Source organism: Dermacentor variabilis, chromosome 3, assembly GCF_050947875.1.
Source record: "Dermacentor variabilis isolate Ectoservices chromosome 3, ASM5094787v1, whole genome shotgun sequence".
In the NCBI taxonomy this organism is placed as follows: Eukaryota; Metazoa; Arthropoda; class Arachnida; order Ixodida; family Ixodidae; genus Dermacentor; species Dermacentor variabilis.
The window spans coordinates 178,977,048-179,121,226 of NC_134570.1; the positions used below are offsets into that span (position 1 = coordinate 178,977,048).

The 144,179-nt window shown below is 46.5% G+C and overlaps 1 protein-coding gene, 1 long non-coding RNA gene and 1 pseudogene across 2 annotated transcripts; all 3 read right to left on the reverse strand.

Annotated features, from left to right (window-relative positions):
• Positions 1-13,207: 13,207 nt before the first annotated feature.
• On the reverse strand, positions 13,208-62,867 carry LOC142574342 (uncharacterized). The gene is made up of 5 exons (XM_075683450.1): positions 62,776-62,867; positions 58,597-58,885; positions 28,054-28,197; positions 25,834-26,124; positions 13,208-13,383 (listed from the first exon to the last, which is right to left on the reverse strand). The coding sequence occupies exons 2-5, from the start codon at positions 58,814-58,816 to the stop codon at positions 13,223-13,225; spliced, it is 816 nt and encodes a 271-aa protein (XP_075539565.1). The 5' UTR covers positions 58,817-58,885; positions 62,776-62,867; the 3' UTR covers positions 13,208-13,222.
• An 8,680-nt stretch (positions 62,868-71,547) lies between these two features.
• On the reverse strand, positions 71,548-112,312 carry LOC142574926 (uncharacterized; annotated as a pseudogene).
• A 16-nt stretch (positions 112,313-112,328) lies between these two features.
• Positions 112,329-113,720, reverse strand: LOC142574343 (uncharacterized). The gene is made up of 3 exons (XR_012826502.1): positions 113,641-113,720; positions 113,367-113,468; positions 112,329-112,383 (listed from the first exon to the last, which is right to left on the reverse strand). It is a non-coding gene; the product is annotated as an uncharacterized LOC142574343 (long non-coding RNA).
• Positions 113,721-144,179: the final 30,459 nt, after the last annotated feature.

A 144,179-nucleotide genomic window follows, 5' to 3' on the forward strand; every position in this document is an offset into this window, starting at 1 on the left:
CATGTAACCGGCCTCGATTGATTCGGGCAGGACACTTGAATTGAAGGTGAGGATTAGGTGCTTGGTCGCAATTTCTTTACCCTCGCGCCTTATCTTGATTCTTTTGACATTTATGACATTTTGATCACTGAAGCCCTCCAAGAGTTCAGCCTCAGTGAGCTCAAGCAAATCATCATCTGACACAACACCACGGGTGGTGTTCATTGTACGGTGCGGGGTTACTGTTATGGGGGTCTCTCCAAATGATACTAGTTGCGGTAGTTTCTCATACTGTTTTACATCGCGGAGCTCCAAGAGGAGGTCGCCGCTTGCCATCCTCGACACTTTGTAACCTGGACCAAAAATATCAGTTAGGGACTTTGAAACAAGGAATGGTGAGATGTATCGCACTGCTTTGTTTGGCTTTTCGGAATGAATAACATGGAAGCGGGGAAAGTTCTGGGTTTGGCGTCCAAAAAACTTGAAGACATCTTCGGTGCGCCCTCGTTTCTGAGGGCGATCAGTAAGGGAGGGGAAAGAAGTTTCCATGAAAAAATGTATGCTTTCGGCAACAGCGCCGACCGCCCACCACGGAGCCCAACGAGGGGACGCGGCACAGCTTGTGTACAAGCCTGCACGACGCCAGCCGTACGCCGTCACTATAACCGAATATGGTGTACCCAAGGTTGGATAGCCACACAGGGTTAACCCGTGCCGCCAGGAGAAAGGAAGTAAAAAGAAGAGAGAAGGAGACAGGAAAGGTCAAAAAGTGAGAGATAAAGACGAAGATTCGAGGAGGGAGAGACAGGAAAAGGCGACTGCCGATGTCCTCCAGGTGGGTCAGCCTGGAGGTGCCGTCTATGTGAAGCCGAGGCCGAAGAGGTGTGTTGCCTCCGCCGGGGGGCCTTAAAGGTCCAGACACCCAGCATCGGCTCAACCCCCAGGATCCCCTTTTCCCCAGACACGGCTAAGCCGCGCACGGCTACACGCGGGAGGGTCCAACCCTCGTGTGCTCGGGTACGTGGTGTCGCAACACACCAAACGCCTGCTGACGCAGACGCCCCTGCGGGGTAATATGTGGTTGTGGTAGTACACCTCTCCTGTTTGAAAATAGGACACATGTGCTTTTTTGGGCGTTTAATTAAAAACCATTCTCGTCCGCCCACCTTGAGAATCTATTCAAGCCAAGCTGTAGCTGTCTCTCGCAAATGCTGAGATTGCATGACCTGAACCCTATCTGTACATCGTCTACATAGACTGAGTAGAAGTGTGTGCGAGGTAATACGGTGTGGAGGGAGTTCATTTTAACAATAAATAACGTACAGCTCAGTACTCCACCCTCTGGTACACCTGTCTCCTCTATGAATGGTCGAGACTGCACGTTGCCAACTCTAACACGACATGTCCTGTCAGAGAGATAACTTTCAATTATTCTCAGCAGGTTGCCGCGAATGCTGATTGCAGAAAGATCCCGAAGGATCCCGAAGCGCCACGTAGTATCATGCGCCTTCTCCATGTCAAGAAACACTGATAACACAAGCTGATCTGTCGTCGATCTGCCTTCTCTGAAACTACATTGATATGGGCCTAATTTCTTGTTTATTTCTAGATACTAGACCAGCCGGCTGTTTAACATCTTCTCAAAACTTTGCATAAGCAGCTCGTCAGTGCTATAGGCCTATAACTATTTGCCAAAGAAGGATCCCTATCCTGTTTCAAAATGGGAATTACGATGGCCTCTTTCCAAGCAGAAGGAATTTGGCCGGAAGACCATATTGCATTGTAGAAACAAAGAAGGCTTTTTTGTGATTCAGACGGTAGGTGTTTTAGCATTTCGTATAGGATGCGGTCAGAACCTGGGGCAGATTTGTTGCAGCTATTTAGTGCTGCCTGAAGCTCCGCCATGCAAGAAGGTCTATTTTATGCCTCGCATTTTGTGCTTTTCCGTTCTAATGGTTGTCTTTCTATTTGCCTTTTGTACCTTTGGAATGTTTCAGAGTAGTTCGACGAGCTGTATATCTGTTAGAAATGTGCGCCAATCATGTTCGCCTGATCTTCCATGCTGTCGCCTTGAGTATTCACCAAAGGCAGCAAGTAAGGCTGTCGACCTTTTATTCTCTTCACTCTATTCCAAACCTTTGTTTCATCAGTGTAAGAGTTAATGCCCGATATATACTTTCTCTAACTCTCTCTTTTAGCTTGTCGCCGCGTTCTCCGAACCTGGGATTTGATCTGTTTGAAATTGACTAGATTTTCTGTTGTCGGAAAATCCCGAAGTAAACCCCACGCCTTGTTCTGCTTCTTACGCGCTATTCGACAGTCATCGTTCCACCACGGTAGACGGCGTTTTGTGGACAATCCACTTGTTACAGGGATACATTTGGAGGAGGTGTCAAGGAGAAAAACAGTAAAATATTTAACCGCGGCGTCTATGCTTAAAGCGCACATGTCGTCCCAGGATAAAGAGGCAAGATTTTTTAACTTTACCCAGTTAGCTGAGTCAGTTTTCCAGCGAGGTAATTGTGGGGGACATTCATTAGACATTGGTGTGCATAGAGCTACAGGGAAATGGTCACTCCCGTAAGGGGTTTTAATAAATTTCCATTTAAAGTATTGTAGTAGAGTAGGAGATGGGGGGGGCAATGCTAAGATCTATTGAGTATGTTTTGTTTGCCACATTATAATACGTGGGCTCCTTCCCATTCAAAAGACATGCACCTGAAGAAAAAAGAAACTGTTCAATCAAGCGACCTCTCGCTTCGCAGCGCGGGTCGCCCCATAGGTTGCTGTGCGCATTCAAATCTCCAAGCATAAGATATGGTTCAGGTAACTGATCTATTAATGTTTGGAGTTCTTGTCTGTGAAGCTGAAAATGCGGCGGTATATATAGGGAGCAGATGGTTATCAGTTTATTTAAAAGTACAGCTCGAACGGCCAGTGCCTCAAGGGGCGTTTGTAGCTGTAAGTGTTGACAGGCTATAGATTTGTCAGTTATGATGGCTACGCCGCCTGATGATGTGAGGGCATCATCGCGATCCTTCCGAAAAATAACATAGTGTCGGAGGAAGTGTTTATCTTTAGATTGCAAATGGAGTCTCTTAAACACACAGCACTTTTGGAGTTAGTTCATTAAGGATTTCTTGGACATCATCGAGGTTGCAAAGCAGGCCTCTGATATTCCACTGAATAATCAGTGTATCCATAATAAAATAAATGTTGTGCTATGTGTCAAAGAGAATGAACTTGGTTTAGCTTACAGTGCCCTTTTGGGGCCCTGTAATTGGAGTTTTGTTTTTTCTAGAGCGGTCGACAAAATCGCGCCGCTCCTTAGGCGTCAACTGCGCCTTCTGACTGGGTGTTGTGTCCATGGCTTCTTGAGAGGCACTGGACACGCGCTCTTGCGAGGGGTGTGTTTTCCGTGAAAGCCTTGTCTCGGAAGACAAGGCCTTGGAGCCCACCATCCTGGTGGTTGGTAGGTTTTTCTTGACCTCTGAGCTGGGCTGACTGGTGCCAGCACTAGCAGAGGCCTCCACTGTGGTCAAATTCGGGAGAGGTAGGGCAGCCTTCGCTGCTCCCACCATGGGGGCGGGTGGCGTTGCCGCACGCTCGCTACGCGTGGTGCTGGCGTCCGCCAAGTGCGGTTGTGGTACTGCCCCCCGACGTACGACTTCGGCGAAAGATGCGGTCTGTGCAAAAGTTAGTGAGATGTGTCGTCTTGCTTCTCTGAAAGTTATGTTTTCTTTTACCTTTATCGCAATTATTCTTTTTCTTTTTTCCAGATTTCGCATGATCGAGAATATGCAGGGTGGCCACCATTACAGTTCCTACAACGGGCCTCAGCCTTACAGTCATCATCAGAATGATCGTTGATGCCTCATTTCACACATGTTAGCCGCCATCGACAGCTCTAGGAAGCGTGGCCAAACCTCTGGCATTTAAAACAACGTCGCGGGTTGGGGATGTACGGTCGTACTCTGATTTTGATATATCCAGTTTGTAATGTATCTGGTAATGTGCTAGAGCCAAAGGTAACTAACTATCAGGTGCCTAGTTGGCAGCTCCTTGTTGTCCCGTCTGATCTTTATCTTTGTACGCTTACTACGTTTTCATCCTTCCATCCTTCCAGGAGTTCTTAGGTCAAGTCCATCAAGTCAATTTCAGAAATTACGCCTTTGTATGTATTCATGGTTCGATGTGCTGTTACACTGACGGGGATGTCTCCAAGTTCTACAAGGTTTTTTAGCTTGTCATGTTGTGCTTTGTCTTTCAATTCGAGTTATAAGTCGCCACTGGCTAGCTTGGTGGTATTATAGCCGCCTCCAATGGTCTCTGTGAGATACTTCGTCACAACGAACGGTGAAATCGTTCTTGCCTTCTTGTGAGGTTTTTCACTGTGAACAACGTGAAATTTCGGGAAAGTCTGAGTGGCTTTGAGAGAAAATTGAAATGTAGCATCGGTCAGCCCCCTTTTAGAGGGACGATCAGTTGAGAAGGGGTTGGAAGTCCCCATGAAATATGTTGAGTATTCAGCGACGATGCCAGTCACCCACCACCGAGCCCAATAAGGGGACAAGGCAAGGCATGTGATGAAACAAGCCCTACCATGCCAACTGTACGTCGTCGCTATAACCGCATATGTTATAACCGAGGTAGGTCATACCACACCAGGTTAACCCTCGCCGCCAGGAATGTTGGAAGTTATCAGAAGAAAAAGGAGACAGGAAAGATTAAAAGTCAGAGGAAAAGACGAAGGTGTGCGAAGAGACTGACCTACGGACTGACCCCGGGCGGGTCAGTCCGTAGGTGCCGTCTACGTGAAGCAGAGGCCAAAGAGGTTTGTTGCCTCCGCCGGGGGGCCTTAAAGGTCCGAACACCCGGCATCGGCTCAACCCCCAGGACCTTCTTTTCCCCAGACACGGCTAAGCCGCGCACGGTTAGACGCGGGAGGGTCCAACCCCCATGTGCTCGGGTATGTGGTGTCGCAACATACCAAACGCCTGCTGACGCAGACGCCCCTGCGGGGGGTCCACCAAGGATTAAGGTTTTTCCAAACAACGCCAGAAGATTGCGGATTGGCCCTTTCGGCTGCAGAAAGAACACAGTTAGTAAATTTTTCATTAATTTCGTCAATGTTTAAATCTGTGAAAGTTAGCTCCTCCAGCCAGGCGCTTTCTGTAAAAACAGCCCAGTCTGCCATTTGTAACTTCCATTGGCGTGGTTTGTGGGATATAATGGGTAGTGTTGATGTAAGGTGGATTAAGGCAGGTAGATGATCACTGCCATATGAATTCTCTAGTACGTTTCATTTAAAATCGGTAAAGATATCCGGAGAGCAAAATGCTAAATCAAGGCAGCTAAAATTACGTGAACTCGGTGAAAAATGTTTTGGCGCACCTGAATTCAAAAGAATGATGTTGTTTGTCAAAATAAGATTTTCGACAAGTTGTCCTCTTTGGTCATTCTTATCGCTGCCCCGAAGAGTGCAATGAGCAATAAAATGTCCAACTAAAACAAAAGGCTCCGGCAGCTGACCGATTAAATTTTCCGTGTCTCGAGTTGTGAAATGGGTATGGCGAGGGATGTACAACGAACAGATAGTGACAGCCTTAAAAGTTAAAACGGTGACAGCTACTGCCTCAAATGCAGTATTTAGTGAAACGTTCCGTGTAGGGATGCCGCCTTGGACGACAATAGCGACACCTCCTGATAGACGGCTGGAGTGCTCGCGGTCCTTTCTTAGGACAGTAAAACCTTTAAGAAAATGTGCATATTTGGGTCCGAGGTTCGTTTCTTGAAGGCAGAACGCAACTGGTGAGAACTTATTTCTGACGCCTTTGATGTCATAGATTGTGCATTAGTCGTCTGCAATTCCAATAAGTGGTGAAAGCCACCTTTTCGAATTGAAAAAAATTACTTATGTGTGTGAGCTTACAAATTGTAGGTGACATGCATTTAAAGGCTGATTACTTTTATGAAGGGCGGTAACCGTTCAGGTTACCTTTCCCTTTCTCAGCGAATGTATATTTATGCTTCTGCTTCTGTGAGCGCTCCAAGGAACGCGGATCTTTTGGCGTCAATGACGACGGGGTTTTAGGATCGACCTCGATCGCCTTTTCCGAGGAACTGGATGATCGAGAGCCAGGCGCCGAGACGCGCGTCTCGGGCCGTGGGGTACGCTTCAACTTCGGGCCCTGCGGCACGGTTATCTGCGGGCCCGTCTTCGTTGCTGATGGAGCAGCACTGGCTGCAGCCACCAAGGGGGCGGTTGGGGTTTCTACAGGAGTACCGTACGTGGACCCTGTAGATTCCTGAGACCGGTGTGGCGCTGCCCCCTACCGCGTCACACTGGCATAGCTTACTTGAGGTAAATACGCTAGCCTTTTCCTCGCTTCATAGAATGAAATATTTTCCTTTACAGTTATCGAAATTATTTCTTTTTCTCTTTTCCAGCAAGGGCAGCTCCGCGAGTAAGCTGGATGATCGCCCTTGCAATTGACACATTGTGCGGGAGCATTGCAGTGGTCATATGGATGGTCGTTGGCACTACATTCGCGCATGTTTCCTTTCCTCGGCATGATTGTGATGCATGTCCGAACCTCTGGCACTTGAAGCACCGCCTCGGGTTCGGTATGTATGGTCGGACGTTGATTTTCAGGTAGCCTGCGTCGAGTGAACTTGACACAGTACTGGAGCCAAATGTAAGTATTACGTGTTTTGTGGGGATCTGTTGGTCGTTTCGTCGAAGTGTTATCCTTTGTACCTTGATTACATGTTGCTCCTGGAATCCCTCAAGGAGCTCTTCGTCACTGAGGTTCATGAAATCTTCTTCTGATATTACTCCTCTGCTGGTGTTGAGCGAGCGATGTGGGGAAATTGTGACATTAATGTCACCGATACTTGTCAGTTCACTGGTTCTTTCGATTTGTTCTTTCTTTATTAGTTCGAGGAGGAGGTGTCCGCTTGCCATCTTTGATGCTTTGTAGCCTGATCCAATCGTGTTTCATAGGCATTTCGATACTAAGAAAGGCGATAGTTTTCTCATAATTGTGTTGCCTTCACTATGAAGGACATGGATCTTTGGGAAGGTGTCATGATTTGGTTTCAATACGAACTGAAATGTTGCTTCGGTGCGCCCTCGTTTTTGAGGGCGATCTTGGAGGCGGGGAAAAGCGTTTGCCATTAAACATTGGAAAATTCGGCGGCGATGGTGGCCACACACCACCGAGCCCAACTAGCGGACGCTACTAGGTTGGGAATGATACCTGCAGACGCCATCCATGCATCGCCGCTATAACCTAATATATGTATACCCAAGACTGGATATATCACACACGGTTAACCCTTGCCGCCAGGAAATACGGAAGTAATAAGAAGTGAAGACAGGAAAGATGGAAAAGTGGGAGAGAAAACGAAGATTGGAGAGGAGGACAGGAAAAGGCGACTGCCGATTTCCTCCAGGTGGGTCAGTCTGGAGGTACCGTCTATGTGAAGCCGAGGCCGAAGAGGTGTGTTGCCTCCACCTTAAAGGTCCGAACACCCAGCATCGGCTGGACCCCCAGGATCCCCCTTTCCCGAGACACGGCTAAGCCGCGCACGGCTACACGCGGGAGGGGCCAACCTTCGTGTGCTCTGGTACGTGGTGTCGCAACACACCAAACGCCTGCTGACGCAGACGCCCCTGCGGGGACAGAGACACGTAGATATGAAAGCGTACAACTATAACATGTCACGAAATGCTGAAACAAACCTTATAGGGGATAATGAATGCGCAGTACCTTTGCTAAATGTCTGGAGACTAAAACGTGTTCATTAAGAAAATGTTCAGAAAATCACAAAACACTGTAACGTCGTGTTTGTTTCTGTCATTCTCCCTTGGTGCACCTCCGTAGTCACAGCGTGAGGATTGTAAGAACTTGGGCAAGGGTACCCCCGAATGCTTGTGCGCACTCTCTCCCCACTTCTTGTTTCTGAAACAGGGGTGGGCACACTGGACCCGAAAAAAAAAGAAAAATATTCGACGCCAACACATTTGTGGGAATCACTTTTATTCGAAGGTTTCGTTGATGTTTACTGAAACGTCCCGTTACTTCTCATCTACGCAGCTCAAGGCTCCTTTCTCAGTGCATCCTATGGTTGGATGTGTGTTTGGCTTACCTTTGCTGATTTCGTTCACCTAACTTAGGCTTCACACGCGGCGGCTTCTGATGCCGACTTCTGGATTCCTCCGTAGCTGACCTCAATTTTCTATTGCCTACTTAATAGCCCCTTCAATCTATTTCCGCATGTATATTCGGGCACCTACCCAGTCCCGTTCTCAGCAGGTATTGGTGGGCTAGTTGGTTGGCTATTACCGATTCAACCGCAGCGCACTTCCAGCGAGATAGGCGACGTGACTTAATGTTCATCTATGCCTCAAGGAGTGCGCTGTCGTTGAATCCTTAATGGAAATTTTGGGAAATCGGCGAGGAATGTTCGTTTACATAGCGCAACACGCCCAAGTGCACGTAGCCAGAGACCCAAGTTGTACCTTAGGAGATACAGCAGAAGCCTGAACCCGCAAGATGGGGCAAGAGGCAATAAAAGCTTAGCTTAAAACAACGGTTAGTATTGCTTTGGCGGCCGCCTTAAACTTACCAGGCTGTTTGCGTTACCAGGCTTAGCGCTCTGGTAGGTTTGATTCACCGACGCTTTTACACTTAAACTTTTTTTCCTAAAAAATTCCAAGTACCTCTTTGCCCTCTTTGGTTTAAGCCAAAAACGTTGAACCTTACACAAATACCAAGTGTTTACTACCTTATCCTTAAAACATTTAAAAAAACTTCTGATGCTGACAGCAAAATTAAATTACCTTAGCTAGATTAGTCGAGCATCTGGACGCAAACTGCCATGAATAGTTAGAGCAAATGTTTAGATAAGTAATAGAACACCAGTAAGTAATTTTCAAGCTAATCACTATAGCAGTCCTACTGCAACTGATGAAATTCAGCCAGCTACTTTCCAAGGCACTTCCGCATAAGACAAATATTGAAACAAGCATTAGATTTCAGAAAAGCACCATCACATTTGCCGCAAGATCCACTCTAGTGCCTTTTATGTAACGCTTACTTCACAAAGCACCTTCTTATGCAGCGCAGCAAAAATTTATATAGAATTGACTGTCTCTCCTGCGTCGGTCTCTTTAGCTAGAAGTACAACGGATTTAGTCGCACAGTTTCGGAACACATCTTCGAACTAAGTGACACCTTCAGAATCGCTTTTATTTGAACATGCCTCGATAACGGACCGGCCTCCAATTTGTAGCTACGTGCCCCGCAATCATTTAATCCAATGTTAAGTACTTAAATTTCAACGAATAGTGAAATATGCATTTTGATTACTAGTGCGTGGGATGTCCGCCTCATGGAGCATTCGAGCTCCATAAGTAGTACTGCACTGTCGCACACAAGTTCAAAAATTCGGCTAAGAAATTGTGTGACGTTTCGGTGCCTGGTACAGAACATCTGCTACACACTTACCCTATTTTTCGCATGTGTACGACGCATAGCTGAACATGTCTTTCTTTTTTTAGATCAAACTTCTTCCTTGGGTTAATAATGCGAAGTGTTGTCGGAATTACGCTCAATAATATCTGAGTAAATACTTTGCATCAAACACCAAAACCGGCTGGTGGGAGCATGACTTTCGGTTTCTTATCGACTCCTTTCTTGTGGATTCCAGCGAAAGCTCAGCGCCAGAGTCCTGGCCAGCCGGCCAACAGCTACGGCTGAAGCGTCCCTCCACCTTCTGCTCCTAATATCCGCGACGTCGACGACTGTGTCCTCTGCAAGGATCACGGCGGCTGTTCCCACACAGCCCCTTCGTATGCAAAGGCCATGGCGCCTGCGTGGTAGGCGCGAGCGAAGGGACGGCGCCGCTACGACGACCACAACCATACTTAGCGGAGCGCCCAACGTGGATGCGGCAGCGCAGGCAGTGTCCAAGCCGCCAAGGCAATCCAGTGGGCCTAAGGTCACAAGCCCAGCTGGCTTCACGTACCTACACACGCGCTTCCTACGCGATGCGTTCCAAGTTTGTACCAGGTAGCCAGAAGGTGCAGTCGGGTACTAAATTTCATGCCACTCAAACGAGACCAGCCAGCCATCTTGGCGGTGTGCAGGTAATCATCGGGTGCCATTTCTGTAGACGAGCTGTCGCCGAGCCCCGATGAAGATGAGCCTTCTCCCGGCAGGCATTTTACTTCGTGAACAGACGTTCCTTGTGGCGTTTATGTCGCATGGCTAGCCGCCTTCTTATAAGAAGACGCCGATGCCTCGAATATTGCCGTTGCTGCCGCTCGGAGGAACAGTTCTCTGAAGAACTCTGTCAAGTCGAAGGATTTCCTAGAGAATTCTAGTTGTACTTGACTACTTTCCGCGGGTTAACTGTGTGTATATCTATCTACTTATGTGTCTAAAGATTTTCCCGCAAACTTGTGTTTCTGGGTAGCGTATGGTAGAATGTGTAGTGCGTCGGGCTGCTGTGTTAAGAGGACAGGATTCGAAATCAACCGTCGGGCCAACTTGGGCCACTGAGTGTGTGGCATAGCGTACCAATGTGCTAGTCTTCAAGGAAGCTGTGTAACGCCGAAATAAGTCACTCTGTATGTAAATAAGGACTGTGTATGTAGCATGGGCATGTACAACTCTTCAACGAATCTCTTTCAAGGCGACTTGGCGTGCTGGGCACGTGTCACTAGGTCTCTGCATTTCATCATGAATCAATCTGATACGAACTTGAGTAACTGGGTACGAGCCAGTAGACGTGAACCGGTCTAATTTAATAGAGGTCCTCGACGGGAACATTGGTAGTTAAGTAATCGCCAATAGAAATGTGCCACACTTCGTCAACGAAAAGATATATTTTTTTTAATTTCCCTTATCTTCGGCACAACAGAATCTTTGCCTGGCGCCTACAATTGAGCACGTTGCTGGGCTAGTCGGCACATAGAGTCAGCAAAATTTTAACTACCCGAAGAAGACAGGCTTTGAAGAGAAACATACACGCGCACTAAAGAGCTTTGTGTGTGCGTCTATGCTTCTCCTTATGTCCTGTCTTTTTCGCGCAGCTTAATATTCTGCCCAACTACATACGCATACTGAGACAACTGACAGGGGAGTTTCCGCGCGAGGAGGAGGAAGAATGAACGTTTATTCTGTGAAACGGCGAGAAAGTGTTCTTTCTTCGCCCTAGGTGGTCTTAGTCCAGAAAGCCGTTGGCTAATGCCGCAGCGCGGGCCCAGTCCACCAGACTTCGCTGGTCTTCCAGGCTCTGTGCCGATAACATTGCCTCCTACGTTCTGCGCGAATTTTTTTTAATATTACCTATCCTGGCTGAATTACTTTCTGTAAATGTCTATAGAACGACTGAGGTAGCATCTGTAACCCTAGACAATAGCGCGAGCGTTCCCACTGATCATTTTTCGGGTACCTGAACAGCTGGCGTTGCGAGCATGTCTTAGGGTTGGTCGGCGAAGGTGTGAACGTGTGCACCACGCTGGATCGGTGCTGCAGTGTATCTTATATTGTTTTTTTTTTGGTAATTTCCTAGGTTAGGACGATCCCCCGTTTGCCTGCCCAATGCAAAGGCTATATGTGCACATCATCATCCCATAATCACCGTGTGTGGGCCCAGCCATGCTGAAATGTGAGCCGAGGTAGAAACCTTATAAGGAATCGCCACAAGGCGTGGCGAACACGTTTTACATGTCAGCTTCCGGTGAACCAGCGAACATTCTAAAATACTATGGCTGTGTAATAACGAATAAATTGCAGATGCTATGATAAGTGTGCTGGCTCAACTTCGAATGACGTGTGTGCCTGAGGAACGAGGCGATGCGCGCAAACATCTGCATATGGTGGAAAACTCCACTATTGGCTCTAAAGCAACCGCGTTATAACCCTCCGAATGCCTTCATACCGTTTTTTTCATCCTTGGAATAAATGTTAAGCGCAATTTCTAAAGCAAGGAAAATTTTACATTAAGCTTCAACTCAGAGTCGGTTTACCAGCTCTACTAAAGTCATAAAGAGAAAGAATGCTATGCACAGAACAATTAAGATTCACGTCAAGAGTGACGTTAGGCATGCATACTCAAACGTCTTGATGCAACAGGATAAAAGTCTTCTAAATAGATTAGAAGGACGTAGCCTAATATTCTGAACATTTATTGCGAAGTATTACCTGCCTGATTCCAGACACTTTCGATAATTAGATTCCTATCTCGTCTCGTTACGGGTCTTTTCAATGTACTAGTACGTCTCAAAAGGCGGGATCGAACGTCTGTGCTCCCGCACAGCAACTCGATGCTCTAACACGCATAATTCTCTCCTTCCAAAGCCTACTAGCTTTTTGAGACATACCGTGTGAATCACATGTCAGCTTCTAGCATTACTCCATCGCGACGGTTAGCTACGAGGTGCCTTCCTAGGCTGCACACCGCCTTCGGGATTGCCTACTCTCCCCAGTACTTTCCTCGTTGGAGCTAACGCTGCCTAAATCAGTGCGACCTTGTGCTACCTTCATGATAGGCACACGCTGAACAGGTTTAAATGTACCTTTCATTGAGTACAAACGCCATCGTTGTTTTCGCATAGACCACATGAAAAGACAGGGGCGTACCATAGTACAATACTTAGTCGCAGATGGCGTCACGATCAGTGTTTCTTTCGCTTACGCCCGTCAGCTACCCGTGTAAACCCAGCAGCCTGCGTGTCGCAAACTTGAGTCCAATAGCTGGAGTAGAAATCACGCCATCAACGTCACACGATTATTCTGACTGCAGTCGTCGTCTTGCTGCTATCTTGACACACACGCTCGTGTCACACACGCCACTGCTTGCCTTGCAAAGACACGTTGGTCCACCTGGTAACACTTTGGGAAAGCCAAAACGATGCTGGACCACCAGCAACTTACAAAGTAATTTTCATAACATATGGATCCCCAAGGTGAGCAGGATCTGCATGAACTGATATACTGCACGCAGCTCAACCGCACACCATTAAGCACCCTGTAATATTTAAAAGCCATTGTTCAGGCTACTGCTGTATTGTTCCGATTTCCAACTGCCGTCTGCTCTTTCACACTGGCATGGTATGTCGAATTCGAATAGACTCAATCAAGCCTAATTGAATTGGCTTGCATTCGCAAGAAAGTCAGAAAAATTCATAAAATACTGAAGCCCGACCACGCAATTGGCTGCCATACATTTACTCCGCCGTTGCTTTGACCGACAAAGCGTTGCGCTTGAGTTTATTTTTTCTTGTACTTGAAACCCACAGCCAACCAGTGAGAACAACAGATGTGAAAACCATTCCACCCATGAAGTGGAAGAGTCCGCTGTATGATCCATTTGCGTCCCGGAAATGCCCTGCACAGAAGGGAACCGAAAAATCCAGTTTATTAGGCTTCCATATTTACCGCAATTGTCTTGCGATGATTCTAGCCGCATTTTATCACAGGGGCTTTCAATCCTTCAGAAACAAAAGTCGGCTCTAATGTCACGTGAACCACGATAGCCAAAGAAGAATTCAAAGAAGTGTGCACTGTTGCCGGTATTGTGGGGTTAAAATGATTGTGAGTTACTTTGCAACGTCTACGAGTGATTCTAATAAAAACTGTAAAGGAGAAATGAAATTTTGAAGAATTATTTCAATTTATTTTCTATTAGGTAGAAGTTAACATTGTGGTTCAGTGAATTACCAATAGATGGTAGCGCGCTGCTGCAACAGAGCACAAGGAAGCAGCGTCAGTGCGTAGATCTTGACATTGTCGACGTGCAAAGCGTTAGCGCAGCAGTTTGTGGTCCCTTTTCTGAGTAGCGAAGGTGCTTAAGTTATTCACATTCATCGCAGGATGAATGTGACAGTATTTTGTGCGTATCCGTGCAGCAAGCATCATATTGTTATAGAAATGTTAAAAGCGGCACAAAATCGGTTCAAGACGCCCCGCGGTAAGGCCAAGCACACCCCGCGCTGTTCTATTCACTCAATTCTCAGGAAAAAATAAACGTGCTGACTGTATTTTGGGATGGTACTTTGAGAGAATACACGGTATAAGGAACGACGTGCAGTTCACAGGCGCCGGCTATGGGGAGGCTCCGGAGCACAAGCCCTCTCCGAAATCTTCCGCGACGAGGTCGGAGGGGGGGGGGGGGCAGAGCCTCCCCATGATACCGAACCCTAGATTGCCCCCCCCCCCGTCAAGTGCCATCACCAGAGTTCTGTCACCCACATCATTTGAGATTCATATTGAGTTGCCTCTACTGTAATTATTACTTTGAGTTTTATTGTGGTTAAAGCTTACTGCTTCAATGTCTGTGCGAGGGTGCACAGCTTTTAATTCATAGTTTGGCTTTATTTCTGCCAATCTTGACAATAGGAGGACAAACGCATTAGAAGCACCAGAGGTGGCTGCCTTCCATATTTTCTCACATTTTTTTTTAATTTCCACTCTGAACACCATGCCCAAACACAATATATTTATATACAGACACAGGAAAAAGTTTACTATATTTTTTTTCAAGAGAAGAGGTAGCGAACTAAAAATTATTTGTAATGGTTTAGATAGCCTGTGCCTACACAAGGAATATGTTACTTTATGGTAACCTCGCTTCAAATTGCTTTGCGTGCTCTTTTGATTCTGAAAAAAAGAACCCTCAGACTTCAGTGACCCTTTGGACAGAGTATTCTAGCAAAAGCGTGTCAAATGCACGGGAATGGTATGCGTCTCAGTATTGCTTTTCTTTCCAATAGGCAATGCTAAGGATTCACTAAAAAATCTAATAATAAATAATTTCAATTTACAACGTTTATTAGGAATTGAAACTTAGCCACTTGCATGGAGACGTCACACACACACACATATATATATATATATATCAGCCTGGTTACGCCCACTGCAAGGCAAAGGCCTCTCCCATACTTCTGCAACTACCCCGGTCATGTACTAATTGTGGCTATGTTGTCCCTGCAAATATATATATATTTTTTTATTTCTTCACGTGGAGTAACGTATGAAGTACACAGCAGCAATACTGTGAAAGACAAAACTATCTTTTATTGGGCGAACCTGTGCCCACAAAAACACGCTACACCTAAAGAACGGTGACAACGGCGAACCCAGTCGGCGGTCGTCAAAATCTGATCAGCGGGTGAAGCGCGTCGGCTTTTATAGATCAGTCGTCGAATGTTCCAGAGTAACCGCTGGGACCCGCGTTCCTTCCACAAAGTTCTACATCATTCGCGTCGCGCAAACATGCAATCAGATTACACAAGGTTCGGTGAAAACAGACAGCAGTTAGAAGCATCGATAACATTCTAGAAATTTCCGATACATGTAGACGCGTCGTGCGCTCAGCGATAACATTTCTTAGGCGTTACAAGCGCTCACCCGGAAAAGATAACGAGTTCACGTGTCAATAATATATATATATATATATATATATATATATATATATATATAATTCAGCAGCCAAAGTGAGGTCAAGCCTAGTTCACTCGAAATAAGATTCAATAGCAGTCATGCGCAGCAACGCTAATACTCGAGCTCACAGGGAAAAAGAAGAGAGGATGCAGTTGTGCGGCTCTTACACGAGTCTATAGGTTAGATTTATTGGCTACATAAATTCTACTAAACATTCGTTTACTAATTAAGATAACAAGCTTAGTGTAATTCACGGACCGTGCAAACCTGTCGAAATCTCACTGACCGACTACGAGCACTCGCTGTCACAAGGCTGACGTTATGAAGAACGCTGGCAGCGGGTTTGAACAGTTCGTACGGACCCGCGATTCACCGCGACTACGCAAATTAGATTCAAAATCATGAACTGTGTATTTTTCATTATCATAATTATCAGCCTGTTTTATGTCCACTGCGGGACAAAAGCCTCTCCCTGCGATCTCCAATTACCCCTGTCCTGCGCCAACTGATTCCAACTACGAATTCCTGCTACGCCTACGAATTTCCTAATCTCATCACCCCACCTAGTTTTCTGCCGACTGCACTTCCTCCACTGCACCTCGACTGCACTTCCCTTCTTTTGGCACCCATTCTCTAACTCTAGTGGCCCACCACTTATCTACCTTACGCACAGCATGGCCTGCACAGCTTAATTTTGTTCTCTTATAGTCAATTAGAATATCTGCTATCCCCGTTTGCTCTCTGATCTACACCGCTACCTTCCTGTCTTTTAACTTTACGCCTAACATTCTGCGTTTCTCCGCTCATTGCGCGGTCCTTAACTTGTTATCAAGCTTCTCTGCCAGTCTCAAAGCTTCTGCCCCATATGTCAGCACTGGTAAAATACACTGATTTTACACATTTCTTTTCAGCGATAGTGGTAAGCTCCCGGTCAAGACCTAGCAATGACTGCAGTATGCACTGCAACACATTTCTGTACATTTCCCTCTGTATCCTTCTGTACATTTCTTTCTCTTGATCAGGTCCCCTGTTAGTTAGTGACCTAGCTAAGCGTACTCCACCGACTCTAGAGGCTGACTGGCGATGCCGATCTTTTGTTCCCTTGCCAGGTTACTGATCATTGTCTTTGACTTCTTCACATTAATCTTCAATTCCACTGTTACCCTTTCTCTGTTAAGGTCCTCAATTATTTGTTAGAATTCGTCCCCTGTGCTGCTGAACGGGACAATGTCATCTGTAAACCGAAGGTTGCGATATTCGCCGTTGATCCTCACTCCTAAGCCTTCCCAGTTAATTTGCTTCAATAGTTCTTGCAAGCATGCTATGAATAGCATTGGAGAGATTGTGTCTCCTTGCCTGGCCTCTTTCCTTATAGGTATTTTTATACTTGTGGGGAATCAAGGTAGCTGTGGCATCTTTGTGGATATTTTCCAAGACAATTACGTATGCCTCTTGTACTCCTTGATTAGGTAATGCCTCTATGACTGCTGAAACCTCTACTGAATCAAACGTCTTTTCATAATCTATGGAAGCCATATAAAGAGGTTGACTGTGCTCAGCATATTTCTCGATTATCTGATTGATGTTATGAATGCGATCCATTATAGAGTATCCTTTCCTGAAGCCAGCCTGTTCTCTTAGTGGACTGAAGTCGATTGTTGCCCTTATTCTACTGAAAATAATCTTACTGAATGTTTTATAAAACACTAAAAGCAAGCCAACGGGCCGATAATTTTTCAATTCTTTAACGGGCAGCGTGACGTTAGGGGTACAGACAATGGGGACTGCGCTTCGTCGTACAACGAACTTGCCGAGCACACTTACTTGGCTCAGAGTATCTAGCCCCGCCCACACTTTAAACTGAATGGGCCTCAGGTTCTAACACTAAGGCTTCTACAGACCGGGGCATATCCGAATACCCTGCTTCTTCACAGGATTTACCCCGAAACTCAGACAAGTGCACGTGCACTATGTATTGGCTTAGTGAACTTAGATCACATGCTCTGCCGGTGTGACGCCTTACGCGGCGATGAAAGCAACACTTCTTCACGCTGGAATGCAGTTCTACGCAGCTCCAACCTCTAAGAACAGTATTGGGCTGTCCAACGTACGACTCGTGACGTGGCAGAGAGGCTCGGCCTCTCTGTTCCGACGTGGGGGCGGCCCGCCGCGCTAACACACGCCCTAAAGAACCACAATAAAGTTCATCCATCCATCCACTCACCCCTTTTTTGTGGATTACTATAACGCTGATATTCTCCCAGTCCTCTGGGACACTTCAAGTCGCGAGACATTTCAGCCGCAAACGTTTCATGAATATCTCCTCCATCTTTGATTAAATCGACTGTTAGTCCATCTTCTCTTGCCGCTTTTCCCCGGTTCAGGTATCGCAAGGCGCTTCTAACTTCATCGCTAGTTAATGATGATGATGATGATGTGTGGTGTTTTGTGGCGCAAGGGCCAGGTTTGGCCAAAGAGTGCCATGACAAATGGTAGCGTTAACGATGTATTATGGAAGATGTGACTTGGCTGTAAAGTGGCCTAAAAATAGTCGCTGTAAAGTTTCATCGCTTGTTACAGGAGCCTCTCTATCCTGTGCATTACTGCTTCGAATGGAGGTACCGTGGCTGCTTTTAATGCTGTACAGGCTAGTATAGAATTATTCCACTGTTTTTACTATATATTCGAAATTGCTGATGATATTATATATCGTGGCTTATCCTATGCCACGTTTTCTTCTGACTGATTTCATGCTATGTCCATTTTTTTCTGCTTCCCCAGGCTTTCTCTGGTTATAAATTCGAATATAGGTTCTCCTTGTTGATGATGATGTTTAATGTTTAGTGGCGCGAGGGCCAGGTATGGCCAAAGGGCGTCATGCTAGTGTTAATGAGTTCGTTGTGGTCTGATAGCTTCTGTAAATTTAATGTCACGTGGCTGTAAAGGGGCCTAAAAGAGTTGGTTTAAATTGCATAAAATCTACACGTAATCAAATTATGGCAATGATTAATGACGTGGTACTATGATCACTAAAATGCATTAGGAAAGGATGATGCAATATATAAAATATGAGAGACGCTAACATTGCCTCGAGCACTACTGCCTCGCCAGAGACATTAAGCACAAGGGCTTAGAGGCATGTGCTATACGAAACAATTCTCACAGCGGCATCCTCTGAAGTGAGGAGGCGCTACGAACTATGGGGCTAATAACATGTAACACATCTTTCAGGAAACCTAGGACTGCGTTGGTGTCAAAGAGCGGTTCTGCTCTGAGTAACATTACAGGATGAAGGGGGATGTGCTGCTGATATGCTAAGGGAACCTTCTCCTTGTTGATCGGTTTTGATAGTTCAGCGAATTCTCTCTGATCTCTTGAGTTGGACACTTTCATTCTTTGTCGTTTCTTTATTAGGTCCTTCGTTACTTGGGAGAGCTTACCTACTGGTTGCCTCGGTGCCTTACCTCCCACTTCAAATGCTGCTTCCCAAGTTAGCCTAGTTCCTGCTTCATTCATTATCTTTATGCCATCTTCATCTCTCTGTTGTAAGGTTGCAAATTTGCTTGCACGTACCACCCTGAATTGGTCTGCTTTTGCCCTTACTGCATCTAGGTTGGCCTGTTTCTTCACTAATTTTATTTCTCTCTTCATATTGAGGTAAACCCTAGACCTCAGTAACCTATGATCACTTCTCTTCACCCTACCGAACACTTCTACATCCTGCACTAGGCTAGGATCGCCAGAAAGTATGAAATCTCTTTTATTTCTTGTTTTTCTATTAGGGCGTTTCCAGTTCCACTTTATGTTGCTACGCGCCCTGAAGAAGGTATCTATTATTCGGAGTTTATTCGTTTCCGCGAATTCAACGAACATCTCTCCTCTAGTGTTCCTAGAATCAATGCCGTAGTTGCCAATTGCTTGTTGACCAGGCAGCGTTTCCCCCGCTTTTGCATTGAAGTCGCCCTTGACTACAGTGTACCGAGGTGGCACTTTTCTCATCGCTAATGTACCATCTTCATAAAACTGACCTACTTCATCATCGTGAATGGAGTTCGGAGTGTAGGACGGTACTACCTTTATTTTATACCTACTATTTAGCTTTATCACTACTGCGACCATCTCATAAATGCTGTAGAATTCGGCAATATTGCTCGCTTTGTCCTTATGTATTATGAATCCTATACTGTATCGCTTCGAATCTGGGAGTCCTCTGTAGAAGAGGATCTAGTCGTTAGACAGCACTGTATAAGCCTCACAATTCTTCTAACCTCACTAAAGCCAATAATACGATACACAATGCCTCAAAGAGTCCTGCTAAGCTGGCTCCACTCAAGAGGGTTCGTGCGTTTAACGTTGTCAGGTTCAGTTTCCATTGGCGGCGTGTCCGGGTCCCGAGATTTATCACTCTCTGCTGCGTTGCAGGTCTGACCGCCACCTTGTTTAGGTGCTCTGCAGCTGCTGAGGAATCAGGGCCATGGGCTAATTGTAGGTGTCATGAGAGAGGCAGTGGCCGAATATTGCACCAGGGAGTTCAACTGTTCTGCTGAGAGAGTGTCTCATGTTGAAGCTTAGTGGGCCTTCCTAATTCGGTCGCACCTGGACTCGTATAGCACCACTGGCTCTCGGCATTTTTTTTAATTTGTTAGGCGCCATTCCAAGTGTGGAGGTGTATTGTACTACAGGAGAATTAGAACTGTTCGACATTATGCGGAACAATCATGGCGACGACGAAAGATACAGCGATAAACAGGAAACATTCGTTGAGCTCGCTTCCACCACGGCTGTAGCCATCGCCATGCGCACCGGCTACAAAAAAAGAATGAGACCAACGCAAAAGAAACTGTGGGCACGTCCCTTATTGTTAGTTCGCCACAACCAGTCTCAAGCTAAGAAGGGAGCGCATTGTCAACCGTATAAGCGCCAGTGCAAACATAACGCTAGGCGTGCGGGGAGACAGCGCACGCCCAGCGCTGTCTCCCCGCACGCCTAGCGGGGAGACAGCGCTAGGCGTGCGCTGTCTCCCCGCTAGGCAGACCACCTTCCAAGTCATGCGAATGGTCAGCCGTATCGCCACCAAACAATACGCACTGAAACAAGACATAATACAGCTCGTGCAGGCCCTGATAATCAGCCGCATTGCCTACGCTGCCCCGTACTTGCCCATCACTCCCAAGGAGCTAGATCAATTAGACGTACTTCTTCGGAAAGCATACAAGCAAGCGCTCGGCCTACCACCGGGAACAGCGACACTCACGCTTGAAGCCCTAGGAATCCATGATACTATAAGAGATATTATAGACGCCCACCTCACAAGCCAACGAGGACGACTAGCCATCACACCAACAGGAAGAACAGTCCTAGCGCGCCTAGGCTACCCCACACACGGCAAAGGCCACGAACAAGCAATTCATCTGGCCCCCAACTTCCGGGAGCACAGCAAGGTAGCCCCTATCCCCAGAAGCATGCGCCCAGAACATCATGCCGATCGTCGCCAAGCTCGCACAAAAACTCTACAGACAAAATATGGCAGTCTCCCCACCACACCATACACAGATGCCGCGCAGTGCCCCCAAAAAGCAGCCATTAAGGCCAGCGTTGCCGACTATAACTTACAACAGGTGGTCTCGATGACGGTCCGCACTGCCAGCGGCCCCGTAGCGGAGGAGACAGCCATCGCCTTGGCCATCACCTCTAGTCCGACCAACGAGTACGTCACAATTATTACTGACTCCCAGGCAGCTTGCCGTATCTACGCGAGAGGCAGAATATCTTCAATCGCCCACCGACTCCTCAAACAAGCCTCCCGATTCCCGCACGTTGAAATAGTGTGGACTCCAGGACACGAGTCCCTCCGTGGAAATCAGCATGCGCACACTGTAGCCCGAGCTCACGCCTCCCGGGTGCCACAAGAGAGGGATACGGCCGCATCCATGGAGCCCGTACCTTTACAATACAACTCCATACTACGACACCACAGATTGAACAGACGACAATACCCACCTCCACACAAGACCCTCTCACGTGAAGACGCCGTAACATGGCGACAACTACAAACCAACACATACCCTCATTTAAGCAGACTACACGCAATACACCCTACACTATATCATGAGAAGCCAACACTGTCACCAAGGACAACATAGGGGAAATTACTTGCGCTTAATAAATGTAATGAAGAAACGATAAATAATGGAAATTAAAGTGAATGAAAAAACAACTTGCCGCAGGTGGGAACCGAACCCACAACCTTCGCATTTCGCGTGCGATGATCTACCAATTGAGCTGCCGCGACGCTGTTTCACCATCCACTTTCTTGGGTATTTATGTGAACTAGTAGAACCCTGGGAGTGTTAGCCAGCGCCATCACTCACGGACCTTGGCGGCGGGCGTGGAACGTCCTTGTTGCCGCAGGCGTCACGAGAACGTGATCTTTTTGGGTGAAGGCAACTGGTTAATAAACCCACATATGCTACCTGAAGGCATCAATGTTGCCGGATTCCAGACCCTCGTTATATAATAAAAGAGAAGAAAGGGGGTAAACCGAGAAGCCCGATTATTATTAGTCATATCATGTCATATCATAACATTTATTAAGCACAAGTAATTTCCCCTATGTTGTCCTTGGTGTGAGTGTTTGTTGGCTTCTCATGATATGACTAATAATAATCAGGCCCCTCGTAACCAGCAGCAACTGGTGCGGCGGGCCCGGGAGACAGCAAGAGCCGCAGGAGCCCTGGACTAAGGGCGCCTCCCGCACAAGCTGAACGACACCTGCTTGTCCTTTTTTTAAATAAATGTTTTTCCTCCTCCTCCTCCCCTATGGTGTCCCTCGTGTCAGTGTTTGTTGTGTTATGATATATATATATAAAAGTTTAATAACATTTAATAACAGTTGCACTGGAAGAAACTTCGTGTGACCTCGAAGAATTGGGCCTTTTATGAGTAGTTACAAAACTTTACACCTCACACACACACACACACGTGTGTATGTCTGTGTGTATGTGTGTGATGTTAGTAAAGATGGTCGAGCCCCAGCCACCCCCTCCCCCCGGAATAAATAATGTTTTCCGCCCATGGTACAATTGTTATGCAGATCTATTAAAAATCAATTTCGCCCAGCAGTAAGCAATAAACGATGAGTACTTGTGAAAACGCCACTTCAGATGTTTCTAGTTCAGTGGTTGATACAATGCAAGATATAAAATCTGAATGTCTTGAACACCCAGCTTCATCACCTAGTCTTGCACTCAGGAACTTTTATGTATCGGAAGGCTCAAAAAATCGATTGGAGGGAAGCATATTCAGAGTGGTAAATAATCAAAAACCTGGGTGAACAAATCGCTAGCCAAAACCAAAATAATTCTCACGAAAAATTCACGAATTTCTGAAGCGCTGAAAAACGTACATTGCACGTCAAGTGGACTACGTCGAAAAATGATAAATGTAGAACTACGCTGTATTTCATTGGTACGGTTGCGTGGAGACGAGACTATTTTTGTATTGTATAGTGGCACACCAAGAATATGGAAATTGAAAGTGCTACTTGCGTACTTGCTCGTGGCTGCACAGGCCACAATGAGAGACAATCGCCAAAAATTCAACTCTACGCAAGCTCAGGCACTCACCGTTACAATAAGTAAACTGCCGACCAATTACTAACATTGCACAGCGTCGACTAAAACGGGAAATATTGCCATAGGCGTTTAGATTCACAGTGCCGTTTCTGTGCAACGACAATACTGTGCAAACAGGCCATGACGATTAGCGATACCAAGCGACGCCACGGACAATAACAAAGTTCATGGTAAAAATAATGCAATTTTCGATGTCGTTTGTTAGAGCGTTAGTCGCGTTTTAATAATGCCAAACTTCCAAAAGGCAGAAAACATGAACATGAATGGCAAAAAGACTATCAGAAACGGGAGCTCTGCGTTCATTCGAGCACAAGCCTACTTGTGCGCCATGTTCGATAGTTTTGGCAGCGCCTGACGTGAATTGTAATAACGCTGTCGACAGCGAGAGTATGCAATTTGTCGATGTTATGAGTAAATCGGTTACAACGTTTCCTGCGTCGAGCTAAACTCGGGCCAACTTCGTAGCGTCTGCGTTTCTTCTGAAGCAGGTCACGTAAGAAAAGAATAAGGCGGCGTTATGGGGGGGGGGGGGGGCGCTCCTCCCGGCTCGCTTGGTCGTCTGCTATACTACCACGCTGTCATCACATTTTAGGCAGTGATAGTCGCCGCCCAGCGCACCTAAATGATAATCGCAGCAGCATGATGATGATGGTGATGGCGGTTACGATTTTATTGGCATTCCCTTCGAAAGGAGACGGCCATGAAGTCACTCAGCCTGCTTGACCTTATCAGGTAATAATACATCTATCGCAGCCTAGGGTATTGCGTATCTTGCCTTGATGTTTCTTTATTTATTATTGGCTCTATCTCGATATTGTACAGAGACCTATGTCTGTAACGACTACAGTTCTGCCGATCTTTTCACTGCGTATTCTTTTTCTCGGGGAAGCATTCAATACTGAGTAGTGTGCTCAATTTTGGATCTAACATTAACCTTACACGTGCCATTATAAGTTTGCTGTTAAAAAGTTGAAAGTCATTCAGTGGACTTCGCCTAACCTAGAAACAGCAGGCATTTGCCCCGAAATAAAGCTTTCATCAACAAGGGACAAGTCATTGATATGCTAATCAATGCTGCAAATTGACATCTTTAACATTCCGAACGTCGACATGGTGAGGCACTTTGCATACAGTTGAAACTTGACAGAATATATGAAGGAAGCTGTCTTGACAGAAGAAATCGAACATTTAGCAGTGATACACTTCATCTTTAGGCATAAAACTTCTCATTCTGCCGTTGTGTTCTCAACTAATATTTATGTATGTCACTAAACGTTCCATGTCAAACAATGGTGATCGCAATCATTCCGTACGTTACATGCGTCAGTACAATTTAATAACGCATGTGTTATGATGAAACAAGCGCGTTAACTGGCTCTAACAACTCCATCTTCGCACTCCCATGATGTCTACAAAGTCAACTCAAGTAACGTCATCAAAATGCTTCATTTATTTTTAACGGCCTAGCTGCATGCAATCTAGACTGCCTCACTACATCCTTTGGGATCTTTGCCAGAGTCGCCAGGTTGTGGCCCAGACCTGTTCATATTCAGCGGAAGGTCGGTAAATGACAATAATTGTGACAACTATGACGAATTGCTTGGAATTTTCTATTTATTATGTGTCAAATGTTTCTAGACATTTTTCGCATTATTAAACCATAGCTTTAAATTACCTGTAGCAGTGGCGAATCAACAGTCGGAATGTGAAAAAAGACAGAAGCTCCAGGTTTTCTTAAATGGTATTAATATGTGGTGATAGTGCTTTACCTAAGAAATCTGCGTCTTGATATGTGGTATGTTAGATACTGTACCCTGCCCTACGAAGCAATGGCGGATCCTTCGGTTCGTTGTTCCTATAAGTTTCAAAAGTTATCCTATTCGGTAAGATTTAAAGAAGTGCCCAGCATGAGATAGAGAAGGCTAAATTTGTCGCCATCGTCTGACCTTAACTATCGTTATCAAGTTTACCCGCTCATTTCAGTTTGTCTTATGTTTCATCCTACTGTGTAAACTAATAATCCGCTTCTCCGTCCCTATGAAGGTTAAAATTTCTCCGACCATATGCATGGCGGCAAAAAGCTCTCCCTTCCAATAAAGGCCTTCTCTATCTCCCACTCTTGAGAAGTAGAAATAAATGGAAGCGCATACATCCCCCTTTGGTTATTACGGGAGCAAGGCATGGAAGTGAATCATACTGCCTTGAAAAATTTTACCAAGGCAGTTTACTGGCTGTTTACGCCAATGAGCAGTCATTAAAAGGTCCCCAGGACTCTAAGAAAGGCAAAGAAGTCCTTAAGCTGACTAAAAACTTGTTACGTTATCAACACTGCCTAGCTGTGACATCCCTCGTCCACATCCTTGCAGTTTCATTACCGATCTCCCCAATTTCTTCCTCCTACACTTCCTCATGCATTCGTCTGGTAATACTGACATATTAACATGTGGTAGCCACAGTGGTGACTAAGGGAATAGCGAATCCTGCTGCTGAGCAAGAGATCGCATAATCGATCTCCTGTGTGGGCACAATCAGACGAGGGCCAAACTAAAGAGCTCTTGCTCACTAAGCATTGCTTTCACGTTATTAGCCCAAAGTGGTCAAAAATAATGCGCAGCCTGCTACTACATCGGCTCTCGCATTGATGTTGCTTCTTCGGAGCGATAAGGCTAATCAATTACCCTGTCAATCAGACACTGAATGAACACATTGGCACTGTGAAGAATATTTACTTAACATCGTGTTCTAGAGGCTAGAGTACTCACCTATTACCAGCGGCCTCATGAACGCTCCCACAGCTGTCACTGCTGCTACGAAGCCATAAGCCATGGGAAGGTTGTGTAAGCCGACGTCACTTGCAATAGTTTGAGACATGGCGACCATTACGTAGCCAACAGGAAGTCCAAGCGTTACAACAAGAATCCAAAACACAACAGTAGTTTGGGCATGAGGCATTGCAGAGCCGATAACGGCCATGAGGAAGTAAGAAAGAGTCATGACGCCAAGTGGAGATGCAATGTTGTAATCGGTGAGTTGGGGTATCAGGAGTCGTCCAGCTGTGTCGGTCACAGAGAAGAAAGTTAGAACGTGAGCAGCATCTACTCTGCTAATTCCAGTGTCCACTGCACAGTCAACCGCGACAGCCAGAAATGTATCCAAAAAGAAGGAGAAAGAGAAGTAGCTTAACATGTGCGCGTAAAACCGCGGCATAGACAGAACATCCTTAGCGCTATGCAAAACAGATCGTTTGCGACGTTCCTTCGCTGAATACCGCAAATGCAATGACACTTGCTCTGTTGATCGGAGCGTAACACCGCAATAATTTTTCTTCAAAGTATATGTCTCATCTTCCCCTTGACTTTTCAAATCTTCCCCTGGCACAAGAGCGTCCGTAAAAGCGAGCATTGTGTTTTTTATTAATTTTGTTTCCATGTTAGTTCCCGATGTTCTGGTGCGCTCCGTACACCTCACCGACACATTTTCCAGTGCAATAGTACTGGGTACCTGAATCAACTTTGATGAATTTGGAGGATGTGGCGAAGTTCGGTGAAAGCATTCACCGTTAGATACGCAGGTCACACAGGCACACCACACTTCGTGATCTCTTCTCTCGTCTGTAGTGCGGGCGTTGCTTTCTTCGTCCTCCTTCGAAGACGGTGCTTTTCGCTTTTCGCCGTTCGCATCGCTGGTATCTAAGGTCTCTACCATGTCCCCTGTCCAATGTCGGTTCATCACAGAACGCTTATCAGCATTAAGGCTAACTGAGAGCGGAAACTTTTTGAATCTGGCGCTTGTCGACTGCTTCATATAAGTAATGATTATATCGTCGTCGCTACCCGGATCGCAGCATCCGAGTTCGCCGCTGCTGCTAACTAGAGGTTGCAAACCCGATTTTAAGCAGCTGATAGAACGGGTTGCGTTCTTCTCCTGCTGCTCGTCTGCTTCACTGGCTCTGTTGCTGGTCACTTTATGTCTTTCCGAGTACTTTTCCCTCATCCAGGGCGGCTTACGAAAAAGCACGCTGATCGGCCCAATGTTCAGCAACAGTGCTCCCACGAGCGCGAAAGTTCCTTGCAAGCCGTACTCGTCCAGGCAGAAATCGAAAACTTTAGGAAAAATGAAGGAGGCTGCAGGTGCACCAGCCATGTTGATTCCGAGGGCCGTGCCACGTCTCCTATCAAAGTACTCGTTCACAGCCACGATGACACAGGAGAGCAGGATTCCGTGCCCGGAGCCTGCAGTTTACGCCGAAGTGGAATTTAAAACTGTACGAGAATAGAGGCAATATTTAGGATTCCTACACGCGCTTTGCATCATGTGAGCACGTGCGAGCCATGTTAGCCTTGAAAACATTCTATAAGAGAGCACTTTCAGTCAGCTGGTAACACGGTGCGTGCGCTTTCACTGACTAACAGGGTTACGTAAGAGAGTTAGGTATGCGGCCATATGGAGTCAAATAAAGAAGGTCGCTCTGTTGATGTTGAGAGGTGCACAATGTTTTGCTTTTTCGCCTGTGAGTCGCGGATGGGCCACCCTAAAAATTTGTATAGAAGGGGCCAGGAAGAACTTATGACACGTGCGCGTGAGTTCAACCAGCGCCAATAGCGCACTGACTAGTGGGTTAAAGACGTTTTCCTTGGGTGTCCATTTCCAGTTACTAAGTAAATTTGGGGTTTTTTAGTACTGCGGAGATTCACTTTATGTGAAGTACAGGCACCTTACACAGGCTCAGTAGCTTTTTGGAGAATGCAGCAAACAGCATTTCATGGCATGAAGATCAGTAGCATAACAAATTCTCTGAAGAATATATGGCCACGTCATTTGCATATAGGTGCACATTATAAGACGTGTGCAAATCATATAAGTGGTGTGTAAGCCACTGTCACCAGAATTCGTGCTTACAGTGGACGATCAGACCCTGTCCTTGTGAGCCAGAGAACATCTCGCTAAGTTCTCATAATTTTAAAGGGTGAATTGAATCTTACCTGTGATTACCCCGATTGATACAACCAGGAATGGTATTCCGGTAGCAAACGCTGACGCAAGACATCCTGCTGACATAAGCAGTCCACCTAGTAGCGCGCTGATCCTCATACCGCATGAGTGTATGAGAGCTCCAGCCACTAGACCTACAAGAACGACGGCAACAGGAAAGAGAATCTATAAGGATACATCCGGTTGATTATTATTCCAAAAATCAGACGTTCTGGATTAGAACTTTTGCAATTACCGTTCTTATTTGTTCTTATTCCATTTCCTTCGTTAGCCCTCCGCCGTTTGTCAAACGTTTCTGGAAGCACGCCCAATTCAGCTGTCTGTCACGAGACGTCGTGAAAACTGCGATAACTACCCACCTCAAGATCATGTGGACACAGTACTGACGCCGTGAATTGGCAAAAAATATATATTGCTTTCCGATCATGCCTTTCTCATTACTAGCCTTCTGCGATTGGTGAAAATTTTTTCTGGCTCCGCCTATTTAGTCTGTCTCTTACGCGATGTAACAAAACTGGGGAATCTGACAAGGTCAAGGTGACGTGTAATCACTAATTATGCATGGTGATGCTGAACCAAACGAAACTTTTTTGGTATAGGCAGAGACAGAGGGTAGGGGCAAGGAGGCGCCTTCAGAAAGGAACACATGTCTCCTGATCACTATGGTACTGTGTGCTTGCAGCTCCCTGAGAGAATTGATTTCTTAGCGTATGTAAAAAATTTGTACACGTTAGTATAACGTTGCCGATTGTTTTCGAACGTATGCGACGTCCCTCTGCCAAATATTCTTCAGTGGGCATTAGTTCCGACGGCATTTTTAACATCCCACGCGCGCTGATGCAAATGTCGACAAACCACCGCAAAGCAATCAAGGCGAAGCAGACCAATCAGGGAATCCGGCACCACTCTTCTAATCCGTTTCTCTATTTTCACTGTGCTATATGGGCCCCACAAAAATACTCCACTCTTACGCTCTCTCCTAACCTCTCGTCAGCCAATTAGATAAGGAAAACGTGACACGGTAGACAGCGCTATTCGCATTAAAAGCGAGAAAGAAAGGTCACTTCATATAGACCACATATTATAGACTGGTGGCGCGAGTGTCAGCCGAGGCGATTATCTCGACACTAAGGGCCGTATTCTGTAGCGGTTCGCTTTGGAACCGGTTCGGTCTGGCTGTTGCCATTGGTCGGCGCTTCGTTCTCGTCATCCCTGGTGGGCGAGACGACAAATTTTGTTGACGTCACACAAGTTGTCAATCATCTGGAAAGGAACCGGTTCCTTGCTACGACAGGAACCGCGGAGAAGTGGTTCGCTCGAGGATCGCGCGCGGTGGCGAGCATGATGTCGAGGGTTGCTAGAGCAACCGTGGCTGCCGGCTACTCTCGCGCCAGCTGACGAGCCGGCACCTAGACGAGACAGAGACAGCAATGGCGGCTCCTTTGCTTGTGCTGCTGGCGAGAGCCAAAAGACAACGACGCGACGAGAGGTAACGACGCGACCCGTTTGACATGGCCCAAGAAGAGTTTCGAAGGCATTTTAGGCTCTCCAAAGACATAGTGCGACGTCTTTGCGATGAGCTAGAAGGACATCCGGACCTCAAAGATTTCGTGGTGTCGACACTACGATAAAAGTGCTGTGCGCGCTGCGGTTTTTTGCCACTGGGAACTTTCAACAGTGCGTCGGGAATGAAGAAGCGATTGCACTGTCGCAGCCTTCGGTCAGCCGGATCATTACAGCCGTCGCCAAGGCCATTACGGTTGTGGGCTAAGAAAAAGGATGGGTTAGATTCCCATCCACGGCGCAACAGAAAGCCGCCGTCAGCTGCTGGCCCAACACACACGACGCCTTTGCTAGGTAGGGGTGCTCCTCGACAAATGAAACGAGTATTTCACGCTGCCTCGCTGAAACATGGGGACCCAGCCGCCTGTCCTGTCCGCGAACAAGTCCAAAACGTAAACAAAGCGAGGCAAGCTGTTTGCATAACGTATAGCACACCACCTAGCGGCTAAATAAGAAAACAACACAAATAAAATTACAACTCCCAGTAGCCGTCGGCGCCGCAAGCTCACATTTATTGCTGAAAATTACATTTGCAAGTGTTCTATACAAACCAGTGTTTTTTATCAAACCAGCAACATCCTTCAATTGCTATACCGTCCCCCAAGTACAAACAAAAATGATGTCGTGATCTTCCGGCAGACCACCGCTCGTTGATTGGTTCCCCTCACGCCGTCCCGTTCCACTCTTTCTCCGAGTGATGCAATCCAGACGTAACAGCCAGACCGAACGGGTTCCAAAGCGAACCGCTACAATATACGGCCACAGGTGCTGCCTCCCGGCGGAAACTACGGGACACTGAGTTCCATACAATAGTAGGGAACTCCATGCTGCGGGAGACGGGAGCAAATGGCTGTACTTGCGGTGCGCGCACACTTGCTGTGGTGTTTTAAGACCCTTTCTTACCGCATCTGCTGAGCTGTTTGTTTTCGGCATACTGCGAGAAGTGGTACGGGCAAAAGGCGTTCGTCCCGCGGTATTGTGCTGCAGTTCGCTTCACCAACAACCAGCCAAAGAGGAACCATGCTGATGCATCAACCCTACGATGCACACGGAGACACGACAAGCTTGTGCATGTGTGGCGCGTACTCGTCGTACGAGTTTTCCGCGGCGCCCGCGAAACGCCATTCGGTATTGGTGTTAAGCGCAAAAAGGCTTCGCGCCCAACATTTGTGCTCGGATAGGCAACCGTTTCGAGAAGCGTGAAACACACGCGCTATCGCGCGTGCCGTGCCGCCTTCCTACTGTGCGGGCTTGGCATATCAGTGCCGTTTATGGCCGTTCGGCGCCCTTATTCATGCGCACGCAATATGTGCCCCCATTGGGCTAAGATCCGCCGCCGGGACTGAACGATGGTACGAAAAATGGCCGAAGGCGCAAAGGGTAAAAACACGCAAAAAAATGCTCGGGCTGGCGCCAAATTTCTCAGTGATGTTCCTGTAAGCAAAGTAGATGAATGGTCACAAAACAAAAATTTGGTAAATTTAGGTCAGCATGCGAATCGAAGTCGAGCCACTGGAATGCGAGAGGAGCACGCTTCCCCGACGGCACGGCGGCTCCACGGCTCTGGCTGACTAAAGCAGTGCCTTGTGCGTGCGTCATTGGGCACGTGACCGCGAAACCAATGGAGAAGAGGTGGCGCCACGTCATCAGCGTATAACATGAGGGCATTCATGGCGTTGCTATGCCTATAAACAGCATAATTGCTTTCGCATTCTTGCAGGTAAGCAGTCTGAAGTGACTCTGCCTAAATTTTTGGATCTGCTCGGATCTCTTTGCGAACGGAAAGTCAACCAAGGCCAGCCCGTATATAAAACTGCGTTTTTATTACAGAACAAAGGTGAGCAGGAAGCGACCGAATGCGCGTGTCGACTTCGAAACCTGCGCAGCAGTTGTTTCCCTACGGCGAGTGGAACAAGACTGATCGGAACGTGACGATTTTCGTGTCCTGTGTTTGTCACGCCCATGAGTCAGCCGCGTTTAAGTACTCACGACCGCCAAAGGAGAGAGCAGCATACGACTAGCATTCACAGAAACAGGGCTATGCGAACACGCCAATGCCTCACTAGCTTTTTTTTTTTTTTCGCACGTTAGTTCGGGTTGTTGAGCCGCTATGATTGTGCGATACGCACACTTAGCTACGCGGCGAAGAGCGAGCTCAAGCCTAGCAGATCTGGTGCCTCTTCAGTGATGTCATAGATGGAGACGTAAATTATTGTGAATCGTCTATTGCGGCGGGGGGGGGGGGGGGGGGGGGGGGGGGAGGACTGGGACGTAAAAAAAACGGGAAAAAAGTAAAGCGCTTGTAGTAAAGGCAGTGCACGCTATTTAACATCTAATGCTCCTATCTCGTGCATAGTGCATGACCTCCTCAATGTTTCTTTTTTTCGTAGTGCGCCGGTTGTTAGTGTTGATAGAGCGTAGACAGACCGCATTTCTCCTACCTAGTGTCAAACACTTAAACTTGCGTAACATACGTATACACGTAAGTGCTATACCTTTCTGCGTAACTGCGTGCAGCGTGCAATAACATAGGAAACCCTTTTATTGTCCTTTTGGAATAAATTATCACCAATAAATTCTTTTGTGTATTGTATTGACAAAGCAAGATAAAAAATGCGGCACATATGTAGCACGAGCGCACGGCACAAAGATGCTGCTCGCCTTTTAAGAAACGAGGCACGTCGTACTAGAAGTCATCTAGTCCCTTTCCGACACTGCCTCAGGCCACCGAAACGCGTATGAATACGCAGATCTCGCAGAAAGAAGCTTGGCTAACGATACGGCATTGAAAATGCACGTGAAGCAGGTGACGCTGCATCTCCAGTGACGCAGACGACCTTGAAGGGTTGCTAAATCGCCTCCGTTGCCTATATCTGTCTTCCAAAATGGGGTCGCGTTAAGGAAGACAGATTTACTGACCTCGGAAGACGCCGAGACCGTTGCAGCACTTTCCGAACTCGCCATCGCAGCCGAATGAGAACCGCAAACACGCTGTAGCCTGTTGTCGCCCGCGCGATTCACGCAGTCCCCAGGCAATGCTCGCACTATCGTCACCACAATAATAGAAACATGAAAACAGGCTTCCGGCGCTGAAAACGCTCGTCTGTAAACAAGGATAGCTGTTGACTGCGCTGCTGAAGAAACCTAGCGGCTCGCCGCAAGAGCTGGCGTCGGCATTTGCGTAAATATGGCGTAAAAACATTGGAATGATGTCAAAACTACAATAACTTTATATGTTATAGCACCCCATATGTACGGTAAACGAAATACGATAATGCTGGCGAGGCATTTCGGCCAGGCTGGACAGAAGAAGCTGATGACGACCACCACGCCGCACAAGCCATTCCTATCTAAGAAAACGACTACTCGAAATCCCGCTTCGCTCTATTGGTCTAACTTTATCAGTGCCAGTGATCCTATCTTTTGGAGCCTCCATTGTTGGGTTCAGCAACAGAAATGTTTGCTTGGCGATCCAAAATTACCTAATTGAAACCAAGCGATTTCCATGTTAGATTGATCGTTCTCCCTCCCAACCATAGCTTTCTTTTATTTCTTATCTTTTATTAACTATTATTGTTAATATTATTATTATCTTATACCCGGTTTTCATCTGATTATTTCCTTTTTCTCCAAACACAAAACGTTCACTTTTAAACTCACACGCCCAAATTGTTAACTCCCTTGTTATCATTATTATTTAGGCACCTAATTAAACCGCCCGATTCTTGGCCAATCCCCCACTGTGGGTATGTGCCACGGCCACTCAGGACAACAACAACAACAACAATATAACAGCCTAAAAAGCAAATATTTCGCTGTCCATCCGGATTTATGTGCGCGCGATGTAGTTAAAGGGCGTGTGGTTCTCTAAATTAATGTCTCACTGCTGGTTAACTCATGCGCAACGAGCCCAAACTGGTGGTGACGAAAGTGATCAAAATGTGAAGTGTCAAGTGTTTGCGGTGCTTGTGCCAAATTTCGGTCCTCTGAACAGTGACCGACAGACACACGGTGTGAGTTTTAATGCTGCCAGGTGTGTGAGTGACCATCTATTTTGTTTGTGTACACATAAAAGCATAATTATTCAATCAATAAGTTATTTATCGTGCCCAGGAACAACCATGATGTCTAAGTGTTGGCGCACGCATACATAAAAAAAGAAGAAAACAGCACGGGAACATAAGTAAAGAAAGGAACAATGAATGAAAAGAACTATCTTGAAAACAAGTGCGTACATATAACAAGGCGCAAGGAGAGTGCGAAAGAAAAAGGTCAATTGAGCAATGTGTCAAACTATGACACAACAACGCAAAGCTCAGCGAAGAACTATGTCAGCGAGTTATGAAAAAAATATCAAGATCAGGAAAATAAGCTTTAAAAGGACTCTGTATTGTATGCACGGTTGAGTGTTGGTTATGAAGGGCGGGAACACGGAAAGGCCCATGTTCACCAGTGATCTTGCGCAGTGTACGAAACAGGATACAGCTGAGGCGTTTTGACCAGGTAAGGATCCGCGAAAGAGTTTGGAAAGAAATAGATGGTCAGCGCGATTACGTCGCAGCGAAGTAAAGGTAGTGACAATAATGCAACAGTGCTAGAGGAAGGTCCAGTGTATCTGGTAGCAAAGCGGTGGACCCAAATATGACGGCACTGTTGGAACTAGAAATGCCATTCCAAACGAACGACGCGTATTCGAGTTGATTGATGGATATTGTTTCTTGGCGCAAGGGCCAGAAATGGCCAAAGAGCGCCATGACATTTGCTGATGAATGGCAATGAGTATCGTTGAATATGGCGGTAATCGAGTGCCTGTATATTGGCCTGAAATATTCGCTGTAAACGGTGTAATATATGTATCTATTAAAATAATGTCAATGAAAAGTGAGTCCTATGGTTATAAAAGTACGTTGTGATGGATTAGATTCTAAAACATGTTAATTTATAGCATCAACAGTGCCTCTGCAGAGCCCTTCAGCGCAAGGGCTGCGAGGCATGTGCTCTGTAAGTGGTTTCATTGCAGCTACAGCCTCTAAGCAGGGGCTGTGCTACAAATAGCCCGGCCAAATGATTTCTATGGTATTAATTTCTTCTAAGAACTTGAGTACTGATTTAAAAATAAATAGAGGGTCATTGCCTAAAAAGAAGACTGGGTGCAGAGGTACATTATGACAGTATAAGGAAGGAAAGAACTCTTTTTCTCTCTTCTTCTAATAATGGGCACTGAACGAGAACATGAAGGACTGTTAGCCTACTTCCACACCTAGTACATGTCGGAGGGTTAGTTCCAGTTAGCATAAACGAGTGAGTGCTATAGGTGTGCCCAATTCTTAACCTACAGAGCAGTACTCCCTGATGTCGTCGTTTTCTCGGAGATCCAGTTTCATATTTTTGGTTTGATTAGGTGCAGTTTGTTTGATACTTGAGTGTCCCATTGCCGTTGCCAATATTTCCGCAGTTTATGCTCTAAAAATGGCTTAAGGTCTGTGTAGAGTACAGGTATATTAATGTTTGCATCACAAAAAGGTACGGCTGTAGCCCTTTCGTCAGCAGTTTCGTTGCCCTCTAGGCCTCTATGGCCAGGCACCCAACAAAGAAGAATCATTTGGTTAGACATGTATGCTGAACATAGAAGGTTGTAGACTCCATTAAGGATAGAGATTTTGTGTTTTAGTTGACTTGATATGCAACTAACAACGCTTAATGAGTCTGTGAATAAGACAGCCTTTGTTATACCTGTTTGTTTTATATGTTTCACAGCAGAGAGGATCGCGTATGCCTCCGCTGTGAAAATGCTGGTGTTTGGATTTAATGCACCGGACGTTGAAAATAAAGGTCCGAGCGCTGCATAAGCTACACCATAAGTAGACTTTGAAGCGTCTGTATAAAACTCCGCGCAGGAGTACTTCGCCTGGAGTTCGAGAAAATGTGAATGTATATGCACCTCAGGCGCATGTTTTGTTATTGCCACGAAAGACATATCACACTGGATATTCTGCCATTCCCGAGGTGGTGCAAGGTTAGTGGGAGTCATTAGGACTGTTTCTCGATGTTGAATACCGGTTTCATTTCAGTTGTTCTAAGCGCACAGACAGAGGAACTCGAACAGATGGGCGGTTACGGTGAAGTCTTGCAGAAGACAAGTCAAGTACAGTTGAGTAACACGGATGTTCGTTATTCGATTTACATTTTAAAAAGTAGCAGAAGCTTAGATATGTTCTGCGTAGGTGTAACGACCATTCGTTCGCTACGACATACAGACTTTCCACAGGGCTTGTCCTAAATGCGCCTGTTGCCAGCGGCATACCTAGATTGTGGACTGGGTCGAGAATTTTGAGAGCACTGTCCGATGCGCATTAGTACACCACGGCTCCGTAGTCGACGCGTGATCGTACAAGGCTCTTATAAAGGCTAAGCAAACACCTCCTGTCACTGCCCCAGTTTGTTCGAGAAAGTAGCTTCAGCAGGTTCATAGTCTTCAGGCACTTCGCTTTAAGATTTTTCAAGTGGGGAATGAAATTAAGTTTTGTGTCCAAAATAATACCTAAAAATTTATGTTCAAGCCTGACCGATAGTCGTTCTCCGTTAAGGTCAATGGCGGGTTCCGGTGACATGCCTCTCTTGTTTGAGAAAAGAACACATGCGCTTTTTTGGGGGTTAAATTTAAAACCATTTTCTCCGGACTACTTTGAGAGTTTGTTTAGGCCAAGCTGTAGCTGTCTCTCGCAGATGCTAATGTTGCACGACCTAAAAGCTATCTGCACATCGTCCACGTAGACCGAGTAAAAGACTGTGCGATGTATGATGGTATGTAAGGAGTTCATCTTCACAACAAAGAGCGTACAGCTCAGCACTCCACCCTACGGTACACCTGTCTCCTGTGAGAATGATCGAGACTGCACATCGCCAACTCTAACGCGAAATGTTCTGTCAGACAGGTACGTCTCAATAATGGTCAGCAAGTTGCCGCGTATACCGATTCCACAAATATCCAGAAGGATCCCGAAGCGCCACGTAGTGTCATATGCCTTTTCCATATCAAGGAAAACAGATACAACAAGCTGTTTGTGTATAAAGGCTTCACTGATGTACATTTCCATGCGGACAAGCTGGTCTGTCGTCAACCTACCTTCCCTGAAACCACATTGGTATGGGTCTAATATTTTGTTGGTTTCAAAATAGTGCAGCAAGCGTTTATTCACCATCTTTTCAAAGAGTTTGCATAGGCAGCATGTCAACGCTATCGGCCTATAACTGTTTGCCAAGGAGGGGTCCTTACCCTGTTTCAGAAAGGGAATTATAATGGCCTCTTTCCAGACAGAGGGAATCTGGCCGGAAGACCATATACCATTGTAAAAAAAAAGAAGGTTTTTTTGTGTTTCAGATGGCAGGTGCTTTAACATTTCATATATTATGCGGTCAGAGCCAAGGGCACATTTGTTGCAGCCGTTTAGTGCTGCTTGAAGCTCTGCTATACCAAATGGTCTATGGTATACCTCAAATTTTGCACTTTTTCGTATTAATGGCTGCCGTTCTATTCGTGTTTTTTGCCTTTGAAATGTGTCAGAATAGTGCGACGAACTGGATATGCGTTCAAAATGTGTGCCTAGATACTTCGCCTAGTCTTCCGCACTATCTCCCTGTGTACTTACTAAGGGTAGCGAGTAAGGTTGTCGACCTTTTATTCTGTGCACTCTATTCCAGACCTTTGTCGCATCCGTGTAAGAGTTAATTCCTGATATATATTTTTGCAAACTCTCTCTTCTAGCTTGTCGGCGCGTTCTCCTTACCTGATATTTGACATGCCTGAAATTAACAAGGTTTTCTGCAGTCGGAGAATCGCGGCGCAACCCCCATGCTTTGTTCTGTTTTTTAAGCGCGTTACGACACTCCTCGTTCCACCAGGCAACACGGCGCTTGTTAGATGATCCCTTCGATTCAGCCAACTGTTCCCAGTCGGCTGAATCAGTTTTCTACCGAGGAAACTGTGGGGGACATTCATTCATCTTCGGTGTAGACAGAACTATCGGGAAATGGTCGCTTCCGTATGGGTTTCTAATAACATTCCATTTAAGATCAGGTAAAAGGGTGGGACATGCAATATTGATTTCTATAGAGGAACAGCTCTTATGCGCAGTATTATAACATGTAGGGGCCTTACTATTCAAAAGACATGCCCCAGATGAAAAGAGAAACTGATCAATCAGTCAACCTGGCACATCGCAATAAGAGCAGCCCCATAGGTTGCCGTGTGCATTTAAATCTCCTAGAACGAAATAGGGTTGGGGTAATTGATCTATTAATGTATGGAATTACCCGCCGTGGTTGCTCAGTGGCTATGGTGTTGGGCTGCTGAGCACGAGGTCGCGGGATCGAATCCCGACTAAGGCGGGCCGAATTTCAATGGGTGCGAAATGCGAAAACACCCGTGTACGTAGATTTAGGCGCACGTTAAAGAACCCCAGGTGGTCGAGATTTCCGGAGTCCTCCACTACGGCGTGCCTCATAATCAGAAAGTGGTTTTGGCACGTGAAACCCCATAATTTTTTTATTGTATGGAATTCATGTTTATGGAGCTGATAATGCGGCGGTATGTGCAGGGAGCAGAGGGTAATAAGTATGTTTAGAAGTATGGCTCGAACGGCCACTGCCTCTAGGGGCGTTTGTAGTTGTAGATGTTGACAAGCTATACCTTTGTCGAGTATAATGCGATTGCATCAACGCGATCTTTGCGAAAAGTAACATACTGTCGAAGAAAGTTTGTGTATTTTGGTTTTAAGTGTGTTTCCTGTAAACACAGCACTTTTGGATTGTGTTTGTGGATGAGTTCTTCAACATCATCAAGGTTTCTAAGGAGACCTCTGACGTTCAATTGAATAACTTGTAGCTCTGTAATCGAGGTTTTGCCCTTTATGAAGCGTTCGAGAGAGCCTCGCCGCTCCTTAGGCGTTTGGTGGCCTTCAGGACAGGTATAGTGTCCATTGCCTCTAGTGAGGCTCCGGACACGTGCTCTTGCTAGCGAGAGGTTACCAGAGAGAGTCCCGCCTTGGAGGGCAAGACCCCTGCGCCCACCAGCCCGAAGGTCGATGGGGCTCCCGGAGTGATTTGGCTGCGCCGGCTGTTGCCAGCGCTGGAAGGGGCCGGGGAGGTTGGAGGAGCCTCGGCTGCGCCCACCTTCGGGGTCGATGGTCCCTTCTGCTCAGTTGGCGGAGCAGCGCTAGCTGCAACCACCGTGGGGCTAGATGGCGTAACTGCCGACTCACTGCTTGTGGGTTGGACATTCCCCGGAGACCATTGTGGCGCTGGCCCCTGACGCGCCGCTTCAGCAAATGTGTTTTTGGGCAGGTAGGATACCCGCCTGCGTGCCTCCTTGAAGGTTATGTTTTCCTTTACTTTGATCGTGACAATTTCTTTCTCTTTTTTCCAGGATGGGCACGACGGCGAGTATGCGGCGTGCTCCCCTTCACAGTTTACACAATGGAGACTGCTCTCGCAAGCTTCAGAAGTATGTTCGTGGGCACTGCACTTCGCACAGGCTTGTCGGCCTCGGCAGTTCTGCGCACTGTGGCCGAAACGTTGGCATTTGAAACATCTGAGGGGATTTGGCACATATAGCGTAACACGGAGCTTAATGTACCCGGCCTCTTTAGACTCGGGCAGAATACTTGAGCCGAAAGTTAATATAAGGTGTTTGGTCTCGATTTCCTTGCTGTCACGCCTGATCTTTATTCTTTTAACATTGATAACATTCTGGTCACTGAAGCCCTCCAAGAGTTCATCCTCAGTGAGCTCCAGCAAGTCATCGTCCGAGACAACAACGCGGCTTGTGTTCATCGTATGGTGCGGGGTTACAATTACTTGGGTTTCCCCAAATGGCACTAGTTTTGTCAATTTCTCATAATGTTTCTGATCGCGGAGCTCCAAGAGGAGATCACCGCTTTCCGTCCTCGACGCCTTACAACATGGACCAAAGACTTCAGTCAGTGTCTTAGAAACAAGGAATGGTGAGATTGTTCACACTGGTTTAGCTGGTTTTTCAGAGTGCATCACGTGAAAACGAGGGAAAGATTCTTTTTGCCCACAAAAAAACTTGAATACTTCATCGGTGCGCCCTCATCGGTGCGCCCTCGCGGAGGGAAGGAGGTTGCCATAAAGGGACTGAATTTTCGGCAATAACGCCAGCCACCCACCGTGGAGCCCTACAAGGGGATGTTACAGGGACTGTAAGAACAGGTCCTGCAAACGCCACCTGTACGTTATCACTATAACCAAACATTTTTATTTTTATTTATTTTTATTTAGTACATACTGCAGACCACATTGTGGTCCTTGCAGGACGGGCAGACGTTGAGTGCACGACATATACAAGATACGTTCGTATACATTCATAAAATATATAGACTCTACAATGATATATTGCTCACAGAAACATTTAGTAAAAAGATCAAAACGCAATACCTAAATCAATTAATGGTGCAAACAGAAAGATGTAAAAAACAGGCAAGGGAATTGCAAATCAAAGGCAAGGAAGTTTGAGAGCCGAGTACCTGCCCCGCTCATTCAACAGGAAGAACACATACTATGCAGAAAAATCAAGACAATAAAAACTTACATAAAACACAGTCACATGTTGTAAGGGGCGGGCAGCGAATTCCATTCAGAAATAGTTCGGGGAAAGAATGAGAACTTATAGCTGTCTGTCCTAGCATAGATAGGTGTCAGTGTATCCGAACGATGGTGTCGTGTATACCTAGTGGAGAGATGACTTACATATAGTGAAGGGTCAAGAGCCAATTTGTGATTAATTAGATTATGTAAAAAGTCTAGCCTGTGTTTCTGTCTTCTTTGTTCAAGCGAAGGAATATCGTTAGCCAGCATCAACTCTGACGGGGAATCCGAGTTTTTGAACTTAAAATAAATAAAACGAACAGACTTTCTCTGTATTCTCTCAAGTTTGTTAACATTGACTTTAGTATAGGGATCCCATGCAACGCAAGCATATTCAAGTTCTGGCCGGATATAGACAAGGTAAGTGAGTAGTTTGAAGGCGCATTTCTTAGTTTGTGTCGCAGATAGGTTAGCTTCCGAAAGGCGGAAGAGCATGTGTTGTCAATGTGAAGGTTCCAAGAAAATTTATTAGTGAACGTTACGCCAAGGTACTTGTAACTCTCAACTTGCTTTAATGAAACAAATCCCCTTTGATACGTGTATTCCAGGGGATTTTTTTTATGCATTATGCGAAGAGAGGCAGTTTTATCTATGTTTGCAGCCATGCCCCATTCTTCGCACCACAAAAATATATTATTCAAGCTAGAGTTAAGTTCCTTCTGATCATCCACGGACTTAATAGTACGGAATACAACGCAGTCATCTGCAAACAGCCTTATTTGTGTTCCTGGTTTGACGACGGTGACAATGTCATTAATATATAAAGGAAAGAGCAATGGACCCAGGACACTGCCCTGGGGAGCACCTGAAGTGACTGGTAGATATCCCGAGTTGTGATCAACTGAAACATACTTTTGGCGATTATGCACATAGTCTGTAATCCAGGTAATTATGATGTCCGGAAGATTAATGCTCCTTATTTTAAAATTAGCTTTCTGTGAATTACCCTATCGAATGCTTTACTGAAGTCCAAATATACTGCATCAATTTGACTGTTGGCATCCAAAGCTTTGGCAACTGAATCAATTATTGTTACTAATTGTGTGCTAGTGGAACAACCTTTTCTGAAGCCATGTTGAGCACTTCTTAGTATGGAGTGTTCATGTAAAAATTCATTAATGCGAGTTGCGATTATGTGCTCGAAAAGTTTGCAGCAAGATGACATTAATGATATGGGGCGGTAATTCTCAAGCAATATTCGATCGCTTTTCTTAAAGACCGGAACAACTCGAGCCATCTTCCAATCTTCAGGCACTTTCGCGCTTAACAAAGATGCTCTGAATAATACAACTAAGAATTTGGCAACAGTTTCGGCGTATCGCCTAAGAAACACATTCGGGAGGTTTCAGGGCCAGAAGTTGTTTTGGTTTTTAAATTGAGTGATGATGATGATGATGTGTGGTGTTTTGTGGCGCAAGGGCCAGGTTTGGCCAAAGAGCGCCATGACAAATGGTGGTGTTAACGATGTAGTATGGAAGATGTGACTTGGCTGTAAAGTGGCCTAAAAATAGTCGCTGTAAAGTGCGTAACATCTACGTGCTATAAAATTATGACGATGACTAATGACGAAGACTGAAGATTAAAATCCATCGTAAAAGAATGATGCATTGTTTAAAATATGCGAGACGTTAAATTGCTTACAGCACTACTGCCTCGCCAGAACCCTTGAACCACAAGGGCCTAGAGGCATGTGCTATTCAAGATAATTATCGCAGCGGCATCCTCTGGAGAGAGGAAGCGCTACGAACGTGTGGGGCTAATAACATGCAACACAACATCTTTCAAAAAACCTAAGATGGCGTTGGTGTCAAAGAGTGGTTCTGGACCAGGTAACATAACAGGATGAAGGGAGATGTGGTGCCTGTATGCTAAGAGAAAATGTTTTTTTCTTTCGGGTTCGGCTTCCCGACACTCCAGTAGGACGTGGAGGACGGTCAGCCTCTCCCCGCATCTACCACAGGTTGGAGGCTCGTTTCCCGTGAGTAAGAAGTTATGTGTGCCAAAAGTGTGTCCTATTCTTAGACGGCAGAATAGGACATCTGTCCGGCGGGATTTTGTTACAGGAGGCCAGAGACCAAATTGTGGCTTTATTACATGCAGTTTATTATTTTTTTCCATGTCCCACGAGCGTTGCCAGTAGTTCCGCAGTTTTCTGCGCAAGTAGGGCCTCAGATCTGTGACAGGGACTGCTGCGGTAGGATTTACAGAATACGATGCAATTGATGTGGCCATCTGGTCCGCCAGAACATTGCCTTCGATGCCCCTATGACCGGGCACCCAGCATATGATGACATGCTGGTTACATATATACGTTTTACATAGGACGGAATAGAGTTCGTTGATGACTGGGTTTTCGTGCTTAGAAAATGACATTAAGGCCTTCACAGCACTTAGGGAGTCCGTATATATAACTGATTTTTCGAGTTTTGATTTCTTTATATACTTTACAGCCGACAGCAGTGCGTAGGCCTCAGCCGTAAAGATGCTTGTTTCCGGATGCAGTACATTCGATTCCGAGAAGGATGGGCCGACGGCTGCATAGGACACCCCCTCGCGTGACTTCGATGCGTCTGTGTAGAACTCCGCGCAGGAGTGTTTGTATTGGAGGTCCCGGAAATGCATTTGTAGTTCAATCTCTGGAGCGTGTTTTGTGACTTGCATGAAAGATATATCGCATTGTATCATCTGCCACTCCCAAGGAGGTAGCAGCTTAGCTGGAGGCATTAGGCGAAGCTCGAGGAGTGGAACATGCATTTCATGACTAAGCTCCTTAACACGCAGCGAGAAAGGCTGTCTTATGGAGGGACGATTATGAAAGAGTGTAGCATATGTCATGTCATTAACGTTATTATAACACGGATGTTGAGGATTAGAGTGCACTTTCAGAAAATATGTGTGGCTGATGTATGTTCTCTGGAGATGAAGTGACCACTCGTTCGATTCTGCGTATAAACTTTCAACGGGACTTGTCCTGAAAGCGCCCGTGGCTAAGCGGATACCTAGATGATGGACAGGGTCTAGCATCTTTAACGCACTCGTGGCGGCAGAATGATAGACCACGGCGCCATAGTCTAATCGCGATCGAATGAGGCTTTTATAGGGTTTCATTAAACAATTCCTGTCACTACCCCATCTAGTCTGGGATAGGAGTTTCATTATGTTCATCGTTTTTAGACATCTTTCTTTAAGATGTTTTATGTGGGAAACGAAAGTGAGTCTGTAGTCAAGAGTAACACCTAGAAATTTGTGCTCTTTGTTTACGGGTATTTGTTGTCCACCGAGTTCTAAGCTAGGATCTGGGATCATTCCTCTCTGTCTTGTAAAAAGAACGCAAGAGGTTTTGTTAGGATTGATCTTAAATCCATTCTTGTCTGCCCACATCGACACTTTGTTCAGGCCATGCTGTACCTGTCTCTCGCACACTGCGAGGTTACAGGATTTGAAAGCTATTTGTATGTCGTCCACGTAGACAGAATAAAAGATTGCCGGTGGTAATGAAGCGCGAAGCGTGTTCATCTTCACGATGAAGAGTGTGCAGCTGAGCACGCCTCCTTGCGGTACACCCGTTTCTTGCGTAAAAGGACGCGAAAGTACGTTACCGACTTTTACGCGGAAAGTACGACTGGACAAATAGCTTTTTATTATGTTTAGCATGTTACCGTGAATGCCCATTTCTCACAAATCTCTTAAGATTCCGTAGCGCCATGCTGTATCGTACGCCTTCTCGATATCAAGGAATATCGATAAGAAAAACTGTTTGTGTACAAACGCGTCACGAATATGTCCTTCAATACGTACAAGATGGTCAGTTGTGGAGAGCCCTTCTCGGAAGCCACACTGATATGGGTCAAGCATTTTGCTCATTTCAAGGAAATGGATGAGTCGCCGATTAATCATTTTTTCAAATACCTTACAAAGGCAACTCGTGAGGGCGATCGGGCGGTAACTTGCCACTAAGGAAGGATTTTTGCATTGTTTCAAAACAGGAACCACAATGGCTTCTTTCCATGCAGTTGGGAGACATCCTGCAGCCCAAATGGTGTTGAAAAGTGTGAGTAATGTAACTTGGGTGTTATTGTGTAGGTTTTTGATCATTTCATACATGATTCTGTCATCTCCCGGTGCAGAGCTCTTGCATGAGCTCAAGGCAGCTCTCAACTCGGCAATACTGAAAGGGCAGTTGTACGATTCATTCTGTAGACATTGTATTAGTGGCTTACATTCTTCTATTTGCTTATATTTCAGAAAGGATTCCGAATAATGTTTTGAACTTGACACACTCTCAAAGTGCTCCCCAAGTGAGTCTGCCTGATGTTGCAGCGTATCACCCTGTGTGTTTACCAGAGGGAGTGAATATGTTTGTCTCCCCCTAATTCTATTTACGCGGTTCCAGACTTTCGCCTCATCTGTAAACGAGTTGATGTTCGATAAAAACTTTTGCCAACTATCTCTTCTGGCCTGTCGGCGGGTTCTCCTGCCTTCAGACTTAACTTTCTTAAAGTTTAAAAGGTTCTCTGCAGTGGGCGAAGCGCGTAGCAACCCCCACGCTTTGTTTTGATTCCTACGTGCGACTCTACATTCATCGTTCCACCACGGGACATGCCGTTTGCATGCCGAGCCACTTACTTCACGTATGCATTTAGATGCGGCATCTATAATGAAAGCTGTAAAGTAATCCACAGCAGCATCTATTTCTAATGAGGACATGTCATCCCATGATATGCTAGTTAAGGTTCGGAATTTCTCCCAGTCAGCTGTATCGATTTTCCACCTAGGAGCCCGTGGTTCACATTCGTTTTCTTTGTATGTTCTTAGTAGTATAGGGAAGTGGTCGCTCCCGTAAGGATTGTCGTTAACTTCCCATTCAAGTTCAGACAGTAGTGACGGGGAGACTAGGCTAAGATCTATTGAAGAAAATGTTCTGTTTGCAAGAGAATAGTATGTCGCTTCCTTCTTATTCAGTAGACAAGCACCAGAAGAGAAAAGGAACTGTTCAACAAGACGTCCTCGCGCATCTATGCGAGGGTCGCCCCACAGGTAGTTGTGTGCATTGAAGTCGCCAAGAACCAGATAAGGTTCTGGCAATTCATCTATAAAGGATTGAAATTTATGTTTAGTTAATTTGTGATGTGGGGGTATATAAAGCGAGCAAATAGTGATGAGTTTGTTTAGCAGAACAGCTCGCACCGCCACTGCCTCAAGGGGCGTTCGTAGCTGTAAAGGTTGACATGCTATACTTTTATGAGTGAGAATCGCCACACCACCCGATGATGCGACGGCATCATCGCGATCTTTGCGAAACGTAACATACGTACGGAGAAAGTTTGTGTGTTTGAATTTTAAGTGTGTTTCCTGTAAACACAGCACTTTTGGATTATGTTTGTGGATGAGTTCTTGCAAATCATCAAGGTTTCTAAGAAGACCTCGGACATTCCACTGAATTATTTGTGTATTCATTTTTAAAGTAAATTGGTGCTGTGTTTACGGAAACGGAAGTGATGCCTTAGATTACAGAGCTCTTTCGAGGCCCTGTAACCGGGGTTTTGCTTTTTCTGGAGCGTTCGAGGGAGCCTCGCCGCTCCTTAGGCGCTTGGTGCGCCTTGAGGGTTGGTGTAGTGTCCATTGCCTCTAGTGAGGCGCCGGACACGTGCTCTTGCGAGCGAGATGTCAGGGAGGGTGTCGCCTTGGAGGGCAAGACCCCTGCGCCCACCAGCCCGGAGGTCGATGGGGCACCCTGAGGAATTTGGGTGCGCCGGCTGTTGCCAGCGCTAGAAGGGGCGGGGGAGGGTGAGGCAGCGTCGGCTGCGCCCACCTTCGGGGTCAGTGGCCCAGTCTGCTGGGTAGACGGAGCAGCGCTAGGTGCAACCGCCGCGGGGGCAGATGGCGTAACTGCCGACTCACGGCTTGTGGGTCGGACAGCCGCCGGAGGCCGTTGTGACGCTGCCCCCTGACGCGCCACTTCGGCAAAGCTGGCCTTAGGAAGGTATGCAACCCGCCTGCGTGCCTCTTTGAATGATATGTTTTCTTTTACTTTGATTGTTACTATTTCTTTTTATTTCTTCCAAGACGGGCATGAGCGCGAGTATGCGGCATACTCGCCATCACAATTTACACAGTGGAAAGCATTCTCACAAGCTTCAGAGGAGTGTTCGTGCGCGCTGCATTTCGCACAAGTTTGGCGGCCTCGGCAGCTCTGCGAACTGTGGCCAAAACGCTGGCACTTGAAACATCGGAGGGGATTTGGCACGTATGGTCTTACACGGAGCTTGATGTACCCGGCCTCGATTGACTCGGGCAAGACACTTGAATTGAAGGTGAGTATTAGATGTTTGGTCGCAAGTTCTTTACCATCTCGCCTCATCTTGATTCTTTTGACATTTATAACATTTTGTTCATTGAAGCCCTCCAAGAGCTCAGCCTCAGTGAGCTCCAGCAAATCATCGTCCGAGACAACGCCGCGAGAGGTATTCATCGTGCGGTGCGGGATTACTACTACTTTGGTCTCCCCAAATGATACTAGCTGAGGCAGTTTCTCAAATTGCTTCTGGTCGCGGAGCTCCAAGAGGAGGTCACCGCTAGCCATCCTCGACACCTTATATCCTGGCCCAAAAACTTCGGTAAGAGACTTAGATACAAGGAACGGGGAGATTGTTCGCACTTGTTTAGCTGGTTTTTCTGCGTGGATGACATGAAAACGAGGAAAATTGTGGACTTGTCGTCCGAAAAACTGAAAAACTTCTTCGGTGCGCCCTCGTTTCTGAGGGCGATCAGGTAGTTTAGGAAAAGCATGTTCCATAAGTAATGTTGGGTTTTCGGCCGCGATGCCGACCACCCACCGTGGAGCCCAACAGGGGGACGTGACAGAAGTTCCTGGTAGAGAAACCCTGCCCACGCCAGCCGTACATCGCTGCTATAACCAAATACAGCTTAACCAAGGCTGGCTAGCTACACAAGGTTAACCCTTGCCGCCGGGAAACTAGGAAGTGAGGAGAAGTGATGAGAAGACAGGAAAGATGAAAAAGGCAAGAGAGAAAGACGAAGATTGGAGAGGAAGACAGGAAAAGGCGACTGCCGATTTCCCCCGGGTGGGTCAGTCCGGGGGTGCCGTCTACGTGAAGCAGAGGCCAAAGAGGTGTGTTGCCTCCGCCGGGGGGCCTTAACGGTCCAAACACCCGGCATCGGCTCAACCCCCAGGATCCCCTTTTCCCCGGACACGGCTAAGCCGCGCACGGCTACACGCGGGAGGGTCCAACCCTCGTGTGCTCGGGTACGTGGTGTCGCAACACACCAAACGCCTGCTTACGCAGACGCCCCTGCGGGGAATTTAAATTGAGTAACATAGACACAATGCCATGGTAAGATATAAAGTTCGCCTCATGCTCTTGAAACACTGCAGAACTCAAAGGTGGGCCTGATCGTGCACGGGACAATACGCTATGAAAATAAGTGTTAAAATGTTGTGCGATGGCATTCAAGTCGTTAAGAATGGTTCCATTAACTGCAATTTCCGTAATAGTCTTCTTGCTATTGCCAAGGTATCCCAAAAACTTATCCGGTGCGTTTTTTATAAAGTTGGGCAATGTTGTGGAAAAATGAAAATTTTTTTAATCGCGCACGGCGCATGACAGCTGTTTTTGGAGTTCCGTGACAACGACTGTGCGTGGATGCTTCTTTATTATTCGTTTCATTTTGCGCTTTAGTTGTATTATTCCATGCGTCATCCAAGGCGTACTCTTATTGACTTTCTTAGCTTTAGTGGGTATGAATGTATCTATGCAATGCCTGCACATTGTAGTAAACGCGGTCCAAAGTGCAGACACATTACTACCACTATCTGCAAAGTGCGCAAGACAAGTTTCCATGTAGTCGACTATGCTGGCGTCATCCGCTCTGGTGTAGTCTTTAAAAGATTTCGTATTGGTTGTTTTAGGAACAGTAGTTTTGACAATGGGCAAGGAAAGTGCAATAAGCCATCTTCGATTGACCCGGTATGCTCGGAAAAGGTTCGGTTTAAAAAAATAATATCTAATATAGAACATGATGACCCTTGCACACGCGTGGGTTCATTAACCACTTGAATAACATCATGTGTTAGCATAATGTCAAAAATAATGTTAGCATTTGCATCGGCCTTATTGTTTGCTTGGAGGAGCTCCCAATTGATACCAGGCAAGTTAAGATCGCCGATCAGAAAAATTTTCTTATTTTGGTAGAGAGACATGTGCTGTTTAAGTTTACTCAAGTAATCTGGTGTAGCATCAGGTGGTCTATAAAATGCGAACAGCACAAAGCATTGACCACAGCACGATAACCTGACGCATAGGTACTCTAGTTCGGGAGTATCACCGATAAGCGTGGCTCCGATTTGATCTTTAACTAGAACCGCTATACCTCCGCCTCTGAGCAATTTATGCTTACGAAATACTTTGTAATGGGGTGGAAAAACGAGTTCATTTGTTATATCGCTGCGCAACCAGGCTTCCGTTATGACTGCGATGTGACGATCGTGTTGTAGCAAGTGAATTTCTAGGGAATCTATCTTGTTCACCACGCTACGAGCATTAAAATTAACGATACGCAGATGTTTCCACTTGGCTAAAACTGAATTTCTGTGGATGACGGGTTCGTTGATTTCTAAACACGAAAGTTCTGATATATTGTCTGGATCATCGGCGACTCTCGCGCCTATTTCTGCGCGTGCGCGTGACGACGGGTCGTGGGGCGGTAGGGTTTTTCTGCGTCATTTTTTAGAACAGAAATTCTTTCACTTGTTTCCTCGCTCCAAATATAAGCTGTCCTATTCATGTATAATTTATCAAAAGCTAAGGAAACTTTATCACCCTTCTCGCGGTTTTCTTTCGCACTTGCCCACAGCTTCCTTCTAACTTCTCGAACTTTTCGCGAATAGTCTTCACCTAGTGTTATAGCAGTGTTCTCCAGTTTGTGGCATTGTTTAAAAATTAACGCTTTGCCTCTTGTATCGAACAATCTCAGGATGACAGGTCGTTTCTTATTTGTGGAGGGACGACCCAATCTATGTATTCGTTCAATAGCTATCGGGTTCAGTTTTGAGAAGTTCTTGAAAGATACCTTTATTTACGACTGTTTCCAATGATTCGCAGTTTTCACTTTCTAGTTCTGTTAGGCCAAAAATAATCAAATTAAGTCTTCTACTGTGGTTCTCCAATTCGTCTATTTTCCTTTCAAGGGTCAGGACAACTTCGTTAATATGTGAAAGCCGATTTTGGCATAAAGTGACCTTGTCTTCAAGTTTCGATAGAGCGTCTATCTTTCTTTCAATTTCTACCAAGCGGTTTTCTTTTATATCCTTAATATCAGCTGGGATTTCCGTAAGTTGTTTCAAGATTTGAGAAACTTCGGGCCCGGGGATAGTTTCAATGTCCCCTCCTAAAAGCAGTAACTTCCGGAGGCAAAAAACATCAAGCAAGCAACACAGCCATGGGCACGGCAGCACTAGCAGAAACGTATCGCTTGAACGGTAACACTTGCCGTAATCCTTTCTCACCTGCACAAAGAAGAGCAGCTGGTTTAACAGCATTCTTTCGGTGCCACCGTGCCCAGTGGTCGCGTATTCCAATGGGTCACTGGTTCCACACGATGTCGCCACATGCAGAAGCTGCGTGGCGCCCTCTGTGCTTGCTGTCGTTGTATGATGAGGTGGTCTGATGGGTGGCAACAGAAGCTGATCAGTAGGTTGAAGGCAGAAGAGATCGCCGTGCTCGTACGTAGCCGCCATGACCACGTTGTGCTCCAGGCAGTATGCAGTGCGCAGGAGGCAGAACTGCACAAAGAACAGCAGATGGTTTAACCGCATTCTTTCGGTGCCACCGTGCCCAGTGGTCGCGTATTCTAATGGGTGGCCCTTTATACTGGTTCCGCACGATGTCGCCACATGCAGAAGCTGCGTGGCGCCCTCTGTGCTTGCTGTCGTTGTATGATGAGGTGGTCTGATGGGTGGCAACAGAAGCTGATCAGTAGGTTGAAGGCAGAAGAGATCGCCGTGCTCGTACGTAGCCGCCATGACCACGTTGTGCTCCAGGCAGTATGCAGTGCGCAGGAGGCAGAACTGCACAAAGAACAGCAGATGGTTTAACCGAATTCTTTCGGTGCCACCGTGCCCAGTCTATATGAGATAATCTAGGTTGGTTCTTCACACAAGGTTAACTCTTGCTGCCTGGAAAAATTGGAAGTAAGCGGAAGCTAGGAGAAGACAGGAAAGATGAAAAGTAAGAGAAAGACGAAGATTGGAGTGAGAGTGAGAAGCAAGAAAAGGCAACTACCGATTTCCCCTGGGTGCGTCAGTCCGGGGGTGCCGTCTACGTGAAGCCGAGGCCAAAGGGGTGTGTTGCCGCCGCCGAGGGGCCGTAAGAGTCCAAACACCCGGCATTGGCTCAACCCCCAGGATCCCCTTTTCCCCGGACACGGCTAAGCCGCGCACGGCTACACGCGGGTGGGTCCAACCCTCGTGTGCTCGGGTACGTGGTGTCGCAATACACCAAACGCCTGCTTACGCAGTCGCCCCTGCGGGGGCGTATTCGAGTTGAGGAAGACCTATTGTTGTGCACAACATGCGGAACGGTGAAGGAGAACTGAATTCTTTCGACAGTCTACAAACTGAGCCAAGAGGGCGCATACCCAGCATTGCAACGCGTTTAGCGTTAGCTGAAAAGTGTAAAGTTGTATCAGAAATAACACCGAGATCGTTGATCTCACACATCTTACACAATGGAACAGAATGTGCAGAATAAGAAAAAGAAATGCTTGACAGTCATGACCTTGGTCTTAGCAGCATTCAAGGTGGGGTCATTACTTGTGCAAGATTTGGAAAAAGAAAATAGGTCAGACTGCAGGATGCCACCGTCATCAATATTATACATTTCCTTTAAAATTTTCATGTCATCGGCATATATTAGGAATGAGGAATTTAGAATGCAGGAAAGGACGTCATACATAAAAATAAAAAAGCAGTGGTTCTAATACTAATTCATGAGGGGTTCCGCTCGTATTAGCGGAAAAGGAGGTTTGGCCATTGACGTTAACATAACATGATCTACGAAGAAGATGACAGCGTAAGAGATTCAGAACTGGCGAGTAGAAAATGAAGTGCGTAAGCTCGATCATGAGGAGTGAGTGGCTAACTACATAAAAAGCTTTTCTGAGGTCACAATAAATGGTGTCAGCATGCCCCCTTCGAAGTACCCACGTGGAGATCTGGAGATGAAAATTGCGTTATTTGTGGTATTCGAGGCGCCGGCGAGAAATCCATGCTGATACTGAATCAATGAGTTCGTTCCCACAAAAGATAATATGCTGTTAAGGGCAAGCTTAGAAATCCTAATTATGGCGCAAAGAAGAGAAATCGGGCAATAATTCGAGACATCGGTTTTACAACCACACTTAAATAGAGAAAAAACAAGAGCAGTTTTCCACATTTGAGGGAAAGTGGAAGTATTCAGAGAGTCATTAAATATGGATGTCAATACTGGGGCAAATATACTGCCGTAAGCTTTCATAATTGCGCAGGGGAATGCCACCAGGGTGGCTGGATAGGGAAGGCACAAGGCATTCACTGATTAGCTTTTCATCAAGCAAAACGGCACTACATGTCGGAACGGTCGCCTGCTGCTGACTGTAACCAGCGTTGAAACATGAATATTTATATAAGGATGAGAAATGTGTAGCAAAACAATCGGCGGCTGCTTGGAATTCTACTTCTCTAGAGTCGCGCAGGCGGAGACGCTCTCCACGTTTACTAGAGCGCTTGCACATGTACTTCCAAAATTCTGTCGGCCAGCCCGACGCGCTCGTTTCCAAGAACGTAATATGCGAGTCGTAATCCCGCTCATCGAGGCGATTGCGGAGAGCTCCCCCCCCCCCCCAAAAAAAAACTGGAATTATTTCCTCCACTCATTCGGCACAAGACTTCTTGGTTTACGGTGCGCGCGATCTTTGTACTTTGGGACAGTTCTACGCTCAGACAAGAACCGGTGATGATATTTAGAACGTTTGGGACTTTACTGGGGTACACATTTCCGCATAATACTCAATACAAGCTTCGTAAGTTGATCTACTCGGCCATGAACATTGGTTTTGTCTGTAACCAGTAACCAGTCGGACGTGGACAAGAAATTATATAGACCGATATAATTGCCACGCTTGAAAAAAAAGCGATATAATTCATTAATGCCATTGGAGGAGCTCTGCCTCAGAGATGAAAGAGAAGCCGTTTAGTGGCGGGTGAAACTTATAGGAACGCACAAGGGAAATGATAAACGAGACACATTTATACCTTTAGCATTGCAGAGGCAAAGGTCAGCTGAGGCGTTATCTCTTTAATTGTATATCAAGTTATGTTGCCGAAGTAATAGCATAAAAACTCCAACAACAGGGAGCACAACAATATAATTATTACACTGACCATTGGCGCCGTTCGAGGCGCTGCTTTTGCATCTTATCAAGGTGCTTTTCACTAAACAAGAAATCTGACTTATGGCAAAAAGCGATAACAGTCCCCGCGCAAGGCTTCCCAGAACTGACATATGTTAGTTAGTTAGTTAAATGGGGGTTTAATGGCGCAAAAGCGGCTAAGGCTATGCTGCGCCAAACACGAGGTGTTCTAAAATACAGTTTATAAAGTGAAAGACTATGTTAAGAACCTATATTTTATGTAAAAATCCAGTGTCTTCTAGAAATTTACGGACGTCACATAATGGGACTAGCGGATCATCACCTAAAATTAGAGCAGGGTGTAACGGTATGTGTAGTTTATATAATTTGTGCAAAAGTGTTCGTCTATGTGTTTCAATCTGCGTGCATGTGAGTAATATGTGTATAACTGTTAGTGGCTGTTGACATTTCTCGCATGTTGGTGTATCTTCTTTCCTAAGTAGGTAATTGTGTGTGAAGTGTGTGTGCCCAATGCGTAGTCGGCATAAAACTACTTCGATGAACCGCTCCTGATGGTAGCATGACTTCCACTCCCCAACTACGGGTTTCATGAGATGTAGCTTGTTGTCGGTACAACGGTCCCATTCGCGTTGCCATTTTACCGTTAAGGCTTTTCTAATTGCGCGGATGCTATCTCTATATGGGAGTGTTGTGTTTGTAATGTCTTTGTGTGCTGCCTTCAATGCATATCGATCAGCTGCTTCGTTACCCGGTATCCCAACATGGCTTGGGACCCAGCAGAAACGAATTGACCTCCCGTATTCGTTAAAAGCCACCATGTTTAAAATGTCTCCAATCAGGGGTTCACGCTCAGATTTCAGATGTAGTGCCTTCATTGTGCTTAAAGAATCTGTATATATGACTGCATTTATGTGTTTATCAGCGATAATTTTTTTAACAACAACCCATATAGCGAAAACTTCGGCCGTGAAAACAGAGGCGTGTTGTGGCAATCGAATACTTTTTTCCCAATTTTCCGTTATGACCCCCACACCCACGTGTTCTTTCGTTTTGGAGCCATCAGTGTAATATTGCACGTTATTTTGATATTTGTTCTGAAGTTCACGGAATTCTTGTGTAATATGTTCGCGTGGGGTGTCTTTCTTCTTTAAATGTGTTAATGTCCAGTCACACAGCGGTTCAAAGTCGTGCCATGGGGGCAAACGCTTTGGCTTTGTGGCAACCTGGAGCAGTTCGCGTGGAATGTCGTAATCCCGGACATAGTCCTCATATCGCAGGACAAGCGGCTTAATCATGTTCGGTTTATTTGTATAGTGTAGGCGTGAGTTGCATTGTGTGAGGGTGTTGTAGCATATGTGTTGTGGTGATGACTGAATTCTTAGTACGTAGGAAAAAGTGAGTAATGCTCTGCGCTGCTGTAATGAGGGTTCATTACACTCAACATATAAACTTTGGACAGGTGACGTTCTGTAGGCGCCACTTGCCAGTCGCAGTCCAAGGTTATGTACTGGATCAAGTCGTTGGATGTAGGATTGTCTGGCTGAGCCGTAAACAATGGAGCCGTAGTCTAAAAGGCTACGAACAAGAGACCGGTAAATACGTAAAAGACACGTTCGGTCGGAACCCCAGTGCTTATGAGATAACACTTTGAGGATATTCAATGCTTTATTTGCCTTAACCTTCAGTGCTCTAATGTGGGCAAGGAAGTTTAGTTTTTTGTCGAAGATTACTCCCAAGAATTTATATTCCTGTTTTACCTGCAGCGCAACATCATTCAACTTTAAATCGGGGTCTAAGTACAACCCTCGTTTTTGCGAAAATAGCACTGCAACAGTCTTCTGAGTACAGAAGCGGAAGCCATTTTTCTCAGCCCACTCCATTAGTTTATTTATTGTTATCTGGAGCTGCCTTTCACATGTTGGTAAGTTTGAAGCGCGGCAGGCTATTTGCAAGTCATCGACGTATATGGAGTGCATAACAGAAGTGGGAATGACTTTGTTGATAGAGTTCATTTTTACAATAAAGAGTGTTGTGCTAAGTACGCAACCCTGTGGCACGCCGTTTTCCTGGATAAACGTGCGGGAGAGCGCAGTGCCTAGACGGATTTGGAATGTTCTGTTGGATATAAAATCTGCGATACAGTTTAGCATTTTGCCACGGATTCCTAGCGCGGCGAGGTCACGTAAGATTCCAAACCTCCACGTGGTGTCATACGCTTTTTCTAAATCGAAGAACACTGCCAGGCAGTGCTGTTTGTGTACGAATGCCTCACGTATTTCGTGTTCAAGTCGGACGAGGTGGTCTGTCGTTGAACACCCTTTTTTATAGCCGCACTGATGAGAATCAATGGAGTTCCGTATATGAAGCGTGAAAGTTAATCTGGCATTTACGATACTTTCATATGTTTTCGCCAAACAACTTGTCAGGGCAATGGGTCGAAAGCTGCATGGGGATGTGGGGGATTTACCTGGTTTTAAAAATGGCACAACTATTGCGTTTTTCCAACTTTTTGGCATGCTTCCAGATTCAAATATTTTGTTAAAAAATTTAAGGAGAACATCTACGGATGCTTGGGACAGGTGTGCGAGCATAGAATAATGGATCCGGTCCGGACCTACTGCAGTTTTCTTGCCAGTACAGAGAACCCCGTTAAGCTCTTGTAACGTAAATGGAGCGTTGTATTCGTCCCTTGACATACAAGTAGTTGGGAGTTTCTCTTTTTCTGCCGACAGTTTGTATTTTAAGAACCTGTTTGTATAATTAGCCGAGCTAGAGACGTTATAGAAATGTTCCCCAAGTATATTCGCTTGTTCTTGTAGTGTTGTCTGAGTGCCTGAAGGTGTGAGTATGGGTATCGTGTATGATGAGTAGTCCCCCTTAAACTTCCTGACCTGGTCCCACATCCTTTTGGATGTGACGGTGCTATTAATTGTAGATACATATTTTCGCCAAGACAATTTTTCCGCCTGTCTCCGAATAAATCGGGCTTTCGCTCTGGCTTGTTTGAAATTGAGAAAATTGTTTTGTGTTGGGTATCTGCGTAAAATTCCCCAGGCCTTGTTCTGCTGTTTTTTTGCTACGGTGCATTCACGTGTCCACCAAGGATTCAGGTTTTTCCGAACCACGCCAGAAGACTGCGGAATGGCCTTTTCAGCTGCAGAAATTATGCAATTGGTAAACTTTTCATTAATTTCCTCAATGCTTAGGTCTGTTAAATTAAGTTCCTCCAGCCTGGCACTTTCTGTAAAAACAGTCCAGTCGGCCATTTGTAACTTCCAGCGGCGTGGTTTATGAGCTATAATGGGTAGTGTTGATGGAAGGTGGATTAAAGCAGGTATATGATCACTGCCATATGGATTCTCCAGTACGTCCCATTTAAGATCGCTAAATATATCCGGAGAGCAAAACGCTAAATCAATGCAGCTAAAATTATGTGAGCTCGTTGAGAAATGAGTTGGCGCACCTGAATTTAAAAGACAGATGTTATTAGTCAAAATAAAATCTTCGATAAGTTGTCCTCTTTGGTCATTCTTATCGCTACCCCAAAGAGTACAGTGAGCATTGAAATCTCCAACTAAAACAAAAGGCTCCGGCAGCTGGTCAATTAAATTTTCTAAATCTCGAGTCGTGAAATGGGTATGGGGAGGGATGTATAACGAACAGATGGTGACAGTCTTAAAAGTTAAAACGGTGGCAGCTACTGCCTCAAAGGCAGTATTTAGTGAAACGTTCCGTGTAGGAATGCCGCCTTGAACGACAATAGCGACACCTCCTGATAGACGACTGGAGTGCTCGCGGTCCTTTCTTATGATTGTAAAGCCTTTAAGAAAATTTGTATGCTTTGGTCCTAGGTTCGTTTCTTGAAGGCAGAATGCCACTGGTGATAACTTATTTAAAATGTCCTTGATGTCACCTAGATTGTGAATTAGGCCTCTGCAATTCCAATGAATGATGAAAGCCATGTTATTGGGATTGAAAAAAAGAAACTTGTTTGTGTGAGCTTACGAGTTGTAGGTGACATGTATTTAAAAGCTGATTACTCTTACGAAAGGCGGTAACCGTTCAGGTTACCTTTCCTTTTCTTAGCGAAGGTATAATATGCTTATCCTTCTGTAAGCGCTCCAAGGAACGCGGGTCTTTTGGCGTCAATGACGCAGGGGTTTTCGGATCGACATCCATCGCCTTTCCCGAGGCGCTGGACGATCGAGAGCCAGGCGCCGAGACACGCGTCTCGGGCCGTGGAGTGCGGTTCAACTTAGGGCCCTGCGGCACTGTGGTCTGCTGGGCCGTCTTCGTTGCTGATGGAGCAGCAATGGCTGCAGCCACCAAGGGGGCGGTTGGGGTCTCTACAGGGGTACCGGACGTGGAACCTGTAGATTCCTGAGGCCGGTGTGTCGCTGCCCCCTGCCGCGTCACACTGGCATAGCTTGTTTGAGGTAAGTGTCCTAGTCTTTTCCTCGCTTCGTAGAATGAAATCTTTTCCTTTACTGTGAGTGCAATTATTTCTTTTTCTCTTTTCCAGCAAGGGCAGCTCCGCGAGTAAGCAGGATGATCGCCCTTGCAATTGACACATTGTGCGGGAGCATTACAGTTGTCGGATGGATGGTCGTTGGCACTACACTTCGCGCATGTTTCCTTTCCTCTGCATGATTGAGATGCATGCCCGAACCTCTGGCACTTGAAACATCGCCTTGGGTTGGGTATGTACGGTCTGACGTTGATTTTCAGATATCCAGCGTCGAGTGAACTAGGGACAGTGCTACTACCAAATGTCAAAATCACATGTTTCGTCGGGATCTGTTGGTCATTTCGTCGTAGTGTTATTCTCTGAACCTTAATTACGTTTTGCTCTTGAAATCCTTCGAGTAGCTCTTCGTCGCTGAGGTTCAAGAAGTCTTCTTCAGATATAACTCCCCTGCTAGTGTTGAGTGAGCGGTGTGGAGAGATTGTTACTTTGATGTCACCGATATTGGTGAGTTCGGCGAGCTTTTCTAGTTGACTTTTCTTGGTCAGTTCAAGGAGGAGGTCTCCGCTAGCCATCTTTGAGGCCTTGTAACCCGATCCAATTGTGTTTGCTAGGCATTTCGATACTGTGAATGGTGACAGTTTTCTAACGGTGGTGTTGCCTTCACTATGAAGAACGTGGTATTTCGGAAATGTGTCTTCGCTTGGTTTTAAAAAGAACTGGAATGCTGCTTCGGTGCGACCTCTTTTCAGAGGCCGATCTGAAAGTCGCGGGAACGCTTCTGCCATTGGATGGTTTCAAAATTCGGCGGCGGTGGTAGCCACCCACCACGGAGCCCAACAAGGGGACGCTACAGGTTCCAAGAAACCTGCAGACGCCAGCTATACAGCGCCACTATAACCTAATGTATATACCCAAGGTTGAATATACTACACACGGTTAACCCTTGCCGCCAGGAAATTCGGAAGTAAGAAGAAGTGAAAAGAAGACAGGAAAGATGAAAAGGCTAGAGAGAAAGTCGAAGATTGAAGAGGAGGACAGGAAAAGGCGACTGCCGATTTCCCCCGGGTGGGTCAGTCCGGGGGTGCCGTCTACGTGAAGCAGAGGCCAAAGAGGTGTGTTGCCTCCACCGGGGGGCCTTAAAGGTCCGAACACCCGGCATCGGCTCAACCCCCAGGATCCCCCTTTCCCCGGACACGGCTAAGCCGCGCACGGCTACACGCGGGAGGGTCCAACTCTCGTGTGCTCGGGTCCGTGGTGTCGCAACACACCAAACGCCTGCTTGCGCAGACGCCCCTGCGGGGAGAACTGACATATGATAATGAAACTAAGAGTAAATGCCGACTAAGCAACATACACGGGGTAACGGCGTGAGCCGTTGACGCGAGCTATCACTGCTCAAGGTCCTCACCCGAAAGATTGACGAAGCCGCAGTAGGCACCCAGCGGCATGGCTGCTTGTGCCCTTGTCGCTTGGTACGTGCTCATCATAGAAGTGAAGAAAAGTCCACCGCAGCGGAAAAACGAGGAAAACAGCAGGTTCACCAGGAAGCATAACGAGGCGATGAACCAGCTCCGGCAACCGTCAGGCCCGCCTTTCCTGGCGCTTGGCAGCTGGACGGACGGCGTCATTGCAGCAACTTTGTTCTCTTCCGCATCATCGCACCAGGCGGTGAGTGGTAACGGCTCATCGCAAGGTTCCTGCGAGGAGCACCGGCGTAGCATGCACACTGGTGCTATAGCAGTCAGGAGAAGAGCACCTCAGGAATTTCTTCTGGCAATGTGCGGGAGCGTTATCTGGATGCACGACAGGCGGAAAGATAGACAGTGGTGTGGACTCTAGTGATAAGAGCAGGACAGTGATCCCGCTGCGCACTCACGCCCTCTGACACGATGGCCAGGTGACATTGGCACAGTGTAACGACGTGATAACTACTTCACGATGATAGCGCAATTTCCGTTTCTAATCCTCCAGTTGATCACTAGCGCACGCATACCATAACGCGCGTTTCCCTTTCACAAAAAAAAAAAAGCAGCCCGCAGATTTGGCGCTTACCACAAAAAGGAATGCAAAAAAAAAGAGGTCGCCAGTCAAGAATACACGCACCGTGGGAAATTAGCACCACCTCACGGCTTTCACAGCGCACCGTCACAGGTGCCGCGGCATCGTACAAGTAGCGCGGCAAGGACAGAATGTGTACAGTGCTTCCGGCGCAAACACCGTAGAATTGCGGACGAACTACAGGACGTGATAGCACAAATTTCAAGAAATTTTTCCATGCGCTGTGATCCGGGGACAAAGAAAGCGCGAACGGGCCCTAACTATGATGACTGACATCGGCGCACTACACGAAAGATGCTGCGAGCTGCGTTAACGCGGTCCCGGGTGTTTTGGATCATTGATAAACACAAAAAGCACCACGATCCCTCTCGGCACAGCGTCATGCACGATTTAACTACCGCATCGGTCGGCGTCAGTGCGGCGTTCACGCACAGTGACAGCAGTGACAGCTGAAGAAGAGAAAATAATCTGACCCGTAATTTTACCGGCGCTGATGCCCCTGGGACAGCGCATCATGGGGGCCTGCACCGAAAGCAACCATGCTTTCTGTGGTCGGATGGAGGTTGACGGCGTAACGTAATATTTAGGTCCTTACATCCAGGCTTTGAATCCACCCATAGTACAACTACTGCATTTAATTTCCAGGTTATGCAACCATTACCCTATTTCAATTAATATTAATTAACTGATTTAGGTAGCTGTCATTATTAGACTGTGCTTGTAACAATCAGTGGTAAGGTTTTCTAAATGTTAAAATGGCTATACTGACCGTAATGATCAAATTTCTCATAGTTGAGAATGTATGTATGTATGTATGTATGTATGTATGTATGTATGTATGTATGTATGTATGTATGTATGTATGTATGTATGTATGTACCTACGTACGTATGTATGTATGTATGCATGTATGTATGTATGTATCTATGTATGTATGTATGTACGTACGTACGTACGTATGTATGTATGTGCAGGGTGTTTCAGCGTACACTTTCATAAATCTTTAAATGTCGCCTGTGCCAGATATCACAATTTTAGTTCATGAGCTGGTCTACTCGAAGCGGCGGACAATACTTGCAGAAAAAACTGAGATGCAAAATCGACTAATTCATTAACATTCACTAAATAAGTTTTTAACTAATTACATGGTGTCCCATATTGCAATTTACAAATTCTAGCCGTGGGGTTGGGAAGGCGGATCCACTTGGAACGAATTTTCAAGATGACACCAGTTTCCAGATATAAATTCCAGAACCTTGCGGAGAAATGCACTGGCGTTTTAGTTAATTTGTTAACAAAACGTCGTTTCATGCACTGAAGCACACGAGTACCTGGAACGCGAATGCTTTTCTCCGCAGTGTTCGGGAATTTATATCTCGAAACTCTTGTCGCCCTGAGAATTCGTTCCAAGTGGATCCGCCTTGTGAAGTTCACTGCTACAATTTGTAAACTGCATTATGACTCATAAGGAAATTAGAAAATAATTAAATATTGAATTCTTGTTAATTAGTAGTTTTAGCATTTCAATTTTTTGTGCAAGTAGTGTCCGCCACTTCGAGTAGACCAGCTCATAAACTATAATTGAGCTATCTACCACATGCAACCACATGAAAAATTTATATATATATATATATATATTACTGGGCAGGCGCGCACATTATACAGACAAGTCTACTTGCCGTCTGTACCGTGTCCGCAGACAATCTGCGGACTAGGTGTACAGGCAGCTCGAGTCTACAGGGAGGTGACCAGTGGGTGACTGAAAGGTGTAGCCTATTTAATCGCAATTATAAAACTGGTCATAGCTCAGAATATATATATATATATATATATATATATATATATATATATATATATATATATATTACTGACATTAATACTGACATTACTGACAAGTTTACCTGCCGTCCGTATGGTGTCTACAGGCTAGTCTACAGGTAGGTGACAGGGGTGACTTGTGAGTCGTAACATACATTGTGTAAGAGAACATGTCCTTGAAATGTTTAGCATCGATCTGCTAGAAATGTCATGCATTTTGCTCTTTATAGGAACACACAAGAGCTAGGACAAATGGCATTTCCGACTAAGCGCACGGCACTGAAGCAAGCAACTTGCCGGAAGTGAAGCCAGTCTCTCTATTCGGCTGCCTACCGCTACAATCGGTGCCACTGTATGAACGCCTCCCCTGCGTCAAGGACACGCCTGAATATTTCCAGTGGCAGAGAACCATATTGACATCGAAAGTATCACGACGAAATGTATTTATTCTGTAAAGTTGCAATATAGATTCCTCTTCCCTTGGGAAGCTCACCTGACCCTCGTTATTTTTCCACGAATCCTTAACCTACGAAGTGACGCGGAGAGGTAACTCTCTAGAGACCTTTCGTAGGGTTAGTTTATCCATTTTGTTAGTATAAATTATGATGGAATGTTGATTTGTCTGGTAAACTTACGTAATTTTATTTCTAGGCGCTGCAGAGCCTATTGGGAGAAATTTAAAGCGATAGAATCATGCTGCGTGCGTAATTATGTAGTCAGACATGTTTGCGGTTATTTAAATAAAAATGAATTGGATCGCAAACACGAAGCGCATATGGACGTTGTACGGATGGACGGAACGTATGGATGAGCTACGACCGGGAAGGAAATATCAACAACGGAGTTGGCTAGAATTGGAATTTGAAGTATCCACGTAAATATTCTACGCAACCTCACTGCATCGAAGATCAACGGCACCTTTATAATATGAACGCGTCTCCGTGGCAGCAGTATTTTGCCTCTCGACCAATTTACATTGTCCAGAACAATGCCTAATAACGCGTTTCCGCAATACGCCAAGTTCATAGCGCTAATTAGCCACATCTCGCTGTTGCACCATTAAACGCCTCATGTCCACGGGCACTACAGAGCAACTTGATCATAAGAATCCACGCACTGAACGTACTTTCATCGGGTGCAATATTTCTTTCCTCTTCCGTTGCTCGGCAATTGCAGCGATCGGCGTACTGAAGGCTCGCAACTTCCCACTTCGGCCTCAGGAGCCTTATGGAGTACGGAATATATAGTACACGACAAAGCGCAGCTGGTATAAGCGCCGAAACAAAAGCACAACCGCAGTTCACGACGTTCCGAGCAGCCATTTCCCGACGTCACGCATGCACACGCACACACACACACACTCGCGCGCGCGCACGCAGGCATACAGACGCACATACGTTCGCACAGTGCCGGCCATTACCATTTCAGGAAAGAACGACCACTTCGCCTCTGTAGTTTGTCTGTATACAAAAGCTTAAGGGGACCTTAAACACACATAAACATGCCATGGCTGCACACATTGGATCGACATGCCTAAATCACAAACCAGCTGCGGCAACTTGGCAACGCGCCTGGTGACCTTATTCTACATGAATATTTTGTAAATTTTCGACACTTCTTCCTTTATCTGGCCACAAGAGAGTGTGGGTTTGAGCTTACTGTTCTACGTTAGCGGCAATGGAAAAGTCAATCGATGAAGAGATCTTGTTACCTGGAGAAAAGCGTAGCGCTCCTGATGTCTGAGGCCAGCGTGTACACAACGTCCATCCACACAGCAAAGCTGCTATATGTCGAGCGAGCACTCGCGTTTAACGGCTGGTTGGTTGTGACAGACGACCTCGTGCGGCTTTGAGAACTTTGCGCTGCAGGGGATTCTGCAGCTGCCGGGGTGAAATACCATGCCTATCCAGCGCGCGTACACGTAGGTAGCGTACACGTAGGTAAAGAGAAGTTTAGTAACGTGGTTGAAATAAATACTGTACATCTAGATGCGTTGCGTCGAACTGTGTTTATCATCCTTCGCAACGTGCAATGTCGTGCAATGTTTGTGATTCTCCGTGACCAGGCTCAAAATTTCTGCCGAAACCTCAATACGAAATCAGGCGGTTGCAGTGAGAGTCGTCGACGCAACGATCTTCCGAGGACGAGAACTATCTAGGATGCTTGTCGAGGGGAGACTTGCGATGACAGTTGCATAGTACATGCACGTCTGAGTTTGAGAAATATCTACAGACACTTGGCGCTTCACTGTCCTTTCTGACAGAGCGGCACATGCCCATTCTGGAGGATAATTCAGGAATGGACATGTTATCAGTACCGTATTCCGAATGGGTCAAGAAGGCGGTAGCCCAAATATAACAAAATTATCAAAATCTTTCAAGTTGCTGAATACTATACGCGATTCCACTAATCGGTTTCTGTGCTTTACGGATGCCTCTAAGGAAATACAACATGTACAAGTTTTATGTCGTGATATACGACCCGTACGGCACACCGGGTCTGTGGCTCGCTGGCCCTATTTTATCGGTAAAAGCTCAGTGCTGTATTGGACGCAGAATACGACGATATTCAACTGCTACAGAATTTCGAAATTAAGTAGCCATACTAAATAGTAGCAGCCCACGATAAATGTAATAATATCAAATGAGGCTGTTTATATCATGCACTATTCCATTAAGAGGTCCGGCTGCATAGAGATACCAATGTGCAGGAATGTAACGTATAGGTCTTACACCGAGACTCTTCTTTTATTACGCATGTAGTGAAGAGGAGGATGAAGAAGACGCTCTGGTGTCGGCTGTACGCGTGATGAGCGTTTGTCTACTGCCGGTGCAACTAGATTCTGCCTAGTGTATTAATAAATCCCCATATTACATTTGGTGGAAGGTGCTGCACTCCCCGACCTCACACTGGAACTTCGCAGCCGAACTTTCACAACTGCTTCAGCCGCTACCATGAACTGGACTGCTAACAATCCACTTGGAGCATCCGCCTCTCCTATCATGTGCGGCGCCGTCCAGCGGCAGCCGGACCCTCCTGTTTTCCGCGGATCAGGTGAGACTGACGTTGAAGATTCGCTCTCTACCTACGAGCGCGTCAGTAATCACAAGTGGGATGACCCGACGAAGCTGCGTACCATGATCTTCTATCTTGCTGACCTTGCGAACCTCTGGTTCTACAATCATGAACGGGAACTACAAACCTGGTCCGCATTCAAAACAGCATTCGCGGAAGTCTTCGGTCACCTGGCCTGGCGAAAACTCCGTGCTGCTACGCCAGCGCGCTCAACAGCCTGGCGAGACTTACACCCGCTACATAAAGGATGTCTTGGATATTTGCACCCGCATCGATTCAACCATGAGTGAAGAGGACAAGGTGAAGCACATCCTCAAGGACATCGAGGACGACGCATTTCAATTGCTCCTGGCGCGAAACCTGTCGCTGCTTCGATGAGCTGCGTAGACAGAGGGTACTTGCGCGTAGCGCTGTTGCACCTGGCGACTCTCTCTCGGGCCTCACGCTTCGCTGCAACTCCACGCCAGCATCATCGCTGTCTGTTGAGATTAAGGATTTCATTCGTGAGGAGGTGGCGCACCAACTGTTGCCTCTCAACGATCGACCTCCCCAGCCTGACACATCTCTGGCTGCTCCCGTTAGGCTGGCCATTCGCGAGGAACTTGCTGGGTCGGTACCTTTAGTTCAACCCTGCCCTCCCGTGGCTGCTCCTCTGACTTATGACGAAGTCGCCGTGCGACCTGCTCCGCCGACGTTCGCGTTTCCTGTGCCAGCGCGACTTCAAGCTGCACTTCCTCCCGCGTCACCTCCTATTCCGTCTCGACGCCTACTTCAGACCCCCTGGCACACACTCGACAACCGGCCCATCAGACATAGTATCGTCAGCTTTGCGGCAGAGAGCCAAGACGTCGAGGATGTATGAAACGTACGGCTCTGTAGATGTCTGAACACGAGACGCAAGAGCCTTTCTCGCGGCAGCCTTGCGCCCAATGGGGTCGCCGAACAGTTCTCTGAGCTTTTCTTTGAAACTGTCCCAGCTGTTTATCTCGTCGTCATGCGTTTGGTGCCACACGCGTGGGGTGCCGCCGAGATAAAAGATGACATTGGCGAGCATGATCGCTTGCGGTGTTGCCGGCCATTTCGCGCGCTAGTGCCATCGTCGCACGCCACCTGCTAACGCTGCTGTCGCAACGCCAGGATAGGGCTATTCCCACGATACTACCGGGCATGCGATGCTTCCCGACCTGGAGTTCTGGCCACCTCCTCGACGCCCTGTCGGCACCCATCGTTCGCCATCACCGCGTCGTCGCTCGCTTTCCCTCTTACGTCGCGGCCAGTCACCTAGCGAGGGAAACCGATTGCTGCAGTTCCGCAGGCAAGAACTGCAAGCTTCGCGACTTCTACAAGGCCTGCACAGTCGCCACGCAAATTATTGGACGTTTTGGTCGAAGGAACCACCGTAATTGCGCTTGCGCTTATTGATACTGGGGCTGCAGTTTCTGTTATCGACGAAAAGCTCTGTCGTAGCCTCCACAAGGTCACAACGCCGTTGTCTGGTATGCTTCTACGCGCCACGACTGCGCAACATATAGCCCCGCTTGCTTAATGTACTCCAAGGGTGGTCATCAACGGCATTTTCTATGTCGTTGAATTTTTCGTGTTGCCTTCATGTTCACATGACATCATTCTCGGCTGCGACTTCTTGTCTCACCATCGTGCCATCATCGACTGTGCGAGGGCCGAAGTGGCGCTTTTCCTGCTTACCGATGTCTCACTGACTGACTCTTCTGAAGACAAAGCCTCCAACTCACCCGTTGTGTCCGATACGGACATACCACCCGAAATGTCTGTACTTGTGCCCATCTCCTCCTCTACCGCGCCAAACGCTACACTAATTTTTACACCGTCGCCTGTTTTTCTGCGTCGCAAGGCCCTACCTCTCCCGTTTTGCTCTCCTCACCACTGTATCTGGATTACCCTCTATGCTTGTGCGTACCCGTCTGACTACCCTGTCACTAGGTCGTATTCAGCCCCTTCACCCGCTTCACATTCTCGTTGCTTCCGACGACATGGCCTGTTATGAGCTCCACGCCCTCACTTCTCCCGTGCTATGCACATCATCATAATCATAGTCGTCGTCAGAGGTTCTTTCATCTGTCGCAGACGCCGATCTGCCGCCTCCGCATCCCCAGCAAGTCCTCGCACTTGCTCACAATCCTCAGTACCTCGTCGCGTATGTGAACAGCAATTTAAAGAAGGCAGAACCCAAGTACTCTGTAACAGAAAAGGAGTGCTTGGACATTATTTGGGCTCTCATCAAATGTCGTCCATACCTACATGTTCGCCCTTTTGACATTGTCACCGACCAATATTCCCTTTGCTGGCTGTCCTCGTGGAAGGATCCGTGAGGTCGCCTAGGCCGATGGGCACTTCGCTAACAAGAATATGACATCCGCGTTGTCTACTGATCGGGCACAAAGCACTCTGACGCCGATGCGCTTTCCCGATCACCGCTACCTTCTGATGTGGCCTCAGTGTTTCCGCTTTTCGCATCCATTTCAGCCTTCAAACGTCGCTGATATGCCGGACGAGCAGCGTAAGGATCCCCTGCTTTCCACTATGCTGAATTTCCTTTATGACCCATCCGTCACACCCTCTTCTCCAACAGTTCGTCGCCAAACCGCTCACTTTGCTGTACGCGACAACGTGCTTTACCGCATAAATTAGTAGTCTGATGGTTGCAAATGGGTCCTTGTGATACCATGACACATGCGTTCTGACATATGCGCATATTAACGCGACAGCGTTAAGGATCTCGTGTTGCAGAAAGCCAGTGTCGTCAGCGTCGGCGGCGTTGGCCGTGAGCGAAAGATGGTGGAAGGCAATTTATAAATAAAAACAACTTGCAAGGTGGGCTGGGTGGGAATCGAACCAGAGTCTCTGGAGTGCGAGACGGAGACGCTACCCCTCAGCCATGAGTTCGATGGTTCAAAGCGGTACAAAAGCTCCTCTAGTGAATGCGGTGTTGCCTTAGAAATGTGCCGTAGAAAGTTGTATTGCAGTGTATATCGGTAATTACGAGCATCTAAATTACAGAAGTCGCAGTTAAACGCGTAGCGAAGTACTTTTGCGCTACATTTCTTCTGCGCTTGGTGCACACGCGGATACATCTTGCGGCAAACACAGAAGACCCCCTGCTCGCAACGTACGGCGCTGCCCAGACAGGTGGCGCACCACTCGCCCGCTAATCCCCTTCGTCTCGTTTCAGCGCATTAGGGCCGTGCGGGGACCGGTGCGAGTATGCCCCAATACCCTTGCGTTTAATACGTTTTCTCACTCTCTCCCCTTCCAAGTTCCAGCGTGCGTCACTCGAACCTTCGTGTTTAGCCGACGCGGCTCCTCTTTCCGCTCACAGCGCGATTCCTAGGTGCAGCGTCCGATGCAGGACGCCTCTGACGTGATCGCTGTGCCGTAGCGCATCTGGCGGGAACGCGTCCCCTGCGATGTGTGCCGTGCTGCTGCCGAGGAGTCATGCATCTGCGTGGTGCTCCCAAGCGAGATAGAGGACGATCCCATCGAGGCATCAGCCCCATGATCGCGTCCGCCTTCATGGCGCGTCGCGGCCCAGCTGTACGTGCCGATCACGACGCTTGGCTCGCGTAGATCGTTTCTCCCTCCGAGACACCGAGTTCTTTGGTTCGTTCCGCTTGCTCAGGCGCACGTATCGTCTTTGTGTGACTCAAGAGCATGCCGAGCGAATGAGTGGGCGGTGCGAACGAGGTGCGATAACGCTATCGCGTTCCACTCTTGAAGGCGAAGCTTAAGCGTCCTCCAACTTTTTTTCATGCTGCTCCGCATAATGGTCGCGCTGGCGTTCTGAAAACGATTACTCGACTAAGGCAGCATTTTTACTGGCACGGCATGTATCACTTCGTGCGCCAGTTACGTACGCGCTTGCACGGCGTGCCAACGGCGTAAAATTCCACGGCGCCCTCATGGTGAGCTACACCCGCTGCCCTGTCCGGCTCGGTCCTTCGATCGCGTCGGTGTAGACCTACCGAGGGCCACGTCCCTGCAGCTCCTCGCTAAACCGATGGAAAATTGTAGGTGTCGACCACTGCACGCGCTACGCCGAGACTGCCGCACTCTCGGCAGCCTCTGCGCGCGAAGTTGCGTTTTTCATCTTGCGGAACTTCGTTCTTCGACATGGCGCGCCACGTGAACTGCTCAGAGACAGGGGACGTGTCTTCTCGTCCGAAGTAATCCAAGCCCTTCTCGTTGCATGCAGCATCGCTCACCGCAAATCTACAGCCTACCACCCGCAAACAAACGGCTTGACAGAGAGGTTCAACCGCACACTCGGTGACATGTCGACTATGTACGTAGCCTCAGACAACAGTAACTGGGACACTGTTTTGCCGTTCGTCACGTATGCCTATAATACGGCCACACAAGCTACCACTGGCTTTTCGCCCTTTTTTCTGCTTTATGGACGAGAGCCTTCGTGTACTATGGACACACTGCTCCAATACCGACCCTGCGCTTCCAAATGCACGCCTGTGTCTGAAGCCGCCAAATACGCCGAAGACTCTAGGCAGCTCGCGCGAACCCTTACGACCGCTGCTGAAGGTCGTCAAAAGCCGCAGCGCAACAGTGGCGCGCTTACACCACTTGTCCCGACTGGTTCCCTTGTTTGGTTGTGGATCCCCCCTCACAGCCCTGGCCTTTCAACCAAACTCCTTGCACGCTATGATGGCCGCTACCGCATCATTAACCGTACCACCGCTGTCACCTACGTTGTAGAACCTCTGACGCCATCACCCGACCTTAGGCATCGCGGGCGGGATACGGTTCATGTAAACCGACTTAAGCCGTACTATGACCCCCTCATCCTACCTACGCCGCAAGTCGCCAAGATGGCTCCTCTTCTCTCGCGGGGGCCATTGTAGTGAAGAGGAGGACGAAGAAGACGCTCTTGTGTCGACTGTGCGCGCTATCAGCGTTCGTGTACTGCCGGTGCAACTAGACTCTCCCTATATATGTTGTAATAAATCATCATATTACACGCAGAATAATGGTGAGCTCACTGCCATTTCAGTGCCGGTCCTAAAGCGTGACTAGCGTGCTTATTGTGCGAAAAAACTTACGACCCACGGCAAATCTCAATGAAACTGGCAAAGGAGGTTTCTTTTTAAACCTATTCGTTGAAGCTACATTCCTTCATCGGCACCCCTTAAAGAATCCTCCCAAAACATTTCGCCTAAACCCAATGTCGGCTTGCTGACAAGAGCCACCAGCGCCGACGACCAACGGTACCTTGCGGCACTTATCTGTGCGGCACTGTAGAATAATAGCGGTAAAAGGTGCCGAGTATTCCACCGTGGTCTCTGCCTCCGCTCGCCTAAGGGTGAAGAAGTATTGTATCGCCGAAGTTAACTATCGTAGTTGCACTAGCGTAGACAAACACGATAACGGCCCACTGTATGAACGGAGCAGTACCAGCATATTTCCTTGCGATGGTGCTAGTGGCCGCTAAATAATTCAATGAGGTGATTTGTGAACCCCCCCACTTCGCAGTGTGCAGCCTGCTACATTCACGACTGTCACTTCAATAAAATTCTAGTTGTTTTAGGTAAAATTCGAGCATAAAGCAAAAGTGAACTGATGTTCTTGAGCGCCTGCGCTGTGCCCTTCTAATTTTAGGGCACTGCAGTCAGAGGCGGATACAGGGCAGCGTGTATGATGAGGGAGATGGGGGGAGGGGGGACGCTAGTTCCATGTTTAATACCCTGAGCACTCAAGTGCTCAAACACTATGCGCTTGCAGTGCCCATATAATCACTATCGCTTCAAAAAATATGTCTAAGAAATGCGGGAGGAATAAAAACAATAGGAGAGGTGGCGCGGTGGTTGGTGTTACAGGGAGGCAGCAGATAGGCGATTTTGCTCTCCATTTACAGCAGGGCTGAGAAAAACGGAAACTAGATCCACACGTGCAAACAGGCGCTTGCATGTGGCAGGCGCATGTTTCCCCAAAACAGGAAATGCCACTGGTTTGGCCCGGTTCTCGACAGTAGGCGCCGCGCCGCCACGAAATGCGTAGATGTAGTTTGCCAAGCGCTACCGAAGTCCGTGTACTTTTGTTCACGGGTGAACGTCTCGATGGATATAATCACAAAGCATCCACGGAAACTCATACAGAAACGAAAAAAAAGAAACGCCTGAGGCGAGCTTACACTTTATAAGTGCATGCTTAACATTATATTTAACGATGCACACACGTATTCAAACTATAGTGGCCAAATATTTACTTCAAAATTAAACAACCGAGCGAAAGTAAGAAAGTTATGCGATTCAGAATAACAGGCTTTTGTTTTATGGGAAAACACAGACTGGCAGACGGTTATAAAATCTACTCATCGATGATCTCCAACTCTCAAAGCATAATTCATGCTTCTGCGACAAATGTTATGAATTAGCGCACATCACACAGGATCACTGAACCTTCCATTCTAAGCAAAAAAGTATTACGAATGCGGTCTCTACGAAAATATTTTGAGAACGCCTACTCGAGAACAGCCTTTGAAATGTCCTATTTCTTAATACTCTCGCCAGGCTGGTAAAGGAGTTCTTTCTAAGTGACAAGAGAACAAATACTACCATCGGCTATGCTCATCGGACATCTGCTGGAGTTGCACGCCTCGAAGCGGGAGCCCAACGCCGCGTGCAATAGCCCCGTTATCTTTTCGCCACTTTCTCACTTCCATGTGCGCTTAGTACGGCCTGATAATCCTTGGCCGCCTTCGTTAGGCTCAATTGCACGAAGGAAAGATAGGCAGTGCTGCTCACCCTTCGCACTCACCCTTGAGCGGCCGTCGGCATTCGCAGAGTCGTGCTAAGGATGTGAGACTCCTCCCCCCCCCCCCCCCCCCCTAGGACAAGGTCACAGCGGATTTTTTGTACCGCACAAGCAGTTTTTCTTGGCCTCCACAAGACCTACGTTTGAAGAAAACTACGTCATCGCCCGACGTGGCTCAAATCAGCACAGCACGCGCATAACGTGTCGACTTATACGTGCTACCCACTCCACACGTGCGAGTTCATGGCTGTTTTCTCTGCGAAATTGGGCAACGAAGCAGCAAACGGTCGCAAAATAGCCTGACTGCGACAAATGTACGCCGTCAAGCGCGCATGGTTCTTCTACTAAACCTAATTGGTTTATTTGACCATTTCACTAGTTTTAAAGCGATTATTAGTTTTCCTTCGCTCTATCCCCATTTCCGTACTCTGACTTTCTCCGCTAAGGGCACTTCACCTCGCGCAATCGAGTTCGATGGCGCGTTCATCGCCATTCATCGCCGTCTGCGAGCCAGCTCTTTTATGCGCACGCGTTGTCGTGAGAAAGTTTTGTGGCTTGGATGCACAGAGTTTCGCAGAATAATTACTAGACAGAACCCTGGCGCCAGCACCTACGGCAGCTTCAAGCGGGGTGGTTCGGCCAGCATGGAAAGGATGTGCAGGAGATGAGCACCTTCTGGCTTCAAGCGGCTGCATGACTTCGTAAGCTCGTCATTTTCGACACAGTACTGTGTAATGAGTAATTAAGTAAGCACTGATCAAATCTTCCGACGGCAGGATTTGAACACGACGCCTCCAGCACAAAAGCCATCCGCGATAGTGAAACCCTTACGCTACGCACGCATGCACCGACCAGCGGCACAGAATAGCAATGTGCTTCAAAGCCAAATAAGCAACAGCGCACTGAAAACGAAGGCAGAGCAAGTCGCAGACAGAACACAAGCGCTCACTTTCAACTGGAAAATTTATTGAATTAACGAGTTAATATGCACTTGAACTGCGCATGTGCCTGCAAGACAGTGAATAATTGGTGACAATCATTCGTGGTTAGAAACAGGCGATGCTAAAAGATAAACAAAATAAACAAACTTTGTTCAGAGCGCTCTCGCTTCTATGGTATCGGTCAGTACCAACTCGTCTAGTTTTCCATCCTCTTTCGAATTGCTTATGGGAAAGCCAGTACCTTGAGACGCTTGCCGCGTTTAAATTGTGCCACCTCGACAAGCTGAACCGCTGCAATTATTAAAGCTATTGGGCGTATTGGCAGAGTCTTCACTTATAAAAAGATAGACTGTTCTGAGATTTGGACAACGAACGCAGATAAAGGGTAATAATTAAAGCCACAAGAACGTCTCAATCCAAAATTACAAGGCTCAGACAAATCCATGTACTACCCTATCATTCCCTTTGTGGCTGAATGATTGTTGCGCCATGGAGTTCCCTCTAGTACTCAATGTACGAAACTCTATGCTTAGATGGGATGTGCTTTCTGGTAGGCGTTGTGTCGCGTTTCTACGCCACTTGGGCTGATGGGTTCACGTGCTTCGCGGAGTCCAAAACCCTAGTCCTGGACCAAAAACTCGAGGGTGTCCTGTATTCCGCTACGTTTGATAGCTGCGCTCCGTTTTCGAAACGAAACTGAAGGTATCTGCTAAAGACGTTTCCAAACTGTGCTTCAATTTTGATGTCATCGTAGTCGTATTTATATTCTATCCTACAGAGTACATAATAGAAAGAATTACTGTATGTGAAAGCTTTAATGTTTTTTCCCGCTCTCCTTGCTGAAAAATACAATAAAAAATTTTTACACATTTTTCAAATTTATTTCACTGCCAGATCATTGCAACAAAAATTAGTATATATCTGTCCGCTGATTTATATGCAATCTTCAACACCTGCCTTGTAAATTACCAGTTTTGTTCTTTTGTTCTTTTGCGCGCTGATTTGCTTACAGGCATGACGAGTATCTTTGATCCACGAACCGACTACCTTTGATCCAGGGAACGATCTCGAGGGTGCGCGTTGAAGCAGTTACCTTCCCGTAGTTAAAAGAATCGTCGCCTGTCGTGTCGCCTACACGGGACTCCACGGGTTTCGCAACATCAGACAAAGAGGAGGAGCTCTCGCCGGAATGCGGCGTGGCCATTTTTCCTGGCGCTCAATAATGTCACCCAGTACGGGTCAAGTAGCGCGAGCGTCACTCAGACGCCGGTTACGCAAATTCCTTAATCGTCGCATCAATGAAACTGCTTATAAAGGTCCCGATTGCCCGGCGCTCCTTGCCACTTTGCCTATGGACGTTTCGGCGGACGATATGGCGTGAGTAGCGCAAACTGGACGCGTTTTTAGGTTCTTTGTTCATAAGTTCGTACGCCTTAAAAAGTTCGAGAAAGCGATGACCGGAGTGGGGGGGGGGGGGGGGGGAGCCTTCTTTTGCAGACATCTCTCGCGTTCTGCTTTACTTCTTTTTTTGTGGCACGGTTCTTGATAATGTCGAGAGAGAAACACATACGTACATGTGAGATCGCAATGTACCTAATCAGACTATTCGCTTGATATCTGTTGCCAGGTGGTTTCGGAGAAGCGACGGGGGTGTTCTGGACGTGAGTAGGTTCCTCAGCAGCACATTCGGCTGCGCCGAGTACGTCGGATAGGATGTTCACCTTTGCATTATCGCCTCAACAGTTCGTTACTCAAAGGTTCGTTATCTTTAAGATAAAGACTACTCTGGCGCCGCATTTCTGATGGAAAGAGGGAACGGCGGATGCGACAAAAATTGTAGGCCCCTTCCATGGAGTTGTGTTTCACCAAGCATGTCAGATTGTAGAGGCTAGAGGAAAGTTAACAAAGATAAAACTTCTGTTGGGCAGTCAATTAAGAAGCATTTGAACAGCCAACAACGGAGAACGCTCTGCATTCTAGGCAGGCTTATGCGTAATGAATTACATGGAGTTAACGACTTACTCGCCGTTGGGCTGCTAAGCACGAGGTAGCGGGGTCGAATCCCGGCCACGGCGGCAGCATTTCTATGGGGGCGAAATGCGAAAACACCCGTGTACTTAGATTTGGGTGCATGTCAAAGAACCCCAGGTAGTCGAAATTTCCGGAGTCCCTCATGACAGCGTGCCTCATAATGAGGACGTGTTTTTGGCACGTAAGACCCCATAATTTTTTTTGATTAACGACTTGTAATCAATTACATTGTATGGTGCATTTAAAGTTGACTACTTTTTCTTACTCAGTAGTGCTCGCTTAATTGAATTGTTTATTAATTAACGAATTACATATAACCAGTTAAATTATTGTCGATTTTCTTGCTTTGTGGTGGCTGCATGGGGAGCACCTTATACGAGCCCCCATCCGCTCTTTGAAGTGCAGAGCTTCAATGAGGACAAAGACGCGAGCATCGCAGCATTGGGTAACCACAGCCTTGTGCGCAAGGTGTTTGTAAGTAGCAGCGTCTTACTCGCCAGCGTACCATCGCGCGAGTTTTCTGTCGTAGCAGATATCTACGTAGGCACAATTGCACAGAAACCATTGACAACGACTGTCAATGTAAAGGAATAGCCGAACAAATTTTGAAAGCTATTCGCATTATTAAAGGAGTGATTCGCTAGGAGGCGTACGCTGGTTCCAATGAGAATACTTGGGAAGCGTTTGTTGTATGATTGAGTAATTCCGCGTAGACAGCAGACCCCTCAACCACCATATCTGTCGGCAATATAGGTGCGTCTCAAGTTGGCGTTCCGCAGGTTGGTGACGCATGGGTCCGACAAGAAACCAACAAGGATGTAGTAAGGGAGTGCTTTGTAGCACGCACATTCTGGACGCCGGTTGCAAGAGTGTTTCGAATATCCGTCGTGCGCCCACCGCCGCGACGAAATCGCTTTGCGTTTCTCGTGTACTACAGCGCTATACTCCATCTCAGAAGATGGTTGCAGCACTGTGGAATCTACACAAATTCTTGGCCAATAGGAAGGCCGAGGGCCCCTAGAGATGTGCTCATCCACCGCGACGTCGTCTGTTTAGCGTCTGCTTGCCACCACGCTACATTCGCCGTGACTGGTAGATTGGCGCAAAGCTTGACTGGATTCCGTTACCATAAGCTGCGTTTACATGCGTGCGACAGCAGGGATTCGCTTCAGCTGTGCGCTTTCCCTGCAGCTACCTTGCAGCCTCCGTAGCAAGTAGTACGAGCCAATGCCCTTACAAATGTTCACCTGCGCCACAACATCTCCTCGGCGTTTACTTGGCGTTTGCTCGCTACCGTCATCACGTATCATGCTAGAGCGGGGTAACAAATAATTGATGCAGTGAACAAGTAGGCTTTTATAGCGTTCGGCATCGTCAACGCAACCCCAATGCTAATGCTGTGGCGCCATCTGCCTAACTAGAAATCAAACTGGTTTTACTGCTCGGTGCCATCTTTGTAGTCGTAGCAATGTGAAATCATACAGCCGATCTGAATAAATGCGACAAAACATACCTAATGATTTAACTTCAGCTTCTAACAATGATGAATTTCGCTTCTTGTTTCTTGCTGACACGGTGGAAAGCCAGTAACAAGCGCGAATTCGGATCGAAGCAGTTGGTCAGCGCTGTATGGGCGCTGCCATGTTGCCACGGTTAGGGTGGCTATTACAGGTGCCGCCGGTAACTGCCACAGTAATTCTCGGTATACGACGAGCATGCGCAAAGGTCGTAACATCTCACGTATCGCTGTACCGAGTCACGTAGTTCGCAAAAATAAAACACTCTAGTGTAGCCAATAATGAGCCAGTTACGCGCTGAACTATATACCGCTGGGCAGGGATATTGCCTGTGTACGCCTCGAACCTTCGCCAGTACTGCAGCCAGTTTGTGAGATAGAGTAGAGAAACGTTTAGTGGTGCTTACACAACACCACAGAGCGGTCTCAGCAACAAAATAAAGCGATGTGCAAACTACGCAAACTATAGGTGACAGTACCGGGTCACCTTGATGAAAAGCTGTTCGTAGTGGATGAAGCCGGAGTTTCTTCTCACGTCTGTTTTACATCGAAGCTGTTGATGTGGACCCTGTGCCGTCGTTGTCTGATTTCGCTAAAAAAGGGGGCCACGTGACCTAGCAGGAGAGGAAGGGAAGAGCTAAACAAGGCGAAAGAGGTTTAAATGACCCTTTCCCCCTGTGAAAATGCTATCTTATACGCTAATCTTACACGGTTGTCGCACGGTGCATTTTCGGTGATCGAGCTAGATTGGCATGTAATTTAGCGACGATCGATTCCACCCTGCCGAAAAAAAAAAAAAACTATGCTGGCGGTTTGCCACGAACGCACAGTGCCCAGTGTTTGAAACGCGATACTGCGCTTCACAAGCTGTTTGCAGTGCTGTGGAAGGTAGGGGCGGTTAGCCAATCAGGATAGAGCGCATCAGAAGATTGTGTTCTTACGCGCCTGTCGCCCCGTGATAATAATGAGAGGTGGCTCCAGATATGTTTAAAGAAGTTTAATAATATTTAGGTTATTTATTTTTGCAGCAAGTGGCGCTGGTGTCTTCTTCATATGATTTTTTTTTCTTTTCGGATGGGCGACGCCTATTCCACAGGCACTGGCCCCCACTTCTTTTTCTATATTTCTACATTTCTTTTTTTTATATGGCGTCTTAACCATGACGATAACTCTAAGTGGTGGCGGTTGTGGAAGAAGTTTCTGTGTGAACCACTTTTCGTAGTGGTCACCGTTCATTTCTTCGTGGTAGTCGCCCGAGCTGTTCTTAGCTCGGAAGACTTCCGCAGCTCCTTCGACAAAACCGCGTTCGTTGCAGCACTGCGTCACAATAAGTCTGCCGCCTTTGGCACTGGGTTTCTGAAGACCAGTCGAGAGTCCGAATCGACGTGGTTCGTGCGCAGACTGGATGGTACCGTAAATCCACACCCGACTACGCGTGTGGCCGGCGTTGACTCACGCTTCATCGGTTAAAAAAATTGGCCTACCCTGGCGTCGCAGCTCCGCTATCTGGCGCAGGTAAAAAAAAACTTAAATTATGGGGTTTTACGTGCCAAAACCACTGTCTAATTATGAGGCACGCCGCAGTGGGGGACTCCAGAAATTTTGACCACCTGGGGTTCTTTAACGTGCACCTAAATCTAAGTACACGGGTGTTTTCGCCGCCATCCAAATGCGGCCGCCGGGATTCGATCCCACGACCTCGTGCTCAGCAGCCCAACACCATAGCCACTGATCAACCCCCGCGGGTTGTGGCGCAGGTACCGGCGGCGACACTGCACGATGTGCGTCGCTTCGATCAGCAGTACATTCCGAGACCGTTTCTTGTATCGGAAGCCGAACTTCTTCAGCATCGTTTGCATCGTTGCTGTGGACACAGTTGGTAGCGTGTCGTCCTCTTTGAAACGCTGCACCACCTTGGCGAGAGTCGGAATCTCCCCTCTCTGGAAGCAGTCCTGCAGCACCAATCGCAACACGCTCAAGTCAAAATCGTCCAGCTTCCTCGTCCGCTCACCTCCTTTTCCACCACAACGCTTCTTCGATGAAGACACTCTGCCCGCCTTCTCCGTCTCCGTTGTTGACTGGTAGAGCGTTCGCTCACTCATCTGGGTGAGTTTTGCAGTCCTCTTGATAAGCGAATTCAAGCTCGCACTGCCTCCGCACTCGACGCGAAGCCCTTCAAGAACGTTTAAAGCTATCTGCTCTGCCAGCTTGGGGAAACAGAGCAAATTAGCCGCACGGCACACAGGGGTCACAACCGAATCAGGCGACACCATGTTGCCGAAAGACGGCGCATCACCACCTTGTAACAGGCCTCCGAGCAGCTGTGTTACTGCGGGTCATTGCTATCAGTTTCGCGACTGATTGAAAGCGCTGTCTATAGTTTAAGATCGTCCCTCCATACTGCTTTAAATTTTTGTGTTTTATGTTTTAAATCTACTCCTAATCCGCTCAAATATCTGAGGGACTATTTGCTGTGCTCCTGCAGCCCTGATTGGCTAAGAGGCCCCTACCTTCCACAGCGCTGCAAACAGCTTGTGAAACGAAGTGTAGGAGCGCGTGGCAGCCGGCATTAGTATGAAGAAGTGCCGGCAGCCACGTCAATCGTCAAACCAATCCAACCAATCGTCAAAACGATGGCAGCGCCTGCATCTCTAGTTGTGGGCCTTGCGCCCTATATACGGAGCTTTGTATTAGTGGTAGCGCACATTGCGACCCAGCAGCAACTATTTGAAAATGACGAGTAGTGCGTACTCCTGAGGAAGCTGCCTACCGCGAAAGCGAAAATGAGGTGAAAGATTACTGAAACAAAAGATTTACGCTATAGAAAAGATTTACGCTATAGACTGCTTGCGAAGTTTGACATGCGTGGTGTAACACCCGGTGTAACTAACACGCTTTCGCTTTTCTGCCATCTTCACTGACTAGAAGGGACGGCGATATTTTCCCGCACGGACATATTTATTTATTTATTTATTTATTTATTTATTTATTTATTTATTTATTCATATACCCTAAGGGCCCATTCGGGCATTACATAGGGGGGGGGGGAGCCAGCTACAATTAGAAACGTGTAGAAAAAGAACATTGGTAAGATACAGTTACAGTGACGTAATTATATACAGAAAGAATAACATACGCAAGTAGGCGCTCAACACTGAGATAATCACACATTTAGGAAAACCTTCAACTTGTTAACAAAAACATCATGGTTAATGGCAGATACAATGTCCCTCGGTAGTCTATTCCAATGATATATTGCCAAAAGTAATGGCGAATGACGGTACAGATTAGTGCGAGCATAAAGGGGTTTCACTTTAAATGGGTGATCAAAACGCTGAAAAATAGTATAAGCTGCACTGACGTAAGATTCGCGGAACCGGAATCTACTATGATAAAGCGCGTGAAAATGTGATAACAATGTTATTAGTCGGCGGTTTTGAAGAGAGGGCAATGAAAGTGATTCCTTGATGTCCGTAACACTGTAGTTTCGCGAGTATTTTTTTGTGATATATCTTGCTGCTTTATTTTGTAATGCTTCGAGCTGATCGATCAGATAGGTCTGATGCGGATTCCAAATAATGGATGCGTACTCTACCTTTGAACGAACAAGCGTAGTGTATGCCAATAACTTAGTAGCAGAGTTCGCCAAGTATAAGTTGCGTTTAATGAAGCCGAGTGTTTTGGATGCCTTACTGGTTATGGTATTAATGTGCTCGTTCCAAGATAAATCAGAGGATAAATGAACTCCGAGATATTTAAATGTGGATACTTTCTCAACAAGGATTCCCTGAATCGTGTAATAGCTTAATTCTGGATTATGTGTTCTCGTGAACGTCATGGCCTTAGTTTTAGAAACGTTAATTTCCATTTGCCACTGGCAACACCAAAATCCGAGTTTGTCGAGGTCTACCTGTAATGAGTTCTTATCTTCCGCGTTACTAATTTGTCTGTAGATGATACAGTCGTCTGCGAATAACCTTATGGTAGAAGATAAAGTGTCTCCTATGTCGTTAATATAGATCAGAAATAATATTGGACCCAGGACCGAACCCTGCGGTACACCGGATTTTACATGCGAAAGTGAAGATGAGTACCCATTCACGTAGACTGATTGACTTCGGTTGGTTAAAAAATTAGCTATCCAATTTGTAATCCTACTGTTTATGTTAAGATTCGTTAGCTTCATTAATAAGCGGATGTGCGGAACTTTCTCAAATGCTTTTGCAAAATCAATAAATATAGCATCTATTTTTAGTCCACCATGAACGGCTTCGTGGAGGTCAGTTACCGATTCGAATAGTTGGGTTTCACAGGAACGACCACGAAGGAAACCATGCTGATTGCTAGCGAAGAAATTGTGATCTGATAGAAATTTCATGACGTTGGGTGATATGATGTGCTCTAGTAATTTACAACAGATGCTTGTTAATGATATGGGCCTGTAGTTTGAGACTAAGGAGGGATCACCAGATTTAAAAAATGGGGATCACGCGTGCACACCTCCAGGCGTCAGGCACGCATCCTGTATTAACTGACTGTTGAAATACAGCAACCAAGATACGTGATATAGCTGGTTTTGTAAGTTTTAGCAATTTTGCGCAAATGTCATCTGGTCCGGGTGCCGAATTGACTGGTAGACGATCTATAGCAGCTTCTACACCTTCGCGAGTGATTATGAGGTCATTCATTGAAGTATTTAAGCTGATAAAGTTCAGATCTGGTGGCACTGGTTCTTCTGATGTGAAAACCGAACAGAAAAAAGTGTTTAATTCTTCCGCAACATCGGACTGCAGAAGAGGCTCACCATCTTTCGTTATCGACACAAGGGAGGATGACGATGGTTTCGGATTTACTACTTCCCAAAATTTTTTACAGTTGTTTTTTAACATTTGTGATAAGTCGTAGTTGTAAAATTTTTCCTTCGCTGCTTCAATTTCTGCTTTGCAAAGTCTCGCCTGTTCGAGATGGCGTTCCCAGTCGTCGGCAGAGGTCGAAGCTTTGCCCTTGAATACATTCTTTTCTTCTTATTAATGCACCGCTTGACATGTGTTGTAAACCACGTGTTTTTGTTTGAAGATTTGATAGTAATTCTTGGAATATATCTTTCCTTCAATTCAGTGAGCGTCCTTTGAAAGATCTGCCAATTTTCGTTTGTATCACGCTCGGAAAAGGTCAATAAAAACTGCGTAGAAAATGTTAGTAGGTAGTTATTTAGTCCGCGTACATCCCCTCTGTTGTAATCGTATATGGTTTTCTTTGCATTACGAGGTTTTTCATATTTTATGGTGTACTCGCAGTGGATAACATTGTGGTCACTCATGCAGTCAAGAACGCGTACATACATACTTTGTGGATCTGTAGTCAGTACAAGATCTAGAACTGAATCACCACGTGTGGGACATGATACCATTTGGCTCAAGTTAAACAAAGAAAGAACATCAAGAAACTGCCTACATTCATGCCTTCTTGCGCCCTCGACAGGTTTGCATGTCGGCCAGTCAATTCCGGGATAGTTAAAGTCACCTGCAAGTATTATTTCCGATGACGGATAGTTGCTTTGAATAATGCTTAAAGAATCATGAAGGCATTCAACAAAGTCAGCTGAAGAACTGGGTGGCCGATAGCAAACCCCGATAACGCAAGTTACAGACGGCGATAAACGGAGTGCGATCCACAATATTTCCAGGACGAAAAAAGTGTCGACAAGATGCGCACTGAACTTCTTATTTACAGCAATTATGACGCCACCGCCTCGAGATGTGCTTCTGTCTTTTCTAAACAAGGAAAAACTATTCTAAAGCAATAGTTCGCTGTCAGCTACATCAGAGCAAAGCCAAGTTTCGGTACCAAGGACTATGCCCGCGGAACAGCATTCAATAAAGGCTTGCAGATGATCTTGTTTGTTTAACAGACTTCGGAAATTTGATACTATGATTGACAAGGTGTTATTCGGATGGGTTCTTTCAGGTTCATTCGTTTGTTCTACGTGTCTGGTGGTCTGGGAGAACTACCACCTTATTGGTCGAGGAATCAAATATATAGTGCTTATTGGCAAGAATTAGTTTATCAAAAACTAGCTTGAATTTTTCGTTGGGTTGGCGGTTAGTCCCAGCAAAATCGCGGAGTTTATTTCTGATCTGCCGCAAGCGCGGCGAAAAGTCTTCTTCTACCCATACTCGAGCAGATGCAACGTCTTTAAGCTTGAATGCATTCCTAAGGATATTGTTTTTATCCTTAAAGTTCAAAAACTTAACTATTATGGGGCGATTATATCCCGGCTTTTCCTGTCCCAGTCTGTGAGCCCTTTCAATACAACTAGGCTGAATGTTGAATGTATTCGTTATAAACTCTGTAATTAATTTTTCCGTGTCATTCCACTTCTCAGTTCTTTCCTCGGGAATGCCCTTGAATATAAGGTTGTTCCGCCGCATTCGGTTGTTCAGATCATCCACGGCAAGATTGGCTTGTTCAATTTGTTTAAGTTCAATGGTTCGAACCTGATCCCGAGTTTCCTGCACAAGCATCCCCACTGTGGATACATCTTTGTGAACGCTGTCAACTGTTTCTAGGCGCTGTTCAATTTGTGACAACCGTCTTTTGACATCTGTAATATTCTACTGGATGTCCTTGAGTTTGACGCACATGTCTTTCTGAGATTTTTCGTTAGCCGCAGAAAGTTCTTTGAGAAAATTCATAATTTGATCTACCTTGTCAGGACCTGGGTTTGTTTCGACGTCCCCTGCACAGATGATCAGGTGCGCGACACAGAACAAAATTACGAACAATTGTACCCCAGCCTTCGATGTCCGACACGCCGATGCTGGCCGTAACCACACGGGTGAGCACGATTTAGTGACTCTACTAAGCGCGACGAAACAGCCGATCCTGGCGCGGTAGGTACATAGATCAATGCCCATCTCTGTTCAAAAAATTTTACACAACTTCAATTGGGGTTTGCAGCTAAATAGGGATCACGAAATGCGCCAAAGCGCCGCAGACCCACCTACAACGAGCGAAAGCAACAGTTTTAGCGCTGTGAAACTGGCTGCAAATCCCGTTTGACGTTTGTCGCTGAGGCTTCTTATACTTGGCTTGAGGGCGCTGCGGTGCGTGCCGGTATCACCTGCGCGGGATTGCACGACGATGGCTCCCACGACGCAAGGTGATATGAGTCCAGGGCACGAGGCAGCAGCTTTTGTGCTCGATGGGTGGCAGTCGGCCGGTGCTTGCGCAATCGGCCGATTTTAGCAGCGACTGACGGGCGTCTCACAGGGTCACACGCAGGTTCCTCACCTACAACGAGCGAAAGCAACAGCTTTAGCGCTGTGAAACTGGCTGCAAATCCCGTTTGACGTTTGTCGCTGAGGCTTCTTATACTTGGCTTGAGGGCGCTGCGGTGCGTGCCGGTATCACCTGCGCGGGATTGCACGACGATGGCTCCCACGACGCAAGGTGATATGAGTCCAGGACACGAGGCAGCAGCTTTTGTGCTCGATGGGTGGCAGTCGGCCGGTGCTTGCGCAATCGGCCGATTTTAGCAGCGACTGACGGGCGTCTCACAGGGTCACACGCAGGTTCCTCACCTACAACGAGCGAAAGCAACAGTTTTAGCGCTGTGAAACTGGCTGCAAATCCCCGACATAATGGAACACACCGTTCTTTTTTTCGTTATATGTATCAATAGAGTAAGAGAGCGTGCGGACATGTCAGTTACCTCGCAGACTTATAAAAGCATGCTAATATATACAAAGTTTGCTCAAAATTTATTACCGCTCATATTAGACCTATTTTGATACTTGCCCTAACATTTCCTTCTTCTTTTGTAATCGACTGTTATGTCTGAAAAAAATACTTTTGGATGTTTACCCCACTTATTATTTTTAATTGGCTTTACGCCTGCGATGCCTTGGTGGCGTAAACTTTTACTCTCATTTATTTTTCATTTCATTTTTACGCGAGGGATTCCCAAAATGCCGTACCTAACCACCTCTTGAGGCGACTTGTACGCAGCGAATTGCATGTGATTAATTACATGTAATCAGCTATTCTTTTTGGCAACTTTGTAATTTAGCAATTACTTTGATTCCTCCGTAACGCTGACTGCATTTTTTTTTAAATTTCGGTAACCTATTGCGTGTAACCAGTTACACTTTTGACGAAACAAGTGCTGACAGGTGACACAGCTTAGAACACTCCGCTGGAACGACAGGGTCGAAAAGGGCCAAAGCATATCCAAGGGTTACCTCCTATCCCCAAACACTGTGCCGTGGCTACTCCTCGATCACCTATACATGGCAGTCTTGCAGATTAGCACATTTCTCTTGGAAGTTCGACCTCTGAGCTTTTCTCAAATAATAAAGTTGGCTCCTTCCCTCCTGAAAGTGTTATAGGCGGCCATCGTAGGTGACGGGAGCTGCTGCTCAATTATTCTTCGCTTGCTGTAGTCTGTGACTTCTCCGATATATACAATTTTTTTTACCGTTAAACGCATATCTTCCCACCTTTTCGAAAAACCATTTTTACCTACAGCTTCCCTTCATTAGTGTGATGATGAAAAATAAACATTATTATTAGTATATTACATGAATCAAATGCACATGTACTTTGGGTTGTAACACACGAACAGTATTCCATGAGCTTAATATTATACAGCTATTTAGGTTATTGCACTGCGCATATGGCCACCATTTCGAGGAACGCGAACGCTTGTTGGTGTCTATTACATTTAGTATTTTAAGTCTAAATGGCTAACCAGCGAAGGCCCCGAGAGGATGACCAACGGATTTTGGCCGACAAATTGAAACAGCAATTCTATGGCCCCATAGCAATAGCCACTCTGGACGTTGACGCGAGAAAATCGCCTAATTCAATAATTCCGTTTTGCACTGGCCCTTCCTGGAGCGGCTTCCCTTACAGATAATTACCGCGCCTCACCCAGAACCCAGACCCTAGCATAGCTTCATTGAGTGTACCACAATCTTTTGAGGAAGAAGTTCGTACGTTATTACGCAGCCCTTCTTTCCAGCTCAAAAATCGAATCAGTCTCCTGTGTCACCACTGCCAGATGTGCTCCCAAGAGAACGAGGGATTATTACCGAATGGAATGCTGAGAAGGCAATTGTGAAGATAAACGTCTGAAGGGCTGCAGAGGATGCATTGAAAGAGCCCGGTCCCTTCGTTCTACTTAATCTATTTGCATAATGCTAATCAATGCAGAGACGAAAGTAAGCCTAATGTAATCGTTTACTTTTTTATTGATTGGACAATTAATCGGTTGGGGCAGTAATCAACAATAGCAATTCATTACATTGTTGAAAGAAGTGATTGTAATCGGTTACTTTTTTCTTTTTTTGTAACGTGTGCGAGTCTGCTCGAGGCAGTTCTATGGCCGGAGGCATGCCCTGGAGTGATGCCCCCAAACGTCTGTCTCAGTAACGATTTCGTACTCGTGTGCATCCCGGACGTCAATGAACTTGAGCAAAGAAGCAATTTTTTTTTCGTACGTACCCTATAATAGCTTTCCTGAAGTAGCAGTTGCCAGTGTTCACTAAATCCCATTGATTGTTCTGTTTGTTCAATCCGCTTTGCTTATATCGAGTCTGTTGCAATGCGTGCACGACACCTTGTAGTCATTGTAAGCACCTGCATTGATACGTAACAGTACTGAACGTGTCCCTGCGGGAAAGTAAATTATCTTTCAACCGCGTCTCGTGCGAGCCCGTTCCCTATGCGACGCCTTTCTATGTGTAGTGGAAGTTTGAGTGTTACGGAAATGAGCGAGAGATCCAAATAAAGCTATTAGATTTGAAACGAGGGAAGATGACCGAATAAAAACACGAAAAGGAATTGTAGGTAAAGGTAAACAACGTATGAAGGGCTGCAGAGGACGCACTGAAAGGGCCAGGCCAGCTCGCTTGATTTATGTGGTTGTCCAATGTTAATAAATGGTGGGACCAAAGTAATGTGAAAGCATTCGATTATTTTTCAGTCAATGATTTATTACTACCCGCGGAGTGGAAATTTGTAACTAGTCAATTATATTTGCGAAAGAAATAACTGTAAGCGCAACCGCTTGCTCTCTTTTTCCTCTAACGTGACACCAGTCTGATTCCAAGTAAAGCGTCGCAGACTGCGGGAGAACCAGCGGTGAATACCACCATTGTTGAATCGGCGGCGACATCACATGGCAGTGTGGGCAAGCAGACCAGCAGCTAAAGGGGGGAAACCACTTATCCTGGCATTGCGAAAGCGACTAGTCGTCCGGGAACATCCAGCTGGCGACGAAGAATGATGTACGTCCCTATCGAGACGTCTAAGTTGTTTGGCGTTGCCGCGAATGATGGTAAGGCAGCAGGCCCTGCGTGGCGACGGCGAGCGTAACCTCCTTTCCTTCAACTCAGGAGTAGTTGGCTAGTTGTTTTATAACATTGGAAGACGAGGCTTGTTCATTTGTACCGCGGCGCGCAAGATATGTGGTTGTAATCCAGGAAGGGTAGAAAGGTGCAGACATGTAGAAGTCAGACTGATGAGCGAGTTGGGAGACGGACCGCTGAGGCACTTCGTCATATCTGTCGCGTCGAAACTGCATGTGAAAGTACTCAAAAAGCAGGTCAGACCACTAGTGCTCATTTAGAGCCTGCGACACTTTCGCACAGCGGTTAGCGGGACAATGACCATGGGTTCGATGGCCGGACTCCTGCAGTGAACTGTGCCGTTATTTATAATGGCTCCTGGCGGTTCTTCCAATTTCTTTAGCAGAGACCGTAGCGCCGGCATGGCTCTAATCGTTTCGCGACGACTCATCCTATCAGTGCCAAGAGCTGATTGTGCCGCACATCTACGCTTGTGGCGCACCAATTTCTATAGTGAGTGATACTCTTGCTGCTTCTGTGGAGCGACCGGACGTTCTAAGTGCTCAGTGTCCAGCGCAACCTCGGAGAACAACGAGGCGAGCTGGATTTTCAGCAGTGCCTGCGTAAGTCATAGTTCGACTGAACGTCGGCAATGTAGGACGGAAAACAATGAAGGACGGAAAGAAAGAGCTTAGAGGGAGCGCGACTCCCAGTAGCTGGCCTAAGCAATGCAGCCTCCTCTGACAGCGCGCCCCACTCTGGCATAACTCTTGGGGAGGAGACCCTCCATGGCTGCCTGACCTATTAAAGGCATTGTTTCGTACGCGTTAGCGCTCAGCGGGGCTCTCGGCACAATCGGCCCTCGTGACACCGCTCTCCGGTTTTTTTCTCTCATGTACACTCTGCGCGCTCAGTGGCTTGAAATTACCGCCTGCGCATCACCTGGCGAGGGCCTATTTCCTATGAGTGTTTCTTTCATATTTGATGACTACACTTCTACGTGGTCGCGTGAGGTGCGCTCCTAGTCCTTTTCCATGTTTCCGTCTTTAGTGCTGGCATTCAGCGCGGTTCAGAGTAAATGTGCATGTCTGCAGAGTAACTGTACTAGATGCGCATCTGCATGTACAACTATGACGGCTCAATGTCCTAGACAAAACTACAGTTGATTCTATTGACGGGCCACGACTTACGGAATGGTCAGCGCATAGCGCCATTTCTGATTACTCAAAAAGCAAAACAATGAGCCGGACTTCTTGTGGTGTCTTCGTGGGCGACAGTTAAAAAGTGGCGTTACCTAAAGCCAAGATGTTTTGACACAGTTTTACAAGTGCCCACTGTTGTTTACGAGGCAGGCTTTCATGCCGGACCTTGTTCGAAACAAAGGACCGATTATTACCCTGAGCTGCCAAAAACGCGTGCGCCGCACGCATGAATAAAAACACAAATGAGGAATTCTAGAGTTTTAAGAGCCCCTTTAGCACAATTCATCCTTAGGAGAAACACTTCCGTCATTGCCAACATCGCACATCATACATATTTGTTTTTTTATGAGACATTGTAACGTAATGGACATAAGTAACTTTCTCGTACATTTACACATATGAGAAATGCAGGCACAATTTCCCGGTAAGCATGCCAGTCCATTCCCACCTGCTGCTACGCCGCCGTCAATACCGCTTTGTGCGCATTTTTTCCTAAATGTTTAGCGTTTGTGATCCCTCTGTAATTGCGATATACAGGGTTTATTAATTACAGGGCCGTATACAGGGTTTGTTTATTAATTAACAAATTAATAAAGGTTTCCTGTGGCAGACAGCACAAATCTAGTTCATGAGCTGGTCTACTCGGAGCACCAGACACTAGTTGCACAAAAACTGAAACGCAGAATGGACTAATTAACAAGAAACATTAAGTTTCCAACTCATTACTTTATGGGCCATACAGCAATTTACAATTTCTAGCCGTGATGTTCGCAGGGCCGATCCACTTGGAACGAATTCTCAGGATGACACCACTTTCGAGACATTAATACCCGAAATTTGCGGGGAAATGCGTTGGCGTTCCAGTTACTTTTGTTTTTTAATGCATAAAACGCCGTTTTCTTAAGAAAGTATCTGGCACGCCAACGCATTTCTCCGCAACGTTCGCGAATTAATATCTCGAAAGTGGTGTTATCCTTTGAATTCGTTCCAAGTGGATTCACCTTGTGAGCTCCATGGCTAGAATTTGTAAATTGCACTATGGACCATAAGGTAATTAGTTGAAAAGTCAATGAGTTAATTTTTTTATTTATTCACTTATGAATTTCAATTTTTTATGCAAGTAGTGTCCGCCACTTCGAGTAGACCCCCTCATGGACCAGAATTGTGCTACCTGCCACAGACCAGCCTCTTAAAAATTGTGAAAGCGTTCATTGAGACACCCAGTAGTAGTCTAGTATGAAGCTATTTTCGTCGGCGATGTGTTCGATTCACGAGAGCGGCCGAGTCTGTAAGTCAATAGACCCTGTTCACCTGTCTGAGTATGATTCTGGTGAGTGAGCCCCGATGAGCCCGGAAGAGTAGAATTTTGGCAAAAGCGAGTCCGAGTGAGCCATGAGCAAAAAATATATTTTGTGACTTAGTCTGACTGAGTTCCGTTTATTTCGTCGACGCACAGTAAATCTGCAGCAGCACGAAACAATGAGACCTATACTTTCGCGGAAAAGATGAATGCTAAGCTTGCAGTAGTGCCCGCGATTGTAGCGTATTGAGCAGACCAACGGGGGGCAGTGCTGGTCCACTACGCGATGACTGATAGCTTGACAGCGCGGGCAGATCGCTTGCTTTCAGAGGTAGCAGGGAAGTCTTGAAAAAAAAAAGTAGTGATGCGAAACATCCTGGAGCTAAAACCACTGCACAACGCGCACGCAAAGCATGTGCAGACCTTTGGGCGAGCTCTGCGGGCACACGCAACTAGAATCACATTTTCCACGCTGCAGTGGCGCTGGTGAAAATTCAGTTCGATATAAAACTGAACACCCAACGCAGTGTCCAAGGTGTGGTGACAGAGCAGGTGGCGGTGATTGTTTTAGTGGGCCACTGAAGCCGCCAGGCTATACGAATGCATCGAGTTTGGGCGAGATTTTGCGAATGGTGGCATTCTGAAATAACTGAGAACCTAATCTAAGCGTTTATGGCGCGCTATGCACACAGCTGCTATTTGAGCTCCACAGGTGTATTTGAGCTGTTAGCACTGGGCCGGTTAGTGCAAACGCTAGTGTGTATGAGCTCAACGCTCATGCTGGCAGTGTAACGCAGTACGCTTTCCTTGCTCGACTACACTTTTAAGCAAAGTTACACCCTTTTACGCAGCGAGCCCGGCACTTCCAGGTCACGAACGGAATGGCGGTTATCAGTATGACAGAGCATTCTCGACAGGAAAGTAGGGAGCGCAGCGTTTTCGAGGAAGGACACGCAACCAAGACAGATGACGATTATCGTTGTGTGGCAAGAATGTAGACGGAGAGCTGATTGAGCAGAGCGTGTCGGTGGCTTCACTAGGCTTCTGGGTTGTTTCGCAGCAAAACTGATAGCACGTCACTCGAGTTTCGAGCATACGTGCTTACGAAAACTCGAAATCAGCTGTTTCCTGCAGTGCCTTAGCGCGTGAAATCTAAGCGAAGGGTAAGCAACGCTCTGCTAAGGGTCTTTAGTGTTTCGTTGTCGCTGCTGTCACAGGAGTTTTGTCAATCATATCTTGACGGTTGTATGCCATCAAGCATATCAGTGCCAGTAGTGTGTTGTTGACGGGGGACATACGCTGCTTGATCATGAATTTTCGTGGTAACATTGCCCATGTGCTATCTGCGTTTTTCGTTTATCGAGAAATCTCGGCTGATTGCGTGCTATGTCCTGTCGTGGGCGATAGTTTTTGAATATACATTGAGAATTGTGAGTGCCATTCGTCCAGACTGTCTCGTCGCCTGTCTTTTTTTTTATGCCGTGTTTACTGCAACTTACAATTACTTGCCGATAAGCAATGCCTCAAGACGGCTTTCATAAGCGCTTTCTTAAATTCTCCCTTTCGAAGCAGGAAAGGTGTGCAGAAACTCCCGTGTGCAGTGCTTCGGGCGCACGTTAAGGAGCCCCAGGTGGCGAAAGTTAATACGGGGTCCCCTCTACGGCCTGCCACTTAACCAGATCGTGGTTTTGGCGCGTAAATTCCCTGCACCTAATTCATATGCTCCCTAAGAATAATGATGAGCTCAGGCAATGAATGATCATGTAGATGACACAGGGAGTCCGGTACATTAGGAATACAATTCAATTTAACAATTTCCCCAGGAAGAGCTATTTATCTCGTCTTACACCTGTAATAAATCTTTGCGTCTCATATGACCCTTTTTTCTCAGTGGCTTCTAGGTGGACCTTGATACCATTGTGAAGGAAGCTGCTTACTACGGCTATTATTGACAACACACAATTAACGACTCATTTCTTTAAAGGATGCTGCGCTATACTTTTACGGCATCTCTACGTCTCCTTTGCAAGTCAGGCAGCTTCACTTTATTTTATTTTTTTATTTTGCCGGCGTATTTCCATTGATAGTATCAGAAATCATTTATGTTCTTTGCTCTATTCTGTTCCGTCTCTAACTGCAGCCCATGCAGTGAATATGGCGTGAAGATAAGGGAAAACGCAACCCTAAAGATGCGAATAGAACCTAAACACTACTTCATAAACTCAAAGGTTGTTTTACAATCTTGAGGAAATGCGACATGGTTAAACTCAGTGTCCCATAGTGTGAAAACATGTATGTCACATTGTGCCATAATCAAGTGACGGGTGACGTCATTTTATTTCCATGTATATGCTATTTCGCTGTCCGTGGACGGATAACATCAGCACTACATTTTGAAGTAACTTATGAATGTGACCCAGTAGCCTCCATAGTTTCACCTCCTGCTCAGTATAGTTCGTCTTGGATGGGGTGATATCGTCCTACTAAACAAGCTTTGTACATACACGAAAAATAACATTGGATTTTCCAGCATGTAGTGCTACACAGCGACTTTGTTTTTTTCACGGACAGAAATGAGTCATTTAAATGCACGATCTTTTTCGAGTTGAATCACTTCCTTTCAGTAGTTAAGGCTAACGGCAACCAAGGTTACAACGAATCCTGATGCCTCATGTAGGGTTAATGAAGTTGCATTGGACACGTTAATTAAAGAGAAAGTGGGTGTCATATAAGGAAACATGCTCAAGCATATTTTTGCGTGTAAATGTGGCTGCTTAAGCCTGCAGAGTCGCAGTCAAGAAACACTCTACACGGCTCTGGCGTAGCCAGCTGATAATTTGTAATTGGTGACAACAATTAGGACGCCTGTAAGCGACATTTGCTAACTCATATCGCATATGAGTGCGGAAGTTGATCATAAGATAATAGCCATGTCTGTGATTTGAAGTCACTACGTAACAGATGACGCCTGGACATCCATCTGCATATGTCATGAGCACGTGCAGCAAGTACACTGCGCAATCCAAAGACAGCAGAGATATTCGTATCATACTGTCCCATTACCCTTGCGAAGGATCTTCTCAGCAAGAACTCCGAAACATCAGTGTTACGAATATACGCTAGACTACCGCCTCTTGAAGATCCAAGGTGAAGGCTGCCCAGCAAAGCCTAATCGAACGAGAGGTATACTACGGCATCGGCGGCTGGCCACCAGCTACAGTCGAGAGATATCTTTTGGAAGATAATCATTGGCAAGGCTAAAATGGACTCCGACACAGCCGCAATGGGCGACGCGGACCTCGAAGGCATCCGAACCTCCGATAAAACAGAAATCGACGCTGCAGGCACCTCAGAAGGTGAAAACAACGATACCGACGACAACGGAGGTGACTGGGGCCCGTAAACGGCGACGCGACGCCAGCCTTCCGACCACTACCACTGGAGAACATAAACCAGACCGCACGGCGAACCAGGCACAAAACCAGAAACCACGACTCCCACCAGTTCCACCGTCCGATTACAAGATCGTCTTCCCTCCACGAGACGACTTCGACTTCAGCAAATGGCAATCTCATCGTCTCGCCTGAGCGGTGGGTCAGGCTGCCCACATCAGTGCAACCCAATCTGACACACAGTGAGAATACGCAACCAACAGAACCTGCAAGTGGCAAGTATGACAAAGGAGGAGCTGGCGGAATGCTTTAGACAGATCACTTCCTTCAAACTTGGAGGGAAGGAGTATCAAGTATACGCATACCTGGTCGCCCCCAACATACCACTGGGATCAACAGTGAAACTCACCCGGACGAACTAATGGCAAATTTACGCTGCCCACAAGCACCGATTCTCCTTGCACGCATGCTCGGAAAGTCTACGGCTGCTCTCACCACCTTCGACTGGCAGGAAATGCCAAGAATAATTTATTATTATATAGGAGAACTTCTATGTCGACCCTACCGACCGCTATCTCAAATATGCAGCACACGCCTCAAAACCGGGCACAGGGCGGACATTTGTCCCACGCCGGAGGGCGCCCGGTGCAAGAACTGTGGACACAAAAACGCATCGGAGGACCACCAATGCCAACCGAAGTGCGTGCTGCATGAATGCGATCACCCCTTTAGGGACCCAAGCTTCCCATCCAGGCAGCGCAAGTCGTTCGACAAATTACACTTCCTACTTAAAGCCGGCTGCACCAATGGCGCCAACAACATTCCCGCCACCAGCAACCCTGGCGCTATAGCACCAACTAGCCGCAATCTCACGGGTCAAAATACCCGCCAGCTTCCAAGGAGATGAACGTAGACAGAGGCCGATCACCCCGATGATCAACAGGCTCAAAGAAACGGGATAAATCCAGGCACACGTCCATACCCAGATCACAAAGCCTACGGCGCGCAAGAACACCCCGACATGAACGGCATGAAGCAGCTGCAAACGACCAAGGGGCGGAATCACAGTCAACCATCGACTGAGAGGATCGAGAGGAAAGCGGTCACGAAGGGCTCTGGAACGAATCCAACAAAGGTGAGCTGGGCTGAGCGGCCTTCAAGCTCCTTCCCCCTTACCTTCTAGTACCACCAACATTTTACCCTTTACAACATGCACACGCAGTACTCATGCAGGGCAGGTACCTCTCACAAATAACTTCTCAACCAACGCCAAGGTGCAGGAAACGAATAATGACATAGCCCGAACGCTTTGGCAAGATGTGCGAACATTAGTAAACGAAATGGCTACAGCCTTCGACAGGAATTTCACCAGTTAAAGCACGAGCTACAACAAGATAGAGAGCGCCTGAGCAACGAAATGCAACGGGACAGACAGGAACTCAAGGAAAGTTTCGCGCAAGGTAGGCAGGAACTGAAGGAAGAAATCAAAACCAGCCTGCAACACATGTTCATTGACATAAACCGTGAATTTGACAACAATTTCGCCACGAAGTTACTCAAACGGTCAGCCACAACGCCACCACCTAACGCAGCCGTGTTAGCCCGCTGAGGCAAGAAACGACATCCGGATACATCCACACCCACGCCCTTCATTTCAGGCCAACTCACAATAAATCATGGCTAGCCAACAAAATGAAGCGCAAGCACAACCCATCAAAATTTAGCAATAGAACTGCCGCAGTTTCAGGCGTAAACGGGGAAATCTGGCACAGTTAATACACGGACATACACACGCACCATACATATTGGCATTACAAGAAACAAACACTGAACATAAAGCGACTGGATACAACATATTTTACGGACAAAGAACACCAGAATGGGCTAATTAAAACTGCACCATTAGTGTCGAAGAGATTAGCCGCAATCAACTATACACTCAGCTCCGAAAACACACCGCACGTACTCACCAAAATCATTCCCGTAGACAGGAGTGAGCCCAGTTTCCTTGTACTCAACATCTATGCACCCCTAAAGAGCGGGCAGACTGCTTCGATGAACTCTTCAAGCACACACTACAGGAAGGGAAGCGACCGTTACCTATCATAGGGGACTTTATTGCGGCACACCCAACGTGGTGTTACGAGACAATTAATCCGCAGGGTCGACAGCCAGCGCTGACGATAGCACAACTGGGCTTAGCAATTCTGACACGCGCCGCCCTCCCAAAAAGAGGCAACCGTGTCATTCGAGGCACTTGCCCGTACCTTACGCTGATCAAATACATTAGGTACCAGGGATCTCACAACCTTGATGAGACCCTCAGTAGTGACTACAACAAAAACGTATCTTATAACATCGCGAGCAACAATCGAAGAATGGAAAACACGAATGACTGATTGGGACAAGTTACAAAAGCGGCGCAAGCAACTAAGCACAAACGAAACCAACGAAGGCGACTCGAAACCAAAAACTCTGCAGGGATGGATCCAACTATTTCAGACAGACTTCGGTGCGACAGCGAAAATCATCGACCTGTCACCAGAATATCCCAATGACGACAGACACCTATTACACAGTTGGGAAGCTCGCCACTGCCTGCAAAAAAGGTGGAAAAAGCAGAAACATAATCGGCAAGCTCAGGCAACTGATAGCCGCCTTAACAACCCAGGCGGAAAGTCACGCAGCCGAACTAACGCGAAATAATTGGACCAACCTATGCAATCCAATGCAGAGTAACTTAGGCACCGCCAAAACGTGGGTACTGCTTAGAAATCTCATCGACCCCAATCAAGCCAAAGCAACGAGAAGCGAAACCCTTAAAAAAATCTTGAGACAGACACCTGGGGACGATGCGGCCAAAATAGAATAGCTAAAGGACACTTACATAGGTACAGGCCCCACACCAGCTTACATAGATCATCCGCATGCGCAGTCTTCGTAATGAGACAAAGACATCGCACAACATGAAGTTATAGCAGCACTGCACCAAATAGTACGTAACACCACCCCGGGGGCAGACGTAATACAGTACCGGCTTTTAAAAAACCTCGACGTAAGATCTATAAAAGAACGTTCGGATTACTTTCAATACCACTGGCTAGGTGGCACACTGCGGCAATAAGGGCGCAGAATGGCCTATCTACACCTCAACAGTCAGACTATAACAGCTTAGTTTGAACAACACCATGGCCGAATTAATCGAAGCTCAGAAAGTCAATCAGATCGAACGAGGGAAACGTACAGACAATTGCGATACCTAACATCACAGTTTGCCCCACGCATGCCCCTGTCGATCGCACCAAACATAAGAGAAAACATTACAGTGGCCCCCATACCTCGGAATTTGCTCGCCCAAGACCATAAAGTCAGGCGCGCTGCACGTGTAATGGCACTGCAGCGAGCATACGGCAAAAACCGCGACACCAGGCGACAGACGCCGCCTGCTACCTCGGAATTACAGCTGAAGTGGTACTGGTGGCTGACTAGAGGGGCGAAACAGTATTATCTGCCAGAATACGCAGCGACAACTGCACGCAAGCGTAAGAATGTGCCATAGTTCTCGCCATCAGCGCTCAACCACCACATAATACATATCCTTACAGATTCGCAGCAAGCATGTCGAAACTATGCGAAAGACGGGATTTCTCCGACGGTTCATAACTTGCTAGACAAGAATTAACATATCCCCACAAGTTCACCTAGTTTGAACACCTGGGCCATGATCGCGTTCATGCTGCAGTCCGAGGCTTCATCCTCTGGGCGCCGGTGGAAGGCCAGTCCAACCCAGATGAGGTGCAAAAGATACCACTTACGTGCACGCATATAATACATCACTAGAGAACCTCCAATAGAACGTTCCCTCCACCACACGTTAAAGGGATACTAAAGGCAAATACTAAGTCGACGTTAACTGTTTTAATACCATTCCAGCAACCATGCAACGCTTGCTTCGTGCCAAGCAGAGACTTAGTTTACGAGAAAATTTCATCTGAAGGGTGCGAATACCTTTTTCGAAATTCAATCTCCCGCCACCCAGCCGGGGGAGTGGTGACGTTGCATTCGCCATCACCAACCTTTGCTGCCGTCAGTTAGCAAAACTAGAATGTGAAACGGCCTCCGACACACGGCGATACCGAGCCAAGACAGAGCGGTGGACTCACCGCGGCTGCAGCTGCTTTTTGGTCAATTGGCGTAGACCGTTCGGGCATCCCGCCACATCACGTGGAAGTTGAATTCTCTGCTACTTGCAGTTTCTGCGAGTTTAGTGAGCCAGCAAAACCAGCGCAGCCCTACGCGACAGCGAAACTACTCACCCACGTAATCGTGGGCGGCGCTGAGTCGAGTGAAAACCCCCAAAACCTTTCTACTAGTACTTTCTACTTTCTACCGCTCGCGTCGTTACCAAGGGTAATTTGAATGAGTTTACTTTTCTGAAAATAAAATAGAACTGGACAAGTAGTACTTTATTTCGTCTTATAATACAATACAAGGATGCTTTTTGCAACGAGTGGTTGAGTACTAGAAACAGATTTCAACTGAGGAGTGCTTTCATCATCGGGCAAGTACTTGAATGACCCTGGGGAGTCTCTATTCTTGTTCTGCATTTACCTCAATTTCTCGTTTATAAGGCTCTATTCGCTTTATTAGCGATGCTTTCGAGATTATCGAGCAATAATCTATCACTTTTGCTTGCCTTAATATTTGCCTTTAGTGTCCCTTTAAACTAAACCGTGCAGTTGCAGCCACTCGGTGCCAGCTCCTAACTAATACGTACCCCAGCCTTGCTCATCGCCGAAATTTTTACCCTACCCAGTATCCCGACATGTGTCCTTTCTGTGGAGGACACCCAAACTACTACCATTTTACATGGCAATGCTCCAAACCACCCGGCCTTCCTAGAATACCCAACGCCTCGCCATCAAAGTGGAAAGCCGCTCTTTCAAAAAGCACAGCCTTGAACGACCGGCGATACCTGATTGACCGGGCCAGTCGTACATCAGCAGCAAATGGGGCTCTGGACTGGGGGTTCCACCCTCTGAGACTTCATTACAAAATAAAAAATAAAGTTTTCTGCAACTACTACTACTTATATCCCAGACCGAACCATTCCCCGCTCATACACCCTCTCTCTGCCGAGCATACTAATCCAAACATGTGCAAAAGTAACGAACACGTTCTGAGCCATAATGCGATCTGAAAAGTGCGGACGCATCGAGCTAATAGAGGTGCAGCACATGATGATGTATTGGGTTCTATGGCGCAAGGACCAGGTATGCTCTAAGAGCGCCATGTCTGTGGTAATGAGTTTGCAGTGTAATTATGATTACTATGAAGTTGGTGTGACGTGGCTGTAAAGGGGCCTTAAAATATACGCTCTAAAGGGCGTAAAATCTGTATAATAAAATTATGGCGATGACGTATGACTTGTACTATGACCATTTGGATGCATTTAAAAAGAATGATACGATAGGTAAAATATATCAGATTATAAGAAATGCTAGAGCACTACTGCCTCCTTAGAGCCCTTGAGAGACAAGGGAGGTGCAGCACAGTCAGCCTTCCAAGTAACTTATTGCCCGCAACCCATGCACTTCCTCCCTGAAAATCCCGCTGCTGCAATAGTTCCAACACCACGGAAATTATTCGTAGTGCGATTCGACGCAGCTAGGTCTAAGAAAATGACGTTGTCAAGCGTTTGAGGATTTTTCGCCAAGAGCATTTTAAGGCGTCATCCTCTATGCCTTTCAGGACATTCTTTGTCTTTTGAGTTTCGGGCATAATGGTATTAATGTGCCGGCAAAGGTTAGCCACAATATATGTACTGCAGATACATTCTTTCTTTCTTCGTTTGCGGCAATCGGGTCCTGAGACTGAAAATAAATAAATAAAATAAATAAACAAATAACTCATCTACATCGTGCGCTTGGCTGGCGACTTTTCTTTAGGGACGTGAACTTTGGCATCTGATACATATTGTCATGCCGTTCCCTCTGAGCAAATAAATACTTCAGTGGACGCCCACCCTGTGTGAAGCATTTCCTAGATCTTTTTTGTTTGTAACGTTCCAAATGATGTCCAGTTGTAGCCGCTGTGCTCAAAAGAAGGCTCACTATTTTCATATAGCAAAGCTGAAGGTCAATGTTGTAAGAGGGTGTTTGTAATCATGAGCATAAAGTTTATACAAAAACTTGTACCGTTAATCGTTCGCTGCTACCTTAACCGCCATGGGCATACCTCAAAATTTCGTTTTCTAGTCCTAATATACAACGCTATGCAACAACAGTTGGCACTCACCCACACATTGGGCATGACCGTCCACAAATCTTCCACTCCGTGACACCAAGCCCGTGTGCGCCGACACGGTTTATTCAAGTTCCGGCCGTTGCGGACCACGACTAGATCGCGTTTCTGTTTACATGCTACCGTATAGGGAGGCCTGCCTGCCAGATAAGCTAGGAAAAGACACTTGCCGGCTGACCTTCCTTGCAGCATGCGCGGATTCTGAAGCTTTCAAGGACACTCGCAGCACCCGAAAAAATAAGAGAGGAAAAGTAATCACTACTGCTTTTCTTGATATTTGTTGGCCACGGAGTGACTTCTGTGACACTTTGTGACGCTTTCAATCGCCATAGCGGAGAAAAGCCATGAAAGCTCTAATGGTTTGATACGCAACGGGAGAGTGATGGCATTCGGATCCATTTGGCAAAGTTCCTAACCGCAGCGTCCAAACGCCTTCGAATGTACAGCGCGATGCACGTCGTATAATTGCGCGTGTACCAGATGTTTTCCTTGAGCGCGTCGAGTGCATCGATGCAATTAACGCTGGACACGTTGGTAATATACAGAGAAGAAAGCAAAAGTACCCACATCCAACACGCATGTCGCAGAGTACGAGAAGCGAGGCTTTTGTGAGTAATATAGCACTAAAAGCGATACGTACATTCCCTTTATTTGGTGTTATGTAGCGTGCAATCACATGCGATGTTTATGTTTAGCACCGCATAGTCCACAATAATACTGTAACGCAGCGTGTATGTTTATCCACTACATCGTTCACATGCTATGCCGAAAGGCGAACAGCCCTTCATTCGGATGGAGGCTGCAAGACTTCCACACAGCGATGTCACGGTGACGAAAGCGGTGTTCGACGTTTGCCAAATGAAGAAAGGTTAGGATAGGTGTACGACCGAGTGAAATACAGCGCATAAATGAATGCATTAAGACTTCTGTACCTCTGGTGAGACAGTGGCCAATATCAATGCACATCTCACGTTTGGACCACCTACTGGTCCAAGCGTGATATCATCATCAGCAGCAACAGCCTATATTTATTTTCACTGCAGGACGAAGTCATCTCTAATCACCCCTGTCTAGCGCTAGCGGATTCGAACTTCCGCCCTGCAATTTCATCTCCCCACATAATTTCCTGCTATCTTCAATTGCGATTGGCATCCTTGGCACCCATTGTGTAACTCCAATGGCCCACCCGTTGTCTACCCTACGCATTACATCACCTGCCCAGCTAATTTTGTTTTTTTAATGTCAACTAGATTATCATCTATGCCGGTTAGCTTTCTCATCCTCAACGCTATCTTCCTTTGAGTTAATGTTACGCCTTGCAATTTTCATTCAATCGCTTGTTGTACGGTTCTGAACTTTTTTTCGAGCTTCTTTTCTGACCTCCAAGTTTCTGCCCCTTATGTTTGCACCGGTAAAATGCAATGATTCTAGAATGTTATTTTCGAAGAGAGTGGTAAGCTTCCAGTCATTCTTTGGTAATGCCTGCCGCATACACTCCAACTCATTTTTTATTCATGTGTAAATTTCCTTCAGAAAATCACGGTCCCCTCTGAGTAATTGACCTACATAAACCTACACCTGCACGCACCCTAGGGGCTAGCTGGCGGTCATGAATTCTTCTTGCCTTGCTAGGTTATTGAACATTACTTTTCTCTTCTCCATATTAATCTTCAACCATACTCTTAAACTTTCTTGGTGAAGGTCCTCAATCGTTTGTTGCGATTGAGCCCCAGTGTTGCTGTACAGGACAATGTCATCTGCTAACGAAAGGTTGCTGAGATAATGAGAAGCATGAGATAGGTGAAACATAAAAAACAGTATGAGAAATTCAAAGCCTTTGAAAATCATGCGCTATTTCATTAAAGAGACGCCGAAGTGGTGACAGAAATTAAGGTATTGTTGTCGGTGTTAGGTGCGAAGCATAAACTGAATGATTTGGCCTCTTTAATTGTGCAACATGGGTGAAATTCTTTTAAACAGATTCGTACGAATGTTTGATGCATACCACAGGTGCCTAATTGTAGCAAATGTGTCTGTCTACCTCTCCAACCGGTATATTTTGCCTACTATTTGGAAATTTCTTTTGATGTTGATATGTCTCCGAAAACTCATATGAATCATAGTTGCTGGGAAATTCGAGGATAGCATTTTTAGAGGCACGAGTATCTAGTGACACTTTTGTTTTTTGCGAAGCCCTTCCGGTTCGCCTCCTGAGACGACCGGGGACGAAATTAAAAATAAATAATTAAAGATTAGAAAAAAAATGTACACTACAGAATCCATGGGGTCTCATTATAGATATGATATCATAGCATGAGTTTAGTTACAAGTTGAGTTACTGAAGTGTTAAGGAACAATTACAATTATTAGAAATCACCGATTACCACACACCAAAGCACAGAATCGTAGTCTTTTGGAGACCCGCCACGTGAGCACGATTTTGGCAAAATTTCTAGAAACCCGGAAGTAGAAAGCGGTAGTAATGACATCAGTAATGACGTCACACACAAGAACGTGGCATGATACTTAACCAGCTAATTATTGGAAAACAGTTGCCTGGCATAGACTAAGCATCTGCCTAGCAGAGCGGATGTTAAGTCACTCCGTCCTCTTTTGCTCCTCCTGTCCCGGCGCTCACCTGCTCGCTCGCTTGCTCGAAAGAGCTGCGCGCGGGCGCTCGTTACATGCTCTCATGTCAGCACCGGAGGGGTACACGCCCGGTGCGTTTCGTGCGCAGCTTACTAGAGGACTACATCCCGCTAGGTGTCGCGCGCTGCGCTTCCTCCTTGCCCTCCCTCGCTCCTAGCCCGAATATAAACAACACCCACTAGAGAACTTAAGGCCATCAGGCCTTAAGTTCTCTAGAGGGTGTTGTCTATATTCGGGCGACATGCTTCCGAGCGCACTTTTCGATAGTCTCATAGTTTCGATAGTGCATATAGTCTCTGCGCTCGTGCTGCGATTGCGCTTGTGTGCCTGGCAAGCCTTCGTTGCCGCGTAATGTGGATTATGTTCATGCCAGGATATGCCTAATAAGTGCTGCGTGCCGAATTGCTGGAGCAATTACAAATCGGGGCCGAAAAATCATGCGTTGATGTTTCCGCAAGATCAATGACAGAATATTGGGTGCCAATGCTAAGGCAAAGAAAATTGATTCATTGATTTATAGCGTTTATTGGCGCAAGGGCCAGATGTGGCCGAAGAGCGCCAAGCCGATGATTTGTGCTTCTCATTGATGTATGAGTTAATTGCGCGGAGTATATGAAACACGGCTGTATAGAGGCCTGAAGATATTTGCTAAAGAGTGCAAAATATACATGTCGTGCAATGTGGCTGTAAAACGGCCTGAAGTTTATTCGCTCTAAAGTGGTAAAATACAAGTATATAGATATTAAAAATTACAGTGATTGATCGTGTCTGCGATGACAATAGATGTTTCACGAGATGAGGGGTGATCAGTAATATATGTAGTGTCTCTAGCACTAGTGCCTCAGCAAGGCCTTGAAAGCAAGGGCTGGGAGCCACGTGCTCTAGAAAATGGTTTCGTTGCAGCTACAACCTCCAGGTGGGGGCCGTGCTAGAAGTAGCCTGGCCAAATCACATTTAAGGTGTCAGTTTCAGTTAGAAAGTTTAATACTGATTGAAAAGTTAAAAAATGGTTCATTGCTCAAAAAATAAATGCTGGGTGTAACGGTATGTGTTGGAGATCAGCAGAGGGAAAGTACTTTTTTCTTTCTGCCTTTATTTCAGTTCATTGGATAAGAACATGAATAACTGTAAGCCTCTTGCCACATTTGGTACATGTCGGAGGTTCGCTTCCCGTCAAAACGTAGGAGTGAGTGGCGTAAGTATGTCCAATTCTTAATCTACAAAGAATGATGATGATGATATACGGTTTTTAATGGCGCAAGGGCCAGTTATGGCCAAAGAGCGCCATGGCAAACGGTAATTTAAAGGATTTATTCTGAACGGCGTGGATAGTGAATTTATTATGGTAGGTGTGACATGGCTGTATAAGGGCCTAAAAACTTTCGCTGTAAATGACGTAAATATATAGCTAGTAAAATAATGACACTGATTAGTTATGGACGTGGACGATGGCAGTTGTGTTTTGATAAAAAAACATACGACAACGAGACAACAGTTACACTAAAGCATCAAGACGGCCCTCGAATACAAGGGCTGGTATTCACGTGTTAAAATTTCCTGGCCAAATTATTTTCAGAATGTCGGTTTCGGCTAAGAAATCTAAGACTATTTGCAGTTTAAAAAGCGGTTCATCACTACGAAAACATATAGGGTGAAGTGGTATATTTTCCCGATATGCAGAAGGGAAATGCTTTTCCCTCTCTATTTCTATTGCAGGGCACTGGATAAGAACATGGAGCACTGTCAAGCTATCGCCGCACCTACTACAAGTAGGAGAATCCCCGCCAGTCAAGAGGTAGGAGTGAGTACTGTAAGTGTGTCCTATTCTTAATCGGCAAAGAGGCACTTCCTTGTACCATGCTGTTTTCTCACTTATCCAATAGACAACTTGCGGGAAAATGAGCGCCGTCTACAGTACATCACCAAAAGCTGCAGCGCTTTGGGTGTGAGGCTATCTGCGTGGAAAACTCGAACTGTTGAGCGTAGTCGCGCCATTTGCTTTATGGACGCGCTTTCCTCGTGTAGGCTTGCAAAATGATTGAAGAAGACCCAGTACCGTTCGCATTTTCAGTGAACGGATGGACCACAGACCTGTCATAATGTACAATAAGCAGCGAGTGTTTGGCGTTACTTAAACTCAGTGACGCACTCTGTGCGTCAAGCTCATCGTGGATGGGCCCTTAAAGAAGAAGGGTATGTGATGAGCGCAATGTTGAACATCAACGCGGCTGACGCTGAGCTTGGCCTTGTGCGGGCGGCGTGCAAACCATCTATGCGACCAGGTGCGTACACCGTGTCTGCATGGTACCGTCGAGCCTCGGGCAACACCGCTGGAGCACATTGTGAATGTGTTGCAAGGTAAGAAACTTTTTACTCAGCTGTTTATTGAAAATGCAATATAGCCGAACTGAACCGTTGGGATTTGCCGAATAGCTATCATTTGCAAAGCTCCGAAAATCAGCTAACTGTGATGCAAAGCACAACCTTCCCTGTCGCAATATTTGTTACTTTTCAGACTTTCTGGACATCAGCTTGCCCCAGCTACACTTCATTCCTCCGTCGCCACTGCTGAAGCGGTTATCGCCGTGCAGGAAACTAAGTAAGGTTTCGGGGAGGCGTTGGCCTTTTCCGATGACTCAGGGACAGTTACAATGACTGAAATGCTTTGCGCGCAGGAGAGTATCCTGTTTTCAGCACATACATGCATGTTAATGCGGCTTGTCTCTCTGATTCTCTATGCTATTGCACAGCGCGGCAGTAGCGTAGGAGGCTCACGCTTGCATTAACATCGGTTATTTCCGGGGTTCTAAGCCGCTTACATGACATGATCGATGGTCGTGCGATATGTAATAAAAGTGCAGGAGGCTGCTCGGTTGTCAAAACACTTGGCGATTCAGTGGTTAAATGGCCGTTATATGGTGCGCGGTCGACGGTCGCGCAATTGGTGATGTAATTTAATTACATTGTCGCAACTTCCGGATAGTAATTAGTAATGTACTTTAATTACTTCTTCAAGGTAATTTTACTATGCATGTATTATTCTGCAAATTTATTTGCTAAATACTTCCTTTAGTTAGGCTCCTGGGTCATGGTTCTTGAAACTGTGAAAATCACTGCACACTTGCATGCTCAAATTGCTACTGGTGCATGTATAACGATAAAACCCTTTGGCGAAAAGCAGTACATGATTATGGGGCCTGCTTGTTGTCTCTATTTATACCCAAAAAGTGCATAAAAAAACTCTGAAATGCTCAATTTTTCATTTCAGCAAGCAAACCAGCAGGAAAACGTCCACTGCAGGAAATTCCTTTCCATAGGAACGTTATCAACAAGCCACCATGTCCAAAACGGCTACGCGATTACAACCCGAGCCAAAAGGTGACCTCTGATGCTGATATTTCCAAGCTGAAGGCAAGCCTTGTGACTGCGTGCCCAACACTGCATGCAGTGCGATACATGTGCCCCCGTGAAACTCAGCTAATCACGAAAGCAGCCGCAAATGTACGTTTGGAAATTGGTAACGAGGAAGATCTGTGGGGCAGTCACACCACAGAAGTTGTGGCTCTTCACTACGAGTCTTTGAAGGCGACATCAAGTGAGGCAAGACAGCGCATATGCACCCGCACACTTGGACAAGCCAACAACAAGAATTGGTTTGCTGAAAGAACAGGCCGCTTGACAGGATCATTATTTAAGAGAATATGTCGCGTCACGAAAGTTAGTTAGTTAAATGGGGGTTTAATGGCGCAAAAGCGGCTGAGGCTATGCTGCGCCAAACACGAGGTGTTTAAAAATTAAGTTTATGAAGGAAAAGGCTTTGCTAATCTATATTTTATGTAAAAACCCAGTGTCGTGTAGAAATTTACGGACGTCACATAATGGGACTAGCGGATCATCACCTAAAATCAGAGCAGGGTGTAAAGGTATGTGTAGTTGATATAATTTGTGCAAAAGTGTTCGTCTGTGTGTTTCAGTCTGCGTACATGTGAGTAATATGTGTATAACTGTTAGTGGCTGTTGACATTTCTCGCATGTTGGTGTGTCTTCTTTCGTAAGTAAGTAATTGTGTGTGAGGTGTGTGTGCCCAATGCGTAGCCGGCATAAAACTACTTCGATGAACCGCTCTTGATGATAACACGACTTCCACTCGCCAACTATGGGTTTCGTGAGATGTAGTTTGTTGTCAGCACAACGGTCCCATTCGCGTTGCCATTTCGCCGTTAAGGCTTTTCTAATCGCACGGATGCTATCTTTGTATGGAAGTGTTGTGTTTGTTATATCTTTGTTCGCTGCCATCGATGCACATCTATCGGCTGCTTCGTTCCCCGGTATCCCAACATGACTTGGTACCCAGCAGAGGCGGATTGATCTCCCATATTTATTCAGCGCGACCATGTTTAGTATATCCCCTAACAAGGGTTCACACTCAGATTTCAGATTTAGAGCTTTCAGTGTACTTAAGGAATCAGTGTATATGACTGTGTTTTTGTGCTTGCCAGTGATAATCTTTTTAACTACTACCCATACAGCATAAACTTCAGCAGTGAAAACCGAAGCATGTTTTGGTAGACGAATACTTGTTTCCCAATTGTCTGTTACGGCCCCTACGCCCACGTGTTCTTTTGTTTTGGAGCCATCTGTGTAGAATTCCATGTGATTTTGATACTTCTCCTGAAGAGCACGGAATTCTTGTATGATGTGTTCGTGTGGAGTGTCTCTTTTCTTTAAATGTGTTAGTGTCCAGTCACACAACTGTGTGAAATGGTACCATGGGGCCAACCGTTGTGGTTTCTTGGCAACCTGGAGGACTTCGTGGGGAATGTCATAATCCCGACAGTACTGCTCATACCGCAGGACAAGTGGCCTAATCATATTCGGTTTATTTGTGTAGTGTAAGCGTGAGTTGCACTGTGTAAGGATGTTGTAGCATATGTGTTGTGGTGATGACTGAATTCTTAGTACGTAGGAAAAAGTGAGTAATGCTCTGCGCTGCTGTAAGGAGGGTTCATTACACTCAACATATAAACTTTGAATGGGTGACGTTCTGTAGGCACCACTTGCCAGTCGCAATCCAAGGTTATGTACTGGATCAAGTAATTGGCTGTAGGACTGCCTGGCTGAACCATAAACCACGGAGCCGTAGTCTAAAAGGCTACGCACAAGAGACCGGTAAATACGTAAAAGGCAGGTTCGGTCGGAACCCCAGTGCTTATGAGACAAAACTTTTAGGATATTCAATGCTTTATTTGCCTTAATTTTTAGTGTTTTAATGTGGGCTAGGAAGTTTAGTTTTTTATCAAACATTACTCCCAAGAACTTACATTCTTGTTTTGCCGGCAGTGCGACATCATTCAATTTTAGAAGCGGGTCTAAGTACAATCCTCGTTTTTGCGAGAATAGCACTGCAACGGTTTTTTGAGTAGAGAAACGGAAGCCATTTTTTTCAGCCCACTCCATTAGTTTATTAATTGTTATCTGGAGCTGCCTTTCACATGTATGTAAGTTTGAGGCGCGGCACGCTATTTGCAGATCATCGACGTATATGGAGTGCATGATAGAGGGGGGAATGACTTTGTTAACAGAGTTCATTTTTACTATAAAGAGTGTTGTGCTTAGTACGCATCCTTGTGGCACACCATTTTCCTGAATGAATACACGTGACAGCACCGTTCCTAAACGTACCTGGAATGTTCGGTCCGACATGAAATCGGCTAGACATTTCAGCATTCTACCTCGGATTCCTAAATCTGCTAAGTCCCTTAATATACCAAACCTCCATGTTGTGTCGTACGCCTTTTCTAAGTCAAAGAAAACAGTGAGACAATGTTGTTTGTGTAGGAAGGCCGCACGTATCTCGTCTTCTAGCCGGACTAGGTGATCTGTTGTGGAGCAACCTTTCTTGTATCCACACTGATGGTTATCTAGCATGTTTTCTGTGTCAAGGACGTATGTCAATCTTATGTTGATGATGGCCTCATAGGACTTTGCAAGACAACTTGTGAGTGCTATGGGTCTATAACTGGTTGCTGTTGTGGGAGACTTTCCGGCTTTCAAGAACGGGATTATGATAGCTTTCTTCCACTCTTTGGGCATTTTCCCCGTTTCCCAGATTATGTTGAAGAAATGAAGCAGGGTCTCAACTGCTTTAGGGGATAGGTGAGCTAGCATTGCATAGTGTACCCTGTCCGGACCGGGTGCTGTTTTTTTGCCACTAGTAAGGACTCTGTTGATTTCTGGAAGTGTTAGAGGGCCATTATACAGTCTTTCTGAACTTCCTGTGGTCGGAAGGTTTAGTTTTTCTGCTAATTGTTTATGTTTCAGGAATGCAGCAGAGTAGTTTTTCGAGCTTGATATATCATGGAAATGTTGGCCTAATATGTCTGCTTGTTCATCTATATTTGTTTGTGTTCCTGGAGGTGACAGTATGGGGGTAGTGTAAGAAGCGTAGTCGCCTCTAAACTTACGAACCTGATCCCACATTCGTTTGGATGTTATTGAACTATTTATAGACGAGACATAATTTTTCCAGGACTGTCTTTCGGCTTGTCTGCGTGTGTACCTGGCTTTCGCTTTTGCTTTTTTGAAGGAGAGTAGATTGTCTTGTGTTGGGTATCGCCGGAAGATACCCCACGCTTTGTTTTGTAGTTTTTTTGTTTGTGTACATTCCTTCGTCCACCAGGGTTTCAGATTTTTTCTTAATAGGCCAGAGGATTGTGGGATTATTTCTGCTGCTGCAGCAAGTATACAGGCGGTGATCTTATCATTCATTTCATCTATGGTTAGCTCATCTGATATGTTATCTAGACTGGCCTTTTCAGTAAAGAGAGGCCAGTCTGCTAGGTGGAGTTTCCAACGGGGTGGTCTTAATGGTATGGTAGGAGAAGGAGATTTTCTTTTAATAATAGCAGGCATATGGTCACTACCATAGGGGTTGTCAATAACACTCCATTGAAAATCGTCAAAGAGAGATGGAGAGCATAGTGCCAGATCTAAGCAACTCATAGCGCCTGTGCTTGGGGAGTAGTAAGTTGCCGCACCGGTGTTTAAAAGGCATATGTTATTTGTTAGGATAAAATCTTCAAGCGTTTGACCCCTGGTGTCAGTTGTTTGACTACCCCACAACGTGTTATGTGAATTAAAATCACCGGCTAATAAAAATGGTTCGGGTAGCTGGTTTAAAATTAACTCTAGGTCTCTTACGGTAAAATGTAAATGCGGCGGAATGTATACTGAACAAATGGTGATGGTTTTCTGAGCTAAAACGGTGACAGCAACGGCTTCTATGTGAGTGGTAATGGGAACTTCTCTGGCTGCTATACCACCTGGCAGGACAATGGCTACACCACCTGAGAGCCGGTTCGCCTGAGTACGGTCGCGCCGTACAACGGTGAAGCCTTTTAAAATGTTTTTGTGTTTATCGCCTAGGTTGGTTTCCTGTAAGCACAGGGCCACAGGAGAGAAGTTTATTAACAGGTCTTTTATGTCACCTAAGTTATGTAAGAGACCTCTACAATTCCAATGGATCATAAAAGCCATTATAAAATTGAAAGGTAAAAAGTGATATTAACGAGTGAATGGGAGATAAGAAAGATGTTAGGTGACATGGATCTGAAGAAGGCAGATACAAACAGAGCGATAACCCTTAGGTTATCGCCTTCTTATTTTGAGTTGTTATTGGGATTTTGTCCCTCTTACCGCGCTCGAGGGAGCGCTTGTCCTTCGGTGTCGAGGACACCGGGGTTTTTGTTTCGACCTCCATTGCTCTCTCTGAGGCGCTGGAGGACCGAGAGTTTGGCGCCGAGACACGTGTCTCGGGCCTTGGAGTTCGCTTGATCTTAGGACCCTGCGGGACTGGTGTCTGCAGGGCCGTTGAAGAGGGCGGAGCAGTACTGACTGCTTCCACCACGGGGGCGGGAGGAGTCACTGCGGCACCACTGCGCGTGGGCTCGGAGGACTCCGGAGGCCTCTGTGACGCTGCCCCCGCCTGCGTCACTTCGGCATAACTTCTTCGGGGAAGGTACGACAGTCTTTTTCTGGCTTCGAAGAACGAGATTTTTTCTTTAACAGTTAGTGCAATGACTTCTTTTTCTTTTTTCCAGCAAGGGCAGGACCGCGAATAAGCTGGGTGATCTCCCTTGCAGTTAACACAATGTGGCGAAGAAGTGCAATTCTCTGATTGGTGATCGTTGGAGCTGCATTTAGCACAAGTTGTTTGTCCTCGGCATGCATGTGAAGCATGTCCAAATCTTTGACACTTAAAACACCGTCTGGGATTCGGGATATACGGTCTCACATTGACTTTGACATAACCTGCATCGAGTGAAGTGGGCATTACGCTTGTTCCGAAGGTGAGTATAACATGTTTGGTGGGGATTTCTTGATCGTTTCGTCGGATTACTATTCTTTGTACTTTGGTGACATTTTGTTCCTGGAAACCTTCCAGCAGTTCCTCGTCGCTTAAACCAATGAAGTCTTCTTCAGATATTACTCCCCTGCTTGTATTAAGTGTTCTGTGGGCTGAAACTGTCACTGTCGCTTCGCCAATACTGGTAAGTTCAGAGATCTTATGTGCTTGATCTTTGTTATTCAGTTCTAGGAGGAGGTCCCCGCTAGACATTTTGGATGCTTTGTATCTTGGTCCGATTTTGTCTTTCAGACACTTCGCTACCAGGAAAGGAGAGAGTTTCCTTACCGGAATGTTGCTTTCACTATGCACTACATAGTACTTTGGAAATGTTGGGGCGTTGCTTTGGAAGGAAAATTGAAATGGTACTTCGGTGCGGCATCTCTTCAGACGCCGATCATAAACAACAGAGGCTTGCGCTGCCATAGGAAAATGTGTATGTTCGGCAACAGCGCCGACCGCCCACCACGGAGCCCAACGAGGGGACGCGGCACAGCTTGTGTACAAGCCTGCACGACGCCAGCCGTACGCCATCACTATAACCCAATATGGTGTACCCAAGGTAGGATATCCACACAAGGTTAACCCTTGCCGCCGTGGAGAAAGGAAGTAAATGGAAGAGAGAAGAAGACAGGAAAGATGTAAAGTGAGAGATAAAGACGAAGGTTTGAGAAGAGAGAGACAGGAAAAGGCGACTACCGATTTCCTCCGGGTGGGTCAGTCCGGGGGTGCCGTCTACGTGAAGCAGAGGCCAAAGAGGCGTGTTGCCTCCGCCGGGGGGCCTTAAAGGTCCGAACACCCGGCATCGGCTCAACCCCCAGGATCCCCCTTTCCCCGGACACGGCTAAGCCGCGCACGGCTACACGCGGGAGGGTCCAACCCTCGTGTGCTCGGGTACGTGGTGTCGCAACACACCAAACGCCTGCTGACGCAGACGCCCCTGCGGGGGTCGCGTCACGAAACTAGAGGGTTTGCTGAGGCTGTGCTTTACCCAAATGACAAAGCAATATCAGAAGCAATGGCATATGGGCGGACGCATGAAGACTGTGCAGTGCAGTCTTATGTGCTGCTGATGAAAGCCAGAGGCTACACTGTTGAAGTGAAAAACACAGGGTTGCACGTGCACAAAGAATATGGATTTGTGGCAGCATCGCCCGACAGAGTTGAGAAAATTGATCAAGAAGAGGGCTTGCTTGAAATCAAATGCCCATTTTCCAAGAAAGGAATGACTACTGAAGCAGCTTGCGAAGATTCAAGGTTTTGCTGCAAGATGGTAGATGGAGGGGCTGTTTTAAAGAAGGACCATGCATATTATTTCCAAGTGCAAGGCCAAATGGCTGTTACAGGCCACAAGTGGTGCGATTTTGTCATTTTGACTGAAAACAGCCAGCCTGGAATGCCTGCTAACATCCATGTGCAACGTGTGAGCTTCGATGAATCTTTTTGGCAGCAGGATATGCTGCCTGCCCTCCTGCACTTTGTAAAACATGCACTGGTTCAGAGATTGTGACTAAACGTGTGATGAGGCTTGGGAAGCTGTACTCTTGCAGACAGTGTGTGTCTTACAAGAAATTGCAGGAAGGTTTTTATGTTTGTGAACCTGTAGATGAGGGCCTCACTCTAAAGATCAGAAAGCTAAAGTAATCTGAAGTTTGGTGGGGAAGGTTTTTCAAGTTATTACAACATTTTGTAGTATCGCACATTAGATGAAGCAATTTTGGGGCAGTGATTGGCACACTGTAAGATAGGGAGACTGGAGGTAGCAAGGTGGGTTAGCTTAATTTGAAGAAGAAAATGCAGCAGCTGTGCACACACAATGATAAATGCAATGCTACGAATTAATAGAGCAGAGTAGCTCAGAAAACAATTTGAGGTTTATAGTATCCTAGCTAAAATCAAAAAGTGCACATAATGCGAAGGAAACAGCAAAGTCATGTTTTTGTGATGCTGTATTACTGTTGCTTGTGTACCGTGATGACACGCTGATTAAAAAATCTAGGATTTCACAAGCCATTTAAATGTTTCAGCTGATGTGTGCTCTGTATATGTCACAGGATGTTGTATCTGCATGTCTTAGGGCAGCACGCATGACAATATTCCTCGGTGCCATAAGTGTGCCTTCTCTGAATAGACTGAAAATAAAACAACTTGAATTTTACACTGTTTTCATCAATTTATTTCCTCATAAAACAGTAAAATCGCAACACAGTAGTAGCAGCAAAGAAACAAAAACAGCAGTTTGTGCACTGAAACTGTTTTCTGTGCTTCTACAGCCACTTCATCTTTTATGAGTGGATTCCTAAAATTGCTGAGGAAGCAGCACACTTCAAACACGTGGTCAGCAATATCAATCATGGAAATTGGTAATGGCCGGTCAAGTACACGAAAACTTTTCACGCGTGCAATAGCCCGGTCAACATGGACTCTTGCACAGGCAATGCGCCGCGTTTCATGGACTGCAGCTGGTGGCATCTGTTTTTGATGACGCTTACGGAATGGTGGTCGGTACACCGTCACTCCAGGTGGTATGTAGGGGAAGGTGAAACCTTTTTCCACCATGACTGCATCTCCTTCTACTAACTCGTCGAGCAATCCACTGCTTTCCAGGATCGTCGTGTCTGACACTGACCCACCCCAAAGGCGGGAAACAAACGCTATGTATCCATCAGGAGTGCACCCCACAAGCACCTTGTATGTATTGAAATGTTTGTATGCTGAAAATGTTTGCCTTTGGGCACTTAGCCACTATGATCGCTGAATTCTCACTTCAGTTGCATCAAGAACCAATCTTGTGTCCGCAAAGTCACGAAATGACTTCGGCAGGTATGGTTGCAAGGCTTCCCGAGAAGGTAGCGTAGTAAGTTTTTTTAGCTCTCGTTGCAGCAGATTCACCCATGTGGTGAAGATGCGGCTAACCTGGCTTTCACATATTAGGAAGTTGCGTGCTAGCTCTGCACCACCTATTCCTCCTCTCAGCCTAAGCAATGTCATAAAGAACTCATTTTCCAATTCACTATCTTTTCGATGGCCACGGAGGCCCTTTTCGCCTTTCTGGTTCAAACCCCAGTATACCATTTCACTAGCAAGGGTGTTTAGGTAGTCCAGCAAGCTTTGGAAAACTGCAATGTTTGGAAGTCCAACATAATGCATGCATTTGCTTGGATCACGCAGTATTTTTACTGTGAGAAGTCTTGACTCTACCCTTTCAAGCTTGTTTTCAAGCCTTAGGTTTCTTTTCTGAAGCTGGATAGCAAGTTCCTGCAGTTCACCAAGAGTGCGCTCCATGCGTCTCACGTAGCCACAACTGCACTGTTGACAACTGCATTCTGGCAGCGGTACCTGCAATGGCTTGGTATCTGCATATGATGGCAAAAGGAAACAGACTGTCACTTTCACTCGGGTAGCAGAGGTGCTGTGATAGAACATATTGGTTGCCTGGTGACAATCACTGTTTCCATAGCCGTACTGCATACGGCACAGGAATCTTAAGAGTGTCATACAGCGGTGGTCACGTCTCGATGGAGGCAAAATGCAAGGGGCCCGTGTATTGTGCTTTGTCGGTGCACGTTAAAGAACCCCAGGTGGTCAAAATTTCCAGAGCGCTCCACTACGGTGTCCCTCATCGCCTGAGTCGATTTGGGACGTTAACCTGCACGAAACCAATCTAATGTTGACCTATAATAACCCATGCTCACTCCGCTCCGGTTAGAAAATAATCACCGACCCAGCTTTGTTTCAAAGCCAAGCATAACGCTTGCCAAGGTCCACTAAAAAAACGGGACTAAAATGCTGAAAGTGCAGTTTCATGCCAGTGATTTTTGCAGTGAGTTATGGAAAGGAATTATAGGTGTAGTGTTAAGAGACAAGAAAAGAACAGGAGGGGTCGGGGAACAAATCCGTGTTGATGACGGCTTGGTTGAAACCAAGAAGGCAATATAACCGACGGGCATTAAGAATAACGGACTCATTCGAAGGCATGGCAAGCATAACAGGGGGCGTCGAATGTTAGGTGGGTGGATGAGATTAAGAAGGTTGCCGGGATAACAAGGCTGCAGCTAGCACACGATCAGGTTATTGGAGAAATATGGGAGAGGCCTTTGCCCAGCAGTGGGCGCAGTTAGGTTGACGATGATCTTTGATGGTGTATTTCTGTATTATTCACAGAAAACTCTTGTTCATGTCGAAAATAAAGTGCAGTGTTATATAATACTGAGAAAAATTCCAGGGAGGATTAAAGTAAACTTAACACAGGAAACATTAATGTCAGGTTACGAGTCATAATACCTATGCTACATATACCTGAATGTCTTTATACTGACGTGGTATAGTGAGCGAATACCTTTAGTGGTTTCCCCTTGAGCCGGTGATGGGGATGCAGGCTGTTGCGTGGTGGTTAGTAGCTCCGGCTGGGCTGCAGATGTATTTTCATTCATGCCAGCACCTGCAGGATGAAGTGAAAGAATACCAAAACATTTCCATAACTAGTCAAAGTCACTACAGGGAGAACCTTTACAACCTTATAGGCTTTTTTGCTATGTGCTCTTAGTAACTATAATGCTAACGCTGAGCATATCGTGACAGCCTTTTGCTGTTGCGGTTTAATGTATATGTACCTTTACTGGCCTTCCCTTGGTTCAACGAAGGGGCTGTAGGTTGCTGTGTGGCAGGGAGCTGACTTGCTGTGTTCTTGCTAGCTTGCTGCTTTGTAGAAGCAGCACCTGTAATGAAGTTTCATGATGGTTAGAAAAAATCAACTAAGCCTTTAGAAAAAGTGTACAAAAAGCAGGTAAAGAATGCACAGACAAACAAACGAGAAAGCGCAATGCCAGGTGCCTCTAAAAATTGAAAGACCATGATCCACATTGTCGTCACCGTTGTGAACAAACACAAAGCTGTGTCAAAAGTACACACTCAGTGCGCACCGCCTTGCAGCGGTCCAGACCAAATACAGCATGCACATCCCCATCACAAGCTACATGGTACTTACATGCTCCCGTCGAAAAGCTCTAACACTTGTTAGTGCGATAAGGGGTACTAATCCGCCACGGTAGCTCAATGGTTAAGGTAAGTCTGCTGTAGTCCGAAAGACAAGCGCTCAATCACGACATGAACGGGCGCGTTTCAATGAAGATGAAACAACGCGCGTCCAAGTGTTCGAAAAGAGGACACGTCAAAAACGCTTTAAACCAGCACTCCTCACTACAGTATTTCTCATACTCCATAGGTTGCTCCAGGATGTTGAGCGCGAAAACGAAAAAGTGGTAACTTGTAAGGTCGCTTCTCAAGTCCAACGCAGCACTTCACGCTCACTCGATTAGCGTAAAATGTCCGCAAAGCGCACAGCAAAACAATAATTTCGAGCTGTACGTTTTCATTTTTAACAGGTCTGCAGTTCTTCAATTTCGCTAATCTCTTGTTACTTCTCCATTTAAAGGTATTGTTGCAGCGTTCCGCGCGGCTTCTGAAACTCGCCGCGCTCAGTCGCGCGTATGCGGTTGCTGGCTCACATCAATCCCTATTTCAACCTATAAAAACGAAACAAGTACATACGAACTGAAACCTTGCATTCACCTTGGTTTTTCAGCCAACGGCTGTGCCGATCCGCACCAGCCTGGCCCGGAGTTCTCGTGTAGCAGAACATATTTGGCACGTAGTCGGGATGATTCTTAAAAGTGGACGGCCGCCCTGCAATTTTTCAAAATATTAGCAAAACCAGCAAAGCTGTCATAACTGCAGAAACCAGCGCAAAAGGACACGGCTTAGAAATGCGACATGGACGGAGGATTCGGATACGCGGAGCATTCGTACGGGTGGTCATGCCAGATCGTTTTTCACCTGATCGATTCTGTTTACGCTGGCGAGAAGCACAGTAAACTACCTCGCTCAACAGCATGCATTGCTCAAAACATTTCGCATGTCTATCAAGTTTGTTTTAGCACTTACCTGTAATAAAATACGCGCTGCAAATGCGTGAATCTTCGCTCGGCTGCCACAACGAACCGTCTTCATTCTTCCTTTTTACCGCAGCAATCCAAGCATCTCGCTTCTCGGGATACAGTTTCGCTGACGGAAATCTAAAAAACTTTTACCGTCTCTTTGCCGTAAAAGTAATTAGTACAGCCATACGCGACGCAGTGCGCTGGCATTGTGCCGAAACGTGCAGCCCGGAAACCCCCGGGCTTCTTTCGCGCATGCGCAGGAGGTTTGCCGCAAGTTGTCTATTCCGTAGGATTGGTTTTATGATGTGCAACTTATTCAATGTTTGTGTATCCCACTCTGCTTGCCAATGTTTCCTCAATTTACGGCGCAGAAAGGGCTTTAGGTCTGTGGCAGAAATGGGGATATTTCCATCTGTGTCGCTAAACCTCACTGACGTAGCGTGTTCGTCAGCAGCTACGTTGCCTTTCATACCTTTATGGCCAGGTACCCAGCATAGGATAATCGTTTGGTTGCACATATATGCGGAGCACAACAAGCTATACAGCTCATTCAAAACGGGATTCTTATGCTTTCGTAAGCTAATTAGGGCTCTCACGACACTTAATGAGTCTGTAAAGACAACAGCCTTAGCGACATTTCTGCGCCTTTTGTTTTTAATAGCCGAAAGTATAGCGTATGCTTCTGCCGTAAAGATACTGTTGTGTTGGTTTAGTGGCCCAGATGTTGAAAATGAGGGCCCAAGAGCTGCTTAAGCAACACCAGCAGGAGACTTCGAAGCATCTGTGTAATATTCGTCACAGGAATACTTCTCTTTAATTTCAATAAAATGTGGTTGTCTGTGAGCCTCAGGTGCTTGTTTCGATAATTCTAAGAAATAGATGTCACATTGGATAGTTTGCCACTCCCAAGGCGGTGGAAGCCGAGAGGGGGCCATTAAGACATTCTCTAAAAGAGAGACCCCTGTTTTTTCTGACGGTGCTTCCAAAAGGAGGGAGAGAGGAGGCCTAGTGGCCGGGCGGTTACGAAACAACCTAGCAGTGGACAAGTCGCATATAGTAGAATGACAAGGATGTTTAACATCTGAGCTAACTTTCAGGGCGTAGGAGAAAGTTAAATGTGTCCTTTGGTAGTGCAATGACCATTCGTTTGATTTGACGTAGAGACTTTGCACAGGGCTAGTCCTAAAGGCGCCTGTAGCAAGGCGGATACCTAAGTTGTGAATAGGATCTAGCATTTTCAAAGCGCTAGGTGCAGCAGAATTATAGACTATTGCTCCGTAGTCACGCCGTGTTAATATTAGACTTTTGTAAAGTTTTAAAAGGCACCGTCTGTCGCTTCCCCAAGATGTACGTGAGAAGAGCTTCCGCATGTCCATAGACTTGAGGCACTTTGATTTCAGATACTTCAAGTGTGGTACAAAAAGTCAGCTTACTCTCTAAAATGATTCCTAGAAATTTGTTTTCATGGCTCACAGACAGCCGTTCTCCATTTATATCTATTGCGGGGTCTACGAGTATGCCTCTCTTGTCAGAAAACAGGACGCATGTACTTTTTTGTGGGTTTAGTTTGAAACCGTTTTGGTCAGCCCAGTTAGATAATTTATTTATGCAAAGCTGTACTTGTCGCTCGCAGATACTTAGGTTACATGATTTGAAACCTATCTGGATGTCATCCACATATACAGAATAAAACATAGTATGTGGTTTCGCAGTCTGGATCGAGTTCATTTTGACAATAAAAAGAGTGCAGCTCAGCACACCACCTTGTGGAACACCAGCCTCTTGCGTAAATGGACGAGATAGAACGTTACCAACTCTAACACGGAACGTCCAATTGGAGAGGTAACTCTGAATCACGTTCAGCAAGCTGCCTCGAACTCCCATTTCAGACAGGTCACGGAGGATTCCAAAGCGCCAGGTTGTGTCATATGCATTTTCCATATCTAAATATACTGACAGGAAGAACTGTTTGTGGACAAAGGCATCACGGATATTTGTCTCGATGCGGACGAGGTTATCTGTTGTGGATCTACCCTCTCTAAACCCGCACTGAAAGGGATTGAGTATCCTGTTGCTTTCAAGAAAATGGATGAGGCGACGGTTAATCATCTTCTCAAATAAATTGCACAGACAACTAGTCAGAGCTATAGGCCTATAACTGTTGGGTGAGGAAGGGTCCTTGCCCTCTTTGAGAACAGGGATTACGATTGCTTCTTTCCAGACAGAAGGAATGCAGCCGGCAGCGAACATGGAATTGAAAAGTGACAGTAGTGTTTTTTGGGGTTTCAGGGTGTAAGTGTCTGATCATCTCATACATTATTCTGTCACTTCCTGGAGTGGACTTGTTGCAACAGTTCAGTGAGGCTTGGAACTCAGCCATTCCAAATGGACGATTGTATACGTCATTGGATGCGCCTTTCCCACCCAGAGTCATCTGTTCTGCTTGTTGCCGGAATTTTAGGAATGTATCTGTGTAATGAGATGTGCTGGAAATGTGCTCGAAATGTGCTCCTAGACAGTCAGCCTGGCCCTCAAGAGTATCTGTTTGCGTGTTTACTAATGGTAGAGGATGAGTTTCGCGGCCTTTTATTTTGTTTACTCAGCTCCAGGTTTTCTTTCGTCTGTATATGAATTAATACTAGAGATGTATTTTTGCCAGCTTTCCCTTTTTGCAAGGCGGCGCGTTCTTCTACCTTCTGATTTTATTTTGTTGAAGCTGATCAAGTTCTCGGTAGTTGGGCAGTCGCGAAGGCGACTCCAAGCCTTATTTTGATTTTTGCGGGCTTCCTTACACTGCTCATTCCACCAAGGAATACGTCGTTTAGAGGGTGATCCATTCGTTTCAGGGATGCATATTCATGTAGCAACAGTTATAAATGCCGTCAAATATGACACTCTATCATCGGTTGAGGGAGTACAGATGTCATCCCAGGTCAAATGTGTCAGCTCTCTGTATCGTTTCCAGTCAGCACAGTCGACCTTCCAACAGGGCAGATGTGTAGAAAACTTATCGCTTTTTGTTAATTTTAAGATAATTGGGAAATGATCCCTCCCATATGGATTTTCGATCACGTTCCACACCAGGTATGGCACTAGTGTACTTCATGTTACGCTTAAGTCAATAGATGAGAACGTTTTGTTCGCCACGCTGTAGAATGTGGGTTCTTTCTTGTTTAGTAGGCATGCATTGGAGGATAAAAGGAACTTTTCTAATAAGCGCACTCTCGTATCACAACGAGAATCTCCCCAGAGGGTGTTATGTGCGTTTAAACAACCTACTACAATGTAAGGTTCGGGGAGTTCTGCAATAAAGCTCTCGAATTCTGTTCTGGAAAGTTGATGGCTCGGAGGAATGTAGAGAGAGCTAACTGTGACTAGCTTATCAAATATTGCGGCTCTGATCGCCACTGCCTCAAGGGGCGTTTGCAAATATAACTGCTGGCAGGCGATACCCTTATCAACTATAATAGCAACACCGCCTGACGAAGCGAGAGCGTCACTGCGATATTTGCGGTAAATGGCATATTGTTTGAGAAAGTTAACATGTGAAGGATTGAGGTGTGTCTCTTGCACACACAGCACCCTTGGAAAACACTTGCGAAGGGGTTCCTTAATGTCATCAAGATTGTGTATTAGACCTCTCATATTCCAATGCATTACCTGTGTGGCCATATTGGAAGTGTTTTATAGTGTGTGTCAAGAGATATCACTTACGTTGGCTTAAGGGACCTTTCCAGGCCCCTTGATGCGGGGTATTTCTTTTTTGTTTTGCGCGCTTCAGGGAGCAACGCTGTTCCTTCGGCGTCTCAGACGCCGGAGAAGTTTTTGTTACATCCATCGCCTCGTCAGAGGCGCTGGATGACGCCCGCTCGGCGGGCACGCGCGGGGGTTTTTCGGGCCTGTCTGCACGAGCAGTGGCCCTGGGACCGGCAGGCTCGGAGGTCTGCTGGCCCTTCGTGGTAGCGGGCGGAAGAGCCGTGGCTGCTCCCGCCAGGGGGGCTGATGGCGTAACCGCCGTCACACTCCGTGTGACTTGAGCGGCCGCCTGAAGATGTAGAGCTGCTCCCCGGCGCGCCACATCGGTGTAGGAAGTTCGTTAGTTAGTTTGGGTTTAGTGGCACAAAGGCAACTAAGGCCATGCTGCGCCAGTCACAAGACAAAATAAAACGGAACGTTAGGGCAGGTAAACGTGTATTATATTATAGTTCGTGTAAATTACCACTTCTTTCTAAAAAGTCGGACAGGTTAGGAAATGGCACTAGGGGGTCATCTGCTAGTAATAGGGCAGGGTGTAATGGAATGTGCAAATTATACAGGCTGTGTAAAAACCTGCGTCGCAGCGTATCGATGAGCGGACATGTTATTAAGATGTGCATGACTGTAAGAGCTTCATTACATTTTTCGCAAGTTGGCGGGTTTTCTTTTCGGAGAAGGAAATTGTGCGTCAGATGTGTGTGTCCAATTCGAAGTGGACACAAGATCACCTCGTAGAATCGTTGCTGGTGACTGCATGATTTCCCCTCGCCAATTACAGGTTTAATTAGATGAAGCTGGTTGCTTAAACAATTGTCCCAATCGCGTTGCCATTTTGACGTCAAGGCCTTCCGAATCGCATTGACCCTGTCTTTATATGGAAGTGCTGTATTTTGAATGTTTTTGTACGCTGCCATTGATGCGCATCTATCCGCTGCTTCGTTACCCAATATTCCAACATGGCTTCGTACCCAGCACAACTTAATTGATCTGCCATATTTGTTTGACGAAAATGCATTCAAAATATCGCCAAACAAGGGTCCACTTTGGGATTTCATGTGTACAGCCTTCAGTACCCTTAATGAATCTGTGTACATGACAGTGTTTTCAAGTTTGTCAGCAATGATCTTTTGAACTACCGTCCATATTGCGTACACTTCGGCTGTGTAGACAGAGGCATGCTGAGGAAATCGAATACTTGTTTCCCAATTTTCTGTTACGGCCCCTACACCTACGTGTTTTTCCGTTTTAGAGCCATTAGTATAAAATTATATGTAGTTTATATACTTGTCTTGAAGAACGCGGAATTCTTGTATAATGTGTTGATGTGGTGTGTCTATTTTCTTTAAATGTGTTAGCGTCCAATCACATAACGCTATGAAATCACACCACAGGGGTAAACGTTCTGGCTTTCTGGCAACCTGGAGGCCTTCCCGAAGGATTTCATATTACCGACAGTATTCCTCATATCGCAAGATAAGCGGCCTAATCATGTTTGGTTTATTTGTATAATGCAAGCGTGAGCTGCACTGTGTGACGATGTTGTAGCATATGTGTTGTGGTGAGGATCGGATTTTGAGTATGTAGAAAAAAGTTAGTAGCGCTCCGCGATGCTGTAAAGGAGGCTCATTACATTCAACATGTAAGCTCTGTATAGGTGATGTTCCGTAAGCACCGCATGCCAGTCGTAGTCCTAGGTTATGGACTGGATCAAGTCGTCGGACGAAAGATAGTCTGGCTGAACCATATGTAATGCTACCGTAGTCTAATATGCTACGCACCAAAGTGCGGTAGATGTGTAGCAGGCATTTACGCTCAGAGCCCCACCGTTACCGGGAGAGGATATTTAGAATGTTAAGTGCATTGTTCGCTTTGATTTTAATAGTATTGATGTCTGGACTGATTTTGGAGTGAGAAGCGCTTACGTGCCTCTGGAAATGATAGGTTGAGTTTTACTCTCAGTTTTATGATTTGTTTCTCTTTTTTCAAAGTAGGGCGCGATCGCGAGTAGGCGGGTGATCTCCTTCACAGTTGGCACAGTGGTTTGTTGATGTACAGATGTCAGAAGCGTGTTGAGAAGAACTACACTTGGCACAAGTAGCACGTCCTCTGCAGTTCTGCGACCCATGCCCAAAGCGCTGACACTTGAAGCATCGAAGCGGATTTAGGATATACGGCCTGACGCGAAGCTTACAGTAACCGGTTTCTATTGTTTCAGGGTTTCTATTGTTTCAGGTATGTTGCAGGTTCCGAAAGTGATGATTATGTGTTCGGTAGGAATTTGCTTGTCATCTCGCCTCAATGTTATTCTTTGAACTTTGACTACGTTCTGGTCTTGCCATCCTTGAAGCACTTCGCTTTCGCTCAGTTCGAGGAGGTCATCTTCTGAGACGACCCGCGCACTGTGTTCACTGATCTGTGTGGGCCCACTGAGACGGGAATTTACCCAAATGCTACAACTTTCGAGAGTTTGTCATCCTGCACTTTGTTGCGGACTTCGGGAAGAAGATCGCCACTTCCCATCTTCGTTACTTTATAGCCTGGGCCAATCGCTTCAGTGAGAAATTTCGCTACAACAAATGTTGAGATCATTCTGACTGTTTTCTTATCGTTCTGACTATGTACAACGTGGTACTTTGGAAAAGATTGTTTTGGCTGCATGAAGTAAGCGAATGTTTCATCGGTGCGCCCCTTCTTCAGAGAGCGATCGGGTAGCCGAGGAATGTTATTTACCATATAGAGCAGGAAAATTCGGCGGCGATGGTGGCCACTCACCACCGAGCCCAACAGGGGGCGCTACAAGGTTGGAAGAATACCTGCAGACGCCAGCCATGCATCGCCACTGCAATCTTTATATATATATATATATATATATATATATATAGATATATATATATATATATATATATATATATATATATATATATATATATATATATATATATATACCCAAGACAGGATATATTACACAAGGTTAACCCTTGCCGCCAGGAAATACGGAAGTAATAAGAAGTGAAGAGAAGACAGGCAAGACGGAAAAGTGGGAGAGAACGACGAAGATAGGAGAGGAGGACAGGAAAAGGCGACTGCCAATTTCCTCCAGGTGGGTCAGTCTGAAGATGCCGTCTATGTGAAGCCGAGGCCAAAGAGGTGTGTTGACTCCGCCGGGGGGCCTTAAAGGTCCAAACACCCAGCATCGGCTCAACCCCCAGGATCCTCCTTTCCCCAGACACGGCTACACTCGGGAGGGTCCAACCCTCGTGCGCTCGGGTACGCGGTGTCGCAAAACACCAAACGCCTGCTGACGCAGACGCCCCTGCGGGGGCCTTAGTAAGTGACCAGTTTAATCTTTATGGAGGAGGATTAAAGTTCACCTAGGAATTTCCTCAGCGACGCGTAATACAGTTTGTTGACATTTCCTTCGTCTTCGAACAAAATCACGTTTGTTGGCAGTACTCCACAAGATCTTCGAAGCCGTTGTTAAACTTTCAATCCAAGCATTCCAAAGTAGTAAAAAACGGAATTGCCATGTCGTGCCTTAAGTCTTCCCTCACCAGATTCTGCATGCACAAAATGAGCGCCCCCGCAGGGGCGTCAGCGTCAGCAGGCATTTGGTGTGTTGCGACACCAGGTGCCCGAGCACACGAGGGTTGGACCCTCCCGCGTGTAGCCGTGCGCGGCTTAGCCGTGTCTGGGGAAAGGGGGATCCTGGAGGTTGAGCCGGTGCTGGGTGTTTGGACCTTTGAGGCTTCCCGGACGAGGCAACACACACCTTTGGCCTCTGCTTCACATAGACGGCACCCCCTAACTGACCCACCCGGGGGAAACCGGTAGTTGCCTTTTCCTGTCTCTCTCTCCCTCTAGTCTTCGACTTTCTCTCACTTTTGATCGTTCCTGTATTCTCCTAGCTTCCGCTTACTTCCAATTTTTCCAGGCAGCAAGGGTTAACCTTGTGTGAATAGTCAGCCTAGGTTATATAATATATGGTTATATTGGTGATGTACAGCTGGCGTTTGCAGGCCGTGCTTCACAGGTCCTGCAACGTCCCCTTGTAGGACTCCACGGTGGGTGGGTGGCGTTACTGCCGAAATTACAATCTCTTATGGCTTCTTCTTTCCCCCCATTACCTGGTCGCTCCCTCAAGAGGGCGCGCACTGATGATGTCTTCGAATTCTTTGCACGTCAAAAAGAAACTTTTCCTTGTTTCCATATAGTGCACTCCGAAACATCAGACAAACCCGTGCGAACAATCTCACCATTCCTCGTGTCCAAGTCTCTTACCCAAGTTTTTGGTACAGGTTATAAAGCATCCAGGATGGCAAGCGGCGATCTCCTCTTGGAATTCGGCAACCAGAAACAATATGAAAAGCTACCCAGTCTAGTTTCATTTGGTGACGCCAAAGTAACAGTAACTCCGCATCGTACTATGAATAACACCGGTGGTGTAGTCGCCGATGATGATCTCTTGGAGCTGACTGAAGCAGAACTCCTGGAGGGCTCCAGTGAGCAGAACGTCATAAACGTTAAGCGAATTAAGATGAGGCGTGATAATAAGGAAATACTGACCAAACATCTGAAACTTACTTTTGGCACAAGTGTTCTGGCCGAGTCCATCGAGGCCGGGTATATCAAGCTCCGTGTTCGCCCATATGTTCCTAATCCCCTGCGTTGTTTCAAATGCCAGCGTTTCGGTCACAGTTTACAGAGATGCAGAGACCTCCAAACCTGCGCGAAATGCAGTGCTCATGAGCACACCTCTGAATCTTGTGAAAACTCTCTCGATTGTGTAAACTGTGAAGGCGAGCACGCTGCATACTCGCGGTCGTGTCCATCCTAGAAAAAAGAAAAAGAAATTGTGACGATAAAAGTAAGAGAGAACATAACTTTCAAGGAGGCACGCAGGCGGGTATCATAGCTGCCCAAGAGCACATTTGCTGAAGTGGCGTGTCAGGGGGCAGCGCCACAACGGTCTCCGGCGGCTGTCCGACCCACACCCAGTGAGGCGGCAGTGACGCCATCTGCCCCCCTGGCGGCTGCAGCTAGGGCTGCTACGCCAACCCAGCAGGAGGGGCCATCTACCTCCGTGCAGGTGGTCTTAAAGGTCTCGTCCAACGTGCCGAGGCCTTCACGCCGAACAAAGCGCTCCGAAGAGCGCGTGTCCAATGCCTCGCAAGAGGCGATGGATGATGATGATATGTGGTGTTTAATGGCGCAAGGGCCAGGTGTGGCCAAAGAGCGCCATGACAAGTGGTGATGTTGACGATGTATTATGGAGATGTGACTTGGCTGTAAAGTGGCCTAAAAATAGTTGCTGTAAAGTGCATAAAATCTACGTGATATAAAATTATGGCGATGACTAATGACGAATACTGTGAACATTAAAATCCATCGTAAAAGAATGACATATTATTGAAAATATATGAGATGGTAAAAATGGCTGGAGCACTGTTGCCTCGCCGGAGCCCTTCAAACACAAGGGCCTAGAGGCACGTGCTATACGAAAGAGCTATCCCAGCGGTATCCTCTGAAGAGAGGACCCGCTATGAACATGTGGGGCTAATAACATGCAGGACAACATCTTTCAGGAAGTCTAGGACAGCGTTAGTGTCAAAGAGTGGTTCTGGGCCGAGTAACATTTCAGGATGAAGGGGAATGCGCTGCCGGTATGCTAATGGAAAATGTTTCTTTCTCACAGATTCGGCTTTCCGACACTCCAGGAGGACATGGAGGACGGTCAGCCTCTCCACGCATCTCCCACAGGTTGGGGGCTCATTTCCACTAAGTAAAAAGTTATGCGTGCCAAAAGTGTGTCCTATTCTTAGACGACAGAATAGGACATCTGTCCGGCGTGATTTTGTTAAAGGAGGCCAGAAACCTAGTTGTGGCTTTATTACATGCAGCTTATTATTTGTTTCCAGGTCCCACAAGCGCTGCCAGTAGTTTCGCAGTTTCCTTCTTAGGAAAGGCTTCAGGTCTGCGACAGGGACTGTAGCGGCAGAATTAACAGTGTGTGATGCAATTGATGTGGCCATTTGGTCCACTAACACGTTACCCTGGATGCCCCTATGTCCAGGCACCCAGCATATTATCACATGCTGGTTAGATACATATGCTTTACTTAGGGCGGAATAGAGTTCAATGATTATAGGATTTTTGTGCTTACAGAAAGATATCAAAGACTTCACAACACTTAGGGAGTCCGTATATATAATTGATTTTTTGAGTTTTGATTTCCTTATATCCATCACGGTCGACAGTATTGCGTAGGCCTCAGCCGTGAAGATACTAGTTTCCGGATGCAGTAAATCGGATTCCGAGAAGGATGGACCGACGGCTGCATAAGACACCCCGTCGCGTGACTTCGATGCATCTGTGTAGAACTCAGTGCAGGAGTATTTGTACTGGAGTTCCCGGAAATGCATTTGGATTTCAATCTCTGGAGCATGCTTTCTGACTTCCACGAAAGATATATCACATTGTATGAGCTGCCACTCCCACGGAGGCAGCAGCTTGGCTGGATGCATTAGGGGAAGCTCGAGGAGTGGAACGTGCATTTCTTCACTAAGCTCCCTCACACGCAGCGAGAAAGGCTGTCTTACGGAGGGACGATTGCGAAAGAGTGTAGCATATGTCATGTCATTAATGGTATTAAAACAGGGATGTTGTGGATTTGAGTGGGCATTCAGAAAATATGTTTGGCTGATGTATGTTCTCTGCAGATGAAGTGACCACTCATTTGATTCTACATATAAACTTTGTATGGGACTCGTTCTGAAAGCGCCACTGGCCAGTCGGATTCCTTGATGGTGGACCGGATCTAGCATCTTTAGCGCGCTCGGGGCTGCAGAATGATAGATCACGGCACCATAGCCTAGTCGTGATCGAATGAGGCTGTTATAGATATTCATTAAACACTTTCTGTCACTACCCCATGTAGTCTGGCATAGAAGTTTGATTATGTTCATTGTTTTCAGACATTTTTCTTTAAGATATTTAATGTGGGGGACGAAAGTGAGTCTGTAATCAAGTATGACACCTAGGAATTTGTGCTCTTTGCTGATAGGTATTCGTTGTCCACACAGTTCTAAGGAGGGATCCGGAACCAGGCCTCTCTTTCTTGTAAAAAGAACGCAAGAGCTTTTGTTAGGATTGATTTTAAATCCATTCTTGTCTGCCCACACTGAGACTTTGTTCAGGCCATACTGTACCTGTCTCTCGCAGACTGCGACGTTACACAATTTGAAAGCTATTTGAATGTCGTCCACGTAGACAGAGTAAAAGACGGCGGGTGATAATTAAACACGAAGCGTGTTCATCTTCACGATAAAGAGCGTGCAGCTCAGCACGCCTCCTTGGGGTACACCCGTTTCTTGCGTAAAAGGGCGTGAGAATGCATTGCCGACTTTTACCCGGAAGGTACGATTTGACAGATAGCTTTCTATTATATTATGCATATTACCGTGGATGCCCATTTCTGACAAGTCTCTTAAGATGCCGTGGAGCCACGTTGTGTCATAGGCCCTCTCCATGTCGAGGAATATGGATAAGAAAAACTGCTTGTGTACAAATGCGTCCCGGATATTTGCTTCTACACGTACAAGATGGTCAGTTGTTGAGCGCCCTTCTCGGAAGCAGCACTGATAAGGATCAAGCATTTTGCTCTGTTCAAGGAAAAAGATGAGTCGCCGATTTATCATTTTTTCAAACACCTTACAAATGCAACTTGTGAGGGCTATTGGGCGGTAACTTGCCACTGAGGAAGCGTCTTTTCCTTGTTTCAAAACAGGGACCACAATGGCTTCCTTCCATGCAGTTGGAAGGTACCCTGCATCCCAAATGGTGTTGAAAAGTGTGAGTAGTGTAACTTGCGTATCCGTGTGTAAATTTTTGAGCATTTCATACATGATTCGATCCGATCCTGGTGCGGAGCTCTTGCATGCGCTCAAGGCAGCTCTCAATTCAGCAATACTAAAAGGACGGTTGTATGGCTCATTCTCTCGACCTTTTCTTGTTAACGGCTTACGTTCTTCTGTTTGTATTTGAGAAAGGATTGTGTATAATTTGTTGCACTTGACACGCTCTCAAAATATTCCCCAAGTGAGTCTGCCTGATCTTGTAGGGTATCGCCTTCTGTGTTTACCAAAGGGAGTGCATGTGCTTGTCGCCCTCTTATTCTATTGACCCTGTTCCAGGCTTTCGCCTCATCTCTGAACGAATTAATCCTCGATAGAAATTTCTGCCAACTTTCTCGTCTGGCCTGTCGGCGGGTTCGCCTGCCTTCGGATTTTACTTTTTTAAAGTTGACTAGATTCTCTGCAGTGGGAGAAGCGCGTAGCAACCCCCACGCCCTGTTCTGTTTTTTACGAGCGATCCTACAATCGTCGTTCCACCATGGGACACGCCGTTTGCAGGCCAAGCCTTTTACTTCTGATATGCATTTAAATGCGACATCTATTATGAATGCTGTAAAAAACTCGACTGCAGCGTCAATTCCTAACGAAGACAGGTCAGCCCATGAGATACTAGTTAGAGATCGAAATTTCTCCCAATCAGCTGTCTCAATCTTCCACCTAGGAGCGTATGGTGGGTATTCGTTTTCTTTATATGATCTTAGCAGTATAGGGAAGTGGTCGCTACCGTAAGGGTTGTCGGTAACTTCCCATTCAAGTTCAGGCAGTACAGACGGGGAGACTATACTAAGATCTAATGACGAAAAGGATCGGTTTGCAAGAGAGTAATATGTGGGTTCTTTCTTATTGAGAAGGCACGCTCCAGAAGAAAAAAGGAACTGTTCAACAAGGCGACCTCGCGCATCTATACGATTGACCAAGGAGTGAAATTCATGTTTCTTCAGTTGGTAATGCGGGGGTATGTAAAGGGAGCAAATGGTGATGAGTTTGTTTAGTAGGACAACTCGAACCGCCACTGCTTCAAGGGGCGTTTGTAGCTGTAAAGGTTGACACGCAATACTTCTATGAGTAAGAATCGCAACACCACCCGATGATGCGACGGCATCATCGCGATCTTTGCGAAACGTAACATACGTACGGAGAAAGTTTGTGTGTTTAGATTTTAAGTGTGTTTCCTGTAAACACAGCACTTTTGGATTATGTTTGTGGATGAGTTCTTGCAAATCATCAAGGTTTCCAAGGAGACCTCTGATGTTCCATTGAATTATTTGTGTATCCATGTTTAAGGTGAATTGGTGCTGTGTTTACGGAAACGGAGTGAATGCCTTATATTACAGAGCCCTTTGGAGGCCCTGTAATAGGTGTTTTGTTCTTTCTGAAGCGTTCGAGCGATTCTCGACGCTCCTTAGGCGTTTGGTGCGCCTTGGGGACAGGTGTAGTGTCCATTGCCTCGTGTGAGGCGCCGGACAAGCGCTCTTGCGAGCGAGAGGTTTTCAGAGGGAGTCCCGTCTTGGAGGGCAAGACCCCTGCGCCCACCAGCCCGGAGGTCGATGGGGCTCCCTGAGGAATTTGGCTGCGCTGGCCGTTGCCAGCGCTGGAAGGGGCCTCGGAGGTTGGGGCAGCCTCGGCTGCACCCACCTTCGTGGTGGATGGTCCCTTCTCCTCGGTTGACGGAGCAGCGCTAGCTGAAACCGCCGCGGGGGCAGATGGCGTAACTGCCGACTCACTGCCTGTGGGTCGGACAGCCGCCGGAGGCCGTTGCGACGCTGCCCGCTTACGCGCCACATCGGCAAAGCTGCTCTTAGCCAGGTATGACACCCGCCTACGTGCCTCCTTGAAAGATATATTTTCTTTGACTTTGATTGTCACAATCTCTTTTTCTCTTTTCCAGGACGGGCAGCCGCGCGAGTATGCGGCGTGCTCGCCATCACAGTTGACACAATGTGGAGTCTTCTGGCATGTTTCGGAGGAATGTTCAGTGTCACTACACTTGGCACATGTCAGCCGGCCTCGACAGTTCTGTGAACTGTGGCCGAACCTTTGGCACTTAAAGCATCTGTGAGGATTGGGCACGTATGGCCTAAGACGAAGTTTGATATAACCGGCCTCGACGGACTCGGGGAGGACACTTGAACCGAAAGTGAGTATCAGGTGTTTCGTATTGATCTCTTTACCGTCTCGCCTGATCTTAATTCGCTTTACATTTATGACATTCTGTTCACTGAAACCCTCCAAGAGTTCAGCTTCAGTAAGCTCTAGCATGTCATCGTCCGAGACAACGCCGCGTGTGGTGTTCATGGTTCGGTGCGGAGTAACTGTTATTTGGGTCTCCCCAAATGAGACAAGTTTCGGCAGTTTCTCGTACTGATTCTTATCGTGGAGCTCCAAGAGAAGATCACCACTTGTCATTCTCGACGCCTTATATCCTGTTCCAAAAACTTCAGTTAAAGACTTCGAAACAAGGAACGGTGAAATGTTACGCACTAGTTTGAATGAATGAATGAATGTATGTGGTTTAGTGGCGCAAGGGCCAGATATGGCCAAAGAGCGCCAAGACAGTGTTAGTGATTTCGCGGTGGAATGATGAGTTCTGTGACGAAGATGTGACTTGGCTGTAAAGTGGCCTAAAAATAGTCGCTGTAAAGTGCGTAAAATCTATGTGCTATAAAATTATGCCGATGATTAATGACGAGTACTATGAACATTAAAATCCATCGTAGAAGGATGATGCAAAATATAAAATATATAAGATGGTAAAATTTCTTGGAGCACTGCTGCCTCGCCAGAGCCCTTGAACCACAAGGGCCTAGAGGCATGTGCTATTCAAAATAATTATCACAGCGCCATCCTCTGAACAGAGGAGACGCTACGAACATGTGGGGCTAAAAACATGAAACACAACATCTTTCAGGTAACTTAGGACCGCGTTGGTGTCAAATAGCGGTTCTGGGCCGAGTAACATTACTGGATGAAGGGGGATCTGCTGCCGGTATGCTATGGGAAAATGTTTCTTTCTTTCATATTCGGCTTTCCGACACTCCAGAAGGACGTGGAGGACGGTGAGCCTCTCCCCGCATCTACCGCAGGTTGGAGGCTCGTTTCCGGTGAGTAAAAAGTTATGTGTGCCAAATGTGTGTCCTATTCTTAGACGACAGAATAGGACATCTGTCCGGCGTGATTTTGTTACGGAAGGCCAGAATCCTAACTGTGGCTTTATCACGTGGAGCTTATTATTTGTTTCCGCGTCCCATAGGCGTTGCCAGTGATTTCGTAGTTTCCTCCGCAAGAAGGACTTCAGATCTGTGAAAGGAACTGCAGCGGTGGGATTAGCAGAATGGCATGCAACTGACATGGCCATCTGGTCCGCCAGAACATTACCTTCGATGGCCCTATGTCCTGGCACCCAGCATATAATCACATGCTGGTTAGATATATATGCGTTACATAAGATGGAATAGAGTTCAATTATAACAGGATTTTTGTGCTTACAGAGAGATACCAAAGCCTTCACAACACTTAGGGAGTCCGTATATATAACTGATCTTTTGAGTTTTGATTTCCTTATATGCTTCACGGTCGATAATATTGCGTAGGCTTCAGCCGTAAAGATACTAGTTTCCGGATGCAGTACGCCGGATTCCGAGAAGGATGGACCGACGGCTGCATAGGACACCCCGTCGTGCGACTTCGATGCGTCTGTGTAGAACTCCGTGCAGGAGTGTTTGTGTTGGAGTTCCCGGAAATGCATTTGGATTTCAATGTCTGAAGCGTGCTTTGTAACTTGAACGAAAGATGTGTCGCATTGTATCAGCTGCCACTCCCAAGGAGGTAGCAGCTTGGCTGGATGCATTAGGCTAAGCTCGGGGACTGGAACATGCATTTCTTCACTAAGCTCCCTCACATGCAGCGAGAAAGGTTGTCTTACGGAGGGTCGATTGCGAAAGAGTGTAGCGTATGTCATCTCGTTAACGGTATTATAACACGGATGTTGAGGATCAGAGTGGACTTTCAAAAAATATGTTTGGCTGATGTATGTTCGCTGGATATGAAGTGACCACTCATTCGATTCTGCATATAAACTTTGTATGGGACTCGTTCTGAAAGCGCCCGTGGCTAAGCGGATTCCTAGATGGTGGACCGGATCTAGCATCTTTAGCGCGCTCGGGGCGGCAGACTGATAGATCACGGCACCATAATCTAATCGTGACCGAATCAGGCTCTTATAGAGATTCATTAGGCACGTCCTGTCACTACCCCACGTAGTCTGCGATAGAAGTTTCAATAGGTTCATTGTTTTAAGACATTTTTCTTTAAGATGTTTTATGTGTGGGATGAAAGTGAGTCTACTGTCAAGTATAACACCTAGAAATTTGTGTTCTTTGTTTACAGGTATCTGTTGTCCACACAGTTGTAAGCAAGGATCCGGAACCAGGCCTCTCTTTCTTGAATACAGAACACAAGAACTCTTGTGAGGATTGATTTTAAATCCATTTTTCTCTGCCCACTGTGACACCTTGTTCAAACCGTGCTGTACTTGTCTCTCGCAGACTGTGAGGTTGCAGGATTTAAAACCTATTTGTATATCGTCTACGTAGACGGAATAGAAAATAGCTGGTGGTAAAGATGCACGAAGCGTGTTCATCTTTACGACAAAGAGCATGCAGCTGAGTACGCCACCCTGGGGTACCCCAGTTTCCTGTATAAATGTACGCGACAGTGCAGGACCTATTTTCACTCGAAATGTACGGTTCTCTAAGTAGCTCTCTATAGTATTTAGCATATTGCCGCGGATACCTAGCGCGGAAAGATCGCCTAGGATTCCGTACCGCCAGGTTGTGTCGTACGCTTTTTCCATATCCAGAAATACAGATAAGAAAGATTGCTTGTGCACGAAGGCATCGCGAATGCTCGCTTCGATGCGCACAAGATGGTCAGTTGTAGATCGCCCTTCCCGAAAACCACATTGAAATGGGTCAAGCATTTTACTGGACTCTAGGAGATGCACGAGACGGCGATTGATCATTTTTTCAAATACCTTAGAAAGGCAACTTGTCAGGGCTATCGGGCGGTAACTTGCCACTGAGGAAGGATCTTTGCCTTGTTTCAAAACCGGGATCACAATGGCTTCTTTCCATGTAGTCGGGAAGTATCCCGCAGCCCAAATTGTGTTGAAAATTGTGACTAGTGTAACTTGGGTGTCTTTATGTAAGTTTTTGATCATTTCATACACGATTCTGTCAGATCCCGGTGCAGAGCTCTTGCATGCGCTCAAGGCAGCTCTCAACTCGGCAATGCTAAAAGGAGAGTTGTATGGTTCATTCTGTTGACATTTTCTCATGAGTGGCTTACATTCTTTTATTTGTTTATGTTTCAGAAAGGATTGCGAGTAATGGTTGGCACTTGACACGCTCTCAAAGTGCTCCCCAAGTGAGTCCGCCTGATCTTGTAGGGTATCGCCTTGTGTGTTTACCAAAGGGAGTGCATGTGCTTGTCGCCCTCTTATCCTATTGACCCTGTTCCAGGCTTTCGCCTCATCTCTGAATGAGTTAATACTCGATAGAAACTTCTGCCAACTTTCTCGTCTGGCCTGTCGGCGGGTTCGCCTGCCTTCGGATTTTACTTTTTTAAAGTTAACTAAATTCTCTGCAGTGGGAGAAGCGCGTAGCAACCCCCACGCCCTGTTCTGTTTTTTACGAGCGATCCTACAATCGTCGTTCCACCATGGGACACGCCGTTTGCAGGCCAAGCCTTTTACTTCTGATATGCATTTAAATGCGACATCTATTATGAATGCTGTAAAAAACTCGACTGCAGCGTCAATTCCTAATGAAGACAGGTCAGCCCATGAGATACTAGTTAGAGATCGAAATTTCTCCCAATCAGCTGTCTCAATCTTCCACCTAGGAGCGTATGGTGGATATTCGTTTTCTTTGTATGATCTTAGCAGTATAGGGAAGTGGTCGCTACCGTAAGGGTTGTCGGTAACTTCCCATTCAAGTTCAGGCAGTACAGACGGGGAGACTATACTAAGATCTATTGACGAAAAGGATCGGTTTGCAAGAGAGTAATACGTGGGTTCTTTCTTGTTGAGAAGGCACGCTCCGGAAGAAAAAAGGAACTGTTCAATAAGGCGACCTCGCGCATCTATACGAGAGTCGCCCCACAGGGAGCTGTGCGCATTGAAATCGCCAAGAACAGCATAAGGTTCTGGCAATTGATCGATCAAGGAGTGAAATTCATGTTTGTTCAGTTGGTAATGCGGGGGTATGTAAAGGGAGCAAATGGTGATGAGTTTGTTTAGTAGGACAACTCGCACCGCCACTGCTTCAAGGGGAGTTTGTAGCTGTAAAGGTTGACACGCAATACTTCTATGAGTAAGAATCGCAACACCACCCGATGATGCGACGGCATCATCGCGATCTTTGCGAAACGTAACATAAGTACGGAGAAAGTTTGTGTGTTTAGATTTTAAGTGTGTTTCCTGTAAACACAGCACTTTTGGATTATGTTTGTGGATGAGTTCTTGCAAATCATCAACGTTTCTAAGGAGACCTCTGATATTCCATTGAATTATTTGTGTATCCATGTTTAAGGTAAATTGGTGCTGTGTTTACGGAAATGGAGTGGATGCCTTATATTACAGAGCCCTTTCGAGGCCCTGTAATAGGTGTTTTGTTCTTTCTGAAGCGTTCGAGCGATTCTCGACGCTCCTTAGGCGTTTGGTGCGCCTTGGGGACAGGTGTAGTGTCCATTGCCTCGTGTGAGGCGCCGGACAAGCGCTCTTGCGAGCGAGAGGTTTTCAGAGGGAGTCCCGCCTTGGAGGGCAAGACCCCTGCGCCCACCAGCCCGGAGGTCGATGGGGCTCCCTGAGGGATTTGGCTGCGCTGGCCGTTGCCAGCGCTGGAAGGGGCCTCGGAGGTTGGGGCAGCCTCGGCTGCACCCACCTTCGGGGTGGATGGTCCCTTCTCCTCGGTTGACGGAGCAGCGCTAGCTGCAACCGCCGAGGGGGCAGATGGCGTAACTGCCGACTCACTGCCTGTGGGTCGGACAGCCGCCGGAGGCCGTTGTGACGCTGCCCCCTTACGCGCCACATCGGCAAAGCTGCTCTTAGACAGGTATGACACCCGCCTACGTGCCTCCTTGAAAGATATATTTTCTTTGACTTTGATTGTGACAATCTCTTTTTCTCTTTTCCAGGACGGGCAGGACCGCGAGTATGCGGCATGCTCGCCCTCACAGTTGACACAATGTGGAGTGTTCTGGCACGTTTCGGAGGAATGTTCTTTGTCACTGCACTTGGCACATGTCAGCCGGCCTCGACAGTTCTGTGAACTGTGGCCGAACCTTTGGCACTTAAAGCATCTGAGAGGATTGGGCACGTATGGCCTAAGACGAAGTTTGATATAACCGGCCTCGACGGACTCGGGGAGGACACTTGAACCGAAAGTGAGTATCAGGTGTTTCGTATTGATCTCTTTACCGTCTCGCCTGATCTTAATTCGCTTTACATTTATGACATTCTGTTCACTGAAACCCTCCAAGAGTTCAGCTTCAGTAAGCTCTAGCATGTCATCGTCCGAGACAACGCCGCGTGTGGTGTTCATGGTTCGGTGCGGAGTAACTGTTATTTGGGTCTCCCCAAATGAGACAAGTTTCGGCAGTTTCTCGTACTGATTCTTATCGTGGAGCTCCAAGAGAAGATCACCACTTGTCATTCTCGACGCCTTATATCCTCTTCCAAAAACTTCAGTTAAAGACTTCGAAACAAGGAACGGTGAAATGTTACGCACTAGTTTGTCTGGGTTTTCTGAGTGGATTACATGATATCTAGGAAAGTTCTGGACTTGTCGTCCGAAAAACTGAAAGAGATCTTCGGTGCGCCCTCGTTTGTGAGGGCGATCAGGGAGTTTAGGGAAAGCGTTTTCCATGAGTACAGTAGGGTTTTCGGCCGCGATGCCGACCACCCACCATGGAGCCCAACAGGGGGACGTGACAGGAGTTCCTGCTAGAGAAACCCTGCCAACGCCAGCCGTACATCGCTGCTATAACCAAATACAGCATAACCAAGGCTGGCTAGCTACACAAGGTTAACCCTTGCCGCCGGAAACTAGGAAGTGAGGAGAAGTGATGAGAAGACAGGAAAGATGAAAAAGGCGAGAGAGAAAGACGAAGATTGGAGAGGAGGACAGGAAAAGGCGACTGCCGATTTCCCCCGGGTGGGTCAGTCCGGGGGTGCCGTCTATGTGAAGCCGAGGCCGAAGAGGTGTGTTGCCTCCGCCGGGGGGCCTTAAGGTCCAAACACCCAGCTTCGGCTCAACCCCCAGGATCCCCCTTTCCCCAGACACGGCTAAGCCGCGCACGGCTACACGCGGGAGGGTCCAACCCTCGTGTGCTCGGGTACGTGGTGGCGCAACACACCAAACGCCTGCTGATGCAGACGCCCCTGCGGGGGGAGGCGATGGACACAACCACCAGCATAACGGCGCTACCAGCGCCTAAGGAGCGGCGAGGCACTCTCGATCGCTCCAAGAGAGACAAAACTCCCGTCAAGGCGCCTAAAAAATGATGATTATGATATTTGAGGTTTAGTGGCGCAAGGCCAGGTATGGCCAAAGAGCGCCATACTAGTGGTAATGAAAATGCAGTGATCTGATGGATTCTGTGAATTTATAGTGACGTGGCTGTAGAAAGGCCTTAAAGAGTTTGTGTAAATTGCATAAAATGTACACATAATAAAATTATGGCAATGATTAATGACGTGTACTATGGTCACTAAAATGCATTAAGAAAGAATGATGCATTATATAAAATATGCGAGATGTTAAATTGCTTACAGCACTACTGCCTCGCCAGAGCCCTTGAACAACAAGGGCGTAAAGGCATGTGCTATCAAAAATAGTTATCACAGTGGCATCCTCTGAATAGAGGAGGCGCTATGAACGTGTGGGGCTAATAACATGCAACACATCTTTCAAAAAATCTAGGACTGCGTTGATGTCAAAGAGTGGTTCCGGACCAAGTAACATGACAGGATGAAGGGGGATGTGCTGCCGGTATGCTAAGAGAAAATGTTTCTTTCTTTCAGATTCGGCTTCCCGACACTCCAGTAGGACGTGGAGGACGGTCAGCCTCTCCCCGCATCTACCGCAGGTTGGAGGCTCGTTTCCCGTGAGTAAAAAGTTATGTTTGCCACATGTGTGTCCTATTCTTAGACGACAGAATAGGATATCTGTCCGGCGGGATTTTGTTACAGGAGGCCAGAAACCTAATTGTGGCTTTATTACATACAGCTTATTATTTGCTTCCAGGTCCCACAAGCGTTGCCAGTAGTTTCGCAGTTTTCTTCTTAAGAAAGGCTTCAGGTCTGTGACAGAGACCGAAGCAGTAGGACTAACTGCATGCAATGAAATTGGTGTGGCCATCTGGTCCGCTAGAACGTTACCCTCGATGCCCCTATGTCTAGGCATTCAGCATATAATCACATGTTGGTTAGAGATATATGCTTTGCACAGGACAGAGTAGAGTTCATAAATTACCGGATTTTTGTGGTTACAGAATGACATCAAGGCCTGCACAACACTAAGGGAGTCCGTATATATAACTCCGGAAATTTCTGGAGTTTTGATTTCTTTATATGCTTTACAACCGACAATAGTGCGTAGGCCTCAGCCGTAAAGATGCTGGTTTCCGGATGTAGTACATCGGATTCCGAGAAGGATGGACCGACGGATGCATAGGACACCCCGTCGCGTGACTTCGATGCATCTGTGTAGAACTCCGTGCAAGAGTATTTGTACTGGAGCTCCCGGAAATGCATTTTGATTTCAATCTCTGGAGCATGCTCTGTGACTTGCACGAAAGATATATCGCATTGTATCAGCTGCTACTCCCAAGAAGGTAGCAGCTTGGCTGGATGCATTAGGCGGAGCTCGAGTGGGACATGCATTTCATCACTAAGCTCCCTCACACGCAGGGAGAAAGGCTGTCTTAAGGAGGGAAGATTATGAAAGAGTGCAGCATATGTCATATCGTTAATGGTATTAAAACACGGATGTTGAGGATTAGAGTGGACTTTCAGAAAATATGTTTATCTGCAGAGAACATACATCAGCCAAAGTGACCACTCATTTGATTCTGCATATAAAGTTTCAATGGGACTTGTTCTGAAAGCTCCAGTGGCCAGCCGGATTCCTAGATGGTGGACCGGATCTAGCATCTTTAGCGCGCTCGGGGCTGCAGAATGATAGATCACGGCACCGTAGTCCAACCGTGATCGAATGAGGCCCTTGTAAAGATTCATTAAACATTTCCTGTCGCTGCCCCATGTTGTGTGGGATAACACTTTAAGTAAGTTCATTGTTTTTAAGCATTTGACCTTGAGGTACCTTATGTGTGGAACAAAAGTTAATTTAGAATCAAGTATGATGCCTAAGAACTTGCGTTCTTTGTTCACAGGAATTTGCTGACCTTACACTTCGATAATGGGTTTTGCAATGAGCCCTTTGTTTATCGTGAAAAGCACGCAAGAACTCTTGTTGGGGTTCACTTGAAATCCATTTTCTTCTGCCCATTTGGACACTTTCTTCAAGCCCTGTTGTACTTCCCTCTCACATATTGTAAGGTTGTTGGATTTGAAACCTATCTGTATGTCGTCTACGTAAACAGAATAAAAAATGGCTGGCGGTAATGAAGCACGAAGGGTGTTCATTTTCACAATGAAGAGCGTGCAGCTAAGTACACCTCCTTAAGGTACACCAGTTTCCTGTATCAAAGGTCGCGACAATACATTGCCGACTTTCACGCGGAATGTACGGTTGGACAAATAGCTTTCTATTAGGACGAGCATATTGCCACGGATGCCAATTCCCGACAAGACTCTCAAGATTCCATAGCGCCACGTTGTGTCGTATGCCTTCTCCATATCGAGGAATACGGATAGGAAATATTGTTTATGTAGAAAGGCGTCGCGAATGTTTCCCTCAATGCGCACAAGGTGATCGGTTGTGGACCGCCCTTCTCTGAAGCCACACTTAAATGGATCGAGCATATTGTTGAGTTCGAGGAAATGTACAAGTCTGCGGTTAACCATTTTTTTCAAATAGCTTACAAAGACAATTTGTAAGAGCTATCGGACGGTAACCTGCCGTCAAGGAAGGGTCTTTACCCTGCTTAAGAACAGGCACCACAATCGCTTCTTTCCATGTGGATGGGAGGTATCCCGTAGCCCAAATAGTGTTGAAAAGTATGAGTAGTGTAAATTTGGTGTCAGTATGTAAGTTTGTGATCATGTCATACATGACTTTATCAGGTCCCGGTGCAGTGCTTTTGCATGTGTTCAAGGCAGCTGTCAACTCAGCAATACTGAAAGGCCGATGATAAGATTCATTCTGTCTGGATTTTCGTATTATTGGCTTACATTCTTCTATTTGTTTGTATTTCAAAAAGGAGTGCAAATAATGGTTTGAACTCCACCCGCTTTCAAAGTGTTACCCAAGTGAGTCTGCCTGATCTTTCAGTGTTTCACCTTGTGTGTTTACCAAAGCAAATGAATATGTTTGTCGCCCTTTTATCCTATTAACCCTGTTCCAGACTTTGGCCTCATCTGTATTCGAGTCGATCCCGGGGAAAGACTTCTGCCAACTCTCTCTTCTAGCCTGTCGGCGTGTTCGCCTGCCTTGCGATTTCGCTTTCATAAAGTTAAACAGATTCTCCGCAGTGGGAGAGGCGCGTAGCAACCGCCACGCTTTGTTTTGTTTCTTACGAGCGATCCTACAGTCGTCGTTCCACCATGGGACACGCCGTTTGCATGCCAAGCCATTTACTTGTGATATAAATTTAGTTGCGGCATCTAATATGAAGGCTGTAAAATATTCCACAGCAGCATCAATTCCTAACGAGGACATGTCATCCCATGAAATACTACTGAGAGTTCGGAATTTCTCCCAATCAGCTGTCTCAATCTTCCACCTAGGAGCGTGTGGTGGATATTCGTTTTCTTTAGGTGATCTTAGCAGTATAGGGAAGTGGTCGCTGCCGTAAGGGTAGTCGGTAACTTCCCATTCAATTTCAGGCAGTACAGACGCGGAAACTATGCTAAGATCTATTGAAGAATAGGTTCTGTTTGCAAGTCAGTAATATGTGTGTTTCTTCTTATTCAACAAGCACGCACCACAAGTAAAAAGGAACTGTTCAACAAGACGTCCTCGCGCATCTATACGAGGGTCGCCCCAAAGGTAGTTATGTGCATTGAAATCGCCAAGAACAACATAAGGTTCTGGCTATTCATCTATAAAGGACTGAAATTCATGTTTAGCTAATTTGTAATGTGGGAGTATGTAGAGCGAGCACACCGTGATAAGTTTGTTTAGGAGAACAGCACGAACCGCCACTGCTTCAAGGGGCGTTTCTAGCTGTAAACGTTGACGGGAAATACTTTTATAAATAAATATGGCAACACCGCCTGATGATACGACAGCATCATCGCGATCTTTGCGGAACTTGACATATGGTCGGAGAAAGTTTGTGTGTTGTGGTTTTAAGTGTGTTTCCTGTAGACACAGCACTTTTGGATTGTGTTTTTGGATAAGCTCTTGCACGTCATCAAGGTTCCTAAGAAGACCTCTAACGTTCCATTGAATAATTTGTGTATCCATATTGAAAGTAAATAGGTGGTGTGTGTATAGAAACGGAAGTGATGCCTTAGGTTACAGAGCTCTTTCGAGGTCCCGTAACGGGGGTTTTGCCCTTTCTGGAGCGTTCGAGGGAGCCTCGCTGCTCCTTAGGCGTTTGGTGCGCCTTGAGGACAGGTGTAGTGTCCATTGCCTCTTGTGAGGCGCCGGACATGTGCTCTTGCGAGCAGGAAGTTAGAAGAGAGAGTCCCGCCTTGGAGGGCAAGACCCCTGCGCCCACCAGCCCGGAGGCCGATGGGGCACCCTGCGGGATTTAAAAAAAATAAATTATGGGGTTTTATGTGCCAAAACCACTTTCTGATTATTCGGCACGCCGTAGTGGAGGGCTCCGGAAATTTCGACCACCTGGGGTTCTTTTACGTGCACCTAAATCAAAGTACACGGGTGTTTTCTCATTTCGTCTCCATCGAAAAGCGGCCGCCGGGATTCGATCCCACGACCTCGTGCTCAACAGCCCAACACCATAGCCACTGAGCAACCAAGGCGGGTCCCTGCGGGATTTGGCTGCGCCGGCTGTTGCCATCGCTGGAAGGGGCCGGGTAGGTTGGGGCGGCCTCGGCTGCACCCACTTTCGGGGTCGATGGTCCCCTCTGCTGTGTTGACGGAGAAGCGCTAGCTGCAGCCGCCGCGGGGGCAAATGGCGTGACTGCTGACTCACTGCCTGTGGGTCGGACAGCCGCCGGAGGCCGTTGTGACGCTGCCCCCTTACGCGCCACATCGGCAAAGCTGTTCTTAGACAGTTATGACCCCCGCCTACGTGCCTGCTTGAAAGATATGTTTTCTTTGACTTCGATTGTCACAATCTCTTTTTCTTTTTTCCAGGACGGGCAGGACCCCGAGTATGCGGCATGCTCGCCATCACAGTTGACACAATGTGGAGTGTTCTGGCATGTTTCGAAGGAATGTTCATTGTCACTGCACTTGGCACATGTTAGCCGGCCTCGAAAGTTCTGTGAACTGTGGCCGAACCTTTGACACTTGAAGCATATAAGAGGATTGGGCACGTATGGCCTAACACGAAGTTTGATATAACCGGCCTCGATGGACTCGGGGAGGACACTTGAACCGAAAGTGAGTATCAGGTGTTTCGTCTTGATCTCTTTACAATCTCGCCTCATCTTAATTCGCTTAACATTTATGACATTCTGTTCAATGAAGCTCTCCAAGGGTTCAGCTTCAGCGAGCTCTAGCAAGTCATCATCCGAGACTACGCCATGGGTGGTGTTCATGGTACGGTGCGGGGTTACTGTTACTTGGGTCTCCCCAAATGACACAAGATTCGTCAGTTTCTCACACTGCTTCTGATCGTGGAGCTCCAAGAGGAGATCACCACTTGTCATTCTCGACGCCTTATATCCTGTTCCAAAAACTTCAGTCAAAGACTTCGAAACAAGGAACGGTGAAATGTTACGCACTAGTTTGTCTGGCTTTTCTGAGTGAATCACGTGGAATCGAGGAAAGTTGTGGACTTTTTGTCCGAAAAACTGAAAGAGATCTTCGGTGCGCCCTCGTTTCTGAGGGCGATCAGGTAGATTAGGCAAAGCATTTTCCATAAGTATAGTTGGGTTTTCGGCCGCGATGCCAACCACCCACCATAGAGCCCAACAGGGGGACATGACAGAAGTTCCTGCATGAGAAACCTTGCCAACGCCAGCTGTAAATCGCTGCTATAACCAAATACAGAATAGCCAAGGCTGGCCAGCCACACAAGGTTAACCCTTGCCGCAGGGAAACTAGGAAGTGAGGAGAAGTGAAGACAGGAAAGATGAAGGCGAGAGATTGATTGATTGATGATTGGAGTTTAATGGCGCAAGGGCGTCTAAGACCAAAGAGCGCCAGGACATAGGAATTTGTTTAGTAAAATTGTGGGTTTGGTGCTGTCACTTAAAATAGAGGCTGTATAGAGGCCTACACGTAAGATAAATCTATAAATACTGGTGGATGAATTCTAAAATTATAGGTCATAGGGACACATGGTAAATTGTTGCGGATTGCCCGAGTCCCTTGCTGTACAATTCTTGCCTACGCAAGAAGTGCAAGAGCTCAAACATACTTATGTGCATCAGACTGTACTTCACCTGTGAGGTACAGTCTGATTGTTAGCGTGGAATGAGATGATATCTAGAAAGTTAGCTTGAGAAAGATAATTAAGCACTCTTTTAAAGTTAAAAAGTGCATCTTCTGATAAGAACATCGAGGGATGGGGTGGTATATGGTGTGTGTAGAGTTCCTTAAAATGAGCTAATCGCTCTCGGTGAAGTTCGGGACATTGAATGAGGATATGTAGGACGGTTAAGTTCTCACCGCAGCGTGTGCACGTCGGGGTTCAGTTGCAGTCAATAGGTGTTTGTGTGTGCCATAAGTGTGTCCTATTCTGAGTCGTGCTAGGGTGACTTCGGTGTGCCTATCAAGCTTCAGTGGGAAAGGTTTGCTTAATCGCGGTTTAAGCAGGTGCAGCTTATTTTCCACTTGCTTGTCCCACTCAGCTAGCCAATGGTTATGAAGCACCTTTCGTACAACAGGTTTCATATCTACACCAGGTACCCAGCTTACATCAATAATATCCCGATGAGCCGCTTGTCCAGCATTCTTGTCTGCCATTTCATTGCCTGCAATCCCAGAGTGTCCTGGCACCCAGCATACAACAAGAGCTAGGTTTTGTTTATATGCTAGATGAATGTGTTTAAGGAGCATGTTTAATACAGGGTTTCGGCTTGTTTTGCCACAGGACAGGGCTGTGACAACACTTAAGGAATCTGTGTATATTATGGACTTTTGTATCTTGTGCTGCACTATGTATTCAACAGTGATCAGGATACCGTACGCTTCGGCTGTAAAAATGCTGCTATGGTTATGTAAGGTTTTAGCGTTGGAGAAGTTTGGGCCATGGGCTGCACATGATACCGATGTTGCCGACTTCGAAGTATCAGTGAAAAATGCCGTTGATCTATACTTGTCTTCAAGGGCCAAGAAATGTTGCTGGATGAGGGCACTTGGACAACTCTTTTTGTTCAGTTCTCTAAAGGACAAGTCACAGGTAACTGTACATTGTTCCCAGGGTGGAATAGGTTCAGCATTGTCGCTTTCCTGTAGATCTGTGAAAAGTACTCCGAGTTCTTCCGCAACAGATATTACTGCCAACGGGAACGGTGGGGCGTGTGAAGGCCTGTTTAAGTACAACTGGTTTGTGGACTGATCACTTATGAGTGCTTTGCATGGGTGGTGTTTTAGTGACATGATTCTTATTGCATAGGTGACTCCCAGATATGTACGTTGATAATGCAGCGGCCACTGATCCGATTCTGCGTATAGACTTTGGACGGGGCTCGTCCTAAAGGCACCAAGAGCTAGGAGGATACCTAAGTGATAGACAGGATCGAGTACTGTAAGTGTTGTCCTTGAAGCCGACTGGTATACAATACATCCATAGTCTATGCGGGACAACACAAGGCTTTTAAAAAGAGACAGGAGGCAATACCTATCTGTTCCCCACGACTGATGGGATAAGATCTTTAAAAGGTTCATGGTTTTAAGACATTTCAGTTTCAACTGTTTTATATGCTGCATGAAGGTCAGCTTACTATCGAAGATTACACCTAGGAATTTTTGTTCTTTTCTATTTATCAGGTTTCTCCCATGCATCGTAATGCAAGGGTCAGGAGATACCCCTCTACGTCTGGAAAACAGCACACAGGAAGTCTTTTCTGCATTGAATGATGATGATGATGATGATGTATGGGGTTTCATGGCGCAAGGGCCAGGAATGGCCAAAGAGCGCCATGTCTGTGGTAGTGGGTGTGCAGTGTAACTATGATTACTATGAAATTGGTGTGTCGTGGCTGTAAAGGGGCCTTAAAATATACGCTCTAAAGCGCGTAAAATCTGTGTAATAAAATTATGGCGATGACGTATGACTTGTACTATGAACATTTAGATGCATATAAAAAGAATGATATGATAGGTAAAATATATCAGATTATGAGAAATGCCAGAGCACTACTGCCTCCTTAGAGCCCTTGAAACATAAGGGCCCGGAGGCATGTGCTATTCAAAACAATTATCGCAGTGGCATCCTCTCGAGAGAGGAGGCGCTACGAATTCATGGGACTAATAACATGTAAGACCACATCTCTAAGATAACGTAGCACTTTGTCTGTATTAAAAAGCGGTTCTGGACCAAGGAGCATTGCAGGATGAAGAGGAATGTGCTGTCGGTATGCTAATGAAAAATGTCTCTTTCTCTCAGATTCGGCTTCCCGACACTCCAGGAGGACGTGGAGTACGGTCAGCCCCTCCCCGCATCTACCACAGGTTGGAGGCTCACTTCCGGTGAGTAGAAAATTATGGGTGCCAAACGTGTGTCCTATTCTGAGACGACAGAATAGGACATCTGTTCGGCGTGATTTTGCAATAGGGGGCCAGAATCCTAACTGTGGTTTTATCAGGTGGAGCTTGTTATCCGTTTCCGTGTCCCACATGCGTTGCCAGTGGTCTCGCAATCTCCTTCGCAAGAAAGGTCTCAGATCTGTGACAGGCACCGCAGCGGTAGGGTTAACAGCTTGCGATGCGATTGACGTGGCCATCTCGTCCGCCAGAACGTTACCCTCGATGCTCCTATGGCCAGGCACCCAACATATAATGATACGCTGGTTAGATATGTACGCTTTACACAAGACGGTGTAGAGTTCACTAAGTACAGGATTTTTGTGTGTATAGACTGACATCAAGGCCTTTACGACGCTTAGGGAGTCTGTATAGATCGCTGCTTTTGGAAGTTTTGATTTTCTTATATGCTTCACAGCAGAGAGTAATACGTAGGCCTCAGCCGTAAATATGCTTGTTTCCGGATGCAGTACGTCGG

Coding starts and splice junctions, on each gene's coding strand:
- LOC142574342 (XM_075683450.1), bottom strand. CDS start 58,816: ATGACGCCGTCCGTCCAGCTGCCAAGCGCCAGGAAAGGCGGGCCTGAC. Junction 26,125..28,053: donor ATCAATCGGGGTAATCACAG/GTAAGATTCAAT, acceptor TGACCGACACAG/CTGGACGACTCCTGATACCC. Junction 13,384..25,833: donor CATGAGGCCGCTGGTAATAG/GTGAGTACTCTA, acceptor CCTTCTGTGCAG/GGCATTTCCGGGACGCAAAT.